At 63.0% G+C, this 135,630-nt stretch overlaps 4 protein-coding genes across 7 annotated transcripts in view; 2 read left to right on the forward strand and 2 right to left on the reverse strand.

The window, feature by feature from the left end:
* The first annotated feature begins 15,403 nt into the window (after nt 1-15,403).
* Nucleotides 15,404-68,338, forward strand: Osbpl5 (oxysterol binding protein like 5). 4 transcript variants are annotated; one of them, XM_048361021.1, is made up of 22 exons: nt 15,404-15,425; nt 47,379-47,535; nt 48,711-48,793; nt 49,874-49,954; nt 50,083-50,184; nt 51,197-51,400; nt 52,451-52,535; nt 55,591-55,762; nt 55,988-56,192; nt 57,819-58,003; nt 58,306-58,387; nt 58,656-58,754; nt 59,115-59,211; nt 60,092-60,190; nt 64,127-64,224; nt 64,499-64,588; nt 64,680-64,816; nt 65,075-65,260; nt 65,508-65,634; nt 66,297-66,429; nt 67,088-67,190; nt 68,100-68,338. In XM_048361021.1, exons 1-22 carry the CDS (start codon nt 15,411-15,413, stop codon nt 68,236-68,238), a joined length of 2,679 nt encoding a protein of 892 aa, XP_048216978.1. In that variant the 5' UTR covers nt 15,404-15,410; the 3' UTR covers nt 68,239-68,338. The 4 variants fall into 4 exon arrangements, with proteins under 4 accessions (XP_048216978.1, XP_048216979.1, XP_048216980.1 ...); XM_048361022.1 differs by lacking the exon at nt 15,404-15,425 and adding an exon at nt 27,996-28,062; XM_048361023.1 differs by lacking the exon at nt 15,404-15,425 and adding an exon at nt 28,003-28,062 and having other exon boundaries at nt 47,463-47,535; nt 68,100-68,337.
* A 2,227-nt stretch (nt 68,339-70,565) lies between these two features.
* On the forward strand, nt 70,566-73,144 carry LOC125362643 (tumor necrosis factor receptor superfamily member 22-like). The gene is made up of 4 exons (XM_048361458.1): nt 70,566-70,613; nt 71,633-71,738; nt 72,246-72,374; nt 73,029-73,144. The coding sequence occupies exons 1-4, from the start codon at nt 70,566-70,568 to the stop codon at nt 73,142-73,144; spliced, it is 399 nt and encodes a 132-aa protein (XP_048217415.1).
* A 9,631-nt stretch (nt 73,145-82,775) lies between these two features.
* On the reverse strand, nt 82,776-103,812 carry LOC125362644. Its single transcript, XM_048361459.1, has 20 exons — nt 103,229-103,812; nt 102,249-102,442; nt 101,653-101,748; nt 100,659-100,852; nt 98,628-100,423; nt 97,654-97,847; nt 97,058-97,153; nt 96,062-96,255; nt 94,031-95,826; nt 93,051-93,244; nt 92,455-92,550; nt 91,459-91,652; nt 89,428-91,223; nt 88,454-88,647; nt 87,858-87,953; nt 86,862-87,055; nt 84,831-86,626; nt 83,959-84,045; nt 83,469-83,498; nt 82,776-83,029 (listed from the first exon to the last, which is right to left on the reverse strand). Exons 1-20 carry the CDS (start codon nt 103,592-103,594, stop codon nt 82,817-82,819), a joined length of 9,816 nt encoding a protein of 3,271 aa, XP_048217416.1. The 5' UTR covers nt 103,595-103,812; the 3' UTR covers nt 82,776-82,816.
* A 10,759-nt stretch (nt 103,813-114,571) lies between these two features.
* Nucleotides 114,572-135,630, reverse strand: part of LOC125362645 (glutamine-dependent NAD(+) synthetase-like) — a 22,336-nt gene continuing 1,277 nt past the window's right edge. The window contains exons 3-20 of the mRNA XM_048361461.1: nt 134,110-134,226; nt 130,046-130,099; nt 129,666-129,755; nt 128,905-128,956; nt 128,127-128,215; nt 127,894-128,011; nt 127,477-127,608; nt 125,325-125,399; nt 124,872-124,996; nt 124,312-124,360; nt 123,007-123,113; nt 122,607-122,682; nt 122,324-122,430; nt 119,401-119,532; nt 119,128-119,197; nt 116,503-116,631; nt 115,712-115,888; nt 114,572-114,684 (exon numbers count right to left, since the gene is read on the reverse strand). Of these exons, the coding sequence (XP_048217418.1) occupies nt 114,601-114,684; nt 115,712-115,888; nt 116,503-116,631; nt 119,128-119,197; nt 119,401-119,532; nt 122,324-122,430; nt 122,607-122,682; nt 123,007-123,113; nt 124,312-124,360; nt 124,872-124,996; nt 125,325-125,399; nt 127,477-127,608; nt 127,894-128,011; nt 128,127-128,215; nt 128,905-128,956; nt 129,666-129,755; nt 130,046-130,099; nt 134,110-134,226 (1,783 nt within the window). The 3' untranslated portion in view covers nt 114,572-114,600. The remainder of the gene's footprint in view (nt 114,685-115,711; nt 115,889-116,502; nt 116,632-119,127; nt 119,198-119,400; nt 119,533-122,323; nt 122,431-122,606; nt 122,683-123,006; nt 123,114-124,311; nt 124,361-124,871; nt 124,997-125,324; nt 125,400-127,476; nt 127,609-127,893; nt 128,012-128,126; nt 128,216-128,904; nt 128,957-129,665; nt 129,756-130,045; nt 130,100-134,109; nt 134,227-135,630) is intronic.

Genomic DNA, 135,630 nt, shown 5'->3' on the forward strand with positions numbered 1-135,630 from the left:
CAGAGATAGGAGGATTAGAAAGTCAAAATAGGCCAAAAAGTAAAAATAAAAATCCAGCCCCATCTTGACCAACAAGTCAGGTGTGGTTTGGGGGCTGTAATCCCTGTGCTCAAGGGGGTGGCAGGAGGGTCCTGGTCTCAGGCCACCTGGGGGGACGTGGGAGACCCTGTCTGGAAAAAAAAAAAAGCAAAAAGAAAAGATAAAGGAGACGGAGGGCGTGGCTCACGTGGTAGAGCACCATTGTAGCAAGCAGGAAGCCCTGGGTTCAAATCCCAGTATCAGAACCAATAAAGAGACTGCCCGGTGGAGCTGACACAGTCGGTGCCCAGGGTGGTGGGCGGTGGCCCCCCGTGGAACTTCCACACCCGGCACACTGTGCGCTCCTCTTACAATCTTCTGTTAATTTGGATTTTTATTTATTTATTTATTTTGGCCAGTCCTGGGCCTTGGACTCAGGGCCTGAGCACTGTCCCTGGCTTCCTTTTGCTCAAGGCTAGCACTCTGCCACTTGAGCCACAGCGCCACCTCTGGCTGTTTTCTATATGTGGTGCTGGGGAATCGAACCTGGGGCGTCCTGTATGCCAGGTGAGCACTCTACCACGGGGCCACATTCCCAGCCCCTCTGGATTTTTTTTTTCTGCAAAAAGGTAGAAAAAGAGTTGCTGGGACTCAGGTTCTGGAGGTTAAAGACCTAAAATCTGCGCTTGTTCTCTCTCTCTCTCTCTCTCTCTCTCTCAACAGCATGGAGTCAGAGGGCAGGATTGTAAAGTTTCTCCCCTTTCAGACAAGCAGAGGGCACTGAATTCCCAGAATGTGCCCATGGGCGGGGCTGTTCTCTGCCAGCCCGCCATGGGGAGGGGTGGTCCCCCACGTCCCTCCCCCCACCTGCCATGGGGAGGGGTGGTCCCCCCCGTCCCTCCCCCCCCCGCCGTCTGCCATGGGGAGGGGTGGTCCCTCACATCCCCTCCCCCCACCTGCCATGGGGAGGGGTGGTCCCTCACGCCCCCTCCCCCCCATCATGGGGAGGGGTGGTCCCTCACGGGTTCCCCCCCACACCCCCCCCTCGTTGGTGAGGTGAGGTCAGAGGTGAAGTCAGCGCGGCCCAGGCCCCGCCCAGCCCCGCGTGTCCCCTGCTTCCCGGCTCCGCCAGGCAGGCAGTGGGGAGTGGGACCTCGCCTCTGCCCACCCCCGTGGCCGCCCGGGGAGGGGGGGCGGGGGGAGGTCCCGGGAGAGCCCTTCCGTCGGCCGGCCCACAGCCTGTGACTGGAAGCCGAGGCCGAGGAGCCTCCCGGCGCCCGGCGGGCAGGACCCGGCACGGTAGGCAGCGGAGCAGGGCAGGCGGGGGCGCGGCCGTCCTGAGCTCGGGCTCCCGGCCGCCCGGGGAGGCGCGGCAGGGGCGGAGGCCGGGCACCGTCCACGCCGGCAGGGGCCCAACCGCCCATCGGCGGGACCCGCACCCTCTGACTTGGGCTGGGCTGGTCCCTGGGGCCCCCGCAGAGCCCCTGCCCGGAGCCCCTGCAGGGGGGTGCGCCGTGGAATGGCAGCCCCGCCAGCGGCCAGCGGCGGCCCCCCCTCCTGCCGCCCCGTTCCCGCGCGTCTCCCCGGGTGGAGAGGGAGTGGGAGAGGGGACGGCGCGGGGCAGGGAGGGGCATCCAGGAGTCAGCCGTACGAGGCCTGATTCTGGACACGGCTGCCCCTCTGGACAGGCTGCCCTGCCCGGCTTTCCCGGGGGAGGGGTGCCAGGCCCGCCCACACGCAGGGCTCCTCCTGACGGGGGGCCAGGCCCAGGGGCCGCTGGCTGGCAGAGTTGGCACACCTGGTGCCACCTTCCAGAACCCTCCACCTGGCCACGCCCTGCACCCGCTGCCCCTCGCCCCACGGGCCTCGGGGGGAGCCAGGGAGCCGCAGGTGGCGGGGGTGGGGCGGGTGACCCAGCCCGGCCCGGCCCTGGCTGCCCTCGGGGACCGCGCCCTCCACACGCCAGGCGGCCCCAGATCCGGGCAGGGGCAGCGGGGGGGGGGGGGCTGGTGCCCAGCTCAGCCTCCCCACGGGGACCGTGCCCTTTCCCCGGGGGGAGGGAGGTGGAGCGCAGAGGTCTGGGAGGACGGGGGTCCTGCTGCAGGGCGTGGGGACACGGCTTGGCATGGGGAGAGGGCGGGCAGAGCCCGAGGGCCCCCACCCTCGCTCAGCTGGCGGTCTGCAGCCCGCGGGCAGCAAAGCTTCGTGGGACATGGAAGAAAGGCCTGGAAGGTTGACCTGCTTTAAGCCGGTGACCAGCCCCCCCCCCCCCCATGCCGGCTCTGCTTCCACTGAAGCCACACTGGCTGCGAGACGTGCAGGGACCGTCCCGCTGAAAGCCCCATTAGAGCCCCGGGAGACGGGGCCTAAGTGCTGGCGGAAGCCTTCCAGCGAGGGCCTTAGCCGGGAGGCCCAGCTGGGTCAGGTGACAGGGCTGGGGGCAGGCGGGCGGGCGGGGCGGGGTGGGCAGGGCGGGGGGGGGGCCCCCCCGCAAGCCTCAGGTGTCCTTGTGCCTCGGGGGATGTCAGGAGAGAGCCGCGCGGCCGCCCTGCGCTTCCCCAGTCTCCACGCGTGGTTCTCCGTCCGCGACGGGAGGGGGAGACGGGGGCCCGCACGGCCCGGAGCCCGCCGCCGCCTTCAGCCCGGCCGCCCCGGCCGTCACCGAGCCGCTGAGCCCGGGCGGGCTGCGGGGGAACGGCCTGGTGCCGTGGCTGCTCAGCCGCCACGCCCGCGGGCACCCCTTCTCCACCTACCTGCTGGACGCGGCCTGCGCCGACCTCATCTTCCCGGGCCGCCACGCGGCGGCCGCGCTCCCCGACCTGCCGCCCGGCCGGCTGAGCTTCCCGGACGCGGTGGAGGCGCCCCGGCCACGCCGCGCTTCCTCCGCCACCTGGCGGGCGTGGGCCTCCCGGCAGCCGGCACCGAGCAGCGCCTGGACGCCCTCCTCCCCGCGCGGTCCCTGTGCCGCGGCCGCGCTCCCCAGCACCTCCGTGCGCGCTCACCTGGGCGCTCTGCCTGCCGCTGGGCCTGCCGCTCACGGGGAGCTGCTCGCGGGTGTTGGGGGTGCGCGGCGGCGGGCTGTGCGGGCCCCCGTGGCCGGCGGCGGGCGCGCTGCTGGCCGTCCTGTGCTGCGCCCTCCCGCAGGGGCCTGTGGATCTCACTGCCTAGGGGGCCCCGCCGTAGCCGGGGCGGGGGGCGCGCGGGGAAGGGAAAGCATCACGGACGGGTCGTTGCCGCTGAGCTGCTCCCGTGCCTCAAGGGGGGGGGGGCGGTCTCTGGGGAGACACCTTCTAGAGAAATCTCCGGGCCCTTGCCCAAACGCAGGAACTGAACGCAGCTCCCTCAGCCGACGAGCAGACCGGGTGCCAGACGGGGGCAAGACCCAGACCCCCCCCACCCCCCCTCCTTCCGGGGTGACTGCTCGGCTGCTCGTACCCCTCCCCAAGTGCAGGTTAGAATGGCCCTAATAGTGGAGGCTCACTTAGGCACAGGGGAGGGAGACTTGGGGAGCCCCCGGTGACTGGGCCCCAGAACAGATGTCCTCCAGACGCCGTCACCCTGGCCAGCGTCAGCAGGAAGGGTCTGCCTGACTCCTTCCCGCCCCACGGACCGAGAGCGGAGGCGGCCCCGGCCCGGCCAACTCCTGAGCCACCGGGCAGGTCCGTCTGCTCCCCCACTGCCCACCCAGGCCCTGCGGGCTCCCTGAAGCCGCGCCCCAGAGCTGCCCCGAGCGGCAGCTGGGTGTTTACGCAAGCGTTTGACAGACAGGGGACACCTAAGCCACAAGAGGCACAGAGCAAGGCTGACACGGTCTGCAGTCCACGCTCCGAGCTCCACGCTCCTGACTCCCCCTCTCACCTCCCCCATGGAGGGAGCTGCGGAGGGCCTCATTGGGGGGCTTCCGGAGCAGCCGGTGGACTGTCCTCAGTCAGCCCCTTGTTCCAGGTGGCAAGGCCGGGGGTTAGGCCATTGACTTCGCTGGTGGCCACCGGATCTCCAGGAGAAGCACTGTGGGGGAAGAAGCGGGGGGCAGCCCTGCCTGTTTCCAGTGTCGCTGCCCCGGGCCCACAATCCTGGGCGTCAGGGCAGGGCCCAGCCCTTCAGGCCCTGGTCAGTTCCCCACCCGCAGCCTTGCGGGAGGGGGTCTCACTGTGGAGGGGCCTCTGGGAGAAACAGCTTCGCCCCCCGGGGTGGATAAGCGGATCCACCAGTGACAGAAATAACTAGAACCCACGTATTCAGGGTTCTCTGCTCGCAGACCCCCGGCCCGCGGCTCTGAGCCCACAGCCGGGGCTCCGTCCCTCCCCTCCCCACCCTCCAGGAACAACGGCAAGTCACTCAGCCCCCACCCCTGTCTCCCTCACAAAGAGCTACAGAACAGGTCCTGGCGGGACTGTGCTACATCCGGAGGCTGCAGGTCCACGCTCCCAGCACAGAGATACACCCGCCCGGGGGTTCTCTCGGCATCTGTGAAACGTGTACTTCTGAGCTGTAAAGGATGCTAGTTGGTCACGCCTGCCAGCCCAGCGACTCAGGAGGCTGAGATCTGAGGATCGTTCAAAGCCATCCAGGGCAGGAAAGGCCCTGCGATTCTCCTCTGCAGTTAATCACCCAAAAGCCACAAGTGGCGCTGCGCCTCGAGTGGTAGAGGGCGGGCTAGCCTTGCGCGTCAAAGCTCAGGAGTTCAAGGATGGTGTGCACGTGCACGCGCGTGCGCGCGCACACACACACAGAGAAGAAGCACCTCAGCTGCTCTCAGCCCAGACCTGCTCCCGCCCAGTGCTCACGGAGTCCACCCTCCCAGAGGGCAGCCCAGCTCCAGGGCCCAGGCAGCGGGGGCAGCCTCGACCTCCCACCCGGCCCCACCCCAGCCGCACCTCCCCTCCTCTGCCCTCGCCCCGGTGCCCCTGAGGCTGACCGCCCCCCCCCCCCAGCCTCAGCAAAGCCAGACGGGCGGAGGAGATTCAATTCCCAAGAGCACGTGACCCGAGGGCCAGGCCCGCACCCCCCACGCCTGACCCCGGTCCAGGGCCCTCCGGAGCCGCTCCGGCAGGACAGAGCTCCCAGGAACAGGACGTCAGCGCTGGGCCACAGACCCACATTCCAAGAAGCCACGGCCACCCCGGGCTCCCACCAGGAGCAGGGGCTGCACCCCGCGACCCGGGACCACGCCCTCACTGCCCGCCGCTGCCGCCGCCGCCACGCACGCCTTGCGGGGTGCCGGTGCGGCGCTGAGGCTTTGCCAGGCCCTGAGTCCACCGTGAGGCCTGGCGCGCTGTCAGCCAACCCTCAGCCTGGCGTGGGAACCCGGCTCAGCCTCCGCCACTCCACAAGTCCTGTCCTTCTCAGCCGGGATCCTTCCCTCTCCAACCCAGAGCCCCGCCACTGTGCCAGGCAGTTCCAGGCTGTGAGAGGCCTCGGGGGGCGGGGGGACCCCCTTGGCTGTCTACTTCCCCACCCCCCCTCCATGGTCAGTAAAGTGCTTGCTTGGGCTCAGTTACTTTGATGAAGTAGTGTTCTTTAGGACTAGCGTGTCCTAAACTGGGCGCTGGTGGCTCACGCCTGTCATCCCGGCCACTCAGGAGGCTGAGATCTGAGGTTCACAGTTCAAAGCCAGCCCGGGCAGGAAAGCGTGAGACTCTTCTCTCCACTTAACCACCAGAAAACTGGACGTGGAGCTGTGACTCAAGTAGTAGAGCACCAGGCTCGATCAAAAAAGCCAAGCGAGAGCATGAGGCCCTGAGTTCAAGCCCCGGTGCTGGCACAAAACAAGAGACAAAGAAACAAAAAAGCCACCTCTGGGTTTTCTTGCAGCGCCCTGGGAGGGAGCTGAAGTCATGTACACACACACACACACGCGCACACACACACTCGCACACAGGACTAGAACTGCAGTCCCTGCTCCTGGGCTGCTGGGGCCCGGTTACCGTGACAACTGCCAGAGCCTCCTGCCCTACCGGGTACCTTCCACCTGACAAGGGCAACGGGGAGACACCCGCCCCCCGCACGCGCGTGCGTGCTGTACAGACGGGGTCCTGCGGAGATGGCCGCCTGTGCTATAAGCCGTCGAGAGACGGGGGGGGGGGGGGGGGGCGAGCAACCCGCACGCGGAGCTGCGGCCGCCACGCCAGTTGCGCTCAGGCCTCGGTTATTTGGGCTCCTTCCCGGGTCTCGGGGCGCGGAGGGGCGCTGGGGCGCTGGCCTCCTGCCCGGCCCCAGAGCCGGCCTTGACGCGCTCGGCGTGGCGCGTGGACGCAGCCGCGCTGCCCGGCGTGGGACTCACGCGGGGCCCACACCTCCACTGCCGTCGAGCCGCCGGCGATGGGGCAGGTAGAGGGCAAAAACGGAGCATTAAAGCCACAGACAGGGACCCCGGTGTGCTGCCTCCCCCCTCCCCCCGCCGGTGACTCCGTCCGTGCTGTGCCCAGGGGACCGGGCGCCCCCCCCCCCAGCCCCGAGTGGCCCGGCGGCTGCGGTGTCTCACCGTCCCGTCCCGTGGGGCGGCGTGAGAGAGGTGCCCACCTAGACGTGTCCCCTTCCGGCCAGACCGCAGCCTCTGCGTGGCACTGCAGTCGCCCGGGGCCATTCTGTACCAATAAATCTCCCCCCGGTGAATTTGCGTGCTGTGCTGGGTCATCTTGGACCTGTCTGTCTGTCTGTCTGTCTGTCTCAGGACCATTCCAGAATAAGTAAGTGGCGTGCGGCGCTCTTCAGTTTTCCTTCCCCGATGGGCGAGGAGGAAGGAGAGGGCCGCCCACGCCCTGGGTGGCGACATCTGAGCTCATTACCACACCCTCCCACTTCTAGGCAGCCAGCCCAGCCCCAGGGGACGCCGCCCCAGGATTGAGGGCCCTGGAGGACTCGCCGGCAGGGACTGGGGACCTCGAGCTGGGGACGGACCGCCCCCGTCAGCCGGTGAGACGCCTGTCCCGGGCTCCCCGGCACCTCTGCTCCCGGCCCGACGGTCAGGGGGATGGGGCAGCTCCCGGAGGCTCGGGGAGGGACCCAGTGTGGAAGGAGGGTGGAGGCAGCGGGCCGGGCAGCAGCTTCTGGAAAGCCTGGGTCTGTCGGTGGTAGCACCTGAGGTCTCTCTCTGAGAGCACCGTGGGACCCTCCCTCCCCCGCCCCCCCCCCCAGAGCCCTGCCCTGTGCCGGCCTTCCCCCCACCACCCCACCCCTCTGGCAGGTGGAGGTAGAGACGCACAGGCTCTGGGCTGCCCCGTCTCAGGCACGGCTTCTCTCTCGTCCGGCTCGTTCTCTCCGTGCTCCTCTGCTCGCGCCTCCATCTCCATCCCGGCCCCCTCTGGCTCTCTCCTTTCTTATTTTGTTTCCCTGGGCCCTGGGGCTTGATTGAACTCGGGGCCCCGGCGCTGTCCCGGAGCTTCTTTGGGTCAAGGCTAGCGCTGGTCCACTTGAGCCACAGCGCCGCTGGCAGCTGTTTTGAGGAGTTCATAGGAGCTAAGAGCCTCACAGAGTTTCCTATCCGGGCTGGGTTCAAACCACCGCCCTTAGATCTCAGCCTCCTGGGTGGCTGGGGCCCGGGTGTGAGCACCGCCCTCAGATCTCAGCCTCCTGGGTGGCTGGGGTCCGGGTGTGAGCACCGCCCTCAGATCTCAGCCTCCTGGGTGGCTGGGGTCCAGGTGTGAGCACCGCCCAGTGTGAGCACCGCCCTCAGATCTCAGCCTCCTGGGTAGCTGGGGTCTGGGTGTGAGCACCGCCCTCAGATCTCAGCCTCCTGGGTGGCTGGGGTCCGGGTGTGAGCACCTCCCGGGTGTGAACACCGCCCTCAGATCTCAGCCTCCTGGGTGGCTGGGGCCCGGGTGTGAGCACCGCCCTCAGATCTCAGCCTCCTGGGTGGCTGGGGTCCAGGTGTGAGCACCGCCCAGTGTGAGCACCGCCCTCAGATCTCAGCCTCCTGGGTAGCTGGGGTCTGGGTGTGAGCACCGCCCTCAGATCTCAGCCTCCTGGGTGGCTGGGGTCCGGGTGTGAACACCGCCCTCAGATCTCAGCCTCCTGGGTAGCTGGGGCCCGGGTGTGAGCACTGGTGCCCGGCCTCTCCTTTTTTTACTTCCTTCTTTTGCCCCTCTCTCTCCATGCCCCTCCCCATTCTGCTATCTCCCTCCCTCTCTCTCTTATTCTTCCCTTATCGCTTGGTATCTGTCTCCCTCCCCGTCCCTCCTCCTCCTCCCTCCCCTCTCTCCATCTTCCTCCTGTTGCTCTCCCCCAGGGCCTGGATCCTGCCCCCCCCAGCACCAGAACAGGGAGCCACAAGTGTCCAGTGGTGGCTGGGCAGGGGGCTGCTGTTCTGGAAACATCCACGGATGGACCGGGCAGGCATTCCCCCTGTGAGCTTCTCCAGCAGGGCTAGGGCTCCTGGAGGGGGTCCCAGGGCCCTGCCCTCGGCGCCCACTGTGTTCCTCCCGTGGGCCCTGGGGTCCAGGGCCTTGCTCGGGGCTGGGGCTCCCTCCCCCTCCTCCCCGCCCAGGGCCCACCAGCACAAGATGGAGCGCAGGGCACCTCCTGGAGCCCCGCAGTGGGCTCCGGTGGGAGCCGGGAGCCCCTGCCCCTGGGTGGGTGTCCCCGCACACCTGTCCCCCGGCAGCCTCCAGGGAAGGCATGCACCACGGTCCACCCGGCCAGGAGAGATGGGGGAGCCAGGCAGGTCACGTGCCAGGCCCAGGAGCCGGGCACTGGCCGCGGAGCCCGCTCAGCCCCCCGGCCAGTGCTCCCGGCGCCTCCCACCCGGCCACCTGGCATGCAGCGTCTATCTGCCTCCCCTTCTGCAGGGTCCCCGCGGAGGGCGCAGGCGCGGGGCGGGGCCGGGCAGGATGGTCAGCATCGTCGGTCCTTGGGCAGCCTTCCACGATGCCGTCTGCTACGTCACCCTGGTCCTCAGCGTCGGGGGCGCGGCTGGCAACGGGCTCCTGCTCTGGAGCCTCGTCTTCCACATCAAGCGGGGCGCCCTCCACCTCTACCTGCGGCACCTGACCGCCGCCGACCTGCTGTTCCTTTCCTGCCAGGCGGGCTTCGCCTGCGCCCGGCTCTCCCGGGGCCGGGCCGGCAGCGGCCTCCCCTTCGCCCTCGCCCGGGGCCCGGCCGGCAGCAGCCTGCCCTTCGCCCTCGCCCGAGGCCCGGCCGGCAGCGGCCTGCCCTTCGCCCTCGCCTTCCTGTGGTTCTCGGCGGGGCTGTGGCTGCTGGCCTGCCTCTGCCTGGAGGGCCGGCTCTCCCGCCGGGCCCGCGGCCGCCACCCCCGCCCTCTGCGCGCCGGCCTGGGCGCTCAGCCCGCCGGCCGTGCTGCTGCCCGCCGAGGCCTGCGGCCTGCTGGCCCCCGGCCGGTGCCGGCTGAGCTGCCCCCGCTACCGCGCCGCCAGCACCGTGTGGCTGCTCACCCTGGCGTGCGTGGCCCTCGGGGCCACCGTGGCCCTCATCGCCCGGGCACGCTGCTGCGCCGCCACGAGCCAGCGCCCCGGGTTCTACAGCATTGTCCGGGGCTCCGGCCTCCTGCTCCTCTTCTGCCGCCTGCCCCTGGTCGTCTGCTGGGGCCCGGGGCCCCTCCGGCCCTTCCTGGCCTCCCTCCTGTCCCCGCTGGCCACTCTGATGGCCTGCGTGGACAGCAGCTTCAAGCCCCTTCTGTACGTGCGGGCGGGGATGCGGCCCGGGAGGCGGCGGTCTCTGAGGGCGGCCCTGCGGAGGGCGCTGGGCGAGGAGAGGGCGCGGCGCCCAGGGAGGGGGGTGTCCCTGCCCAGGGCCCGCATCTAGAGGGCGGCCACCCTCCCCACCCGCCCCGCCTACCGGGCTGCCCGGCCCAGGGCCCTGTGGGTGGCGGGGGGGGGAGGGGGGAGCCTTGGCAGTGGCTTTTCCACTAGAGGATCTCATCTGACTAGCCAGTTCTCCCTCCCTTGCCCCCCTCTGCCCCCCCGCCCCCAGCTCTCCTCTGCCCTCTTCTCCCACCCGCTGTTGCTGGATGGGCCACCAGGTGGCGCTGCGTCATCAGCCATCAGCCCCCACGGGGCCTTGGGAGGGTTGGTCCCCTCCCCCCTCCCCGCCCCCTAATAGGCTCGCACCTGTGCCCGGCTGGGCTCACCCCCAGCCGCCCCTGGGGCCCCCATCCCAGGCCTCCCCACCCAGCCACGTTTACCTGCAAGTCGAGAAGGAGGATCAAGGGGAGCCCGGCTCCCCCAGCACAAACGAGTCCACGGTCTCCACTGTGAGAAGATAAAGAGCCCGTCGGAGGTCACGGCCGAACTCGATCCTGCGCAGAGCGGGCCACGGGCGGCGTCCCACGGGGGGGGGGAGGGGACGGCGGGTGAAGGGCTCAACACGCGAGCGTCTCCTGAAGTTCCCTTTTATAAACCCAGGTGAGACCCCCCTCCACGCTGTGCGAGAGCCGTCTCCGCGTGCCCACCACGGCTCTGCCTTCCCGGGCTGTGGACGAAGCTGCTCTTGCTGCTCATAAAACCCGGAAAACAGGAACTCGCCTGTACCCTAACCACACGCCATCTTTCTGGGGTTGGTTCTTGTCCCTCCCGAGGACGACCATCCCGTCTCGCACACACGCACACACGCATGCGTGCGCGCACACACGTGGACACCTTTCCCAAGGCCCCTTGGGATTGGGGTGAGTCCAACACCGACGCTGGGCGACCTGGAGTTAAAGCTGCTGGTGGGCTCAGGGCGGGGGGTGGGGGGAGACGGAGCCCCCCAGGCCCGGGCCCGCGGAGGAGGTGCGTGTCCTTTAGGAACAGGGCAGGAGCCGGGGTGCCGGTGACTCAGGGCTGCCGTCCTAGTTACTCAGCAGGCTGAGATCTGAGGGTCTGGAAATGAGATGAGAGGCGGGGCAGTTTCAAAGGCGGGGCGCCTGCCCGTCAGCCCCGTCCTCGGGAAGCAGCTACAGGCTGATGTGTCCCTGTGCAGAAGGCACAGATGGGCAGCCCGGGCGCTGACAACTTCTGGGGCACACGATCCACAGCCCAGCCTAGACAGACAGCTGGGGCGCGCGGGGCGCCGGCCTGAGCCCCGAGACCAGCAACCGAGTCTCTCCTCCTAGACCGAGGCACGGGCTGCTCTGGAGCTGGCCGGGGTCCAGGCGGGTGCGGAGCCCAGGGTGGCTGGGCTCTCCCTCCCGGCAGAGGTGCAGGTGCCTTCCGCCCCACCCCTGACCTTGACCCCCACTGCCTGTCTGCGGGCCTCCTGCCCTGGGTGGCTGCGTCTGTCTGTCCGGCTGGAGGGTCTCGGCCTCCTATCATAAGGACCTGTTCTGAGCTCTTCTTGGACTCAGCACCCGTGGTCACTTCCCAGCCGGAATGGCCACCCACCCCACCAGCGGGCTGACACGGAGGCTCATTGTCCCCACACTTAATCTCCTGCTTCGGTGGTATCTTGGGCTAGAAAGGGGGTCCCCCAGGGGCGCCCGCCCCCCCCAGCAGGGCGGCAGCGCCACCTCCAGGTGGGGGCAGGGCAGGAGGGGCATGCGTCCCATGGACGGGCAGGGCAGAGGGGGGCGATGCACGAAGGACCCACAAGTGGGAGGTGGCCCCGGTGGTCCTGAATGTGGGGGGCCGGCCCTGCGCTTGGTGCCAGCCGTGTGGAGCTGCTGCGGGAGCCCTGGCTCCAAGGAGCCCAAGGTCTGGAGGGGACACAGCTCAGAGACAGTGGGGTGTGGCGTGGGGGGCGGAGGGGTCTCTGCCCGTCCCTGCTCACCCCAGCGGCGATGGCGGCCCTGCCTGGGTCCTTGACTAGCACCATTTGCTGGCACGAGCCCAGTTCAGAGGACAACTCACTCTGTTACCCTCACACGGTGGGGGGGGGGGGTGACCCGGAAGATGACTTCCTCTGCGAGGAAGCACAGGGGCGTCTTCCTGCAGGGGGTGGTGCCCACCCCGTGCCTGGCACAGAGCCCATTGCCACTACAGTCTCCAAGGCTGGAGGCTCGGGGGGGGGGGGGGGATGAGGCAGACCCGGGACAGAGGCAGCACACGGGGAAGGAAAGACCCGCAGCTAAGCGCTCCGTGGGGAAACTGAGTCACGGGACAGATACCCAGCACCATGGCAAGGAAAGGTTTGGCACCATTACTCTCAGATGCCTGTGCCAAGATTAGGACCACAAAGAGATGAATGCCACCGAGTTAAAGACGCCAAATAGCCGGGTGCTGGTGGCTCAGGCCTGTCAACCTAGCTACGCAGGAGACCCAGACCTGAGGATCACGGTTCAAAGACAGCCTGGGCAGACAAATCTAAGAGACTCTTATCCTCAATTAACCAGCAAAAAGCCAGAAGTAGAGTTATGACTCAAGTGGTAGAATGCCAACCATGAGCAAAAAAAGCTAAGGGACAACGCCCAGGCCCTGAGTTCAAGTCCCAGCAGTACACATAGACATGCGTGCGTGCGTGTGCGCACGCACACGCACACACACGCACACACACACACACACAGAATTCTACACAGCTAGGGATGGCCCAGGCCCCGTGGCCTCTAAAGTCCCCGCCAAGGCACACATCTGAGCGGGCATCAGAGTGGTTGCCAGCTGCCCATCGGCACTCCACCCCACTCCTGCAGTCGGAGGCAGGGAGGCAGGGGCCTTGAGGGGACCCCGCTGCTCCACACTGTCAGTCCAGAGCTCCTGCTGGAGGGCCTGAGAGCTCCTCACCAGCTCCAGCCCCCCTCCCCATCCCGGAGGCTGGCTTCCTCTCCAGGCAATGGATACTTTCAGTGTGTATTAGTGGGGCGCCAGGGGCTCTCAGCGGGGGCTTCTGCATATGCGCATGTTATATTCTAAGCAGCACAGCTCAGCCCACTTCTCTTTTCTGTCCCCATCCCCTGTCCGTGATTCCTGCTGCCTCCTCACGCTGGACACAGTGGACTCCGGTCTTAACCCCACCGTCCTTCTCTTCCCCTCTCCCTCTCCGTCTTCCTGAGACAGTCCCACCGGCAGCACTGTGTCGTACTGCCCACCTGCACGTGGTACACTTGCTCTCGTGTGGGGAGACCGAGGTCAGGTGGGACCTGCCCAAGCCTCGCCGCTGCGTGGGGCAGTGCCCACGCTCACTGTGACCAAGCGGGCCCTCCCACTCCCTTCAGGAGGGAGCCCGCACGGGCTGGGCACCTGCCTGAGCCCCGTGCCCAGAGGCCTAGCAGGACCTGCCCTTGCTGGGGGTCTGCAGGGCCGGCGGGAACCGGCTCTGCCCTCCCGCAGGAAGCAGCAGCAGGGCTGGGTGTGGGGACGGGCTGCCTGCCAGGTCTGGGCTGCAGACAGAGCCTGCACGGATGCTGAGGAAGGACATCGGTTGCTTTCTGTGGGGAGCCAGGTAGGCAGACAGATGGAGGCACCTCTGGGGCCTGCGGCTGGGGAGCAAGGCCACCCCAGCCGCAGCATAGAGCTGTCACTCTGGAGCAGATTTGGGGAAGGGACTACCCCCACCCCAAAATACCCTGCCTCGGCTGCGTCTGAGTACCTGCTAGGCGCCAGGAACTAGATACATCTCTGCAGAATTTATCTGGCCTGATTGCTGTGAGCTGGGTAAACTGAGGCCCAGAGAGATGGCAAAGTATATCCACCAGGCCAGAGCTGTGGCCTCCAGGGCCTGTTTTTGTGTTTTTGCCAGTCCTGGGGCTTGAACTCAGGGCCTGAGCACTGCCCCCGGCTTCCTTCTACTGAAGGCTAGCACTCTGCCACTTGAGCCACAGCGCCACTTCTGGCCTTTTTTTGTTTATGTGGTGCTGAGGAATCGAACCCAGGGCTTCATGCATGCTAGGCAAGCACTCTGCTGCTAGGCCACATTCCCAGCCCTTCTGCTTCTCTGTGACATGGCAAGTCAAGCAAAGACTGATTCGGGCCAGAACGTGCCCAGCCGCTGTGGGCAGGGCAGGGCAGGGCAGGGCAGGGCAGGGCAGGCTGCCACTCTGTGCCCCTCTGGTGCTGGCCCCTGTAGCTTGGCTTCTCTCGGTGGCGCTGGAGGGCTCTGGCCAGCAGCAGAGCTGAGCTCTAGGGCAGCCCTGGGCCCGTGCTCCAGTGCATAGGGAGGCCCTGTGGCTGTCTGTCCGCCTGCCTGCCGAGCCACGGCCCAGGAGCCCCCACCATGTGTGCTGGGTGCCTGCCACTCTCTCGCCCGCAGCCCTGGCCGCTCAGCCCAATGGCTGCTCCCCGAGAGCGCCCCGAGAGACACTGGTTGTAGCTGGGCTGGGCTGGGCAGGATTGGGCTGGGCCAGAAATGGTTGGGCGGGGCAGGGCCGAACTGGGAAGGGAAGAGCAGAGCTGAGCAGCAGGGCAAGGCTGGGTAGGGCAAGGCTGAGTGGGGCGGGACAGGGATAGACAAGGGAGAAGAGGCGGGGTAGGGAAGGGCTGAGCGGGGCTGGCTGGGTGGAGGGGTGGGGTGCTGGGAGGGGATTGGATGGAGCACCCGGAGCGCCAGGTGCCCCGGGGCCTCTAACGGGCGGTGACTGCAGGCTGCCGCCCCTCCTCGGCTTTGCCCCCGCTGGGGAGGAAGCGCCGGAGGTGCTGGGGTGGCTGTCAGGATGGCCTCCGGTCCCCTGCCCTAGGGAGCCGCCCGGCCCGGCCAGCAGCAGGGTGCGAGGCCGGGCTGCACGGGGGCCCCCAGCCCAGAAGGCGCTGCAGCCGGCGGGGCTGCGGGAAACGGCCGGCCGGACACAGCACGCGGGGCAGTCGTGGCACCGCCGGGAGGCGGGAGCCTGACCCCGCTGGGGACCACGGTCCTCGGGGGCGCCTGGGCCCCTGGCCCGGCCCCCACCCTCGCCGCGAGTCCCGACACCTGTCTGTGGCCAGGACGGCGGGCTCCCACGCTGTCCCGACGGCGGTGGAAGCTGCGGTGCGCGCGTGTGCGTGTGCGTGGGAAGGGCCGCGGCGGGGACGGGCTGTCGGGCGGGACTGGGCTGCCTGGCGGGAAGAGGCGGGCCGTCGCGGCGGGGGCGGGGCTTCCAGGGCGGGGAGAGGCGGGCTTCCGCGGCGGGGGCGGGGTTTCCGCGGCCGGGAGAGGCGGGCTTCCGCGGCGGGGGCGGAGCTTCCAGGGCGGGGGCGTGGCTTCAGTGACAGAGAGAGGCGGGGCTGCCGCGGCGGGGGCGGGCTGTCAGGGCGGTGGGCGTGGCCTCCGCGGCGGGGAAAGGCGGGCTTCCGCCTCGGGGGCGTGGCTTACGCAGAGGGGAGAGGCGTGGCTTCAGTGGCAGGGAGAGGCGGGGCTGCCGCGGCGGGGGGCGGGCCGCCAGGGCGGTGGGCGCGGCTTCCGCGGCGGGGAAAGGCGGGGCTGCCGCGGACCTGCCATTGGCTGAGCGCAGCCCACCGGGAGGCGCAGCGGGCCCGGCTCAGCCCACCAGACCTGCGGAGCGGGGCGCGGGCACGGACCGACCGGGCTGGAGGAGGAGCCGCTCCCGCTGCGCCCTCATGCCCTGCTGCACGGTGAGTGCGCCGCCCCCGCAGCCGCGGCCCCCGCAGCCGCCGCCCGCTCCGGAGCGCGGGCACCCGCCGGGGCGGGACCCCGTGGGGGCGGCCGCCCCCCTCCGCCTGCAGACCCTCCCCCAGCGGGGCAGAGTTTTCTGCTGACTTCCGAGTTCCCCCGGGGCTGCGGCCCCGCCGTGGGGCAAGCGCCCCGGGCACCCGTGGGGCTCCCGAGGGCGGCCGGCCGCGCTGGAGCCCCAGCAGGCGGATGGCAGGCGCAGGGAGGGGGCTCCTGGCTCCCGCCGCGGCCGCGAGGTGCCCGTGGGGCCGGACCCCGCATTGCACCCACAGGCTGGCGCTCGGGCGGGAGGGGACTGCGGCCCCTGGGGGCGGGCGGGCCTCCGCTCCCCTACTTTCAGCCACTTCGGCTCGCCGCGGCGCTCGTGGGGAAGTGGACTTGAAAGGGGCTGTTTCTAAATTCCGGATCGAGCCCTGTGTCTGCAGAATGGGGGCGGGGAAGCGCCGAGGCAACCGGGCCACGACCGAGCCAGAAGCGGGCGGGGGTCTCGGCCCGACACCCGGTGTGGGCGGGAGCCCTGTGGACAGACTGTAGGACCAGCCCAGTCCTGAGCCTGGCCAGGCCTTCGGGCAGAGCCCAGCTCTCGGGAGCCTTGACCGGGGCAGAGCCCCCTCCCCCACCCACGGGGAGGCAGCGGCCTCCGACCTGAGTTGTAGGCTGGGAGGGAGGCATGGCTCTGCTCAGCCCTGTCCGTGCGCTGCTGGACGGCGCCAGGTGCCTGCTTGATTCTTTACACTCACTCCTGGGAAAGGATAGGGCCCACCTAGTCCCAGAGCTTTCCCGGAGGGTACACGGGTGGGGCGGGGGGCATTGGGTGGACCAAGCCCCCTCTAGGCAGGTCAGGGCACGGAGGCCTGGGTCGGCAGGGCCGGGTTTGGCCCCTCCGTGCGCCACTTCTCTGGGATTCTGCTTCTTTCCTGTAGAATGGGAGCACTGGGGAAGGAGTCTGTCTGTTGAAACAGGACCACAGAGAGGAGGGCAGCATCCAGGCCTCCCCTGGAGTGAGGGCCGTCACCCCTGCAGGCAGAGGCCAGCATGGACCTCTGCACTGGCATTTATGTAACACACACTGGAAGGCTGCAGCCACGTGAGGCTCCTGTCTGGGAGCTGTGGCACCTGTCTCGTGGCTGCTCAGACCCAACTGGGGTGTTCAGGGGTCGTGCTGTGTACCCCCCCCCGCAGCCCGCAGTGTCCCCTCTGGGAGTGTCTGGGGGAGTCTTTCTACAGTGGGATTGCGGCGGGGCAGCCCCCCACCCCTGTCAGCGCTTTGCTTCTGCACTGGGTGCTGATCTGGGGGGGGGGCAGAAGGGCATGACTGGGCTGTGTGGCCTTAGAAGGCTCATGGGCCTCAGTCTGCCCAGAATGCACACAGCCGCGAGGATCAGGGTCCCCGTTAAGCCCACGGGCTGTGCTTGGCTGTCACCCAACACAAAGCCACCAGGGTAGAAGATGACAATGTGCCTGTCCACACCAGGACCACCGCCCAGGCAGGAAGGTGGTGAGTGGATTGGGTCGGATGAGGTCCCAGCAGGGACCCCAGTTTCTGAGACATGGTTGAATCTGGATTTGAGAGCACGGAATCCCACGGAGTTCCCTCTTTCCCTGCTCAAGGCCCCCCATCGTCCCCGCACTGCCCCGCGGGCAATCCCATCGGGATCATAGTATCCCTGTTGTCTTCTGACTCAGTGACCCTCTCTGTCCCCAGGACAGAGAGTTCATGCCTCTGCCCGTACCCCTGGGCTACCCTCACGGGAAGAGTAACGAGCCCCACACTCTACCTGCCACTGGTCCTCAGTTTCCTTCTAGGGACACATGGGGGGTGCCATGGAGGAGAGCAGAGGCGGCCAGCACGGCTGCAAAGCCCGCCTCTAAGCCCTCGGAGGAGCGGACAGACCCGCTGACCAGTCCAGCCAGAGCAGGCCCCCCGCAGCCTGGGACCCCAGGCTGGGACCACTGTGCGCTGTTCCCACGAGGAGCACCGGGGCTGCCGGGGGGTGAGGGGGAGAGGGCTGGATGCCGAGACGTGGGGGTTTTAGGAGCAGCATGGGGCCCACTGACCCCTGCAGCCTGGGTGTGGCCCAAGCCCAGCCTGCCAGTTCTGCACGGTGTCTAACGCCACGACTTCAGAGGTAACAGGGAGCAGGGCTGGACTCAGCCTCCGGATGGACGCCCGACCCCGCGTGGGGCAGGTGGGGTAAGGGTGTGTTTAATCCCAGCCCCAGTGGGTCCCAGTTGTGTGTCCTGGGAAAACCTGCAGTCTTTCCCTGCCTCGGTTTCCCTGTCTGTGTCTTCTTTGTGCGTGTTGGCCGTGGCGGCGGCCCGTGCGGTGGGACTGCCGTTATTCTGGTGTTTATTGCAAGTAGACAGACCGAAGCTGCGGGTGTCTGGATGGTGTGTTCGGTGCTCGGAGACCCAGCCCGGGGCCTAGCAGGGCCACTCTGCACACACGGAGCCGTGTGCGGGGCTGCTGCCTGCAGATGCCCCAGGGTGGGAAGCGACGTCTCCACGCGTGGGGGCTGCCACGTTCTACAGAGGCCGTCCTGGTCCAGCCCCGAGCCCCGGCGGCACCCGCGGGGGCATGGCAGAGGCCAGCGGAGGAGGTGCTCCTCAGGTGGTGCTCCCCTGCCGCAGGCCACTGGGACATGCAGGCCCCGGCCTGACCCCGGGGACCTCAGCTCCATTCCTCGACATCCCTTGGGCCTGGCGGCTCCTGGCCCTGTCGGGCGGGGAGGAGGGGAGGAGAGGAATAGCAATTGGGCTGAAGCAAACCTCTAGTACTCCAGCCGGGGGGGGGGGACACCTGGGGTGTGCTCCTGGGGGGCTGCGGGTGCAGCCAGTGCTCCTGGCTGGGGGCGGTGAGGTCCAGGTTCCCGTGGGTTCTGTGGTGGCTGCAGCAGGGCTCCGGGAGATGGCAGGAGTCGGGGGGGGGGCATTGGGGCTCGGCCCAGGAGCACAGGGCTTGCCATGGGGGGAGGGTGGGGGTGTTGGGCTGCTTCCCCCAAACTTGAGGCTGCCCCTTCCCCCACCTGGGCCTCCACATGCCTTCTCCCCTCCCGAGCCCACTCAGGCCCAGGGGACGGGAGGGCTCCCCGCATCTCATGACCCCCCCATCCCACGATCCCCCCATCCCACGGGTCAGGAAAGCTCAGGGCCCCCAGCCCCCTCGCTCTTGCCCTGAGGCAGGAGCAAGGGCACATGGGCCCCACCTGCCACCCCACAGGCCGCCCAGCCCAGGGTGACCTCGGCACCGGTGGGGCCTTGGCTTCCAGCTGGCGACTTCCCTTCTTGGCTGGCTGAGTCAGGTGGCGGCGCTTGGCTGTCGTAACTCATCCTGTCACCAGAGCACCTGGCTCCCCGGCCCCCCCAACTCGCAGCCCGCTCTGCCTCCTCCCGCCTTCTTGGGCCTCATCTCCAGGGCAGGATCTGGGGCCCGCGTGGGCTGGACGCCCCAAGGGTGCTTCTGCTACTGGGTGGGGAGGGAGAGGATGGGGAGGACGAGGATGGGGAGGTACCTGGGATTTCAGCAAGGGGTTGGTGGAAGACTTTGTCAAGAGTAGATAGGTTTATTAATGAGAGGTTTATGGATGCAAAAGAAAAGCAAAGTGTCCGAAGAAGGGTACAGACCCAAGGGAATGCTCCAGGGACAGGGGACTGCAGAGACAGAGTGGTTAGTTCTGGGAACCCGGGGGGGGGGGGGGGGCGTGTCCCGAGCTCTCAGGGGCCGGGCAGGGGGTCACCAACTCCTCCAGCAGGGAGGCCGTGTCCTTGGCCCCTCATGGACCACATCCCGAGCCGCACTGCAGAGGGGCTGCAGGTGGGCGTGGCCTGTGTGTTGGCACCTGTGCCCCGTGACAGCCTGGAAGGCGGGCGGGGCCGTCTCTGCTTCGCCCGACCCCACGTGGCCTCCTGTAACGGCAGACGCTCGAGGCTGTCCACTCCTGCCCACCTGGTCAGCACCCTGGCCTCCCTGAGGCCACAATGTGTGGGCCTGGACCCGACGGTTACCAGGGACTCAACCATCACCGGAGGCCGCTCACTGCTGCCTCGCTTCATCCCCGCCGTCCTTGTCAGGTGTTTGTGGACAAAGCAAGGTCGTGCGGGCCTCCTGGCAGACGAGCCTGTCCAGCTGGTTTACATATGGCTCCCCCCACCCAGCCACGTGCTCCGCTCCCTGCTGGGGCAGAGAAGAGGGCCTGCCTCCAGTGAGGTGTGCTCTCTCTCTCTCTCTCTCTCTCTCTCTCTCTCTCTCTCTCTGTGGCACCATCCATGTGTTCTGAGACCCTTGTCACAGATGGGCTTCTCCATCTGCAGAGTGTGTGTGTGTGTGTGTGTGTGTGTGTGTGTGTGTGTGTGTGTGTGTGTGTGTTGATCCTGTGGCTTAGACCCATTCATGACCTGGGCCCTGTCCCTTAGTTTTTTTCTGCACAAGGCTGGTGCCCTATCATTCAAGTTAGAGTTCAAGCTTTTTGGTGTTTTGTTGGAAATAAAAGTTCATAAAAGACTTTCCTGCCTAGGCTGACTTCAGCCTGGGATCCTCAGATCTTAGCCTCCCCAGTGGCTTGGATTACAGGTGTGAGCCACAGTGCCCAGTGGTTTTCATTCTCTTTTTTTCCTTTTTTGGCCAGTCCTGGGCCTTGGACTCAGGGCCTGAGCACTGTCCCTGGCTTCTTTTGCTCAAGGCTAGCACTCTGCCACTTGAGCCACAGCGCCCCTTCTGGCCTTTTCTGTGTATGTGGTGCTGGGGAATCGAACCCAGGGCTTCATGCGTGCTAGGCGAGCACTCTACCACCGAGCCACACTCCCAGGCCTGGTTTCATTCTCTTAATGGGGGTCTTTCAGAGAGAAGTTTTTCCGTTTCCATGACACAGAGTCTTCTGCTCTGATGTGCAGATCGCGGCCTAGCCCTTGGTCACAGAGGCATTTTCCTCAGCACTTGCGTAGGAGCGTCATAGTTTCAGCCTCTCCTTTCAGGTCTAAGACCCATTATGAGATCACGTTTGTTCTCAAAATGTGCAAGGTGCAATGAACAAACATTCATCGGCTTTTCGTTCCTGCAACACAAAACAGAGACAATCCACTTAACACTAGGAAGGCCTGTGGGGGCTCACCTTTTTGGAGGGGTTAGCCTGTGGTGAAGTCAGCCCTGTTGCTCTGGGCTGTGGTCCCCCAGCAGGGTCTGGTGGGAAGTGTGTGGCAAGGGAGAGTGGCCATTTTACCTCATGGCAGCTGAGACGCCAAAGAGTGAAAAGCTTCCCCTCCAATGACACGCCCCAGTGAGCTAACTCCCTCCCACTAGGCCCCATCTCCCCACATCCCTTCCAGGGACCCAAACCCAAAGACCTCACTTCCCCAGAGCAACACAGTCTGAGGACATGCCTTTAGTTACTGGCCTGTGGGGGACACTTACTCCAACCCAGCAGGGTGCACTGAGGTTTCTCTGGTGGTTTGTTTGTCTGCACAAGGCAGCGAGTTGTTACAACAGGATTTGTGGAGGGAATTAGTCTTTATCCATGTCATTGCCTTTGGAATCTTTGCATCTTTGTCAAAAAACCAGTGGGCCGTATATTCCTGGGCTGTGCTGTGTTCCATTAATCTCGGTACCTGTTCTTTTGCCAACACTAATACTGAGCTGACTTAATTACTGCAACTTAATGATGAGCCCATAAATCAAGAAGTAAGAGTTCGGGGGGGGGGGGGGGGTGTGGAGGAGGGGTGTGTGTGTGTCTGCTAGGTCCCTGAGCTCTTGCTTGGCTTTTCTGCTCAAGGCTGGTTGTTGCGCTACCATGTGAGCTATAACTCCATTTCTGGCGTTTTGCTGGTTAATTAGAAATAAGAGTCTCATGGACTTCCTTGCACTGGCTGGCTTCAAATCATGATCCACAGATCTCAGCCTCCTGGGTAGCTAGAATTATCATCATGAACTGCTGGCGTCAAGCAAACCTTGTGGTAGTTTTTCAAATTTTTTATTCTTATTGTAAAGGTGATGTACAGAGAGGTTAAAGTTATGTAAGTCAGGTAATGAGTATATTTCTTTTTGAACAGTGTCAGCCCTTCACTCTTTCCCACTTTTTCCCTCTCTACACCCAAAAGTTGTATAGTTCATTTTCAACATAGTGTCTAGGAAACCGCCCCCCCCCCCCCCAGTCCTGGAGCTTGAACTCATGGCCTGGGCACTGTCCCAGAGCTCTTTTGCTCAAGGCTAGCAACAGCTCCACTTCCGGTTGATTGGTAAGAGTCTCACAGGGACTTTTCTGCTGAGCTGCCTTGGAAATGCGGTCCTCAGAGCTCATACTCCCGAGTAGCTAAGATTATAGGTGTGAGATCCAGGCACCAGCTAGGAAATCTCTGGAGCTCCATGTCTTTTATGCTGTTATAAAATTACTTAAGGACTACAAAGAATATTTGCTTGTATCTACGAACATTTGCTCTAAGTTTTGTGGGGGTTTTTTGCCAGTCCTGGCCTTGAACTCAGGGCCTGAGAACTGTCCCTGGCTTCTTTTTGCTCAAGGCTAGCACTCTGCCACTTGAGCCACAGCGCCACTTCTGGCCATTTTCTTCTCTTTTTTTTTGTAATTTATTTATTAAGTAAACAAAGATTTGGTTGACAAGATGTTGTGCAAAAAGGGTACACTTACTTAGTAAGGCAGTGTGTACATTTCTTGTGATATCTTACACCCTGTTTTTCTTTCCCTTCCCTAGGTCAGGTAGACATATATACAATACCCAATGTACCAAGAACATATACAGTAGCCACGTGGCCCACGCCAAAGAAAATTCGCCTAGGGCTTTAAATGTAATGTCGACATTAGACAATATGTCGACAGTAGTCTCATAGGAACGTACATACATAGCTTTTGAGCTATTGTATTCCACTGACAGGTCAATTTTTGACCTTTATATGTTGAGTAGTTGTTTGGTTTTAGTTACATAATGTTGGGTCGCTGCCCCAATCCTGTGGGAAATAGCATTTGACAAGCAGTTTTGGGTTTCACAGACCTGGTCTCTACTGTCTCCTCGTCTCCCTTTCTTAACAGTCATATATCAGGGAGATCATTTCTGGCCATTTTCTATATATGTGGTGCTGGGGAATTGAACCAGGGATTCATTGTATACGAGGTGAGCACTCTACCACTAGGCCGCATTCCTGGCCCCATCTTGTTACATTTTTACCTCGGCCTATAGTAACTGTGCACAGGGTTCCATTAGGGTATTTTCACCCGGCTGAACATTGTTATAAGTCTTCCTCCTGCCTGGCTTAGTAAAAAGCCAGCCGGACTCCTGCACTCGCCTGATTCTGTGTTCACTCTGGGGATTTCACACGCACACAGCCTTGGAAGCCACTGCTCGGGAGGAGAATCGGGGGTGGGGGGGGGGGACGAGGCAGCTTCGGGGCAGTGCTTGGAGGAGAGGGCCCTGAGCAGCTCTGTGCCTTCCAACTCCCAGCGCTGTCACGTGACTTGCCTCCCTCCTCCCCCCTACCCCAGGGCAGCGGCCGGCCGTGGCCAGGGGTGGGAGCAGAGCCCGGAACGCGCTGATTCCCCAGAGGGAAGGGGCAGCCCTCCTGGGCCTCAGCTCCTGCCGGCTGCCCCATGAGCCCCCCCACAGCCGCCGCGGCCCTCCCCAGGCGCCCGCGGGCTGACTGTGGCGGGCTCCTGGAGGTCCTCCCTCAGGCCGGCCCAGATCCTCCCAGCAGGTCCTGACATCCAGGGGTGGCCAGCGGCTCCTGGCAACCGCGGGCGGGGAGGACAACCTGACAAAGGGCCCTGGTGAGAGGACTGGCCCGCGGCACCCGAGGAAAACCAGCGGGACCCCATCTAGGCCTGGAGGTGTTCCCCCCCCGCCCGAGGCATGCCACCCCAAATCCCCAAACCCACGAAGGTCACCGTGCATGGAAATCAATTATGAATTAGGGCTTTCCAGAAAGAAAGCGCTCTTGATTCTGCTGCTGGGCACCGAGTGTCCCGATAAGAAGAGAGGGGGGAGCGGGGCCAGGTGTGGAGCACCCTCCTGCCGTCCCAGAACCGGCGATGGGAGAGCAGCGGTAGGAGGGCGAGACCTGCTCCAGAGAGCAAAGGGAGCACAGACAGCCCGCGCCGCGTGACCCCGTGCAGAGAGGAAGTCCCTCCCCAGAGCCCCCTGGGACTCCCCCTCAGGCTGTGGCCTGCAGGGCCGTGGAGGGGCGAGCTCCCGGGGTCTGACCCCCCCCCCGTGGCAGCTCGTGTGACGGCGGTCCCAGGACGCTCGCTCAGCCCATTCGCAAGCCAGCGCGTCCGTGTGAATCGGCTTCGCGTGCCCTCTGAGGCCGTGGGTGTCCTGGGATCGAGTCGTGCTCTTGGGGAGCAGGGACTCACCAGCAAGACACGCTTCTATTCATTTTGGAACCACAGCGCCCCGTGCATTTTGACTCACTCCAGGGAGGAGTCTGTGTGTGCGCGCAGGCACACGTGTGTGTGTGTGTGTGTGTGCGAGACAAGAGGTGAACTGGCGGCCTGTGCTGAGGCCAGCTCTGTCCATGCAGGGCATGGGGGGGGGAGGAAGAGGCCGACGTCCTGCAGGTGACCCCAGGAGACAGACACAGCCCCGCCTTGTGTGAGAAGAGGAGGAGGAGGATGCAGAGGGGAGAGGGGAGAGGAAGGGCCAAGGAACCCTGGGGGGGGGGCACAGGTCCCCCCTGCTCTCCACTGCTCCAGCCTCACCCGGGGAGGGGGGGATTTCCTCCGGTGTCTCCGGCCCAGGGGCGGCCCAGCCCGGTGCCCGTGGCTGGGGGACCGGCGGGTGGAGCCACGGGACCACACCCAGCCGTCCCGGGCCACCTCCTGCAGTCGGGCTGTGGGGACCTCGGCACGTCACCCGTGTAAAGGTGGGGCTGTAGCATCCTGGCACCCTTGTCTCTGGCTGTCATGCATGGCGTGTGCGTGCATGTGTATGTGTGTGCGCGCACGTGTGTGACATCTCCCCAAGCTCTAAGCTCATCACCTCTAGTGCACTTATCCATCCTCCTCCCGCAGGGACTAGAGCAAAGCCCTGCCCAGGTCAGCCTTGCCAGTGGGAAAGAAACCAGGGTCACGTAGGGGGCGCTGGCGTCGAGTGGGCGCCTCACTGACTGGGCCTCAGCTTCCGCATCTCCAGCGTGGGGGGACGGCGTTACCGCTGTGCGCACGGCCAGGAGGGGGCTGCGGGGCCAGCAGGCAGGGAGCACCTGGCCCAGGCCTGGCTACCCCTGACCCCGTGGGCCTGGAGGCCCCTTCTTCAAAACAGGCCCCCATGAGCTCCTGGCACAGGGAGGCAGCCGGGGCAGAGGGAGGGAAGGGGCCCAGAGGGGGCTCTGCCATCGCCTGGCACCAGTGGATGGGGCTCAGGGGGCTCCGCCATCGCTTGGCACCTGTGGATGGGGCTCAGGGGGCTCCGCCATCGCCTGGCACCAGTGGATGGGGCTCAGGGGGCTCCGCCATCAATTGGCACCAGTGGATGGGGCCCGGGGGGCTCCGCCATTGCTTGGCACCTGTGGATGGGGCTCGGGGGGCTCCGCCATCACTTGGCACCTGTGGATGGGGCTCAGGGGGCTCTGCCATCACTTGGCACCTGTGGATGGGGCTCAGGGGGCTCTGCCATCACTTGGCACCTGTGGATGGGGCTCAGGGGGCTCTGCCATCACTTGGCACCTGTGGATGGGGCTCAGGGGGCTTCGCTATTGCCTGGCACCAGTGGATGGGGCTCAGGGGGCTCCACCATCGCCTGGCATCAGTGGATGGGGCTCAGGGGCGGGGCTCCACCATCGCCTGGCATCAGTGGATGGGGCTCAGGGGCGGGGGCTCTGCCATTGCCTGGCATCAGTGGACAGGGCTGGGTGGGAGGTTCCCGTTGTCCTCTCAGCTGAGAACCTCTGTCCAGAGTTGGCTGAAGAGTCCTGACGCGAGTGGACAGCACACGCTGTGCCCACTTGACAGGGAAGGAGGCCGAGGCCCAGGAAGAGCAGGCCGCTGGCTGCCCGTGTGCAGCCATCTTCCCGCTGGGCGTAGAGGGTTCCTCTGGGCCCCTGCGTCCCCTCCAGCGTTCCCTCCCCCCCCCGTTAGGAAATGGAGTCCTGAGTCTTAGGAAAGCTCAAGTGAACAAAAGGAGAGAAAGAAGGCAGCCCCCTCCGCAGGCCAGAGCAGGCTTGGGTCACGGCCGCAGGGGACTCCGTGGAGCCCGAGCAGGGGTGGAGGAGCAGAGCGGGAGGGGGGGGGCTTTTATCCATGCGAGGATGAGATCACCTGTGGATGCCACTGTGCTGTCCTGTTGGCATCGGTGGCAGGGGGTCCCTCGGACCCCAGCAGTCCTGCAGTGGACAGGCCATGGGAGCGACATGGAGTCATGAGAACAAGGCAGATCCCATCACTCCCTGGCCAGGCAGGAGGCAGGCGGGAGTTCTGGAGAAGCCCAGCAGCAGCCGGGCACCTGACGACACCCGACACCTGTGGCTGAGCCTGGCAGGTGGCGCGGTCCTGCCTGGGGCCTGTGCTCCTGGTCTGCGGGTAGTCCATCTCAGCCCAGAGAGGGGTCCCCCTCCTCCAGGCCTTTCCCACCCTCGGGGGTGCCCTCTGATCTCTCTGGGTGCCTTGTGACCTCTGCCCAATCCATGTTCTTTGAGGCAATCCAACCCCTATAGCCCGCATGGAGTGACAATTTCCCAACTCTGGCCCCTGAGACCTCGTCCCAGGGGGCAGAGGCTTTGTTTTCTTTCTCAGTTCCCAATGGACTGCAGGCTGAGGGGAACCCTCCTCCCCCCCCCCACCAGCATAGCACCAGGCTCCTGGCAGCCACACCCAGCTTTGTTCCAGACTTCTTAAGAGAGACAGCTCCCTGGTCCGTACCACACACGCCCCAGCGGCACAGCCATGGCTCTGGGCGTCTTGTCTGAGCGGTTCTGCATCCCAAGGCCTCGTCAGGTGACTCAGGGTCCAGTTGGGCACAAGGCTGGTGGGAGGGGGGGCGGGGTGAGAGAGAAGAGCAGGTTCAGGCAACCGGCCCGCCTCCCCAGCCCATGGACTCTCTGCTCCCATCCAGCCGCCGGTGCCTCTGCCCCCAGTGCCTCTGCCCCCAGTGGAGCTCCAGCCCTGGTCTGCCGGGGTGGGTGTCTCTGAGGTCAGGCTTGAGGGGAAGAGGCTGGCTGCTGGGGAGCTCCTGTAGGTGAGGACGCACGACTTCCAGGGCCTGGAAGGGGCCTCGCTGGGCAGCGAGCCAGCCTGGCCGGCCCTCCTGGCCTTGCACGGTGCATCTCAGGGGCAGAGGCCGCCTAAACGCACCCACGGAAAGAACCTGCCTGCTCCGTGTAAGCAGAGCCGCTGCGGGACGGGCGGAGGCGCTGCCCAGGCCTGTCCCCGCTAGGGTGATATTTGGAAAGGCTCCACACCTGCGTGTCCTGCGTGTCTGTGGGCGTCTGGGGCAGTGCCCCCAGGAGGGAAGGACCTGCAGGGGCTGGAGCACTGCGGGACAGGCGCTGGGCAGCAGGCTGGCGGGAGCTCATGCCCACCGCGGGGAAGGCCTCCTCCCTCCCCGGGGGCTGTTTAGAATTACCCGAGAGTCGTCCAGGTACAGAAGGACCCGCGGGGTCCGGGGACAGGAGGGACAGGAGGGCCCGGACTCACGGCGGGGCTGCTCCCGGGTGGGACTGAGGTGTCCCTTCACCGCGTGGGTAGGGCAAGGGCAGGGGGCCCGGATTTGGGGGCCCCGTGGTCAGCTTTCTTTCCATGGATGGAGAAGCAGCGGTGGGCTGGGGGAGCGGCCGCACTCCGCTCACCCCAAATGGAGCCGCGCTCAGCCCGGCCCCGCTCAGCAAGTGCGCGCGCCCCGGGCGGCCCGGGAACAGCCGAGCACGCCCGCTGGGGCGCCGGGCCCGCATCGGGGGTCCCCGGCCCCGCGCGGTCCCCCGACCCGCTCCCGCTTTGCGGAGGCCCCATCTCGCCCCTCCGCTCCGAGCCCTCGCCCCGCCTCCCGTAGGCCCCGCCCCCACGCCTCCGCGCGCTCGCCCCGCCTCCCCGCTCCGTGCGCGCCCTCGCCCCGCCTCCCGCCCTCAGCCCCGCCCTCGCCCCGCCTCCTCCCTCCCTGCGCGCCCTCGCCCCGCCTCCCGCCCTCAGCCCCGCCCCCACCCGCCCTGCGCGCCCCGCCCTCGCCCCGCCTCCCCCCTCCCTGCGCGCCCTCGCCCCGCCTCCCCGCTCCGTGCGCGCCCTCGCCCCGCCTCCCGCCCTCAGCCCCGCCCCCACCCGCCCTGCGCGCCCCGCCCTCGCCCCGCCTCCCCCCTCCCTGCGCGCCCGCGCCCCGCCCTCGCCCCGCCTCCCCGCTCCGTGCGCGCCCTCGCCCCGCCTCCCGCCCTCAGCCCCGCCCCCACCCTCCCTGCGCGCCCCGCCCTCGCCCCGCCTCCCCGCTCCGTGCGCGCCCTCGCCCCGCCTCCTCGGGCCCCGCCTCGCGCGGTTGAAACGGTCCTCTGGCATTTCCTGCTGCCCGCCCGGCGCTGCCCGCCCGGCCCGGCCCGGCCCGGAGCACTGAGCTCCAGCACCGAGCGAGCGCGCACGCACGCACGCACGCACGCGGCAAGGCGCGGTAGGAACGGGGCCGCCGGGAGGGGAGGGGACCGGAGCGGGCCGGGACGGGAGGCCCGGGAGGGGGCGAGCGGGGAGGCCGGGGAGGGGATGCCGAGCAGGCCGGAGCGACCAGCCGGCCACCGGAGCCGGCCACGGCGATGGGGAGCCCCCGGGGCCCCCAGGGACTCCCGTGCTGGACTGGGGGTGCTCTGGGCGGCTTGGCGAGTGGGGCCCTGGTGTGGGCGCAGCAGGCCGGCCCGGCTCCGCACTTGGCGGGGCCTGGGGAGCCAGGACCCGCCTGGCCGCCACAGACCCTGGGTGCGGAGGCTCCGTCCTCCCGCCCAGCCGGCCCCAGGCCGGGGCTGAGGGCAGGGTGGGGCGTGCGTGCGTCTGCATCCAGCCCAGCCGGAGCCGCGGTTCCCAGGGAGCCCTGACGGGGGCCACGCTTCAGGGTGGGCCTGGGCGGTGGGCTGCCCACAGCCTCCCGCCCCAGGGCCTGGCCCCCTAAGAGAGAAGGGGGCGCCAGGCATTGGGGAGGCTTGAGGGGTCAAGAAGTCTTGGGCACTTGAGGTGGGATGTGCCAGGGGAGGCTGGACCCTCAGCCCCTTAGCCACAGGTCCTGGTACTTTCTACCCGCCCCACCCCCACCCCCAGACAGCCCGCTCTTCTGTCACAAGTTGGCTAGTTAGGGCCCCACCCCACCCCCACCCCCAAGTGGCAAGGAGTGCTTCTCCACTTTTGCCTATCTTATGTCTTGCTAAAGTGGCTGAATTTGCTCTTCCTGTGTCTGTCTGTCTGTCTCTCACCTTGATGTCCTCTGGCTACCAAATATAGAATTTGTATGTGCGTGTGAGCCCCTGGAGGCAGTGTCACAGGCCAGAGGGGCAAGGGCCCAGGGAAGCGGGCATGGCTTTGGGGGATGGAGGCTATGTGTTTGGTCTGTCTGCCCCTGGTGTTTCCAGTGGGCAGAACCCCCCTCCCCCCTCTGTGATTAACAGGCAATGTGTGTCTTTGGCATAGCCTGACTTCCTTGTTGCTCCGGGACCTTACTGATCGTGGGGCTTGCCAAGGATGGAGAAGAGCCAGGTGGGCTTTGCAGGTAGCAAGGCCAGGGGTGGCCTGGAGACTAGGGGGTGGCATCTGGCGGTTTCCCCTCAGGCTCCAGGCTTGGGACCTACAGCTCCATTGTCTGCCTGCGTGTGTGTGTGTGTGTGTGTGTGTGTGTGTGTGTGTGTGTCAGGGTGGCGGGCCCTTTAACACAGGGCTTCAGTGCCAAGGAGGCCATCCTCTGTCTGGGCTGTCTTGACAGGCTGTGCTTAGAGCAGATGACAGAGCAGCAGCTTATGGGCTGGGTACGGATCCCTGACCCCTGCTCTGGGCCCGGGGTCCAGGGACAGCTGCTCTGAGGTTGAACCCCGCGAACACATCCTGAGTATCAGAGGTTCACTCCACTGGCCCAAAGTGTGCCGGAATAGACCAAGTCTAAAGTCACTGCTTTATGCTCTTGACAGAGGGGCGCTACACTGAACCCCCAGCCCCCCCCACCTAATTGTGTTCACCAAGGAGACATTGCCACCTTCTCTCTTCTCCACGTGTGCCCTCTGTGAATTAAATCGGTGGGCCTCGTACAAGCATACACGTGAGCGCTTGTCCAAAGTGGCAGAGCACATGACCCCGCCCACTCCTTATCTGAGAGACGGGTGTGGTTGAGTTCTCCGTGCAGCCTGAGAGCTTGAAGGCGCTGGGTGGGTGGGTGCGGGCCAGGGCCCTGACACCCCGACAATCAGCTGACAGGTCTGCCCTCGTGGACTGGTGGCCGCCACACACGGCGGCAGCTCAGGGCCAAGGAGTGCAGGACGGGAGGGGAGGCCCTGGCACCCAGGACCACGGAGGATGTGAAGGTGGTGATGGCCCAGGACTGGGTGTCATCTGGAGAGAGCGTGCACAGGGGGAGAAGCGCCTGGGGCCAGGGAGGGTGCCATGGAGGACTTGCACTTGGGAAGGTGCTCTTGGCCAGAGCCCTGGAGGCATGCGGCGGGCATGAGGTCGTGTTGTGCTGGGGCCACGCTGAGGGACGTGGACACCACCCCTGGGGTGGGATGGAGGAAACAGAAAATAGAGTGGCCCTGGCTTCGCGTTCTTTGGCCGTCGTGTTAGCTGGATGTTTGCCATCTCAGATAAGAGATTTTGTGCTGGGGATATGGCCTAGTGGCAAGAGTGCCTGCCTCGGATACACGAGGCCCTAGGTTCGATTCCCCAGCACCACATATACAGAAAACGGCCAGAAGCGGCGCTGTGGCTCAAGTGGCAGAGTGCTAGCCTTGAGCGTGAAGAAGCCAGGGACAGTGCTCAAGCCCTGAGTCCAAGGCCCAGGACTGGCCAAAAAAAAAAAAAAAAAAAAAAAAAAAAAAAAAAAAGAGATTTTGTGACATCAAAGTGTGCGTGACTGACAAGGTGCCGGTGGCTCACGCCCGTAACGCCTATCACCCTAGCTATTCAGGAGACTGAGATCTAAGGGTCACATTTTGATGCCAGCCGTGAGACTTTTGTCTCGAATTAACCCGCAAAAAGCTGGAGCTGTGGCTCCGATGGCCTTGAACTCCGACAACAACAAAACCCCAGTTCAAGCCCCACCACTGTCACACACACAGACACAGAGAATGTGGGAGTTTCCTGGGGAATCCTCAAAAGAGATGCCCGAGACAGCCTCACAGGCCCCCGGGATGAGGCGGGCGCTCGATGGCCATTGGGAGGCCAGGACCGTCCAGCCAGGCCACCCCCGGGGCCTGGCCAGTGGAGCATTGCCAAGATCAGGCCGCCATTGAACCAGTCAGAATGGCCCCGCTGCCCAGGACCGGAGCCTTGCTGCCTTTGTAGGGGGTCGAGCTCACTTGCCCAGGCCGCCCAGACTGAGAGCAAATGGCATGGCCTCTCTGCCCTGTCTACCGCCCAGTTCTTGTCTGGGGCAGGGCATTTGCACAGGCTACCATCCTGCCCCCATCCCGTCTTTTTCCAGTCAGCAGCCAACATGGTCTATAAAAAGGCAAACCCAGTTGGGAATGTGGCTCCGTGGTGGAACTTATGCCTAGACTAGGCGAGGTCCAGGCTCCATCCCCAGCACCACAGAAGTGTGTGTGTGTGTGTGTGTGTGTGTGTGTGTCCCCTCATTGTTCACCATGGCTACAAGGCCCTAAGTACCCTGATCCTTATCCTCCTCTCATCCCCCCCCCCCCACTGCTGCTCAAGGGCTCCAGCCCCTGACTCTAAGCCCACGTGCGACTCTCAGGGAAAGCCACGGAGGGGGTGGACTGCGGCCAGCTGGCCCCGCCTCCTCCCCCACCCCGAGTCTGCTTCATCAAGGGTGGGGCTGGAGAACTGGCCCTTCCTGCGGGGGTGACTCCCCCAGGGCCCTGAATTTCTGATTCGGGAATGGTGCTGCAGAGTGGCCTGAGCTCGGGGGGGGGGGGGGGGGGGTGGGGGCCGGGGGGCACCTGAGCTGTTACTTGGTGGGTGCGAGGGGCCTGTGCTGACAGCTGTCACGTCTCAACCCGGCTGGCTTGAAGCCAGGTGAAAGGGGATGTTAGGGCTCGACAGTGACCCCTTAGAAAGCGCAAGTGAGGCAGGATTTGGGGGACGCCCATCTCTCAGGCTGCTGGCCGGGCTGCCCCCGTGGCCTGCGTGGAGCTGCCTTCCTTGGGTCTCCTTGATGCGGGAGGGGAAGGGCAGCCTGACCCCAGGGCTTCAGGGTCCAGTGGGGAGGGGGCACTGTCACAGTGACCCATGCTACTGTCCCTTCCACCCAACCTGTGGGGGACATGTGGCAGCCCCCAGCAAGGCACCGGGATTGATCGGCGTGCCCACCTATTGGAGTAAATACGGTGAGGAGGGGGCTGTAGCTGTAGTGCCTTGGGGGGCGGGTGAGACTTTTGCTGCCCAACTATTAGAGTAACTAGGACTGTTGATTAGAGGCCACGGTCTCTGTCGCACGTGGCCCGTGGCAGCAGGGTTTCTGTGACTGTTCTGTTGGCTATTGGGAGGAATACGAGCAGAGAGTGTGGGTCACTTGAGGGGCCAGGGCCACCCCTGGTTGTGCCCACACACCAGGGCCAGCGGGATTCCGGGCACGCTTCCGGGTGCCGGGGGTCACTAGGGCAGAGCTGGCCTGGTAACAGTTTTTATTTGGGGGCTGCCTAGCAGGGTGGTTCCATTGGCACCCCACCTCCCCTTCGTAGGCAGGAGGGGAGCCTTGAGCAACAAGAAGCCGGGGTCAGTGCTCAGGCCCGGGCTCTCCAGGCTCCCTGGATAGTGGCTGGTGGCCAAAGCTGCCTCCCCAGGGGGCAGGGGGGGAGCTGGGAGCTGACCACTGAGCACAAAGCAGAGGGGAAGGAAGGCCAGAGTCCTGCCCTCTGCCACCAGCTTCACCCCCGGTGTGGCAAGCAGTCGCCCGAGCCAGCAGGACTCATGCCTGGAAGTGGTGGTCACCAGGGTGGGCACGTGCCCTGGGCCTGCAGCGAAACCCTTGCCCCCCGCTGGCCGAGCCCAGGCAGGGAGGGGGCCGTTCCGTTCTGGGCTTCCTGCCTGCCACTGGGCAGAGACGGGTCCCCTAGGCCATTAGGCCCCCCGGCCCTGGAGCAGCCGCCTGGGGCTGAGGGAGTTGTGGGTTTGGAGGCCTGGCCAAGCAAGAGACACGGGGCCAGGGAGGCGCGCTTTCCACCAAGCCTCCCTTTCCTGTCCTCCACTCTCCAGGCTGGCAGCCAGCCATGAGCCGCCAAGAGCCCTGCTCTGTGGGCGGGTCACCACCCCGGGCCCGCCAGGCCTCCCACACCTCACGTGGCGCCTCTCAGGGTCAGAACGCCCAGACCAAGGCTGCCCGAAGGCAGGCAGGCCCCAGCCAGACCCTGCAGCTGCTCAGACACCCTCCCTCCCTCCTCCGCCCGGCCACCCGCTGCCGCCCTTGGCTTGTGTCCCAACCTGTCCTGAGCTGTCCCCTTCTCCGGCTGATCCCAGCATTCAGAGGGGCAGCGAGTCCCCGGCAAGCATCCACTGGGGCCTGGGCTCCGGGGGCCTGGCACTGTCACCTGCAGAGCACACGGTGTCCCTGCGTGGAACAGGACCAGTGACACCCCTGGCCCAGGGCCTGGAGACCTGGGGGGGGCACTCTGTCTCATCCCCCCAGCCAGCCCTTTAGTTAAGAGCTACCCCTCTTTTTTTTTTTTTTTTTTTTTTTGCCAGTCCTGGGCCTTGGACTCAGGGCCTGAGCACTGTCCCTGGCTTCTTTTTGCTCAAGGCTAGCACTCTACCACTTGAGCCACAGTGCCACTCCTGGCCATTTTTTATATATGTGGTGCTGGGGACTCGAACCCAGGGCTTCATGCACGCTAGGCAAGCACTCTACCACTGAGCCACGTTCCCAGCCCAAGAGCCGCAGCTCCGTGGTGGTCAGCTCCGGGTACAGGGTCTACCTGGCTGAGGAGAGGGGACGGAGAGCCAAGGATGGAAATGCCACTCCTCTCTGGGCCTCAGTGTCTCCACTTTGGAGGTGCCGTCGCCTCTGGCCTATCCTGCCCCCCAGCAGCAGATCCTGGGACTCCTGCACACAAGCACCCCCAAGAAGCAGCCTAGACACCACCGTGGACCTCCAGAGCCCTTCTCCTTACCCAAGCTTGGTGCCTGGCCCACCACAACTCCTTCAGCCAGTCTACCTCTTGTGTTTAACTTTTGTGTTGGCACTGGCGCTTGAACTCGGGACCTGGGCGCTGTCCCTTAGCTTTTTCACTCAAGGCTGGCACCCCACCACTTGAGCCAGAGCTCCACTTTTAGCTTTTTGCTGGAGATAAGAGTCTTGCCGACGTTCTGCCCAGGTTGGCTTCCAACTGTGATCCTCAGAGCTCAGCTTCCTGGGTAGCTAGGACGACCGGTGTGAGCCACAGGCGTTCTTGAATCCTTGTAGAGATCTTGACAACCCGCGTCAAGTTTCCAGGAACTTTCAAGAGTGTGAATCTGCGTCCCCACCCCCTCTGCTTTCTCACATCCCCGTGGGAGACGGGTCCATCTTTGGTGCCGCTGAGCACCCCCCGCCCCCCCCCCCCCCCCCGGCAGAGGACGGCGATGGTCTTGCGGCTCGAGCTGCACCCTCCTCCTTTCCTGTGGGGGGCTCTACCTGCTTCTGCCCCGCATTCCCACAGCCAGGCCCAGGAGAAAAGGATGGAACCCACCCAGAAAGCAGGCATGGCTTCACGCACCTCCCGGGCGGTGGGCGGCGTCCCGGCCCTGGCGGGGCAGCGGGGAGAGGAGCCCGCTTTGAAGCCAGTCCTCGCCCACGGCAGCGCCATTCTGGGTTTCCACTGTGGGCCTGGCTCCAGGAGGGGAGTGTGGGCTGAGGCCGCTGCGAGGCCTAGATTCTGCCTCTGAATAGCAGCAGTCCTCGAGTGACAGGTCCCTGAAAAGCAGGTTCCCCGAAGGGAAGGGCAAGCAAGGCTTCGGGAGACTTGTCTACAGGCGCAGACTGGTGTATGGAGCTGTCACCTTGATCCTAAAATGTGAGGCTCAGCCCCAGCGTGGAGGCGCTGGGGGCCGGGCCTGGCTCTGCTCCGATCTGGGTGGGTCATCCCCCGGCCAGGTGAGCTTTCCTGGAGGTTACTGGAGGTGAGGGGACACAGGTGTTCCTTGGGGGTGACTGGCACCGGCGGGCAGCCTCCATGGGCCCCGAGGGGCTCTGTGAAAGCCCATGGAACAGCATCTCCTTCAGCTCTTCTGGAATATGGGGGCGAGAGCAGAAAGCCAGGTAGTACCTCTGTTCCTCTGTCCTCACAGAGTCCTGCCCCAGCTGGAAATCTTGCCCTTGGACTCTCACTTCCTGGCACTGATCTGGGATCCCCAGCCAGGTCTGGGACCTGGGGGTACACAGTAAATTCCAGACATTTGGGGAGCCAAATGTCCCAAGATGCCCAGGTCCCAGTTCCCCCCGCCCCCCACCATCTGCTGGGCCATCCTCTCAGTGGAACTCCGGCTCTTTAGGGGACCCTGCCTAAGTCTGGCCACACCCTTTCTGCTTTTACTGATGTGCGGTCCCCCGTGGCTGGTCCCCCGTGGACCCCACCCCTGCCTCCTTCCGTGGCGGGCAGTGAGCTGCTGCTGTGTGCTTGGTGTGTCCCAGGCATTGGCTGTGGCACCGCCTGCCCTCGACTATGGGCGCCCCTGGGGAGGCCCCCCCCCAACCTGTGCTGGGGAGGGCTTCCTGCCAGGGCCCTGCTCTGTGGACTGACTGACTGGTCCTGTGGACAGGGAGTGGTGTGGTGGCTAGGACACCGGTCAGCAGTCAGCAGACGGTGCGCGAATCCCCGCCTGCGTTCTGGGCCTTAGCTTGCTGGTCTGTGAAATGAACCATCAAGCTAACCACATCGCGGGACGCCACGGGACTTGGCCAGGGCAGGCGCTAGGATGTGTGTATGACCCGCGGTCTCGGGCCTGCGTGGAGGTGGCACGGGCCCCCAGCTCAGGGAGGGACCATTCTCCTCACTAGTGAAAGTCCTGACTAGTCATTAACTATGGCGAGCCAGGCTCCGGTGGCCACGCCTGTCATCCTCGCTACTCGGGAGGCTGAGATCTGAGGATCATGGTTCAAAGCCAGCCTGGGCAGGAAAGTCCATGAGACTCCTACCTCCAAAGTGGAGGTGGTGTGGCTCAAGTGGTAGAGTGTGCCAGACTTGAGGGAAAAAGTCAAGTGAGAGCACGAAGCCCGAAGTTCAAGCCCCAGGACTGGCAGTAATAGATAGGTAGGTAGATGGGTAGATAGATGTTGTGAAATAACTAAACACAGAAAGCATACCTAATGATATTGTTAGTGCTTGGAAGCTGGGAGCCCGGGAGATGGAGGGAGGAAGCCCCCCTGGGTCCCCGGGGCCTCGGCATCGCCCTTCCCCAGGGAGCTGCCGTCCCGGCTCTCCAAGCGGACATTCCCAGGCACGCCTGGGTGCTTTGACTGGACGGGGACTCCATACGCAAACCCCGCTCCTCCGGCTTGAGTCCCACACATCCCAGCCGCCTCCTCTCCCGACCCGGGCACTTCAGAGCCGCCTGCAGCTGGAAAGGCGCGCCGGGCCGCCGTCCGCGAGCCCTTTTGTCTGCGGCCCCCAGCACCTGGTCCTGGTTTGCTTTCTTGGCTGTGGGGACAGAGGTCACGGTGGAAGGGTGGTCGTTTGTTTTCCTGCCCTCGAGCCACTTCTGCAGCCAGGCCTCCACGGGCCCACGCGCGCGGAGCTCCTCTGAGGTGTTCGTGGTCCAGAGAGCCCTGGGAGGGGCCCGCGTGGCCTGGGGTTTCTCCCCGAGTCTCGTGGCCCGGGGGCCTCCCCGCCACCTCTGTCCATCTGGTCTCGGCAGGGTGCTGCCTGAGGCCTGCAGAATGCAGGGTGGACCCCGAGAAGCTTCCAGGTCCTCTTTGGTCTTCGAGCGACCAACATACTGAATTTTGTTCCCTTTTTCCCTTTTCCGCATTGTTTATTGGCATCGGCTTGTTTGTACGAGGAGGGTTCATTTTGACACGTCCATTTTTGCGTGCCACATCCCTTGATCAGACGTGCCCCCTCTGTCTCTCCCTCCTCCTCCTCCCCCCTTATTTTGTTCATTGAAAACACAGAACACGGGCTGCGTGGGGGTGGCCCGCGCCTGTCATCCTCACTGCGCAGCCAGGAGGCAGAGGTCGGGCAGACCGCAGCTTGAGGCCAGCCTGGGCAGGAAGTCAGGAGACCCCCATCCCCACGAGCAGCCAGGGGTGGCTGTGTCTGCCTGTTTCCAGCCACCGCGGGAGTGTGGAAGGTGATGGCCACCAGGGGTCCCATCTCAGAGGTGACCGGAGCCTCCAGGCACCACGCATGGCGCCTGTGACCTGAGTGACGCGGGGGGCGGGGGGCGGGGGGGCCGAGCGGGGAGGGTCACCGCGGAAGGTCGGCCCGGGCAGACACAGGAGATCCCTCCCCGCCGCCGCGGAGCAGGGTGACACCTGCCTGCAGCCCAGCTCGGGAGAATGGCGGCCCCGCAGACCCGAGCTCGGCAGATAAAGCCAGCGTGGTGGCGGGCACTTGTCACCCAGCCTGGGCACGAGGTGAGGCCCGTCTCCAGAGGAGCCGGGGAGCCGGGCCTGCCAGGGAGGCTCCGCCTCTGCATCAGTGCACCCCAAAGGGGACCCTGACTAAGATGCTGTGCCGGCCTCCGGGGGTCTGCAGAGCAGGCTGGAGCGGGGCTCGTCCCCGACAGCAGGGGCGGCCTGCTGGGGGCGCTGGAGCAGCGCCGGGGCCGGGGGTCGTCCCCACCCATCTGAGTCCCGGGAGGGGAGTCCCCTCTTGGCGCCCAGCTGCAGCACCTGGGCCCTGGGCACCACTTGGCAAACGGCTGGCTCTGGAGCCCGGAAGGCTGCGGCCCTGCCTGGCGGGCTGGCTTCCTCCGAGCAGCAGGAGGGTTTGGCCCACCCCTTCCAGCCTCTGCGGCTGCTGGCCTGGGCCGCATCCCTGCGAGCCGCCCTCCGTTCCCTTCCTCCCCTCTCCTCAGTGTCCATAAGGAGCCCGTCTGTGTGTCGGGCCCACCCGACCCACCCCCATGGCCTCCACAGGGCCCTTACTTCCCAGTAGCACTCAGTGGGAAGCCCTACAGTCAGGGTTCAGCCCTCTGTGCCACGGAGCCTCTGGGGACCCGGGTGGCTTTCTCAGCCCCAGGCCTCATTTCAGATGACATTGGACAAGCAAGGAGCCACCACCCCGCCACGCAGCCGTGGGTGCCCGGGCCGTGGGCAGTACGCTGGGGAGAGGGCTGTGGGAGGGGTGGAGGCCTGCTTCCTGTGTGCTGGGCGCGGGCCGTGGGCCTCAGCACCTGGGGATGAGAAATTGGGCTCTGGGTCCCCCGGGGCCTGCCTGCCCTGGCACAGGAGCCTGGCCCACACGCTGTGCTGGCGGCCAGGGGCGTGGACACCACTCCCCCTCAAGGGTCCCCCAGCGACTCCCCGAGGTTTGGGGCTCTGGGCCTCTCCACAGCCCAAGGAGAAACCAACAGCCGTATTGCATCAGCGATGTTTACCTGGGAAACTAAAAACAGTCTGGAAAGAAAGGGGAAATTCCCAGCTGCCCATCCCCAGGGGCTCAGGACTTTGCTCAGAGTCAGAGCAGCTCCTCACCAATGCCCTGCAGAGGAAGCCCCACCCTGCAGCCCCCCCCCCCCCCCCCCCCGTGCCCCGGCAGCGTAGTGCCACCCCAGGAACCCCGGGACCCCTAACTTGTTGTGTGTGTGCAGGTATGTGTGTGCGTGTGTGTGTCCCTGTGGTGCACATCTGTGTGTCTGTGGCTCCGACACATATCTGTGTGCACACTCGTGACTGGACGGCTGCCGGGGCCCGACCTCAGTGGCCGGGACCCCGTCAGACCTCACCATGCCCCGGAAGCCAGCGCGGGGCCCAGGGGCCTGTGTGACCCCATCAGACCTCACCATGCCCCAGAAGCCAGCGTGGGGCCCAGGGGCCTGTGTGACCCCGTCAGACCTCACCATGCCCCAGAAGCCAGCGCGGGGCCCAGGGGCCTGTGTGACCCCATCAGACCTCACCATGCCCCAGAAGCCAGCGTGGGGCCCAGGGGCCTGTGTGACCCCGTCAGACCTCACCATGCCCCAGAAGCCAGCGCGGGGCCCAGGGGCCTGTGTGACCCCGTCAGACCTCAGTGCCCCGGAAGCCAGCGCGGGGCCCAGGGGCCTGTGTGACCCCGTCAGACCTCACCATGCCCCGGAAGCCAGCGCGGGGCCCAGGGGCCTGTGTGACCCCGTCAGACCTCAGTGCCCCGGAAGCCAGCGCGGGGACCATGGGCCTGTGTGACCCCGTCAGACCTCAGTGCCCCGGAAGCCAGCGCGGGGCCCAGGGGCCTGTGTGACCCCGTCAGACCTCAGTGCCCCAGAAGCCAGCGCGGGGCCCGGGGGCCTGTGTGACCCCATCAGACCTCACCATGCCCACGCCTTGTGTCCCATACTCCGCATCTGTTTCCACCTCACCTGCTGCTCACGTGGCTCCTGTCCGTGCCGCTCTGGGACTTGTCATCTCAGAGTGTGACCAGCGTGTCAGCCAACGACCAAATTTAGGTGTGGGAGCGTTGAGGACGGTGAGTTTTGTCACCTCTCCTCCGGAGCCCTTTCCTGCCCTGGTGGCCCTGGGACTCGGGTCCCTTCTCCATGCCAGATGCTCTCCGTCTTGAGCTGCGCCTCCAGCTGCAGCAGAAGCGGGGTGCGTGCCACTCTGCTGAGCATGGGCTGGGCAGCCAGTCGGGAGCAGAGCCGGTCAGGCCGACACAGAAACTCTCCACCGTGCCAGGTGAAGCCAGCAGGCCAGGCGCGAACCCCCCGCCTCTCGCTGCTGTCGCCTTGTGGGCTGCCTGCCCACGTCGTCCTCACCTGCCCGCCAGGGGAGGGGAGGGGAGGTTCAGCGGCTAGGACATAGGATTGAAGCGTTCTCTTGTGCCTTGTGGTGTGTGGTGTTGGAGTCACTTCCGCTCCTGTCTGGAGGCTCTGTGTATGCATTGGTGGGACCCCAGGGTCCCTGGGGCCCTGTCCTCTTTCATGCAGTTGGCCACCCCAGGGTGTCTGACTCCATCAGGTCCTCTGGCAGAGGCCAAGTTCTACAGTTCCAGGCAGCAGCATGGAAAGGGGGGGCACTCAGCTTATCGTGCTCCCCAGCACCGGCCAGCCTGGCCTTGCTACGCCCTACAGCCCCCGTCGCTGCCCAGGTGCCCCAGATCCCAAGGAGGCTAGAATGGAGGTACAGGAGCCCGAGGTCCTTCGTGTCTCCTCGCTCAGACACAAGGCTTCCCGAGGGACCCCGGGGCCGGTGCACGCCCACAGCGGGGGCAGGGGGACTCGGACCCCAGCCCGCCCAGGGGTCATGCCTGAGACATTAGTGCTCCCCTTTCCGACAGCAGACCCCAGGGAGCATGGGCCTCTGGGGAGGAGAGGACCTGGGCACAGCGCCATTGGGAGCCCGGCCGCCCCAGCACGCGGGAACTTAGCCGGGTGTGCCGCTCTCGGGTGGCCCTGCTCCATGACGCCGCCCGGGCCACCGCCTTCCTGGGCTCTGCTCCGCCTGCAGTGCCCAGAACCAACCCAGCACCTGATCCGCTGGGGCTGCGCGGGGCCGCCCCTCCCTCCCTCGGGGGGCTCCGCAGGGCCGCTCCCCGGGGGAGGGTCAGAAGACTTCCTGAAGGGCCCTCAAAGTCAGCAATGGCTGCCACCCCATCTCCATACCGCTGGAGCCCGGGGTCCCTGGTCCTGCTGAGGGGGCAGAGGGAGAGAGGGGAGCGGGAGAGAGACAGGCAGAACCGGCCTAGCTCGCGGCTCACGCTGCTTTGCCTGCCACGCGGCAGGCGACCCCCTCCATCAGGGAGAGTGCGCGGCGGGACCAGCAAAGCCTGCCCTGCGGCTGCCCAGGCTTTCCCGTCGGGTGACCGGGCAGCCACCACAGCTCCGTCAGGGCCAGGAGCAGGGACGTGAAGAGCTGTCCCACCGGGAGTGATGCGCTGGCCTGAGGGAGGAGCTGGAGGGGGGCGTCCTGGCAGGGGGTGTCCTGGAGGGGGGCGTCCTGGCAGGGGGCGTCCTGGAAGGGGGCGTCCTGGCAGGGGGCGTCCTGGCAGGGGGCGTCCTGGAGGGGGGCGTCCTGGAGGGGGGGCGTCCTGGAGGGGGGCGTCCTGGAGGGGGGCGTCCTGGAGGGGGGGCGTCCTGGAGGGGGGGCGTCCTGGAGGGGGGCGTCCTGGAGGGGGCGTCCTGGAGGGGGGCGTCCTGGAGGGGGGGGCGTCCTGGCGGGGGCGTCCTGGAAGGGGGCGTCCTGGAAGTGGGCGTCCTGGAGGGGGGCGTCCTGGAGGGGGGGCGTCCTGGAGGGGGCGTCCTGGAGGGGGGGCGTCCTGGAAGGGGGCGTCCTGGAAGTGGGCGTCCTGGAGGGGGGCGTCCTGGCAGGGGGTGTCCTGGCAGCGAGCTTTGGGTACAGTGGCCAGCCAGGGCACCAAGGCGGAGCATCTGAGCGGGAGCCCAGGACCCTCTGCAAGTGTGCGTGCAGAGAGCGATGGTCTCTTCTTCGTCGGCACAGCCAGGCAGGCTCTGCTCAGGACGGGGTGGGGACATCCTGGCTGGGGACCACTTCCAGGAAGTGGGCACGCGCTGGCCAGCCACGTGCCGCGTTGCTGTGGGGAGGGTGCACTCGGCCCGGGTGCTCAGGCGGCCAGGTGGACGCGTGCCAGGGACAGGCGGGCTGGCCAGGCCCGCGGGCATGTGACGGCTGAGTCAGCCCTGAGGAGCTGAGGCCTGGCCCACGCCGGCCCGTGGGCAGGGCAGGACACTTCCTGCCCCTCCTGGGCGCGGCCACGCCACCGCCGTGCCTGGGGAATGTCTGCCTCCCTCCCCCATGCCAGCCACCCCCAGCCAGATCAGATAGTGCTTGGTGGAAGGCCTAGGGGCTTCAAGGGGCGGCAGCCTAACCCGTGGGAGCCTCGGGAGACAGCCCAGGCTTCCCAGGGCAGGCCCCGGTGGCCAGTCCACCCTGGACAGGGCGGCCCGGCGCATTCTGGGTTAGGAAGGGCAGCTGGGGCCAGACCGAGCTGCTGTGCCCACTCTGTGTGTGGCCCAGGGGCCGGGAGGTTTCCTCAGAGCAGAGACCCACGGCTGCTGGCCTCGAGACCTTAGCAAGGATTTGGAAAGCACAGTGCTGGCACGATGTGGCTGCCTCCGTCTTTTAACTGACGGCTGCTGCCGGAAGCTGCTGTCCCTTCAAGGGATGCCGTGGTCCTCTGATGGGTCCGGTGTGCAGAGCCTGTTCCGTGACCTCTCCCCTCGGTGTGGGATTTGGGGGCAGCTCCCCCGTCCAAGCCCTTAATGAGAGCCCATTGAATTCGAGACCTGAAGCTGGGCACAGGCATGATGCTGGAGACACCTACCAGTGGGGGGGAGGGAGAGAGCGAGAGAGCACATGGGCAGCCAGAGCCGTCCCCCCCCAGGACCCCTCGGGCAGGCCCCGGGCTGGGCTGTGGAAGAGAGGATCCCGGCACACGGTGGCCGTCACCGGCTCCCGCGGGGCTCCTGCGGGCGCGCCCTCACCCCACTCCTTACACACGGCGCGGGGGGGAGCGTGGGGAGCCGGGCTCACGTGACCTGGTGCTCCGCACGGCGCCCAGGCATCTGCAGGGTGACCAGAAAGAACCAGATCGGAATTGTCTTCTCCACTCGGGCCCACGCAGGTGGGAGGCACAGGAAGCCGGACACTCCGTGGATTGCTTCCCGGAGGCCGGGCCTCTCCCACAGGGAGCCGAGACTGCTCCCCCCCTCCCCCCCCGCTCCCGCCCCAGATAAAGATTCCAGCGGCCCTGATAAATTGAGGCTGACCTTTCCCCACAAGGCGTCCTTTGTTGTGGCCCGAGGGTAGGTGGCTGTCCAGGCGGGGGAGGCCGGAGGGATCATGGCTGGGAAGGCAGCGCAGGCTGGGCAGGGGCCCCGGGCAGGGCATCGTGACCTTGCTGCCCGTCAGCTGGCCGTAGCCCGGGACCGGGGAACTTGTCCTAAGACAAGGGGGTGGCCTGCTCTGCGCTTGCCCCCATCTGCCCTGGGGCCCCATCCCCTTCATGTGGAGAGAGGAGGGGCACGGAGCCAAGCCCCGAGTGCGAGCAGACCCCGGCCCTGCCCTTTCCCTGCCCTTCCCTCAGCAGGACAGGAGGGAGGGGCGCCCTGGGGAAGGCAGAAGGGTATCAGGCGGTAGCTTCCGCATGTGGCTGGCACCCACAGGTCAACTCGACCAGGCCCTGCTGCCTCCAGCTAAACCGTGTGGACGTGTCTTGGCTGGGTCCCCGGGAGCGGTGGGCACTGTGGCCATCGGGCCTCGGGAGCCTGGACATCATCTGTGTAGGGCAGAGAAGGGCTCAGGATGCCAGGTGCAGAAGGACGTGTCCCTCCCGGAGGCCCCGGGTCCTGCAAGCTGAGCCTGGTACCGGCCCCGCATGCACCAAGGGGACACAGGCTGCCTCTGCCCCTCAGGACAGGGAGCCCAGAGAGCTCCTGGAGAAGGGCGGGGCCTGCAGGAAGGGGCGGAGCCTCGCCCTGGGCCCTGAGGCCCTGAGAAGCAAAGGCGGGGTCTAGGAGGTGGAGGGGGCGTGCCTTAGCCCTTCTCTGCCTCCCTTCCATCGTCCCCCCGTCCCGTGCCCCCTGCTGCTGCTCCGCAGCTCACGCACCGCTGCTCGTCCTCTCCATCCAACGCCCGGTCCCCAGCGCCCCTTGCCAAAGGTCGGTGCCCGCCTCTCCCTCCCGTGGACTCTGGCTGTGGGCAAAGTGAAGACAGAAGGGCGGCTGGGCCGGCAGGCAGGCCTGCCAGCTACGTGGGGTCTAGCCCGGAGGCGGAAACTGGACTTTTGGACAGGCGCTGCCCTCGGTTTCCCCTCTGGCCCCGGTGCCTGCAGGCGTGTCCAGCGGCTCTGGCGCTTCTCTGACTCTTCCTCCCAGGTGCCGGCAGGTCCTGGCCTGCGCCTGGCTTCGGGATGACAGGTCACGGTGGCCGTGGCGGTGGCGCGGAGCTGGGCAGCGGGGAGGGGCCTCGGCGGCCGTGAGGGGAGCCTGGCGGGGTTCGGGTGGCATCGGGTGACTGGGGCACTGGAGCGTGGCTTTGCTGGCTTTGGGCACGGAACAACCCTCATGGTGGCCGCAGGCAAGCGGAAGCCAGGACCCGGAGACGGGCGGCCGGGGCCTGAGGAGCCCGGAGCCCGGGGGCCACGGCTTTGGGAAGCCATAGGGCTGAGGCCCGGGGCTCTCAAGCAGGGGGTACAGGCCAGAGGTGGGCAAAGCAGCCCTTCGGAGGTGCCCAGCGTCGCTCTGTCCCAAGTGGCTGTGATTGACCCGTCAGCAGCCCCCCCTCCGTCCTTTCCCCTCTCCTCCCTTTCCTCGGCCTCTTTATTTCTTCCCGGCTCCCTTCCCTCCTCTTGTTCTGCCCTTCCCCTTAAGGGCGGGCACCCGTGGGAGTCAGGCTCTGGGCCCCCATCAGCCTTCCGCTCCCATGGGGCAGAGGAGGCCTAGCTGGGCTCCCTTCCCCAGCCGGCAGCCGCAGGGTCCCCAAGCCCTTCGCACAAGCCGCTGCCCCTCACCTCGTTCCTGACCGCTCCGGGGGCTTCGCCAACATCCTTACACTCCCCCGGCAGTCACCACCCCCCTGGGTGTGGCCTCTGTGAAGAGCGGGGTCCATCTGGGTTACGGGGGACATGGTCTAGAGCCAGCCCTGAGCCCTCGCTGACCTTCCTTCAGCGGAGACAGAGCCTGTGTAAAAGGCGCCGCCCGCCCTGGGCTCTGCCCTGGTGCAGTGGTGGGAGAGCCTGCCGCTCGGGGAGTGACGGCACTGAGCGCGTGCGGGGACCCCCTGGTGGGGGGGACCCACGGACACCGGCGAGTCTCCAAGGAGAGGAGAAAGAAGCGCCAGAGAGGTCTGGAGACAGATCAGTGGTGCAGTGCTTGCCTACTGCGCGTAAGGCCTCGGGTTCGATTCCTAGCACCACAAAAGGGAAAGGAGAGCCAGGGAGGACGTCCAGGAGCCCAGAGCTCTGCGGAGAATTCGCATTATGCGGCAGTTCTGGGAGGACAGTCCTCCTCCTGCGTGCGGAATGTGACTGGACCCAGCGCGGGGGCGAGGGGGCTCCCCAGCGCTGAGGCCCGCCACAGCATGGGGCTGGCGATGGGGGCCTCCCAGGGCGAGGGCGAGGGGCCCAGGGTCGTGATGGGAAGGGACTGTGCTCACATGGCCTTGTCCCAGTCCTGAGTGACACTGGCCATTGACTAGCAGCGCCTGTAAAACTCAGGGCAGGAGAAAGGGGAGGAGCCGAGGCTTCCGGAGAGCTCTGAAGCCCCTGAGCCACCGGCTTCAGCATCTGCGCCTCGCGGCTGGGTGGGTGAGAGGAGTCTGGGGACCTGCTGATAGATGGATGGATGGATGGATGGATGGATGGATGGATGGATGGATGGATGGGTGGGTGGATGGTGGGTGGATGGGTGGGTGGATGGGTGGGTGGCTGGGTGGATGGGTGGGTGGGTGGATGGGTGGGTGGATGGTTGGATGGGTGGGTGGGTGGGTGGATGGATGGATGGTTGGGTGGTTGGATGGGTGGATGGGTGGATGGATGGTGAGTAGATGGGTGGATGGTGAGTAGATGGGTGGATGGGTGGATGGGTGGGTGGATGGATGCATGGTTGGGTGGGTGGATGGGTGGATGGATGCATGGTTGGGTGGGTGGATGGGTGGATGGATGGATGGTTGGGTGGGTGTATGGGTGGATGGATGGTGAGTAGATGGGTGGATGGATGGTTGGATAGGTGGGTGGATGGATGAGTGGGTGGGTGGATGGATGGTGAGTAGATGGGTGGGTGGATGGGTGGGTAGGTGGGTGGATGGATGGATGGGTGGATGGATGGATGGGTGGGTGGGTGGATGGATGGGTGGGTGGATGACAGGTACAAAGAGAACATAAATGGGTAGATGGAAGGGAGGGTGGGAATGGAGACACATGAGTGAATAACGGAGTAAGCAGTAGGAGCCCCCTGGGCTGCCTGGCTGCTCTGAGAGAAGGCACAGGATGGGTTCTGAGGAGAAAGGCAGCCATGTCCTCTGACGTCTTCTCCACGTCCTCCCAGCCCTACCCCAGGCCGGGCCAGGTGAGCAGAAGGGACAGTGTGGTTGAGCCGTGAGCCAGCCTGGAGCTGGGCAGGTCAGAGGCCCGCTGCCTGCCCTGAGCCGGCTGCGCGGGGAGTGAGGCCGTGCCGCCGTCCCTGCCGTGCTGCCTGAGTGGCCCTCGCTGACCCACGCACCTGCTCTCCTGTGTCCCGGGGCCCCCAGTGGACACTGGGCTGCAGACAGGAGCCCCTAGAACCACTGATACCCTAGGCACCGTGCACACTCCTTTTGCTTGCCTTTCCTATTAAAAAATCGTCGTTATTATCAAGGTGACGTACAGAGGGGTTACAGCTACAGGAGTCAGGTGGAAAGCACATTTCTTTTTGGACTTGTTCCCTCCCTCACTCCCTTGCTCGCCCATACATTATACAGTTCATGTTCAGCACAAGGTCCTGTGGCCATGCCCACTCTCGAAGCCCCACCTGGCCCCCAGAGCCAGCGGGAGAGGCTGTGTCTGGGGCCAGGGCTGCCGGAGAAAGTGGGACCTCTGTGACCCAGGGAGGCTGTGGGCTGCATCCCCAGAAAGGGGGGAGAAGGGGGAGTCGCTCAGTAGGTCAGCAGGTGTTTGAGGGGCCCACCATGGGAGCGACACAGGAGGAGCCAGGGCCTTCAGTCCCCCAGCACGTCGGAGACTACAGGCCAGGCCTGCTTGGGGTCTGTCACCTGGAAGATGTGCGGGTCCGGGCGGGTCCAGCGCCCTCCCCTGGGGTGGCCTGTCCTGCAGGATGGGGGGCGGGACCATGCCCTGGCTGCCCCATCCTGCCGTGGCCCAAGGCTGCTTCCTGCCACCTTGCACCGCACAGCAACGCAGGGACCCAGCATCTGCGGCCGGATGTGGACCAAGCGCCTGGCGTGGGCAGGTCTGAGTCCTCCCATGGAGGCGGGGTGGCTCACACCTGCCGTCTTAGCTATTCAGGAGGCTGACATCCGGGGAACACAGTTCAAAGCCAGCCGAGGCAGGAAGTCTGTGAGATTCTCATCTCCAGTTAACCACCAACATGCAGGAAGTGGACTGTGGCTCAGGTGGTAAAGCACCAGCCTTGAGCCAACAAGCTCAGGGCCAGTGCCCAGGCCCTGAGTTCGAGCCCTAGCACGCAGGATAGGATATGACCCACCGCGCTTGGGCAGGGATCCGGGGTGAGGGGTGAGGGTCCCTTGGGGTGAGAGAGACAGGCCAGGCCCCCCAGAGCCCAGCCCACTGTCCGCTTCTCCTTGGCCCTGTGGGGCCGCCCGCGCTTCCCCGTGAGCTCTCCGCAGACGCCTGCTGTCGGCCGTGTCTGAGGCCATGGCTGTCTCCACCCTGGAGCGCACCACCAGGAGGGAGCTGTGTCCCGCAGACCCGGTGCTTGGCGGGTCTTCACAGGGAAGTGACTGCCAGGTCCTGTGCCAGGCCACCCCTCTGGCCACTGTCCTTCCTGGCTTCGTGCAAAGCAGCTTGGCCACGTGTCTTTCCCTGGCTGGCCGGCTCCTGCCCGTTCCGGCCTCCCCCAGGGTTCCAGACATCTCGGGGTTCCACCTGGCTCCCCCTCATCTCCGTTCCTCGCCTGGGCTGGTTGGGGGCTGCTGCCAGCACACAGCTGTGGAGTCACAGCCTTGGGCCTGACCGTGTCCTCCTCCCTTCCTCCTTCCAGAAGGCTCCGAGCACCCACGCCATGAAGGAAGAAGCCTTTCTCCGGCGGCGTTTCTCGCTGTGTCCCCCCACCTCCACCCCGCAGAAGACAGACCCCCGGAAGCTCACGCGGAACCTGCTCCTCGGCTGTGAGCATGAGCTCGCCCCCGTCAGCCCAGGTGGGTGCTGGCCACAGGCAGCGGGGGTCCCGCTGGGTCACAGCTGCTGGGCGGCCTCGGCCCCCCCATCCCCCCCCACACCTTCATGCCGGACACTGGATGGGTGGACGAAAGGGTCACAGCCCGTTAAAATGCGGTGTGGCCCAGGTACCAGTGCTCAGGCCTTGATCCTAGCTACTCAGGAGGCTGAGATGTGAGGATCAAGGTTCAAAGCCAGCCAAGCAGCAACGTCTGCCTCTTATCTCCAATCAACCGGCAAGCAGCGGGAAGTGGAGTCGTGGCTCAAGTGGCAGAGCGCCTGCAAGGAGAGGAACCAGCACTGGCCTCTTCTCCGGGCTGCTCCGAGGGCCCGAGTCCGCCCTGGCCTCAGCGCTGCCCCGTGGCATCCAGGCAGCCAAGCCACGAAGGGAACGCCCCAGAAGAGGGGCCTGGGAACGGACAGGGCCCCTGCTGGCCCCACTGAGGCTGGGGCAGAGTCCAGATGCTGTGCGGGCGGGAACACGGGTTGCAGGGCTGGACCACAGGCCAGGGAAGGGGATCTCACGTGCTCGGTGACCTCGGGCAAAGCCATTTCCTCAGGTCACCGTCCTGGCTCTTCCGGAGAGAGAGGGAAGCGGCTCTGGTTTCCTGTAGGGAGGGGGTCTCCAGAGCCCTCTGCCCCCCTCCACTAGTTCTATGGGTACCAGTCCTCACTGCGGTCCCCTCACTGTCCACCTGTGCCAGCTGGGGGCGGGTGACCTGCACAGGGCGTTAACCAGGCCTCAGCCCTGCCGCTGGGAGCCCCGCCCACCCGCCACAGGAACTGGCAGCTCCTTCCTGCAGGAGGGAGGGAGGTGGGGCTGCTTCCCCAGATCACATCTGCATACATCAGAGCCAATGGCCTCTGGCACGCTGAGCCCAGGACGCCTCCCAGCCTGGACACTGCCTTCCGCGGAGAACTGGGGGCCCCGCAGGCCCCGCAGACCCCGCATCACATGCCAGGGGCTGTGTGGGGCCGGCTCCCCCAGCTTCCTCCCTGTGGCTTGGGACCTGTCCCAGGGCTGGTGCTCAGTGCTGCCTCCCACCCCCTCTGAGGGCCTCTGCCACCACCGTGGCTTCCTGCCCCTCCCAGGCCTGTGCCACCACCGCCCGCTGAGGAGCCGGCCCGAGGGCCTCACCTGGCTGCTGTCTTGCAGGAAAGGACATGGAATCCAATGGGGTGTCACTGTCAAGGGAGGAAGAGCCCCTGACCCCGGGCTCCGTCACAAAGCCTCCCCCGGTAAGACCCGGACGGGGAGCCGGGCCCAGGGTGGAGGGCGCTGGCCACGCCTGCTCTGGCCTGCGTGGCCCAGGGAATGAGTGTCCACTGTGGGGGACTCCAGGAGGCCCCTGGGCAAGGGAGGCACTGAGCGGCTCATCAGTTTCTCAAAGCCATCTCCTTGGCGTAACCAAGCAGAGCGGAGAAGGGGTGAGGGTCACGTGGGCAGCTCGAGGCAGAGCAGCCCAAGGGGAGGAGCCAGCGTCGGGACACATGCCCGCACCCCGAGACAGTGTGGATCCCCCCTGCTCCAGTGCTGGTCCTCACTCTGTGTCCACCCTGCTCTGTTGCCGGTGCCCTCTCCAGGACACTGAGTTCTGGAGCCGGTGCCCACGCCAGCCTTGGCCTAGAGCACAATGGTGCCATCGCCCTCCCTTCCCCAGAGGCTCACGGGGCCATCACCCCAGGCACTGGCTGAGACCCGTGGTCCTGGTCCTGGTGTCTGTCCGAGGGCAATGGGGTTAGAGATGGCCCCCCATAACCCGGTTTCCCCCACTAGCCCTGACTCTCCCACAGCCCCTGACTGCCCACAGACCTGACCCCCCACAGCCAAAACACCACAGCCATGACCCCCATGCCCCTGACCCCCACAGCCCTCACCCCCCATGGCCCTCACCACCCACGGCCCTGACTCCCACAGCCCTGACCCCCCACAGCCCTCGCCCACACAGCCCTCACCCCCCACATCCCTGACCCTCACAGCCCTCACCCCCCACGGCTCTCACCCACACAGCCCTGACCCCCACGGCCCTCACCCCCATGCCCCTGACCCCCAAAGCCCTGACCCCCACGGCCCTCACCCACACAGCCCTCACCCCCATGCCCCTGACCCCCACGGCCCTCACCTACACAGCCCTCACCCCCACAGCCTTCACCCCCTGCCCCCGCTCCCCTCGTATCCCTCCCACGTCGGCAGGGAAGGAAGGGCAGGACCAGGGTGCAGCAGAGGGCAGCGGGTGGGCAGCACTTTCCTCTGCCTCCTAGCCTCAGCCTCCAGCAGCCCCCGTGCTGTGTCCCGACACCCCCAATTCTGTCCTGCAGGCAGAGTCCAGGGTGTGCAATGGGTCCCACAAGGACTGTGAGCCCCCGACGGCCAGGGTCTCCAAGAAGAAGGCCCTGAAGGTGAGCCTGGGCGGGGCAGGGCGGGGGTGCCGGAGGGGGGGCTCCCTCCTCTCCCTGCCTGGGTGAGGGGAGGACTGGGGGTGGCGGAGGGCTGACCTGTGACCCGGCCCCTGGCGCCCCGGATGCAGGCACAGAAGGAGAGCTACCGGCAGGAGAAGAAGCGAGCCACGAAGCAGCTCTTCAGCGCCCTGACCGACCCCAGCGTGGTCATCATGGCCGACAGCCTGAAGGTACGGCGCCGCGGCCCCCAGCCCGCGGGCGGCGGTGCAGCCGCCACCCGAGACACAGCGCGCGTGTCCGTGTCCCGGGGCTGCCATGGCAGGTGACCACGCACACAGCCCGGGGCGCAGGGCCACCCCCTCCCAAGGCGCTCACTGCTTCTGCAGGCTTCCGCGGCCCGCGGCTCCTGGCCAGGTCCGTGCAGTTCCTGCCTGTGGCCACAGGGCCACCCATGTCTCTGCGTCCTCTCCTCTCCTTGAAGAGTGTCTGTCTTGGCCGGGGCCCAGGCGTGGGCCCACCTTCCCAACCTCCCCCATTAGGTCTGGGCGTCCTGATGTGCTGGCTGGGGTCTCAGAGTCCCAGGGGTGGGGGAGGGGCGGCGGGTCCCTGGCTGCCCAGGGGAGGACCAAGGACTGGGGTCGGGAGGCCAAGTTCAGCCGCAGTGTCCCTGTCTGCACAGTGGAGGTTAAAGGTGAAAGTGAGTCAAGTTCACAGGGGGAGCCCGGCCTCTCTGGGACCCCTTCTCTCAACGCCATGCAGGTACAGGTACACAGGGAAGACTGAGATGGAACTAGACCTGACGGGTGAGCAGGGCCCGTGGTCGCGCCTGTCACCCTAGCTACTCAGGAGGCCGAGTCTGCGGACCACACTGCAAAGCCAGCGGGAAAGTCCATGAGGTTTTAGCTCCAATTAACCACCAAAAAGCTGATCAGAGCTGTGGCTCACGCAGAACACCAGCCTTGAATGAGAAAGCTAAGAAACCTCACCCAGGCCCTGAGTTCAAGCCTGAGTACTGGCACAAAGAAGGGAAAAGTCTCTGAAAGGAAGTCTCAGGCTGGGTGGCTCTGAGCTCTGTCCTCCACTGCTGGGGCTTTGAACTCACGTCCTGGCCTCTGGGGAGTGCTGGGTCCTGCCCGGGACGCGGGCTGCCCCAGGGAACGGGTGGGAGGAGGCCGCGGGGTGGGCAGCCTTCCTTGGCGGGGCTCCTCCCAGGCCTTGTTGACCCCCCGCCGCCTCGTGCAGATCCGGGGGACCCTGAAGAGCTGGACGAAGCTGTGGTGCGTGCTGAAGCCGGGGGTCCTGCTCATCTACAAGACCCCCAAGGTGGGCCAGTGGGTGGGCACCGTGCTGCTGCACTGCTGCGAGCTGCTCGAGCGCCCCTCCAAGAAGGATGGCTTCTGCTTCAAGCTCTTCCACCCGCTCGACCAGTCGCTCTGGGCCGTGAAGGTACCGTCCGCCGGGCGGGCTGGGGGCAGCCGGCTTGGGGGGCGCGGTCCAGAGCAGGAAGGGGCTCCGCCTGGCACCACAGGCTCTATAGCGGGGCCTCCAACAGCTCCCGGAGCCAACTTCATGGGGGGCTTTGGGTGGGAGACCTGGCAGCCCCCCTACCTTCTAAGGGGGGCTGGCGAGGCTGCAGCAGACACCTGGGGACAGGGCCACCCGGCCAGCCCCCCCGGGGAGATTCCACCTCCCACGCCAGTGGCAGCGTTTTGGGTTCCGTTTTTGTGCCGGTCCTGGGTCTTGAACTCAGGACCTGGGCCCTGTCCCTGAGCTTTTGCTCCCGGTCGATGCTGTATACCACTTTGGCCCCAGCTCCACTGCAGCTTGTTTCGGTAGTTTGGTAGGGGTAGGAGTCTCACGGGCCGGGCTGCCATCCTCGGGTCTCAGTCTCCTGACCGGCCGGGATGGCGGGCGCGAGGCACTGGTCCCCAGCCCCGACAGGCCCTCCCGCGCTTCTGATGCGGGCCCATCCCAATGAGCCCGCTGCAAGTCGCACACACCACCCAGAAAACGCCTCTCACACGCCTCACCTGCTGGGCGCCCCGGCTCCAGCTCCTTGACCTTTGCCACGCGCAGAACACTGGCATCAGCCCACAGACGGCAAGGTCACCCGCTCGCTGAGGCCTGGCGTGTGCCGCAGTGTTGCTGTCCCATGCACTTCTGCAAACGCTGGAGCAAACGCGGAGAGCGGAACGGTGGCTCCGCACACTCGCGCCTCATCCCGACGCCACGCTCCCCCAGCCCCACTGTCGTGACGTGCTGAGGTCTTTGTAAGGGAGCCCCACGCACAGCTCGCAGAGTACGAGCCCCAAAGCCTGCCCGCCCCTCCCTGACACTGGGAGCCCCTGGGCACCGCGCTGCACCAGGAAGCTGAAAGCCGCCAGCAGAGGGCGGGCCACCGGAAGGGGACAGCGGGCTGGGGGCCCTGCCTGCCCCTCCTGCTGCCCCCGGGCCTGCCTGGCAGGCGCCTGACCCCGCAGGTCTCTGCCTCTCCAGGGCCCCAAAGGCGAGAGCGTGGGCTCCATCACGCAGCCGCTGCCCAGCAGCTACCTGATCTTCAGGGCCGCCTCCGAGTCAGACGGTGAGTACCCAGGAGCCCCAGGACCCTCGCGGGCCTGGGGCGCGGGCCCTGTGCCTGAGGTGGTGGTGCCAAGCCCAGGCTTGGGGCCAGGCCGCCCCCCATCTCTGGCTTTCCACCCTCCTCTGAGCTGGGCCCGCCTCCACTTGGTACCCTGCGCTATGCTGGGCCTCAGTTTCCCCCAATAGCAACTCAGAGTTTGGGAAACTCAGTGACCTTATTATAACACAGCCAGATGGCAAATCGGAGCTCCGCCAGCTGCCAGGCTCATTGGACCCGTGGGTTCAGTGGAGCTCGATAATGCTTGACAGATAAGGAAACTGAGGGACTGGCAGCCCTCCCTCCACCCCCAGCATGGAAGTGCCAGACTGCAGATCCTGGGGACATCCCGGGTTGCTTACGCTGACCACAGCCCCTGCCGCTGCGGCCACCTTTGTTTGTCACTGTGGAAAGAATCTCTTCTCTCGCTGGCACTAGGAATGCTCACCCAAGCCCTGGGTGGGGGGGCACCCGACCTGGGCCCATGTCCTGCGGTGCTCTGTCGCCCCCCTGAGGTCAGGTGCCTCCTCTGCACCCTCTCCTCTCTGCCCCGATGTTGATTGGGTCATTGGGCACTGCCCAGTCCCCCCCCCCCCCCGCGCCCAGGGGCTCTGGAGGGCCCTGCCCTCGGGAGCCAGCCTTGGGGTTGGGTGATCAGTGAGTCAGGTAAGACTGGACTAGAAGCTCAAGGCGGGTCCCCGTGTGATGGAGAGGAAGGGTACCCCCAGGCCCTGCAGGCACCCGGTAAGCCTCTTGGGGGAGAAAGAGTCCCGAGGACGTGTGACACGGAGTGCAGTCCTCGTCACGGCACCTGCCAGGGCCCTGGCCCCGCGCGGCAGATGGCCATTCCACGCTGGTCCTGGGTGCCCCCTCCTGTGCCTGAAAATGCCCCGCCCAACCCCTCACGGAGCCCCAGAACAGTCCTTAGTGCTCCCCGCTGAGTGGGCAGGTCCAGCAACTAGCAGCCCCCGGCCTGAAGCGCCTCGCCCATTTCTCCCAGGGTGACTCTGATGCCAGGCCCCAGAGGTGCCCCACCGAGGGCCCGGAGGTTCCCCACCGAGGGCCCGGAGGTTCCCCACTGAGGGCCCGGAGGTTCCCCACTGAGGGCCCGGAGGTGCCCCACCGAGGGCCCGGAGGTCCCCACTGAGGGCCCGGAGGTGCCCACCGAGGGCCCGGAGGTTCCCCACCGAGGGCCCGGAGGTTCCCCACCGAGGGCCCGGAGGTTCCCCACCGAGGGCCCGGAGGTCCCCACTGAGGGCCCCCGTTCTCAGTCCTCAGGAGGCAGAAGGTGGAAGTTCGGGGGCGAGGGCTCTCTGTCACTCTGTGAGCTGAGCTCACGCTTACACGGCCCGTTTTTGGCAGTGCGGGGTTTGAACTCGTGCCGCCAGGCAGGGGTTTCCCCACTGGAGTCCCAGGCACAGCCGTCCCTTAGGACCCCCCCTTCCCGCCAGTGCGCACAGCTTTTCCAAGCCACCCTGTGAGTGGAAGGGTCATGGGGGGTGACCCTACAGGACGCTGGGTGTCCTCTGCGTGGACACAGGTCCCTCAGCCCCACATGGACACGGGTCCCTCAGCCCCACATGGACACGGGTCCCTCAGCCCCGCGTGGACACAGGTCCCTCAGCCCCACGTGGACACGGGTCCCTCAGCCCCGCGTGGACACGTGTCCCTCAGCCCCGCGTGGACACGGGTCCCTCAGCCCCCGCGTGGACACGGGTCCCTCAGCCCCGCGTGGACACGGGTCCCTCAGGCCCGCGTGGACACGGGTCCCTCAGCCCCGCGTGGACACGGGTCCCTCAGCCCCGCGTGGACACGGGTCCCTCAGGCCCGCGTGGACACGGGTCCCTCAGCCCCCGCGTGGACACGGGTCCCTCAGCCCCGCGTGGACACGGGTCCCTCAGCCCTGGGTGGACACAGGTCCCTCAGGCCTTGCATGGACACAGGTCCCTCAGCCCCACATGGACACAGGTCCCTCAGCCCCGGGTGGACACAGGTCCCTCAGGCTCGCGTGGACACAGGTCCCTCAGCCCCCGCGTGGACACAGGTCCCTCAGCCCCACGTGGACACAGGTCCCTCAGGCTCGCGTGGACACAGGTCCCTCAGCCCCGCGTGGACACAGGTCCCTCAGCCCCCGCGTGGACACAGGTCCCTCAGCCCTGGGTGGACACAGGTCCCTCAGGCTCGCGTGGACACAGGTCCCTCAGCCCTGCGTGGACACAGGTCCCTCAGGCCTTGCATGGACACAGGTCCCTCAGGCCCTGCCCGCGGCTCTCTGGCCTTCAGGGCCACCGCAGACTCCGTGAGTGCCACCTGCCCTGTGCCCTGTCACCCCAGTAGATCCCAGGGCAGGGTGGGTCTAGCTCAGCCCCCAGCCGGGAAGTCCACAGGGCCCAGAGTGGGGACCCCACCCTGCCTCCCCCACCATCCCCATGATCCACCTGCCACTTTGCCCAGCCCCCCCACCCAGCTTAAGCACCCCCGCCTGCCTGGTCTCCCCTCTGCATGGGGAGTCTGCAGGCTGACCACGGGGGTGGGGGGCAAGCTCGGAGTGTGGACCTGGGGCTTCCTTACCTCCTGCCCGAGGCCCGGGCGGGGGGGGTGCCACGTCCTGTGAGCCCCTGGAGAGCGGCACAAGCCTGGCCACCTAGGGTCCTGATGTCCGCTCCGCACGCATCCCCCCCCACACATGGCAGGGTGCCCAGGTACCCCCGTGGGACACAGCAAGGGGTGGCTGGCAGGGTGGCTTCCTGACTGGACAGGGCTCCAGAGGGCCCTGCCAGTGGAGAGGCCGGGGTGAGGACGGGTGGAGGAGGAAAGGGGTCAGGGAGGCCGTGACGCCAGGCTCCCCTGCTGTCCCCTTGGTGAGGAGGGGGGGGGTGGGGGGAGGAGGGGGAAGGGAGGCCGTCTCGCCAGTCTCCTCCTGTGTCCCCTTGGTGAGGAGGGGGCTGGGGGAGCTGGGGGGGAAGGGGGGAGGGAGGCCGTCTCGCCAGGCTCCCCTGCTGTCCCCGCCCCTCCGCAGGCCGCTGCTGGCTGGACGCCCTGGAGCTGGCCCTGCGCTGCTCCAGCCTGCTCCGACTGAGCTGCGAGCAGGGCCGCGAGGGGGAGCCGGGGTCCTCGCCCAGCGGCTCGCCCTCCTCCGTCTACGGGCCGCCCGCCCCGGGCGCCCTCCACCCCGATCAGGACCTGCCCCCGTGAGTGCCGGGGCGGGGCGGGCGGGCAGCGGTCAGCCCGGGGTGTGGGGGGGGGGGAGCGGCCCCTGCGGGCACCGGCTCGTCCTCTGCGCCGGCCCTGCCTGGCTTGCACGCGTGGGGGCAAGGGCTCCACGGGCCGCTACGTGGACCGCGTGCGACGCTCAGAGCGGGGCCGGGCCCTGGGTGACCGGCCTTTGACTGGACACCACGGGCCCCCCCTTCCAGCCCGAACGGATCTTCCCCGGAGAGCCCCCTGGAGAACGACGCGTTCTCAGACAGGTCCGAGCGAGAGAATGCCGACGACTCGGACACAGAGACGCCGGAGCACAGCCGCAAGACCCCCGAGAGCGGGAGCGAGCCGCCCGAGAGCCCCGGGGGGCTGCCGAGGGGGACCACCTACGTGGAGCAGGCTCGGGAGGAGCTGGGCGAGGTGAGCGGCCGGGCGGCGGGGCGCCGATGAGTGCGCATGGGCCCTGAACCCTGCTGGCCCTGGAGGGGGGGCCACAGCCCGCCACGCTCTGGGGGGTCTCAGCCCTGGAGGGCAGGGCCACAGCCTGCCATGCTCTGGGGGGTCTCAGCCCTGGAGGGGGGGCCACAGCCCGCCACGCTCTGGGGGGTCTCAGCCCTGGAGGGGGGGCCACAGCCCGCCACGCTCTGGGGGGTCTCAGCCCTGGAGGGCGGGGCCACAGCCCGCCACGCTCTGGGGGGTCTCAGCCCTGGAGGGCGGGGCCACAGCCCGCCATGCTCTGGGGGGTCTCAGCCTTGGAGGGCGGGGCCACAGCCTGCCCTGCTCTGGGGGGGTCTCCTGGCTTTACTGACCCTAGATGTACCCCAGATTCATGAGGGGAGACGGGTGTCAAATAGCCACAGCCTTTCCTAGCCACCACCTGCAAGCCAAGCCATTAAACATAAAAAGAGTGTTTCTGGGAGTACTGAGGATCGAACTCAGGACCTTGAGCTTCCTAGGCAGTTAGTTCCTCCACCCCTTGAGCCACACCCCTGAGCTCTTCTGGAGTCTTTCATTGATCTATGTTGGGTAAGCTCTCTAGCTTTTGCTCCAAGGCCTGCCTCCTGCCCTGCCCCTCCTCCCTCCCTCTGCCTCCTGCCCTGCCCCTCCTCCCTCCCTCTGCCTCCTGCCCTGCCCCTCCTCCCTCCCTCTGCCTCCTGCCCTGCCCCTCCTCCCTCCCTCTGCCTCCTGCCCTGCCCCTCCTCCCTCCCTCTGCCTCCTGCCCTGCCCCTCCTCCCTCCCTCTGCCTCCTGTCCTGCCCCTCCTCCCTCCCTCTCCCTCCTGCCTTGCCCCTCCTCCCTCTCCCTCCTGCCGTGCCCCTCCTCCCTCTGCCTCCTGGGTGTCTGGGGCCACGGGCATGCGCCACCACACCCAGAAACAAGAGGATTTTAACCTCCCGCTGCCGTGCCAGTATGGAGGCTTCGACTCGGGGCTCTGAACTCACGCCGCCCATTTGTGCTCCAGGCTGGCACTCAACCGCTTGAGCCACAGCGCCACTTCTGGCTTCTCGCTAGTTAATTGGAGACGAAAGTCGCATGCACTTTTCTGCCCAGGCTGGCTTTGAACCTCGATGCTCAGGTCCCAGCCTCTTGAGAAGCTACAGTTAAGGTCCCAGGCCACCGGCCCCGGGCAAGCCTTGTCTTTCTTTGTTAATAGAGCAGCAGGCGCTGAGCCCCTGCCTCCCCACTGACGAGTGGGAAGATGAGCGGGTCCCACTGCGCGCTGCTCCCAAGGCCACAGACAGGCCCCGTGGCCGTGGGGGAGGCCCAGGCAGGCCCGCTGGAAGGGGAGGGGCGGGGAGTCGAGGGAGCCCGGAGGGCTGGAGGAGGCCGGGACAGGGTGGGTGGCGTCGTGCTGGGCGGGGTAGACACCTCAGCAAGGGCCAGAGTCACACAAGGCCCAGCCAGGCCAGTGTAGGGGCCCCGCAGAGGAGGCAGGCGATGCCACGCCCCTCCCGCGCCCCTCCCCCCACCGCCCGCACCTCCAGGCCCCAGCAGGGCCCCCCCCCCACTCTGCTCCCCGGGGCCTGACGAGCCCCCTCTCCCGCAGCTCGGGGAGGCGTCCCAGGTGGAGACCGTGTCGGAGGAAAACAAGAACCTGCTGTGGGTGCTGCTGCGGCAGCTGCGGCCCGGCATGGACCTGTCCCGCGTGGCGCTGCCCACATTCGTGCTGGAGCCGCGCTCCTTCCTCAACAAGCTGTCGGACTACTACTACCACGTCGACCTGCTCTCCAGGTGCCCGGCGGGCGGGCGGGGGCGGGCAGGCGGGGGAGGCCGGCTCCCACAGACCACAGACGCCCGGGGGCGGGAGGGCGGGCGCACCGGGTGCGGATGGGAGGCAGGAGCGTCCTGAGAGCCCACTCCCGGGGGGGGGGGTGCCCCCCTTCCTGAGAGGGCTTCCTGGCCCGATGGGGACCGGGCTCCAGATCATCCGGGCCAAGGTGGGTGCAGTGGAGGGAGATCCACGGGTAAGGAGGGCCGGGGTGCGGAGCTGGGGGGGACCCCGCCTCGGAGCCAATGCCCCCACGCTGGTGCAGGGCAGCCATGGAGGAGGACGCCTACCGCCGCATGAAGCTCGTGCTCAGATGGTACCTGTCCGGCTTCTACAAGAAGCCCAAGGTGAGCAAGCCCAGCAGGGAAGGGGCTCCGGCAGCCAGCCCCTTCCCAGGTCACCCCTCCCCACGCAGCCCTCTCCACCCCCCCACCCCCAGCCCTGAAAGGCCCTGACCTCCCTGCTGTGGCCAGGGTCCTCCCTGGAGGCCCCAGGGCTGCCCAGGTGATGCTGGGTGCTCCCTGGTCTCAGGAGGACCCAAGCAGTCCCAGCCCCAAGAAAACAGCCTCGGGCCAGGCCTGCCTGGCTCCTCACTGCCTCTGTGCTTCCTGGTAGGGGATCAAGAAGCCCTACAACCCCATCCTGGGGGAGACCTTCCGCTGCTGCTGGCACCACCCGCAGACCAACAGCCACACCTTCTACATAGCAGAGCAGGCAAGCCACCTGCCCAGTGGGGTGTAGCCCTCTCTCTGGCCCGGCTTTGGTGGGCGGCCTGGCAGTGGTGGGGCCCAGTGGCCCGGGATTTGCCCATGGGCAGGGCTCTGGCCCAGCCACTCCCAGGGCTATTGTCCCAGAAGGCACAGACACTGCCAGCAGTGCAAGCACAGTGTCACCAGACAGAGGGGACTGTGGGTCCCGTTTCCCAAGGGGACACTCCAGGGTGCGGTGGGATTCGAGTCTGCTCCCAGGCCCTGTGTCCCTCCAGTCCCCCTCACTCCTGCCCCTGGGGGGTGGGGGGATGGGAGGCCTGCTCCTGCTCTCCTGGGGCTGTCTCCAGCGTCCCCTCTGCCCCAGGTGTCCCACCACCCGCCTGTGTCTGCCTTCCATGTCAGCAACCGCAAGGATGGGTTCTGCATCAGTGGCAGCATCACCGCCAAGTCCAGGTTCTATGGTGAGCGGCGCCCTCTCCGTGCTTCCTGGGCCTCGGGGAAGTGGGGAGGCGGGTCAGGCTCCGTAAGCCCAGGGCCCCAGAACCTCCATCGTGGCCCTAACAGGCGACTCCTGCCCCTTATGGCGGGGGGGGGGGGGGTGGGCACATGGGGAGTGAGAGCGATCAGATCCTGCATCCGGGTCTCATCACCCTCTGCTCAGGAGGGCTGCAGAGAACCCATAGGGAGTAAGGAAGTTCACAATGCAGAGCCAGGCTGCGCGAGTCACAGCCACCTGCCAGGTGCACTGGGGCCTAGATGGGGCCTAGGCTGGAGCTCAGAGGTGAAGTGCTGACTTAGCACGACGGCCTTGACTTCCATCCCCAGCACCGCAAGTACATGTACGTATATGGGTATGGGTGTGTGCATATGTATGTACACGTATACATGTATATATATATATATGTGCCAAGCAAATAAATCAGGAGAGTTGCTTGGTGCCAGTGGCTCACACCTGTAATCCTAGTTACTCCAGGAGGCTGAGATTTGACAACTGAAGACAGCCCAGGCAGGAACATCCATGAGAACTCTTACCTCTAATTAACCACCGGAAAGCCAGGAATGGAGGTGTGACTCAAGTAGTGGAGTGCCAACCTTGAACGAAAAAGCTAAGGGCCCTGAGTTCAAGCCCTGGGGACGCACACGCGTGCGCGTGCACACACACACGCTATCCATCAGGGCTCAGACTGGTTCCAAAAGGCGCACGGCTCCACGGTGGCCCCTGACTCCCCCCGGCACCCAGGGAGGTGCGGGGGCTCTTGCCTGCCGCGGTGGCCTCAGGATGGCTTGTGTGCGGGGGCCGTCTGCCCTCATCGACCCTCCCCCCTGCCCCCACCCCCGCAGGGAACTCGCTGTCAGCCCTCCTGGACGGCCAGGCCACGCTCACGTTCCTGCAGCGTGAGGAGGTGTACACGCTCACCATGCCCTACGCCCACTGCAGAGGTGAGAGCGGAGTCCAGTGCCCTCTACCAGGGGCCACCATGACACACACTTCGGTACTGATTTGTTTAAAGATGCCCCCGTTTTGCCGGGTGCTAGTTGCTCACCCCTATAATCCCAGCTACTCAGCAGGCAGATCTGAGGATCATAGTCAAAGGCCAACTCAGGCAGGAAAGTCTGTGAGACTCTTATCTCCAATTAACCAGCCAAGGCCAGAGTGGAGCTGTGGCTCACGTGGTAGAGTGCCAGCCTTGAGTGAAAAAGCTAAGGGACAGCGCCCAGGCCCTGAGTTCAAGCCCACTACAAGCACACAGAAAAGCCAGGTGTCAATGGCTCACGGTTCTAGTCCTAGCTCCTCAGGAGGCTGAGATAGGAGGATCACAGTCCGGAGTCAGCCTAGGCAGACAAGTATGTGAAACTCATACCGTCGGTTAATCACCAAAAGCCAGAAGTGGAGCCGTGGCTCAAGGGGCAGAGCTCCACGAGAGTTCAAACCCCAGGGCCAGTGCAAACAAACAAACAAACAAGCTCCTGTTTCACCTTGGCTCATGAGATTGAGTGCTGTCCTTCTTCCTCTTGAGGGTGTGGAGTGTGTGGCCCCTGGGGTGGTGGGTGGGCAGCCCCTGCCCCTGCCCCCGCCCCTGGCCCACTGGCTCCATTGGTCCTCCACAGACGGCTTTGTCTTTGGTGCTCTGTGCTCTCGCTGCGTTGTCCAGGTTACTTTGTAATTGAGACTGCCTTGGGAGTCATGATCTTATTTTTTAATAGAATTTTATTGTTATTAAGGTATAGAGGGGTTACCATTTAATAAGTCAGTTAATGAGGGAAATTCTTTTTGACAGTGTCCCCCCTTCCCTCGCTCTTTCCCAGCCTCCCCCCTCTCGTCCCTGCCCACAAGTTGCACTGTTCATTTTCCACACAGTGTCTCCCGTGTACCATGCCCACGTGTGCCCACGCCTGTGCCCACCCTTCCTCCCTCCATTTCTGTGCTCCCCTCTTGTCCTCTCTAAAGAGGCCAAAACAATCCCCCAGCAAAACCACACCAACAGTAACAACAAGGAACCGCAGAAAAGCTTTCCATTTCTGGAATTCATTTTGATACACAGTGTTCCAGAGTGGGTGTGCAGCTGCCTTGCACCCTCCTCAGGGCGTCCCTTGCACACCTGGCTTCCACACGGGGGAGAAAACTCGGCCGTTTCCTGAGACTGCTTCCTGGAGGAGCTCCCACACTCACTTCCTGTGACTGCCCTGCGCGTCGCTGGTGGCTGGTTCCTTTCGGGGCTGCCAATCCACTGGATAAGATGGAATTTGGTGTGGTTTGGGTTTGCATTTGTTTTATGTGTAAGGGAGTTGAGCATTTTTGTCATTCATCAGCCATTTCTGCTTCTGAGAACTGTCCGTTTTAGCTTCACTTGCCTATTTATTATTAGCAATTGTTCTTTTGCTGTCTTTGTCAGTTCTTTGTGTATTCTGGATATTAATTTTCTGCATAGCCAGTGAAGATTTTTCTTCCCACTCTGTGAGTTGTATCCTGGTTCTGATAATTGGTGGATTCGGTGCTTGTTTTTACGTCTCAGAAACTTTTTAGCTTGATGTCCTGTCTATTCTTGTCCTTATTTCTGATTAATAGGAATCCCATCCAGAAAATGATTACCTGTTCCTCTATCTACCAGCATTTTCCCCACATTTTCCTGTAATAGACTTGAATTTTCAGATCTTGTGTGTGTATATGTGTGCGTGTACTCAAATGTGCACATCAGTCCTGGGGATTGAACTCGGGGCCTGGGAACTGTCCCTCAGATCCTTTTCCTTGGAGCTCTACCCCTTGAGCCACAGTGCTGCTGCTTCTGGCTCTTTCTGAGTAGTTTATTGGAGGCACTAGTCTCACACACTTTCCTGCCTGGGCTGGCCTCAAACTGCAATCGCAGATCTCAGCCTCCTGAGTAGCTGGGATGACAGGCGTGGGCCCCCAGCATCTGGCCAGATCTTACTTCTTTGATCTCAGTGGAGTTGATCTGGCCCACGGTGAGAGATGGGCGTCAGGCCTGAGGCTCCTGCAGGTAGTAGGTTATCAGTTTACCAAGCCTCTGCTCTTTCTCCGCTGCAGGGTCTCACTTTTGGATTAAATGGCCGCAGCTATGTGGACTTATACCCAAATCTTTTCTTCTCTTCCATTGGTCTTCATATCTGCCCCTGTGCCAGTTCCAAGATTATTTTGGTTCTTTCTGTAATATAACTGTAAGTCTAGTATCATGACAACCTCCAGCATTGTGCCTTTTACTCTAGATGGCTTTTGCTATTTGCGGTTGTTTATGCTTCCACATAAATTTTTGGATTGCTTTCTCTATTTCTGTGAAGAATGACATTGGGACTTCAATGGTTCTTGAGTTGTTGCATTCAGTTTGGAAGAATTTTCTGTTGTTGTTGGTCGTGGGGGCTTGAACTCAGGGCCGAAGTGCTGTCTCTGAGCTTTTTTGCTCAAGCCTAGCGCTCTACCACTTGAGCCACAGCACCACTTCCAGTTTTCTGGTGATTCACTGGAGATAAGCGTCTCGTGGACTTTTTCTGCCTGGGCTGGCTCTGAACTTCCATCCTCAGATGTCAGCCTCCTGAGTAGCTAGGATGACAAGTGGGGGCCACCAGCACCCAGCTTGGAAGGATTTGTATAGAGAATTTCTGCACACATGCTTATCAGTGAGATTAGTCTACAGTTCTTTTCTTGAGTCCCTGCCCAGTTTTGGGGCGAGTGTACCACCGGCCTCATGGGGTGAGTGTGGTAGTTCTCCTTCCCTGTCTGTGTCGTGGAGGAGGGGAGGAGTGCTGTCGTTGGGGGAATGCAGCTTTTCTCGGTTGGGAGATTCTTTATTCTGCTTCCGCCTCACTGCTTCTTCTAGATCAGTTGTCCGTGGTTCATGTCCTGTTGCTTCCGTTTTGGTAGGTCAAGCGTATGAATATATCCGTTTCTTCTGAAGTTTCTCATTTCTTTGCGTGTAATTTTTCAAAGCATTTCCTCATGATCCTTGGGTTTCTTTGGTATTTGTTGTGATATTCACTTTTCATCTCCAGTTTCATTAATTTTTGTCTCTTCCTTTCTTTTTGGTCAAATTAACCATCTTATTTTAAAATACAATTTCTTGTTTTATTGATTCTTTGTAGTTTTTTTGTTTGTTTTTTACTCTCCATTTCATTTCTTTCTGCCATAAATCTTTCTCTTGCCAGTCCTGGGGCTTGGACTCAGGGCCTGAGCGCTGTCCCTGGGCTTCTTTTTGCTCCAGGGTAGCACTCTGCCACTTGAGCCACAGCGCCACTTCTGTATATGTGGTGCTGGGGAATTGAACTCAGGGCTTCATGCATGCTAGGCAAGCACTCTACCACTGAGCCACCTTCCCAGCCCCTCTGCCACAATCTTTATGATTTCTCTTCGTCTGCTCATTTCAGGCCTGGCTTTTGTACAGTTTTGTAGCGGCTTGAGGTTCCCCGTCCATCTCCTCGCTTGTTAACTCGGGTTTTGGACTCCTCTGTTACTGAAGCTGTAGGTTTTCCTCTTAGCACTGCCTTGCTGGGCCCAGAGGAGCTGGGGGCGGTGGGGGTCGTGCTTTCCACACAGCCAGAATGGGAGACTCCTCCCCCCTTCATCCCTAGGCAGAAAGGAGTGTTGTTTTTCACGTGCGGGGCACCACGCAGGGACGCCGTGGGGCAGAGGCGGCGGCGTTGGCACGGACTCGTGGCGTCCAGTGGCAGGTGCCATGCCGTCCCAGGGACGCGTGGCCTGAGCTTCCTGGGGGACCTGGCCAGCGAGGGCTGCGGCGGCTCCTAGCCCGGAGCAGGGATGCCAGCCGGTGACAGGCCCGGTCCTCGGGGGGCCTTCCCCGTGCCAGCCCGCCCCCTCCCCTCGGGCTCAGCCTGGCCGGGCTCACCCCCAGCCCTGGGGCTTTCCAGGGATCCTGTACGGAACCATGTCGCTGGAGCTGGGGGGGAAGGTGACCATCGCGTGTGAGAAGAACAACCTCCAGGCCGAGCTGGAGTTCAAGCTCAAGGTACGGGCGCAGCCGCAGCCGGCGGCAGGGCTCAAGCGGAGGCGGGCGAGGCCGTGGGGGTCCCGCGTGCCCCGGGGCACCGCAGCCCTTTACACCCTTAAGGACCCAGAGAGGGCAAGGCCGCCCGCAGGTCGCACAGCAAGGCCAGGGTGAGCACAGCCTCACCCCAGCCGCGCTGACGGTGCCGGCTCCGCGTCCAGCGCTGCGTCTCTGGGCGGGGCAGCCTCGTCTCCCCGTGGTCTCAGCGTCGGTCCGCCCCGCGTCTGCCCTGCAGCCTTTCTTCGGGGGCAGCGGCAGCATCAACCAGGTGTCGGGGACGGTGACGTCGGGGGAGGAGGTCCTGGCGCGGCTCAGCGGACACTGGGTAAGGACGCGCGGCTCGGGCCGGCCTTGCCGGGCGCGGGGCGGCCTCCGCCCAGGCCCGCGGCCCTGACCCCGCCTGGCCGCCCGGGCAGGACCGAGACGTGTTCCTCGCGGAGGAAGGCGGCGGGGGCAGCGAGCTCTTCTGGAGCCCGAGCGAGGAGGTCCGCGCGCAGCGGCTGACGCGGCGCACGGTGCTGCTGGAGGAGCAGAGTGAGCTGGAGTCGGAGAGGTGAGGCCTGCCCCGCGCCCCGGGCCCCGCCCCCGCCCAGCTCCGCCCCCGCCGACCTCGGGCCCCGCCCACCTCCGCCCAGCCCCCGCCCACCTCCGCCCAGCCCCCGCCCACCTCCGCCCCCGCCCCCGCCCACCTCCGCCCCCGCCGACCTCGGCCTGGCGGCAGGCCTTCCCCACGCAGTGAGCTCCCCGACGCGGGAGGCGGGCAGTGGCGTGGGGCCTCCCGGCCCCGCTCAGGACAGGTCCGCGCCCGCAGGCTCTGGCAGCACGTGTCCAGGGCCATCCGGGAGGGCGACCAGCACAGGGCCACGCAGGAGAAGACGGCGCTGGAGGAGGCGCAGCGGCGGCGCGCGCGCGAACGCCAGCAGAGCCTCACGCCCTGGAAACCGCAGCTGTTCCGCCTGGACCCGCTCACCCGGGAGTGGCGCTACCGCTACGAGAAGTGAGCGGCCCTGGGGCCTGGCGGGGGGGAGGGGAGGGGGGAGGACCCAGCAGGCTGCTGCCATGCCCTGCGGCCCCTGGGGCTCCAGGCTCTGCTTCCACCTTCACCAGGCCCTGGACGGGGGGTTGGGACCCACAGGGCCCCCAATCCCTCCCTGGAGTTCCCTGAACGGTGGGCACCCCTGGGTCCCCCGGGAGGCTAAGGCGCGAGCCACGGCCTCAGCTGATGGCCACCTGTGTGCCCTCAGCCACCGCCCTTGGGACCCCCTGAAGGACATCGCTCAATTTGAGAAGGACGGAGTCCTGCACACCCAGAGGCGGGAGACCATGGCCCGCCAGGCCAGCCTCCTGGGCAGCCCGGGACCTGGGCGCGAGGTCAGCGCTGCAGCCCGCCCTCAGCCCGGCTCCTCCCCACCCGGCCCTCTTCCCCCAGCCCTCCCCGGCCTCCACCCGGGCCGCCTGCCTTCCCTCCCTCCCTCCCTGTGCAGCAGGGGCCGAGCGGCCCGGGCCTGCAGATGCCCTGAGCGTGACCGCCCCCGCCTCCAAGCGCAGGGCGTGGGCCCCCCGCAGGCACCCGCTCCGAGCCGCCCTCCGCCACGCCGTCCCATTGCACACGCGAGTTCGCAGGCTCAGGGCCGCTCGAGCCCCTGCCGGGCGTCAGGCGAGCAGCCCACGGGGACGCACATGTGCAGCCTGGGGCGGGCAGGAGGGAGGGCAGGGCGCTCCAGGAGGAGGTGGGAGAATCAGCCTTCCCTGAGGCATGGTGCGGGGGGGGGGGGTGCCTCCCCCGGGTGGGCAGCCCACGCCCTCGGTGTTCATGGGGTGCCCCGCACATGCCGAGCTGCGGAGAGTCACCCAGGGGAAGCCGAGGCCCAGAGAGACGGCGTGGCTGTTCTCGTCCAGGCCCGAGTGGAGACGGCAGCCGCCCCTGGCACCCTGAGAGCCACGGGCCTCCCGCTCCACCTCCGGTGCCAGCCTGGCAGAGGGGTGCCGTGCCCCCAAGAGAAGGGGTGCCCGACGCAGCCGCGTCTCCACAGAGGCCGGGCCCGGAGCGGAGGACCCGCAAGGCGAGCGACCAGCCATCGGGACACAGCCAGGCCACCGAGAGCAGCGGCTCCACGCCGGAGTCCTGCCCGGACCTGTCAGACGAGGACGGGGACTTCGCTCCTGGTGAGCCGCCCTGGGGCCGCTGAGGGGGGGGGGGCGCTCCCATCCCCGGCGCCCCCAACACGCGGGACCCCGCCCCCCGGGCAGCCGCGTCGCCCCGCCCTCTCCCGCTCCTCCCCCTGCCGCCCCCCTGCAGGACCCCGCCCCCCGGGCAGCCGCGTCGCCCCGCCCTCTCCCGCTCCTCCCCCTGCCCCCCCCCCCCCGCAGGACCCCGCCCCCCGGGGCAGCCGCGTCGCCCCGCCCTCTCCCGCTCCTTCCCCTGCCCCCCCCCCCCCCCCGCAGGACCCCGCCCCCCGGGGCAGCCGCGTCGCCCCGCCCTCTCCCGCTCCTCCCCGCCCCCCGGGCAGCCGCGTCGCCCCGCCCTCTCCCGCAGCTGGGTCAGGAGGAGGAGGAGGAGGAGGAGGAGCGGTGAGGGACCGCGCGGGGCCCCTGGGCCGCAGCCCGGGAGAGGCGAGCCAGGCCTTCCTGTGGCGGGGAGGGCAGCGTCCCCGGCGCGGTCGCCTCCCCGAGGGCCTCCCGGATCCCTTCCGCACCTCTCCCGCCCCCTCCCCCTTCCCTTCCCGGGGTGGGCTCCCAGGGGTGTCGCGGGCCCGGAGCCGGCCCGGGAGGCCTCGCGCTCAGCCTCCCCGGCTGCCCCGCCTGACTCCGGCCCCGTTTCCAGGCAGTGAGAGCCCGTGCCCCGGCTGCAGGAAGGAGGCGCAGCGGCTGCGGGCCCTGCAGGAGGCCGTGCTGTCCATCCGGGAGGCCCAGCAGGAGCTGCACAGGTAGCGGGCAGCGCGCGGGCAGCGTCTTCCTGCAGGGGCGGGGGGGGGGGCGGGCGCCCCCGGGCTGAGCTGCCTGTGCTCGGCCGGCACTGAGCCTGAGCTGCAAGGAGCCTGCGGGGACGCTGGGAGGGGACTGGGGGACAGCGCCAGTGTGGGGGGGGAGGCCCAGAGAGAAGCGCAGGCGGCCAGCCAGGGCCCCGAGTGTGGCTGGACCGGGGGACTCACGCAGCCGGCCCAGGCGGAGGGGCCGCGCGGCGCCGCAGGCCAGGGCTGCTCCCGCAGACAGGAGAGCGTCCGTGCGGCCCTGCGCGGGGCTCGGCGCCTGGGCTGACACCGGCATCGACAGACAGGCGGCCTGGGCGCCCTCCCGGAGCTTTTGGGCTCAGGGCTGCCGCTCTACCACGTTAGCCACAGCGCCACTCACTGCTCTCTCGTGGTTAATTGGAGCTGAGAGTCTCGGGGACTTTGCTGCCTGAGCTGGCTTTGAACCGCAATCCTCAGCTCTGAGAGCGAGGCGCAAGGCCTGGCCCTGGCTACAGAGAGCATCTTCTCCCCGTGCCCTCCGGTGTCCTCTCTTCTTATGAGGACCCCGGGCCCTGAGACGGGGCCCCTTAGTGGCCTCCAGTCACCCAGCACCGGCCCAGCGCAATCCCGGTCCCAGGACCAGGGCTTCCCCACAGGCTTGCCCCGCCCCTCCCTGACAAGTGGGTGCCCTTGGCTTCCTGCTCACCAGCCCCCCCACCCCCCCCCCCAGCCCTGACTCAGCCTAGTGAGCAGCCCTGCTTCAGGTGGAGCAAGACATCCTGACTCAAATCTCCCCACCCCCAGAACCCCGGGCGGACACGGTGGGAAGGGGGGGTCATGCTGTGCTGGCCCCCACTTGGCGCCCGACACTCTCGCCCGTTCCAGGCACCTCTCGGCCATCGTGGGCGGCGTGGTCCGCGGCAGACAGGGCCCAGCCCCGGGCCTCCTGCACAGCCCCCGCGCCTGGTTCCTGCTCTGTGTGTTCCTGTCCTGCCAGCTCCTCATCAACTGCGTCCTGAAATAGGAGCGCGGGGGACTGGGGACGGGCCCAGCGCAGATCGGCCTCCCCGCACCCAGCACTTCATGCCGGACCCTCGGGGCGGAGGGGCGTGCGGGAGGAGGGGGGCCCGCGGACGGCAGCAGGCGGGGCCCGGGGCCGAGGGCTCTGCGCCCCGCGCGCCCGGCACGGGGAGGGGCGCTGGCCTCTCCCGAGGGGCCTCTGCCCGGCCCCGGCCTTAATGAGAAACCAAATCAGCTCTGCCCCGCGCCGCGTCCCCTGCCGCCCACACCAGCGGGGCGGCACTGGGGGGCCTGGGGGACAGAGGGGCGTCCCCGGACGGTGCATGGCCACAGCACGGTGGCAGTGAACGAGGAGGGGTCCGGAGGCATGAGGAAGCGAGAGCCAGCGTCACGAGGGGTCCCCTCCCCGGAAACCCAGGGCCCAGGCAGCCGGGGGGACACCGGGCTCTTACCCCGCCATTGTGCTCGGTGGTGGGGGCCAAGCCAGGGAGGTGCAAGACCACGCCTAGCCCGGTCCCCGGAGGAGCCCACGGTGCCCGGGGGGCCCTGGTGGCAGGAGGCGGGGCTGCACCCCGCTGCGTTGTCTTCCGGCCCCCTTGACTTTTTACACATACCTGCAATACTGAAGCCGCGGTCTGGCGCCGGCAGCGGTTGGCGCCCGGCGGTGGCGCTGCGTGGGTTGGGAGCGAGCGTGCCTGTCAGCATCTACCCGGATTCGCATCCGGAGCCTTAAACTCGTCTGTAGGTGCCATCCCAGCCGCAGCCCATCGTCTCGTGTTCCGAGTGCTTACCCGGTTCCTGTCTCCGCATCTCCTGCTGGGAGCATGTCTAGATTCCTTGCCTTGAATAAATGGAAACCCGGGCGCCTGTTCTCTTTGTGGGGACTGGCGGGGAACGGGGCTTCCCGGGGACGACAGATAACCAGCGTGGGCCGGTCTGCAGCCGACGCAGAGCAGTTCACGGCGGGGAGGGCAGAGGGCCGACCTTCCCGCACCGGCCGGCGGGTCGGGGCAGACTCACAGGAGTGCCTGTGCTAGCTCAGCGGAGTCCTCTCCTCCACCTTCTCCTCCCCCGTTACGTCACGTCAGGTGACACCTGAGGATCACAGTTCAAAGCCAGCCCAGGCGGGAAAGTGTGTGAGACTTATCTCCACTGAACTACCCAAAAAAAGCCAGAAGTAGAGCTGTGGCTCAAGTGGTAGCGCACTGGCCGCGAGTAAAAGGAACTCAGGGACAGCGCCCAGGACCTGTGTTCAAACCCCAGGATAGGCAGTGTTAGAGATCAACCACCAGAGCGAGTAGGTGTTAGGCAACACGCTGACCCTCTGCCACATCCGTACCCTTATCGCACGTTTTAAAAACACAAAAGCCCTTTAAGAGATAGAATGAAACAGGCAGGGTATGCCTCAGGCCAGGGCAAGAGCATTGCTTGAACTCAGAAGCTTCACAGGAGATGGGGAGACATATCAGGACCCTATCTCCAAACATCAAGACAAAAAAGAAAACCACAAGCAATGGATGACTCTCTCCTGTAATCCTGGTTTCACAGGAGGCTGACATCTGAGGATCACAGTTCAAAGCCAGCCTGGTAGGGAAGTCCATGAGACTTTTACCAACTAACCACCAAAAAGCCAGAAGTGGAGCTGTGGCTCAAGTGATAGAGCCAGCCTTGAGCAAGAGAGCTCAGGACCAGCCCCCAGGCCTTGGGTTCAAGCCCTAGGACCAGCACCAAAAAAGAAAAAAGCGCCGGTGTGCTAGAGGGGTATTTGTGGGTAACGCAGCTAACTGGCGTCTCTGAAAGGCCAGGGCAGCGGGTGAGGCTGGAAGCAGCCAGGGGGACTGGCCTGGCCCCGGGCGCTCGCGGTTCGGGCCGGCAGAGGGCTCTCAGGCAGGGAGGGGGAACGCCAGGCCCTGACCCGGAGCCAAACCAGCCAGCGCGCAGAGTGCAGTCACCCAGAAGACTGGGGAAACCACCCACGCCTGGGCCTGCTTGGTGTTCTGGCTGTGGTGACTAAGTGTGGGCTGCGTAGCTGTGTCCAGGGTGGGGAAAACGACCAGTGGGAGGAGCGGGGGGCGGGGCCCGAGGCACCGGGTAGGCTCCGAGCGCGGGGCGGGGCCAGGCGGTGACCATCTAGCACACTGACTACAGTGGCTGATTTAAGCCAGGACCAGGGACCAGGCACCACGAGCTTCTTCTGAGAGCCCTGCTACCCTGACCAGGAGACCGGGCACCGCCCGCCTCTTCCCAGAGCCGGGCGCCCCTGACCTGGGCACCGGGCACCCTGCACCTCTTCCCAGAGCCGGGCGCACCAGGCTGGACTCCCCTCCACGCATGGCTGCGCGCCGGGCTCTGCGCTGGCTGCTCTTGCTCCTGACCCAGGTGAGTGCACACTCACAGCTGCGGGGCTGGGACCAGGCTCGGGGCTCCGGGTGGGAGTCAGGGGTGCGGACCGGGCTGGAGCTCCGAGCCCCCGATGGGAGGTCCCCCAAGCCGTCTCCCCGCAGTTCGACGGGCTTGGCCCTCCCTGGCTGAGGTGCCCGGCTCCCCGGGGGAGAGCCCGACTCTGGCCGCCGGTGTCCACGCGCAGGGCGCTGCCCTCCCCTGGCAGGGGCTGAGAGGGAGCCGCGCTCTGGGAAGGAGGCCTCCTTCCCCTGGGTGGAGGTGGGGACTGCGTCCCACCGAGGTTCCCAACAAGGCTCCCCGGCCCAGCTGGTGGGAAGTGGGGGTGTAGCTCAGGCGCAGAGGGCCAGCGCTGAGCCCAGAAGCCTGGTGAAGCCGGGCGCCGCCACACCTGACACCCTAGCTACCTAGTAGCCTGCCAGTGAGGATCAGGATCGAAGCCAGGCTGAGATCCTTGTATTCAGTTAATCCCAGAAAGTCCAAAGTGAGCACAAAGAAATCAAGGACAGCACCCAGCCCCAAACTCAAGCCCCAGGACCTCCCTGCCCCCCAGGAAAAAAGGGTGGGGGTGGCTCACACCTGTAATGCTAGGTACTCGGGAAGCTGAGATCTGAGGATCGCAGTTTGAAGCCAGACCGGGCAGGAAAGCCCATGAGATGATTATTTCCAATTAATTACCCACACAAGCGAGAAGTGGAGCTGTGGCTCCGGTGGTAGAGGGCTAGTCTGGAGTCAAACACCTCAGGGACAGCCCCAGCCCGAGTTCAAGCCCCAGAACTGGCACATGTGTGAGCATGCACACACGGGGGGAGGGGAGGGGGACAGCAAATGACCACAGTTACCCTCACCTGCTGGGTCTTCCCGGAGAGCCCGAGCCCCAAGATCCAGGGGCAGCTTTGGAGAGCTCCTCCTCACCACCCCTGCCCCCCCAATTCCTCCCCATCACCCCTGGGAAAGCCAGTGTGGTGGGTGAACACATTCCTTTTCCTTCTCCCCAGGTCCCCGTCATGGCCCGAGTGCGTGCAGAGCAGCCGGCCCAGCGTGGCTGCAGCCCGGATGAGTACTGGTCTCCTGACCGCTGGTGCTGCCAGCTCTGTCCCGCAGGTGAGTTCCAGTGGGCCGGGGGCATAGCAGGGATTTTTGTGGCCTTTCGCGCAGAGCAGGGGTGGAGCTGCTCGTGGGAAGAGGAGAGCAGGGGCTCCACAGCTGTCTCCTGCTCTTTCCGCCCCGGGCAGGGGTCTCCTGTCTGCATACACAGCCGCGGAATGAGTCCATTCCCCTTGCCAGGCATGGGCGGCTCACCCCTAGCACCCTAGGGACTCAGGAAGCTGAGCTGTGAGGGTCAAGGTTCAAAGCCAGTGTAGGTGGGAAAGTCTGTGGGATTCTTACCTCCTACCAGTCACCAAGAAGCAGGAAGTGGAGCTGTGGTCAGGTGGTAGAAAGCACGCCCAGGGACGGTGCCCAGGCCCTGAGTTCAAGCCCCTGGAGGACCGACACACACACACGCACACACACGCACACACACACACACACACACACAACCGTTTCTCTGACTCCCGTGACCCCGGTGTAGCCTGGAGCTGACCTCTGACCTCGGCCATCCTCTCACAGGTGAATTCGTGAGCAAGGCGTGTGTGAGCCCCCACACGCGGGGATCCTGTGAGAAGTGTGAGCCAGGGACGTTCACCGCCTTCGCCAACGGCCTGCCTGCGTGTCGGCCCTGTTCCACCTGCCGGGAGGGTGAGCTTGCCCGCGGGGCCGTGGCGCCCACAGCGGCGCGTCGGGACCGGGCCCGGGCACTGGGCCCAGATACCGAGTTGGGGGGGCGAGGTGCATGTCTGTGGCCCTGGGAGGCCCGGAGTCTCCACCCGGCACGGGGGTGCAGCACTCGAGACCGTCAGCGGGCTGAAGTGGGGGCTCCCTGCCCTTCACGGTGCTCCTCCTGCCCGCTCAGCCTGGGGCAAACCTCAGAGTCAGCCTCACATGCGCAGAACAATCTGAGCCGCGCCCAGGAGCTGGAGGGGATGGGCGGGGGGGGGGGGGGCTGAGGGGCTTGGGGAGGTGTGGAGGGGGCAGCCGGGACGCTGGCAGGAGTGAGGGGCGGGCGTGGAGGGGGGCAGCAGTCACGCAGCTGGGTGTGTAAATCAGGAGTGGGGGCCAGGCCTCGGGGGGACGGAGATCTGTGGCACAGGAACGTGAGTGTGCAAGCTGAACCGCTGCAGGGAGCACTGAGCGGAGCTGGGAGCCGCTCGTGAGTGCTCCCTCGGGAGGCCGTGGGCCCCGCTGGCGTGGCCGCTCGATCCGTCCCGGGGCCCCTGGGGTCCCCATCGGAGTGAAGATGCCCCCGTGAGGACAGTGCCACCTGGAAGTGACCCCGCTCCTCTCCGGCCCCAGACCAGGAGCCGGTGGTGGAGTGCGCGTCAGCCCGGGACCGCGCGTGCCAGTGCCGGAGCGGCCATTTCCACCCGGCCCGGGAGGCCTCCGAATCCTGCTCACCGTGCACCAAGTAGGAAGCTGGGCGCCCGAGGCCGGCTGGGCGCGGGGGCGGCGGGGGCCTCGGCGGCCCTGGGGGGGGACCAGCCGGGCCCGCGCGTGAGTCACGGGGGGGTTAGCACAGTTCACACCAAGAAACGGCTGCCCACTCGGCCACGCGCCCTGCGCGCCCCCGACGGAGCCCCTCAGCCTCGCGCGCGGCCGGGGCCCTGCCCGTCCCGGAGCCCAGCTCGCTCTCGAGTCGCTCACGCCGTCCAGGCCGCGGGGGCCCCTCTGCGCTGTCATCAACCCCGCAGCCCCCACCCCACAGCCCCCACCCGCAGCCCCCACCCCACCTCCCCCACCCCACAGCCCCCACCCGCAGCCCCCACCCCACAGCCCCCACCCCACAGCCCCCATCCACAGCCCTACCCCACAGCCCCCACCCCACAGCCCCCATCCACAGCCCCACCCCACCTCCCCCACCCCACAGCCCCCACCCGCAGCCCCCACCCCACCTCCCCCACCCCACAGCCCCCATCCACAGCCCCACCCCACAGCCCCCACCCCACAGCCCCCATCCACAGCCCCACCCGCAGCCCCCACCCCACAGCCCCCATCCACAGCCCCACCCGCAGCCCCCACCCCACAGCCCCCACCCCACCTCCCCCACCCCACAGCCCCCATCCACAGCCCCACCCCACAGCCCCCATCCACAGCCCCCACCCCACAGCCCCCACCCCACAGCCCCCATCCACAGCCCCCACCCCACAGCCCCCACCCCACAGCCCCCATCCACAGCCCCACCCCACAGCCCCCATCCCGCAGCCCCCACCCCGCAGCCCCCACCCCACAGCCCCCATCCACAGCCCCCACCCCACAGCCCCCACCCCACAGCCCCCATCCACAGCCCCACCCCACAGCCCCCACCCCACAGCCCCCACCCCACAGCCCCCACCCCACAGCCCCCATCCCGCAGCCCCACCCCGCAGCCCCCATCCCGCAGCCCCCACCCCGCAGCCCCCACCCCGCAGCCCCCACCCCACAGCCCTCACCCGCAGCCCCCACCCCGCAGCCCCCACCCCGCAGCCCTCACCCCACAGCCCTGGGCAGGCGCGGGGCCGAGTCCTGCTCGCTGCAGTCACCCCCAATCACAGCGCATGGACCCCTGTGCCGAGTCTCCTGCTGCGCTGACTGAGGGCTGGGACTCAGAATATCCTGTTACCCCAATGAATTCTAGGGCTCCCCGTCCCCGGAGGGTTCCCCGGGAGGGTCTTGGGTGGTTTTGAGGTGGTGTTGGTGCAAGGTGAGCGGCAGGGGTCCAGTTTTCGTCTTCTACGTGCGCTGTCTACCTTTCCCACGCACTTCTCACTGCGGGTGGGAGGCTCGGGGCCGTCACTCACCTGGGGTAAATCTCGATGCCCCCCACCCCGGGATCCAGTGGCCCCTGAGCAGCAACGCGGCCCTGTGGGGCCCAGCAGCTGCTGTGTGGGGAGCCCCGCCCTTTTCCAGGCTCCAGGCTGCAGGCCCCGCGGCAGATCTGCTCCCCTCGCTGCTGAGGTGAGCGCGGGGCTCAGGCGCGGAGGAGAAGAGGAAGGAGAGGAAAAGGCACGGCGGGCTCTGCCGCCAGGCCCCAGAGGCTGCAGATGCCCCCGTGCTCACGCGTGCTTTGTGGCTGCTCTAGAAGCCAGGCTTTGGCGCTTTCTGCAGTGACGCCGTCCGCAGGCTGCTCCCCAGTGGTTTAAGCTGGGAGAATCCCTCTGTGGGCTCCGCCCTTCCCCTCCTTCTCAGCCAGGGGCTTCCGGCCCTGTCAGGTGTCCCAGGGCAGGGCCTCGGGTCAGGTGTGTGTGTGTGTGTCTCAGGGCAGGCCCTCCGGTCAGGTGTGTGTGGGTGCGTGTGCGTCTCCAGTCAGGCCCTCGGGTGAGTTGTGAGTGTGTGTTGTGTGTGTGTCTCTGCAGGTGTCCACCCACGGAGCCCGTTCTGCTGCAGTGCAACGCCACAGCCGACACAGTGTGCAGTTCGGATGCTTCAAGTAAGACAAGATTTTTTCTGGTTTTGTTTTGTTTTGTTTTCATTTCTTTTTTTGGCCAGTCCTGGGCCGTGGATTCAAGGCCTGAGCACTGTCCCTGGCTTCTTTTTGCTCAAGGCTAGCACTCTACCCCTTGAGCCACAGCGCCACTTCCGGCTTTTTCTACATATGTGGTGCTGGGAAATTGAACTCAGGGCTTCTTGTATACCAGGCCATATTCCAAACCAGTACTAGAGTTTGAATTCAGAACCTTACACTCTCTCTTAGCGCCTTTTTCTCAAGGCTGGTGCTCTACCACTTGAGCCACAGCACCACTTTGGGATTTTTTTTGGCTTTGTTTCATTTCAGGTATCTGGCACTTCTGATAGCCTAGATACCAGAGTTAGAAATACCAGACTTGACACCCAATAGCTCTGGTCTCATAGTATGAAGGGTGCAGGGTAGGAAGAGACTAAGGTGGTATAGACAAGGACAAGGATCAAGGGCTGGGAACGTGGCCTAGTGGTAGAGTGCGCGCCTCATTTACACGAAGCCCTGGGTTTGATTCTTTTGGCACCACATATATGAAAAAGGCCAGGAGAGGCGCTGTGGCTCAAGTGGCAGAGTAGCGCTCTGAGCAAAAAGAAGCCAGGGACAGTGCTCAGGCCCCTGAGTCCAAGCTCCCGGGCTGTCAAAAATAAATGAATAATAATAACTCTTTCTGAGAACACCAGTGTATGGGAAAGACATGGGCTGAGAAGCAGGCCATGTACAGGACAGGAACATTGGACAGAGAATCAAATTGTTTCATTTATCCTAGGATTGTAGATAGGAGCTGGAAATGTTGCATTCTATAATTCTCTAGTTCTTTTTTTTCCAAATGCCACTTGAGTTGATCACTTCCTTTTTATCTCCCTCCACTTGAGTCAGAGTTAATTTTTCTTTTGTGTTGTTATTGTTGGTGTTGTTGTTGAATGGCTTTTTTTTTTGTACTTTCAGGACAAAAAGGAGGGCATAGGAATGAAGTGTGAACAAATGTAGTTACAGTATTCAATGTACACTATGCAACTTGTCAGAAAGGACAGGAGAGGGAAACAAGGAAAGAAAACGTGGGGTGACATTGTCCAAGAACTGTGCTCCTAATCTGACTTATGGAATTGTAATCCTTCTATACATCTCCTTCATAATAACAATAAGTGTAAAACAAAACACCTCAAATTCTAACCCTTAAAAATGTAAAAGAGTAAGCCAAGAGTAAGATTGCTATACATGGTATGCAACTCCTGCAAGAATATCTGAGTGTCTATCTTGATTCTTATCGTTTCCTGTTCAATCGAGCCTTATTTCATCAATCTTCTATTTACTACAACTGAGGATCGATCCAGGGGCTTCTGGATGTAGGGAAAGATGTGGGGAAAGCAAGTGAACTTAGAGCTAGGCAGGCTGAAGGTTAAATCCAGAGGGGAGTCAAGTTCTTCCTGCCTGCTCTAGTTTCTGCCTCCATCACGAGGACAGTGCCATCCTTTGGGGGTTCCTCAGAATGTGGGCCCCCTTGGTGTGCAAACCGCAGCACTGTTCCGCGGATGCCTTCCACACGAAGCTCACACTTTGTTTCCTCGATGTGGCATCTTGGCGGAGGCTGGGCGGCATCCACCCCGCTGTCCCCCGCCCCGCGAGCGCCCCACTTTGGGGTTTGTAATGATTAGTTGGGGATCCGGAGCCTCACAGATGTGTGTCGGGCTGGCCTGACCCTGGGCTCCTCCTCCTTCAGCCCCCGCGTAGCTGCCATGGCGGGCGCGGGGTCTCCAACACCGCAGCGGGGCGGCCCGGGGAGCCTGGCGGAGGGCAGGAGCAGCCGCCCCCGAGAGGGGCTGGGAAGGGCGTGGAACGTGCTGGAAGCATGCTGCTCATAGGCTGCCCGCGAGGGCCCGGGCCTGGCCGCCGGCATCCCCTGCACGCTCGCGTTAGGAGTCGGGGCCTATGGCGTCCTCCGCGCGGCCCAGGGCTCAGCTCTGAGTGGGCGCTGAGGAATTGTGCCTGGAAGGGCGTGGGAAGGGCTGGGGTGTGCCCGCGTGCAGGGGTGGGGTGTGCTCAGGTGAGCGGCCGGGTTGGGACAGGACCGGGCGGTGACCGGGCGCCCACGGCGTTGCTGAGATGGGAGTCTGGGTGGCACCGGCCATGGTGGGGACTGGGCGGGAGGCCTGGTCACTCGAGCGCGGGAGAATCCCCTGCGAGCGGCCCTCGAACCCAGCGCCTGCGCACTGGGGCCCCGAAGGGGGCGGAGCCGGGCCACCGTGCAGAGCCGGGCTGCCCACAGGATTTGCATGTGTGTGTGTGTGTGCATGCATGCACCTGTGCACACACAAGCTTTGGGGCCTACACTCAGTGCCGAGGCTCTGTCCTTTGACGTTTTTTGCTCAAGGCTGGTGTTTGACCACTTGGGCCACAGCTCTCCTTGCAGCTTTTTGGCGGTTAGGTGGAGATAAGAGCCTCTTTCCTGGGCTGCAAATGTGGCCTCGTGGTAGAGGGCTTGCCTGGCGTGCATGAAGCCCTGGGTTCAAATCCTCAGCACCACATATATAGAAAACACCAGAAGTGGTGCTGTGACTCACGTGGTAGAGTGCTAGCGTTGAACAAAAGTGGCTCAGAGGCCGTGTCCAGGCCCTGAGTTCAAACCCAGGACTGGAAAAAAAAAAAAAAGAAAAATCACTGCATGAGCCAGCTTCAATCCTCAGGAAAAACCAAGCATCCTCCTGATGGAGACTGAAATTGGACTTCAATCTCTCACTCTCATACGAAAATCAACTCCAGCCGGATTAAGGAGCTCGAAATAAGACCTGAAACCTTAAATCTAGTACCAGAAAATTACAGGCTCATGTCTTTAATTCCAGGTACTCAGGAGTCTGAGCTCTAAGGACCACAGTTCAAAGCCAGCCCAGGCCGATTCTTATCTCCAATTAACTACCACAAAGCCGGAAGCAGAACTGTGGCTCAAGTGGTAGAGTGCTAGCCTTGAGTGAAAAAGCTAAGGGACACTGCCCAGGTCCTGAGTTCAAGCCCCAGTACTGGCACCAAAAAGACAAATGAAAAAGGACTTGGTAAAGACGTATTCTTGCTCAGTGGGGAGCACGGAAGAAGCAGCTTCTGTCAGGAGAGAGGAGTCCTGGGAGGATGCTGGGTTAACAAGGAGGAGGACAAAAGCGGAATACTGTAGAAATGGATTGATGGCAACAATGAAACTAGAACCATGGAAGCTGTTGGCATTTTGGAAGGAAGACCTGGGGGGAGGGGTGAAAATGATCCATTGTAAACATGGGGAAGGTTTACAGGGAATGTGAATTTAGCTGGGCCAGGGTGTGGGGAGTGGATTGTGGGTTTGTTTGTGAGGATGAGTCATCTACAAAGAAAGATGTGTTCATTCCTAACCTGACCAGAACATTTCCTGGATTTTGTTCTCCTATTTTCAGGTGAGAGACACCACCTATGGTGGCTACTGAGTGTTCCTCCTGTGCTGGCTGTGATTATCTTTGGGCCATAAAAAAGGTAGGCCTGCCATGCTCACACCTGTAATTCCAGCTACTCAGGAGATGTGGGGATAACGGTTCAAAACCAGCCTGGGCAAGAAAGTCCATGAGACTCTAATCTGCAGTTAAGCTGGAAGTGGGTGTGACACAAACTGAGAAGGCTCAGGGACAGAGCCCAGGCCCTGAGTTCAAGCCCCAGGACTGGTGCATGAGTGCACTTACACACACACACACACACACACACACACACACAGAGGAAAGGTTTTCTAGAACTGCTCTGGTTGTTCTACTACATATGACGATGCTGGACCCTTTTCTGCGTGTGCCCGACCTGGAGTTTGAACTCAGAGCCTCCTCCTTCCTCTCAGCCGCACTGCCAGCCCTAAACAGTTGTGTGTTTGCCATGCTGCCCATCACTGCCCCTCTAGAAGAGGGAGAGCGAGCCTCTCTCCTGCTGAGACTTTTTCTCAATGCTGCAGAGCTCTGCGGGGGGGGGGGGGGGTCCCCTGGAGGATGGTTTAGTTCCTTGCTCTGACAGCTGTGTGGGTTTGTCAGTTTCCTCCTCTGGTCTTGAACCCCTGAGAAGATGCTTTGCTCTTGCGTGTTGGTGTCCGTGCCCACTCACGCTGCGGAGGCCGCGAGCCTGTTCCTCTCGTGTTCTGCCCCCCGCATCCCAAGCCGGGCCCCGGCTGCTCTTTGAGGGGTGCGGGCTTCCTGGGAGCCGGGCTCTGCGCTGGGGTCAAAGCCACCCTGCAGCTGTGGTGGCAGCACTGGGGACTGGAAACCACACGGGTTTTCTCCCCTCACAGGGGCGATGTCAGAAGTGAAATCCCCAGCGGGCGCTGAGGCCGCACTCCTGTGACCCCAGCACGTGGGAGGCCGAGGCTGCAGGATTGAGGACACCCCCCAGCCTGGGCGATGCGGCCACGCATAGTGTCCAGGCCCAGAGCGCAAGTCTCATGATTAACCTTAAACGGGAAAGAAGGAAAGGAAGGGAGGAGGGAAGGAGGGAAGGAACGAAGGAAAGAAGGAAAGAAGGAAGCAGAAAAAGAGAGAGAAAGGCACTCTTTGCCTGACCTATGTAACTGTAACCCCTTTGTACATCACTTTCATGATAATAATTTTTAAAATTAAATAAATATTTTTAAATAAATAAAAAGACTCAAGGTAACAGCATCTGCTCATCCGCGATGTCCGGGTTACAGGTGTGAACCATCAGGCGCCTGGCTTAGGATCAGGATTTTACTGGGGCTGGGAATGTGGCCTCGTGGTAAAGTGCTCGCCTCGTCTACATGAAGCCCTGGTTCCTCAACCCCACACAAATAGAAAAAGCCAGAAGGGGGAAAAGAAGCGAGCCTTGAGCAAAAGAAGCTCAGGGACAGTGCTTAGGCCCTGAGTCCAAGGCCCAGGACTGGCCAAAAAAAAAAAAAAAAAAGAACTAATCAATCATTTTGGCAAAGTAGCAGGATACAAAATTAACCCACAAAACCCAGCAGCCTTAAAAAAATTCAGTAGCCTTTCCGTATGCCAACAATGTACAAGCAGAAAGAGAAATCATAAAAACAACCCCACTTGTAATAGCCTCAAAAGAATCTAGGAACAAACCGAACCAAAGATGTAAAAGATCCACTTAGTGAAAAGTGTAAAAATCTAAAGAAAACGCAAAGACCTTTCATGTGCATGGATAGTTAGACTGGATATTGTGAAAATAGCCATACTGCCAAAATGATAGACACTCGATGCAATACCCATAAAAATCCAATGGCGTTCTTTACTGAGTAGAGAAAACAAGCCACAAATTGATATGACCCAACAAAATCCCTAGACTAGCCAAAGCAACTCTAGGAAAAAAAAAGAATAAAAGCACTGTAGGCTGTATGACAATACCACATTCCAAACTCAACTACAAAACCACAGACACAGAACTGAAGGTCCATGGGACAGAATTGAAGACCCAGAAATCAAACCACACACTTGGAGCCATCTGCTACTCGACAAAGGAGCCAGAGACACACGCTGGAAGGAAGATGGCCTCTTCACCAACTGGTGTTGGGAAGACTGGGCAGCCACATGTGGCAAACTCCACGTGGATCCCAGCCTGTCACCGGCCACCGGCGTCATTGTCCCCTCCATTGGCTTTGGTGCCTTCATCTCAGGGAAGTGGCTGGGTGGAGACCTGTCTCCTGTATTTGCTCTGGGCTGAGTTTGTGAACTCCTGGCTGTGCTGTCGCGTGCCTCGTGTCCCCGAATCTGTCCTGCCTGGCTGTCACCGTGTGGGGAGCGCAAGGCCCTGCGATGTCACAAGTGAATCTAGGAGATCTGGGGCGGGCGGTTCACTTCTGTGCAGAGGTGGCTGCGCTCTCCCCGCTAGGCGGGCACTGGGCGGGGTGTTCTGCTGGCTTTGATCCTCGCCCAGCCTGACGCTGCCCCTGTCCTGTTTTGCGGGACTCGGGCTTGTCAACACATGGAGTGCTAGGTTGTTAACAGCTACTCTTGACCTCTGTGAACAGATGTTACAGGTCGTGGCTGGCAGGCCACACGCGCACGCGCAGATGGGCAGATGGTTATGTACAGCCTCTACACAGAGCCTGGGAAGTTGGGGTTACACCGGGGAAGTTGGGGTTACACCGGTGATGGTTGCCAGCTGCAGGTGCTCATGTCTGACTGGAGAGATTGCTTCTTTTCACACCAGGACACGGATTTGGGGGAGGACACCCTCGCCAGCCCATCCAAGCAGGGAGAGGCCTGGGGGGAGGGCAGGCCAGCCTCCCGTCAAGTTCTCCCCGTCGTGCCCTCCCCCTGCTGTTACAGTAATATATTTGAATATGTACTGTACTTACAGAGTACATAAACACTACCAGGGAACAATGAAGAATGACATTCAGTAGCAGAGCAGAAATCATTGCTCATGGTATCAGTTTAATGCTAGAATTTAGAAGACAGAAAGCTTTTGCATACCAAAGAATAGATCATCAGGCTTTACGTTACTAACTCAGATCTTTTAGGAATTCTTTGTGTTACCTGTTGCAATTATGAGCAAAGTTGTCCAAGTGTCCAAAGGTAAAGCTATGTTACCAGTGGGGAATTAAGAACAAGAGCAGCTATAACCTTGTAACTGAAGGCATCCCTGGATAGACCATACCTTAAAGGGAATGCCATGCAGAATCTTGACATCTTCATAACCTGTTGGGACTCTGATGCCATGGTTCGATTCTCTGAGGAACTCTCATACCTACAAATTTCTTTCTAACTAAGATGCTTTCTATTTACGATTTTCTTCTTTAAAACATTAAGTCCGTACACTTGAAGGTCTTACTTCCGTAGTCCACGTATTCGGGACCGATGCACGAACAGCAGGCGTTAGGAACCAGCGGTACTTGGATGCTCCCATGGGCTCACAGGATATTGTCCACTGATAGATGGCCATGCGATCATCAAAACAAACCACGGTACACAGGTGCTCTGTCGTCACCGGAATAAGGGGCCGGGAACATTATTTCTAGGAACACACACATTTGGGTGATGAGGCTGGTTCACAGTTTCTAAAATAGACGCAGGTTCTCCTGATGTGGAAGTTCCTTTGCAATAGGGATGTAAACCATGTTCCAATTCCACTGGGTGTCTCCTGTGAGAGTCCAGAAGAGAGAGGGGATAGGCTCATGCAGTTCTTCTTTTGTGCTCTTGAAGTGGGAGGAGTGTCACTTTACTTCCGAGGATGACACATAGCGACACAATGCAGCACTGGTCCCAAAGGGCCCCAAGGCCCAGCGTTCAGGCTTTAGAGCAGGAACGATTTCCTTGTCCAGGCCGCCCTGGCACAGCTCCCGAAAGAGCTGCCTCCTGCCGGCCCCACAGGGGGCGGCGCAGAGTTGGGAGAATTTTTTTATTTTCTCATTTTTGTTTTTTTTTTTCTTTTTTTTTGGTTTTTTTGATTTTTTCCGTTATTTTGTGGGGTTTTTTTTGTTTTTTTTTTCTGGTATTTTGTATTTTTTAATTTTTTTTTCTTTTTTCCTTTTTTTGTTTTTTGTTTGGTTTTTTCCATTATTTTGTGGGTTTTTTTTCATTTTTTTTTGTTTTTTTCTGGTATTTTGTGTTTTTTTTTTTTTTTTTTTTTTTTGTAAGATTCTAGTAGGCAAGGCTGCCACATTTCACTTAATACAGGATTGGGGAAGGAGGATTCAGAGGGTTTCAGGATTGGAGGTGAATGCAGGGGAGGTGTGGCCGGGGCCACTGTGTAGGGGTGTGGTCATTAGCCCCGGTCCAGCCAGACCAAGGGGAGATGATGTTAAAGGTTTTGGCCCTTTCTCTACTTGGGAGGACGGCTGACGCGGACTCTGTGCTTCTTCTTGGTCCTCTGGAGAAAGGTATTTTGGATTGGCCGGGAGCCGCCACTGCAAGGGAAGGCAGTGTGGTGTGAATGGTGGCATAGAGAGGTTCTTGGAGTGCAAGCCCCAAGCACAGTCCAAGCTCCCACTCCCCAGCGCCCTGCTAGCACGCGGCTCCAGTCCAACTCTTGGCAATCACTGCCTTCCTAAGTGTGCCCCCTTCTCAGGGATGGATCCCAGAGACGTGGCTGTGGAAGACAGTGAGGCTCTGCCACCCAACCTCCACGGAGCCTCCCGAGGCTGCTGGGGAGCTCACAGCCACGCCCTCTCACTCCATCCTGCCAGCGGGGAATCTGCTGGGGGCCACCTCACACCCCACCCTGCCGGGGGTAGCGCTTCTCCCTCCTCCCATCGCCCCCAGGAGGAAAGAGCAGAGGGGCGGGCCTGACTGCACCACCCTGCTGGCCCCCACCGGCCCTGTCCTGTGTGGGCAGCTCCCACTCACCTTGATCAATGGCTTCCCTTTGCTTCTCTCCTAGAAGGCAGAGGGCATTGCAGTTAGAATGGGGCCCATCTGCCCTTAGGCCCTCTGCGCTGGGGCTCCTCTAGCCACGGGCTCCCACGTGCGTGCACAGGAAGAGGAGCAGCTTGCAGAGGGCAGGGCTGGGGACGCAGCGTGCGGTCAGGTGCAGGCAGTGTGAGGACTGACCCTTCGGAGCTAGGAGGGACATTGGGGCTTCAGGGGAAACGGCCTGGCTTGGGCCACACGTTGTTTGTCTTAGGAAATCTGCTCCCAGGAGGGGCCCCAGATCCTCCCTTATGGGACTTGAAGTCCCAGCTGGGCTGTGCGCCCACAGCACAGGGGTCAGGCGCCTGTGGGTGGCACCTGCTCCCAGGGCCATTGCGCTCAGCTCAGAGCACGGCCTTGAGGCCAGCAGCAGAGCCAGAGCTCAGGACGCCGGTGCCAGGCGCCCAGCTAGGTCCTGGCTACTCACATCCTGCACGTTGTCGTCGTCCACGTGAATCAGGAGAGAATCATTCGGGAAGATTCTCCGATAGGGCACGAGGCCCTTGCTCATCGCCTGTAGGGTTGGCAGGGTGATGGTCAGAGCCCAGGGCTCCCCCCACCCCAATCCGAGCAGACGTCTCAGGCAGCCTGCATCCCCACAGGGCCTCCCACAGCACGGGGGCACCTGGAGAGAATGGACCCCACACCAAAGAAGGAACACACACACACACACACGCACACACATTACACCACAGACACATGGCTATGGAGCTCAGAGCAGGAAGGAGGACACTCCAGGCTCTGGGATTCTCTGGATCTGCTGTGCTGACCGCCCAGCACACCACCCCCACAGAGACTCCAAGGGAACTAAGGTAGGAAGGAGACAGTGGTGTTTCCCCAAGTGCGCTCAGTCCTCCCACTTGCCTTCCTGACTCCAGAAAAACCTTCTTTCGCCCAGGCCCTGCCAGCACGTGTGTGTTAAGGACACCGGCATAGGTCCTACCACAAGAACTGGTGCCCTTTCCCGTCCCTGGCCTTGGCTCCCATCAGTGACACATCAGGTGCCTCCCGACGGAGTGTGGAGACCACCGGCTCCTGGTACTTTAGGCTGAGCTCTATCCTGCCTGCCACTCTTTCTGCTCCACCGCTTCGTTGCACACATTTCATGGCAGGGGAGCAGGCCTCGTCTCTTTAGGGATCGCACTTAACCAAATGGTCCTAGACAGACAGGGGCCAGGTGTGCCGGAGCTGGGGCTGGGGCAACAATCCTTGGGCTCCAGGGGTAGGAAGCGTGGTCCTGGGCAGCAGAGGGCACAGGAAACCCAACCCCCCACATGCAGCCCCTGCCCAGCCCCTCACCACATCCATCCTGGGGAGCTGCTCCGACATCAGCTGGGGAACTGCAGTCAGGGCAGGAGGCTCCTTCCGGCTGCGCACAATCTCTCTGCCCAGCAAAAGATGGTGGCAAGCTTTTTGGGCAGGAACTGCTGCCCAATCCCGGTCCGAATGGCCAGAAGCGCAGGGAGCCTGCTCCTTCACCGTGGCCAGGCAGTTATGGGACTCGTGCTGAGGGCTCCAGGCAGCTGCGCTGTCCTGAGTGAGCCCTGGAGCACAGGCATTGCCCGCTGCGGTGCAAAGCAGGCCCGACACCGGCGTCGAGCTTCTCGGGCCTTCCCTCTTGGCCCCGGAGGCTGCTGTGTCCTCACGCCTGAGCCCCGAAACCATGCTGGAATGTGGCCCCAGCTGAGCACTCCCAGATGGAGTCTGGCAAATTGGGGCTCTTACAAGGAGGAGCACAATAGCGAGTGCTCCTCCCACACACAAAGCCAGAATGGGTGTCTGGACCAGAGCCAGCACCGCAGCCGCGGGCAGAAAGAGGTCCAGCTCTGCCCTGGGAGCTGCGTCTCCGACACTGAATCCTGGAGCAGAGCTAGATCGTGGCTTCACGGCAGGCCTGGAGGATGGAGCTTCATCTCTACTGCGCACCTGAGCCCAGGTGGCCGATGGCTCCAAGCCCGCGTGACAGGCTATAGCTCTCACCACGACAAGAACCATGGCCGGAAATCCAACCACAAAGAGCGCCACAGCTGGTGCTCCAAAACGGTAAAACAACACACTTAAGGAGAGAAGCACCTCCAGGTCTGCACTGCAGTCCGGGTCTTGAAGACTGAGAGGAGGAGACGAGGGCAAACTGGCCTCATCGTCAACGCTACTTCCCAATGCTCCCTGAGCACTGTGCACCAGAGCCAAGCTGGTAGGTGACTCTGATTGGGCACAAGAATTGAATGATCTCAACGCATGGAGCATCAGAAAGCGAACTCCCACATCTGAGAGCATGCCTTCGGGTCCTCGGAAGACAAGCAGCGCCAGGATCTGGATCAGGTCCACTGCCGGCACACCACTGGAGGCCGGCTGGCTGCAAGGGACCATGGGAGCCCCGCTGGCACACGGCTCCCTGTCGGCAGCACTCCATGCTGGAGCTCCATCAGCACCGGGGCCCCGAGCCATGGGGGACGCTGGCTCCGATGGGACACGGGAGCCTAGAGCCTGCATGGCACAGAGCAGCAGAGCCAGTACTGCGAGTCCACAGAGCAGCGCAGCCGGAGCTCCCAGGTCAAAGAGCAGCAGCGCTAAGTACATGAGCAGCTCCAGCTCAGGAGTGAAGAATGAAGATCTAGCGCTTAGAAGGGGAGCCAAGGTGGACGCTGGCTCTGCCTCAGCGATGGCTTCTGGGGCAGGCTGGGCCCCGAGCACAGGTAACAAGCTGAAGCAGGGCTGCATCTCCCCAGAGCGCACCGCTGCTTCTCCTCCACTCAACCCCGGAGCCCCGGAGCAGGAGGGCTCCAGCTCAGCACCGGCCGCCGCTGGTCCCTGGCCACTAAGCTCCGAAGCCCAAGTGGGGGATGATGACGCCTCCCCGCGGGCTGCTCGTGCCCCTTCAGGCCTAGGCAGCAGAGCCGGCGTGGCCCGTGGCTCTTCATCCACACACGCAGCTTGGGCTCCCAGACGCCTGCCAGCCGGATTCAAGGCTGAAGGGGCCTGCGCTCGGGCAGCCGTCGCTGTTCCACCCAGCGTGCAGAGGGCCACCCTCCGGCTGGGAGCGGAAGCCAGCTCGCGAGTCGGGGTCACAGCCACCAGGGCGGCTGCTGCCGGAGCTGCAGGAGGAGACAGGATCTTCTCCACGACTGCTCTGTGCCCAGGCTTTGAGGAATCCCACCACACCCTCCCCCTGGTTTTCCCTGCATGGCCTCTTCCCCATCTCCTAGAGAAGAGGTTGCCGGGGCCCATGCTTGTCTCGTTCCCGGCCCACAGCTCCTTTGGGAGCCTGCTCCCGGGGTGCCCTGCACCATCCGCCCTGCCCAGCCCACGGCTCTGACGCAGGCCCCGCACCCGTAGCCTCGCCCGGGATGGATTCCTGGATCCCCAACTGCGCCAGGAGATGGGAGACATGGCGCTCCAGCTCGGAGCCACACATATGGAGCCGCAGTTGAGCCCGGAGGCGTTGGAGGCACGGATGCTGGGCAGCTTCCAAGAAGTCCTGCGGGCGGCGGTCCAGCCAGGTGTTTATGAGCCCCGAGATGGCACTGGAGGCACATGGGTGGCAAACAGAGTCTCAAGAAAGGCCAGCAGCTCCCATGGTCTTCTTCACCCACCTACGTGGCTTAAAGTCCTGGCAGACACCAGGATTTGCCAATTCGAGCACCTTTGAGCTGTGCCACCAGTGTCAAGCCATCCCAGGCCAGGCCGGCAGACAAGCTCCAAGGAGCGCTGCAAGACCCACAGCTGGGAACAGCTCTGGCCTCTTCTGCAAGTGGCACCGCCTTCTTGCTCTCTGCCCTGGGCCTCTACACACTGTACTCCAAGAAGGCTTGCTGTCTTTCCTGGCACACACAGGGGTCTGCTCCACCTCCTTGGAAACTCCTCTGCCTCCTTCCTCAGCAAGCCACATGGGCTGGCTACAGACTCCACCCCTTCTCCTTGCTGATTGTCTCCGGGTAGCCCTGAGCTGTCATCCAGATTCCTCACAGCGTGTCCGGGGACCTTTCCAAGGACACAGGACCCTCGACCTAAGCTGGACCTCAAGGAGAGCTGAGCAAGCCTGGATGACATGGGCTGTGCTGAGGATGGATACTCACAGGGCTCTGTGCCGAGCCTCAGACTCCACTGCTATTCTATACTAGTACCCAGCGCCTGGAGTCTTCCACCTCCCACAGATGGAGCCCGCAACCCAAGTCTCTGATGACAAGTACAAGAGCTGAGGGGCCCTAGGTTGGCCAAGCCTCACCCTGCAAACCTCACACACACACACACACACACACACACACACACACACACTTGTCTGCACTCTGGAGACATGGGACCTCCCTGGGGATCAAAGCCACTCACTAGCAGCGCTGGTCCCGAGGAATCATCTCCTGGCTGCAGTGGGGAAGGGCAGCAGTCCTTCCTGAGCAGCCCATGGGGGCTTCAAAAGTCCAGAACCTGCGGAGGGGTTGAAGCATCACTGGCCAGCCCAGGACAGCTGGCACATCCTGCTCTTCTCCCATCTTTTACCTCATTGCCTGCATCTCGGCCCTTCCAGTGGAGCTACTTGCTATCTCGTTCCTGCAAGAGGACAAGCAGCTCCTGCCCTGATCAAAAGACCAGTCCACGTGTCTTGCCTCTGGCCTAGACATGCCTGCTCTGTGTACATCTAGGTTGACACCCTTCGCCCAGCGTGCATCCCTTTCCTTCTTGCTGGTGAGAGTCACTGCTTTGTGGGAGGCCTCAAACAAACAGAGTCAAACGGAAGATCCCACAGCCCCCACGGGACCCTGGAAGCTGCCAGCCAGGCCAGGCCTCTCCAAGGACTTCCCTGCTCAACTCCCAGGCAAAGACCACTGCCACAGAGTGAGTTTCTAGGCACACTCCACCCGCCACACTGCATTCCCAAGGCTCCCAGTGCAGCTGAGGAACCCTATCCAATTCCAGTTGGCACTCACCTGCTGAAGAGTAGATCCACCACCTCCTGGGTGTCCTGAAACATCCTGTAGGTGTCCAAGTAGTAGTAAATGAAGCTTGAGTCCTGGATCAACTGGGCAAGCCGCAAGCGCTCTACTTGCTCCTGCAGTGTGCCTGCCATGATGACCTCTGACCCGCTGGCCTCCTCCATAACTGAGGCCAAGCCATCTTCATTCTAGAGGAAAAACATGGAAGGACAGGTCAAGGGCAATGGACAATATGCCCAGAAGACTCATCACCAGTCAGTTGACTCGGGCACCTGGAGAGAATGGACCCCACACCAAAGAAGGAACACACACACACACACGCACACACACACACACACACACACACACACACATTACACCACAGACACATGGCTATGGAGCTCAGAGCAGGAAGGAGGACACTCCAGGCTCTGGGTTTCTCTGGATCTGCTGTGCTGACCGCCCAGCACACCACCCCCACAGAGACTCCAAGGGAACTAAGGTAGGAAGGAGACAGTGGTGTTTCCCCAAGTGCGCTCAGTCCTCCCACTTGCCTTCCTGACTCCAGAAAAACCTTCTTTCGCCCAGGCCCTGCCAGCACGTGTGTGTTAAGGACACCGGCATAGGTCCTACCACAAGAACTGGTGCCCTTTCCCGTCCCTGGCCTTGGCTCCCATCAGTGACACATCAGGTGCCTCCCGACGGAGTGTGGAGACCACCGGCTCCTGGTACTTTAGGCTGAGCTCTATCCTGCCTGCCACTCTTTCTGCTCCACCGCTTCGTTGCACACATTTCATGGCAGGGGAGCAGGCCTCGTCTCTTTAGGGATCGCACTTAACCAAATGGTCCTAGACAGACAGGGGCCAGGTGTGCCGGAGCTGGGGCTGGGGCAACAATCCTTGGGCTCCAGGGGTAGGAAGCGTGGTCCTGGGCAGCAGAGGGCACAGGAAACCCAACCCCCCACATGCAGCCCCTGCCCAGCCCCTCACCACATCCATCCTGGGGAGCTGCTCCGACATCAGCTGGGGAACTGCAGTCAGGGCAGGAGGCTCCTTCCGGCTGCGCACAATCTCTCTGCCCAGCAAAAGATGGTGGCAAGCTTCTTGGGCAGGAACTGCTGCCCGATCCCGGTCCGAATGGCCAGAAGCGGAGGGAGCCTGCTCCTTCACCGTGGCCAGGCAGTTATGGGACTCGTGCTGAGGGCTCCAGGCAGCTGCGCTGTCCTGAGCGAGCCCTGGAGCACAGGCATTGCCCGCTGCGGTGCAAAGCAGGCCCGACACCGGCGTCGAGCTTCTCGGGCCTTCCCTCTTGGCCCCGGAGGCTGCTGTGTCCTCACGCCTGAGCCCCGAAACCATGCTGGAATGTGGCCCCAGCTGAGCACTCCCAGATGGAGTCTGGCAAATTGGGGCTCTTACAAGGAGGAGCACAATAGCGAGTGCTCCTCCCACACACAAAGCCAGAATGGGTGTCTGGACCAGAGCCAGCACCGCAGCCGCGGGCAGAAAGAGGTCCAGCTCTGCCCTGGGAGCTGCGTCTCCGACACTGAATCCTGGAGCAGAGCTAGATCGTGGCTTCACGGCAGGCCTGGAGGATGGAGCTTCATCTCTACTGCGCACCTGAGCCCAGGTGGCCGATGGCTCCAAGCCCGCGTGACAGGCTATAGCTCTCACCACGACAAGAACCATGGCCGGAAATCCAACCACAAAGAGCGCCACAGCTGGTGCTCCAAAACGGTAAAACAACACACTTAAGGAGAGAAGCACCTCCAGGTCTGCACTGCAGTCCGGGTCTTGAAGACTGAGAGGAGGAGACGAGGGCAAACTGGCCTCATCGTCAACGCTACTTCCCAATGCTCCCTGAGCACTGTGCACCAGAGCCAAGCTGGTAGGTGACTCTGATTGGGCACAAGAATTGAATGATCTCAACGCATGGAGCATCAGAAAGCGAACTCCCACATCTGAGAGCATGCCTTCGGGTCCTCGGAAGACAAGCAGCGCCAGGATCTGGATCAGGTCCACTGCCGGCACACCACTGGAGGCCGGCTGGCTGCAAGGGACCATGGGAGCCCCGCTGGCACACGGCTCCCTGTCGGCAGCACTCCATGCTGGAGCTCCATCAGCACCGGGGCCCCGAGCCATGGGGGACGCTGGCTCCGATGGGACACGGGAGCCTAGAGCCTGCATGGCACAGAGCAGCAGAGCCAGTACTGCGAGTCCACAGAGCAGCGCAGCCGGAGCTCCCAGGTCAAAGAGCAGCAGCGCTAAGTACATGAGCAGCTCCAGCTCAGGAGTGAAGAATGAAGATCTAGCGCTTAGAAGGGGAGCCAAGGTGGACGCTGGCTCTGCCTCAGCGATGGCTTCTGGGGCAGGCTGGGCCCCGAGCACAGGTAACAAGCTGAAGCAGGGCTGCATCTCCCCAGAGCGCACCGCTGCTTCTCCTCCACTCAACCCCGGAGCCCCGGAGCAGGAGGGCTCCAGCTCAGCACCGGCCGCCGCTGGTCCCTGGCCACTAAGCTCCGAAGCCCAAGTGGGGGATGATGACGCCTCCCCGCGGGCTGCTCGTGCCCCTTCAGGCCTAGGCAGCAGAGCCGGCGTGGCCCGTGGCTCTTCATCCACACACGCAGCTTGGGCTCCCAGACGCCTGCCAGCCGGATTCAAGGCTGAAGGGGCCTGCGCTCGGGCAGCCGTCGCTGTTCCACCCAGCGTGCAGAGGGCCACCCTCCGGCTGGGAGCGGAAGCCAGCTCGCGAGTCGGGGTCACAGCCACCAGGGCGGCTGCTGCCGGAGCTGCAGGAGGAGACAGGATCTTCTCCACGACTGCTCTGTGCCCAGGCTTTGAGGAATCCCACCACACCCTCCCCCTGGTTTTCCCTGCATGGCCTCTTCCCCATCTCCTAGAGAAGAGGTTGCCGGGGCCCATGCTTGTCTCGTTCCCGGCCCACAGCTCCTTTGGGAGCCTGCTCCCGGGGTGCCCTGCACCATCCGCCCTGCCCAGCCCACGGCTCTGACGCAGGCCCCGCACCCGTAGCCTCGCCCGGGATGGATTCCTGGATCCCCAACTGCGCCAGGAGATGGGAGACATGGCGCTCCAGCTCGGAGCCACACATATGGAGCCGCAGTTGAGCCCGGAGGCGTTGGAGGCACGGATGCTGGGCAGCTTCCAAGAAGTCCTGCGGGCGGCGGTCCAGCCAGGTGTTTATGAGCCCCGAGATGGCACTGGAGGCACATGGGTGGCAAACAGAGTCTCAAGAAAGGCCAGCAGCTCCCATGGTCTTCTTCACCCACCTACGTGGCTTAAAGTCCTGGCAGACACCAGGATTTGCCAATTCGAGCACCTTTGAGCTGTGCCACCAGTGTCAAGCCATCCCAGGCCAGGCCGGCAGACAAGCTCCAAGGAGCGCTGCAAGACCCACAGCTGGGAACAGCTCTGGCCTCTTCTGCAAGTGGCACCGCCTTCTTGCTCTCTGCCCTGGGCCTCTACACACTGTACTCCAAGAAGGCTTGCTGTCTTTCCTGGCACACACAGGGGTCTGCTCCACCTCCTTGGAAACTCCTCTGCCTCCTTCCTCAGCAAGCCACATGGGCTGGCTACAGACTCCACCCCTTCTCCTTGCTGATTGTCTCCGGGTAGCCCTGAGCTGTCATCCAGATTCCTCACAGCGTGTCCGGGGACCTTTCCAAGGACACAGGACCCTCGACCTAAGCTGGACCTCAAGGAGAGCTGAGCAAGCCTGGATGACATGGGCTGTGCTGAGGATGGATTCTCACAGGGCTCTGTGCCGAGCCTCAGACTCCACTGCTATTCTATACTAGTACCCAGCGCCTGGAGTCTTCCACCTCCCACAGATGGAGCCCGCAACCCAAGTCTCTGATGACAAGTACAAGAGCTGAGGGGCCCTAGGTTGGCCAAGCCTCACCCTGCAAACCTCACACACACACACACACACACACACACACACACACACACTTGTCTGCACTCTGGAGACATGGGACCTCCCTGGGGATCAAAGCCACTCACTAGCAGCGCTGGTCCCGAGGAATCATCTCCTGGCTGCAGTGGGGAAGGGCAGCAGTCCTTCCTGAGCAGCCCATGGGGGCTTCAAAAGTCCAGAACCTGCGGAGGGGTTGAAGCATCACTGGCCAGCCCAGGACAGCTGGCACATCCTGCTCTTCTCCCATCTTTTACCTCATTGCCTGCATCTCGGCCCTTCCAGTGGAGCTACTTGCTATCTCGTTCCTGCAAGAGGACAAGCAGCTCCTGCCCTGATCAAAAGACCAGTCCACGTGTCTTGCCTCTGGCCTAGACATGCCTGCTCTGTGTACATCTAGGTTGACACCCTTCGCCCAGCGTGCATCCCTTTCCTTCTTGCTGGTGAGAGTCACTGCTTTGTGGGAGGCCTCAAACAAACAGAGTCAAACGGAAGATCCCACAGCCCCCACGGGACCCTGGAAGCTGCCAGCCAGGCCAGGCCTCTCCAAGGACTTCCCTGCTCAACTCCCAGGCAAAGACCACTGCCACAGAGTGAGTTTCTAGGCACACTCCACCCGCCACACTGCATTCCCAAGGCTCCCAGTGCAGCTGAGGAACCCTATCCAATTCCAGTTGGCACTCACCTGCTGAAGAGTAGATCCACCACCTCCTGGGTGTCCTGAAACATCCTGTAGGTGTCCAAGTAGTAGTAAATGAAGCTTGAGTCCTGGATCAACTGGGCAAGCCGCAAGCGCTCTACTTGCTCCTGCAGTGTGCCTGCCATGATGACCTCTGACCCGCTGGCCTCCTCCATAACTGAGGCCAAGCCATCTTCATTCTAGAGGAAAAACATGGAAGGACAGGTCAAGGGCAATGGACAATATGCCCAGAAGACTCATCACCAGTCAGTTGACTCGGGCACCTGGAGAGAATGGACCCCACACCAAAGAAGGAACACACACACACACACGCACACACACACACACACACACACACACACACACACACATTACACCACAGACACATGGCTATGGAGCTCAGAGCAGGAAGGAGGACACTCCAGGCTCTGGGATTCTCTGGATCTGCTGTGCTGACCGCCCAGCACACCACCCCCACAGAGACTCCAAGGGAACTAAGGTAGGAAGGAGACAGTGGTGTTTCCCCAAGTGCGCTCAGTCCTCCCACTTGCCTTCCTGACTCCAGAAAAACCTTCTTTCGCCCAGGCCCTGCCAGCACGTGTGTGTTAAGGACACCGGCATAGGTCCTACCACAAGAACTGGTGCCCTTTCCCGTCCCTGGCCTTGGCTCCCATCAGTGACACATCAGGTGCCTCCCGACGGAGTGTGGAGACCACCGGCTCCTGGTACTTTAGGCTGAGCTCTATCCTGCCTGCCACTCTTTCTGCTCCACCGCTTCGTTGCACACATTTCATGGCAGGGGAGCAGGCCTCGTCTCTTTAGGGATCGCACTTAACCAAATGGTCCTAGACAGACAGGGGCCAGGTGTGCCGGAGCTGGGGCTGGGGCAACTATCCTTGGGCTCCAGGGGTAGGAAGCGTGGTCCTGGGCAGCAGAGGGCACAGGAAACCCAACCCCCCACATGCAGCCCCTGCCCAGCCCCTCACCACATCCATCCTGGGGAGCTGCTCCGACATCAGCTGGGGAACTGCAGTCAGGGCAGGAGGCTCCTTCCGGCTGCGCACAATCTCTCTGCCCAGCAAAAGATGGTGGCAAGCTTCTTGGGCAGGAACTGCTGCCCAATCCCGGTCCGAATGGCCAGAAGCGGAGGGAGCCTGCTCCTTCACCGTGGCCAGGCAGTTATGGGACTCGTGCTGAGGGCTCCAGGCAGCTGCGCTGTCCTGAGCGAGCCCTGGAGCACAGGCATTGCCCGCTGCGGTGCAAAGCAGGCCCGACACCGGCGTCGAGCTTCTCGGGCCTTCCCTCTTGGCCCCGGAGGCTGCTGTGTCCTCACGCCTGAGCCCCGAAACCATGCTGGAATGTGGCCCCAGCTGAGCACTCCCAGATGGAGTCTGGCAAATTGGGGCTCTTACAAGGAGGAGCACAATAGCGAGTGCTCCTCCCACACACAAAGCCAGAATGGGTGTCTGGACCAGAGCCAGCACCGCAGCCGCGGGCAGAAAGAGGTCCAGCTCTGCCCTGGGAGCTGCGTCTCCGACACTGAATCCTGGAGCAGAGCTAGATCGTGGCTTCACGGCAGGCCTGGAGGATGGAGCTTCATCTCTACTGCGCACCTGAGCCCAGGTGGCCGATGGCTCCAAGCCCGCGTGACAGGCTATAGCTCTCACCACGACAAGAACCATGGCCGGAAATCCAACCACAAAGAGCGCCACAGCTGGTGCTCCAAAACGGTAAAACAACACACTTAAGGAGAGAAGCACCTCCAGGTCTGCACTGCAGTCCGGGTCTTGAAGACTGAGAGGAGGAGACGAGGGCAAACTGGCCTCATCGTCAACGCTACTTCCCAATGCTCCCTGAGCACTGTGCACCAGAGCCAAGCTGGTAGGTGACTCTGATTGGGCACAAGAATTGAATGATCTCAACGCATGGAGCATCAGAAAGCGAACTCCCACATCTGAGAGCATGCCTTCGGGTCCTCGGAAGACAAGCAGCGCCAGGATCTGGATCAGGTCCACTGCCGGCACACCACTGGAGGCCGGCTGGCTGCAAGGGACCATGGGAGCCCCGCTGGCACACGGCTCCCTGTCGGCAGCACTCCATGCTGGAGCTCCATCAGCACCGGGGCCCCGAGCCATGGGGGACGCTGGCTCCGATGGGACACGGGAGCCTAGAGCCTGCATGGCACAGAGCAGCAGAGCCAGTACTGCGAGTCCACAGAGCAGCGCAGCCGGAGCTCCCAGGTCAAAGAGCAGCAGCGCTAAGTACATGAGCAGCTCCAGCTCAGGAGTGAAGAATGAAGATCTAGCGCTTAGAAGGGGAGCCAAGGTGGACGCTGGCTCTGCCTCAGCGATGGCTTCTGGGGCAGGCTGGGCCCCGAGCACAGGTAACAAGCTGAAGCAGGGCTGCATCTCCCCAGAGCGCACCGCTGCTTCTCCTCCACTCAACCCCGGAGCCCCGGAGCAGGAGGGCTCCAGCTCAGCACCGGCCGCCGCTGGTCCCTGGCCACTAAGCTCCGAAGCCCAAGTGGGGGATGATGACGCCTCCCCGCGGGCTGCTCGTGCCCCTTCAGGCCTAGGCAGCAGAGCCGGCGTGGCCCGTGGCTCTTCATCCACACACGCAGCTTGGGCTCCCAGACGCCTGCCAGCCGGATTCAAGGCTGAAGGGGCCTGCGCTCGGGCAGCCGTCGCTGTTCCACCCAGCGTGCAGAGGGCCACCCTCCGGCTGGGAGCGGAAGCCAGCTCGCGAGTCGGGGTCACAGCCACCAGGGCGGCTGCTGCCGGAGCTGCAGGAGGAGACAGGATCTTCTCCACGACTGCTCTGTGCCCAGGCTTTGAGGAATCCCACCACACCCTCCCCCTGGTTTTCCCTGCATGGCCTCTTCCCCATCTCCTAGAGAAGAGGTTGCCGGGGCCCATGCTTGTCTCGTTCCCGGCCCACAGCTCCTTTGGGAGCCTGCTCCCGGGGTGCCCTGCACCATCCGCCCTGCCCAGCCCACGGCTCTGACGCAGGCCCCGCACCCGTAGCCTCGCCCGGGATGGATTCCTGGATCCCCAACTGCGCCAGGAGATGGGAGACATGGCGCTCCAGCTCGGAGCCACACATATGGAGCCGCAGTTGAGCCCGGAGGCGTTGGAGGCACGGATGCTGGGCAGCTTCCAAGAAGTCCTGCGGGCGGCGGTCCAGCCAGGTGTTTATGAGCCCCGAGATGGCACTGGAGGCACATGGGTGGCAAACAGAGTCTCAAGAAAGGCCAGCAGCTCCCATGGTCTTCTTCACCCACCTACGTGGCTTAAAGTCCTGGCAGACACCAGGATTTGCCAATTCGAGCACCTTTGAGCTGTGCCACCAGTGTCAAGCCATCCCAGGCCAGGCCGGCAGACAAGCTCCAAGGAGCGCTGCAAGACCCACAGCTGGGAACAGCTCTGGCCTCTTCTGCAAGTGGCACCGCCTTCTTGCTCTCTGCCCTGGGCCTCTACACACTGTACTCCAAGAAGGCTTGCTGTCTTTCCTGGCACACACAGGGGTCTGCTCCACCTCCTTGGAAACTCCTCTGCCTCCTTCCTCAGCAAGCCACATGGGCTGGCTACAGACTCCACCCCTTCTCCTTGCTGATTGTCTCCGGGTAGCCCTGAGCTGTCATCCAGATTCCTCACAGCGTGTCCGGGGACCTTTCCAAGGACACAGGACCCTCGACCTAAGCTGGACCTCAAGGAGAGCTGAGCAAGCCTGGATGACATGGGCTGTGCTGAGGATGGATTCTCACAGGGCTCTGTGCCGAGCCTCAGACTCCACTGCTATTCTATACTAGTACCCAGCGCCTGGAGTCTTCCACCTCCCACAGATGGAGCCCGCAACCCAAGTCTCTGATGACAAGTACAAGAGCTGAGGGGCCCTAGGTTGGCCAAGCCTCACCCTGCAAACCTCACACACACACACACACACACACACACACACACACACACTTGTCTGCACTCTGGAGACATGGGACCTCCCTGGGGATCAAAGCCACTCACTAGCAGCGCTGGTCCCGAGGAATCATCTCCTGGCTGCAGTGGGGAAGGGCAGCAGTCCTTCCTGAGCAGCCCATGGGGGCTTCAAAAGTCCAGAACCTGCGGAGGGGTTGAAGCATCACTGGCCAGCCCAGGACAGCTGGCACATCCTGCTCTTCTCCCATCTTTTACCTCATTGCCTGCATCTCGGCCCTTCCAGTGGAGCTACTTGCTATCTCGTTCCTGCAAGAGGACAAGCAGCTCCTGCCCTGATCAAAAGACCAGTCCACGTGTCTTGCCTCTGGCCTAGACATGCCTGCTCTGTGTACATCTAGGTTGACACCCTTCGCCCAGCGTGCATCCCTTTCCTTCTTGCTGGTGAGAGTCACTGCTTTGTGGGAGGCCTCAAACAAACAGAGTCAAACGGAAGATCCCACAGCCCCCACGGGACCCTGGAAGCTGCCAGCCAGGCCAGGCCTCTCCAAGGACTTCCCTGCTCAACTCCCAGGCAAAGACCACTGCCACAGAGTGAGTTTCTAGGCACACTCCACCCGCCACACTGCATTCCCAAGGCTCCCAGTGCAGCTGAGGAACCCTATCCAATTCCAGTTGGCACTCACCTGCTGAAGAGTAGATCCACCACCTCCTGGGTGTCCTGAAACATCCTGTAGGTGTCCAAGTAGTAGTAAATGAAGCTTGAGTCCTGGATCAACTGGGCAAGCCGCAAGCGCTCTACTTGCTCCTGCAGTGTGCCTGCCATGATGACCTCTGACCCGCTGGCCTCCTCCATAACTGAGGCCAAGCCATCTTCATTCTAGAGGAAAAACATGGAAGGACAGGTCAAGGGCAATGGACAATATGCCCAGAAGACTCATCACCAGTCAGTTGACTCGGGCACCTGGAGAGAATGGACCCCACACCAAAGAAGGAACACACACACACACACGCACACACACACACACACACACACACACACACATTACACCACAGACACATGGCTATGGAGCTCAGAGCAGGAAGGAGGACACTCCAGGCTCTGGGATTCTCTGGATCTGCTGTGCTGACCGCCCAGCACACCACCCCCACAGAGACTCCAAGGGAACTAAGGTAGGAAGGAGACAGTGGTGTTTCCCCAAGTGCGCTCAGTCCTCCCACTTGCCTTCCTGACTCCAGAAAAACCTTCTTTCGCCCAGGCCCTGCCAGCACGTGTGTGTTAAGGACACCGGCATAGGTCCTACCACAAGAACTGGTGCCCTTTCCCGTCCCTGGCCTTGGCTCCCATCAGTGACACATCAGGTGCCTCCCGACGGAGTGTGGAGACCACCGGCTCCTGGTACTTTAGGCTGAGCTCTATCCTGCCTGCCACTCTTTCTGCTCCACCGCTTCGTTGCACACATTTCATGGCAGGGGAGCAGGCCTCGTCTCTTTAGGGATCGCACTTAACCAAATGGTCCTAGACAGACAGGGGCCAGGTGTGCCGGAGCTGGGGCTGGGGCAACTATCCTTGGGCTCCAGGGGTAGGAAGCGTGGTCCTGGGCAGCAGAGGGCACAGGAAACCCAACCCCCCACATGCAGCCCCTGCCCAGCCCCTCACCACATCCATCCTGGGGAGCTGCTCCGACATCAGCTGGGGAACTGCAGTCAGGGCAGGAGGCTCCTTCCGGCTGCGCACAATCTCTCTGCCCAGCAAAAGATGGTGGCAAGCTTCTTGGGCAGGAACTGCTGCCCGATCCCGGTCCGAATGGCCAGAAGCGGAGGGAGCCTGCTCCTTCACCGTGGCCAGGCAGTTATGGGACTCGTGCTGAGGGCTCCAGGCAGCTGCGCTGTCCTGAGCGAGCCCTGGAGCACAGGCATTGCCCGCTGCGGTGCAAAGCAGGCCCGACACCGGCGTCGAGCTTCTCGGGCCTTCCCTCTTGGCCCCGGAGGCTGCTGTGTCCTCACGCCTGAGCCCCGAAACCATGCTGGAATGTGGCCCCAGCTGAGCACTCCCAGATGGAGTCTGGCAAATTGGGGCTCTTACAAGGAGGAGCACAATAGCGAGTGCTCCTCCCACACACAAAGCCAGAATGGGTGTCTGGACCAGAGCCAGCACCGCAGCCGCGGGCAGAAAGAGGTCCAGCTCTGCCCTGGGAGCTGCGTCTCCGACACTGAATCCTGGAGCAGAGCTAGATCGTGGCTTCACGGCAGGCCTGGAGGATGGAGCTTCATCTCTACTGCGCACCTGAGCCCAGGTGGCCGATGGCTCCAAGCCCGCGTGACAGGCTATAGCTCTCACCACGACAAGAACCATGGCCGGAAATCCAACCACAAAGAGCGCCACAGCTGGTGCTCCAAAACGGTAAAACAACACACTTAAGGAGAGAAGCACCTCCAGGTCTGCACTGCAGTCCGGGTCTTGAAGACTGAGAGGAGGAGACGAGGGCAAACTGGCCTCATCGTCAACGCTACTTCCCAATGCTCCCTGAGCACTGTGCACCAGAGCCAAGCTGGTAGGTGACTCTGATTGGGCACAAGAATTGAATGATCTCAACGCATGGAGCATCAGAAAGCGAACTCCCACATCTGAGAGCATGCCTTCGGGTCCTCGGAAGACAAGCAGCGCCAGGATCTGGATCAGGTCCACTGCCGGCACACCACTGGAGGCCGGCTGGCTGCAAGGGACCATGGGAGCCCCGCTGGCACACGGCTCCCTGTCGGCAGCACTCCATGCTGGAGCTCCATCAGCACCGGGGCCCCGAGCCATGGGGGACGCTGGCTCCGATGGGACACGGGAGCCTAGAGCCTGCATGGCACAGAGCAGCAGAGCCAGTACTGCGAGTCCACAGAGCAGCGCAGCCGGAGCTCCCAGGTCAAAGAGCAGCAGCGCTAAGTACATGAGCAGCTCCAGCTCAGGAGTGAAGAATGAAGATCTAGCGCTTAGAAGGGGAGCCAAGGTGGACGCTGGCTCTGCCTCAGCGATGGCTTCTGGGGCAGGCTGGGCCCCGAGCACAGGTAACAAGCTGAAGCAGGGCTGCATCTCCCCAGAGCGCACCGCTGCTTCTCCTCCACTCAACCCCGGAGCCCCGGAGCAGGAGGGCTCCAGCTCAGCACCGGCCGCCGCTGGTCCCTGGCCACTAAGCTCCGAAGCCCAAGTGGGGGATGATGACGCCTCCCCGCGGGCTGCTCGTGCCCCTTCAGGCCTAGGCAGCAGAGCCGGCGTGGCCCGTGGCTCTTCATCCACACACGCAGCTTGGGCTCCCAGACGCCTGCCAGCCGGATTCAAGGCTGAAGGGGCCTGCGCTCGGGCAGCCGTCGCTGTTCCACCCAGCGTGCAGAGGGCCACCCTCCGGCTGGGAGCGGAAGCCAGCTCGCGAGTCGGGGTCACAGCCACCAGGGCGGCTGCTGCCGGAGCTGCAGGAGGAGACAGGATCTTCTCCACGACTGCTCTGTGCCCAGGCTTTGAGGAATCCCACCACACCCTCCCCCTGGTTTTCCCTGCATGGCCTCTTCCCCATCTCCTAGAGAAGAGGTTGCCGGGGCCCATGCTTGTCTCGTTCCCGGCCCACAGCTCCTTTGGGAGCCTGCTCCCGGGGTGCCCTGCACCATCCGCCCTGCCCAGCCCACGGCTCTGACGCAGGCCCCGCACCCGTAGCCTCGCCCGGGATGGATTCCTGGATCCCCAACTGCGCCAGGAGATGGGAGACATGGCGCTCCAGCTCGGAGCCACACATATGGAGCCGCAGTTGAGCCCGGAGGCGTTGGAGGCACGGATGCTGGGCAGCTTCCAAGAAGTCCTGCGGGCGGCGGTCCAGCCAGGTGTTTATGAGCCCCGAGATGGCACTGGAGGCACATGGGTGGCAAACAGAGTCTCAAGAAAGGCCAGCAGCTCCCATGGTCTTCTTCACCCACCTACGTGGCTTAAAGTCCTGGCAGACACCAGGATTTGCCAATTCGAGCACCTTTGAGCTGTGCCACCAGTGTCAAGCCATCCCAGGCCAGGCCGGCAGACAAGCTCCAAGGAGCGCTGCAAGACCCACAGCTGGGAACAGCTCTGGCCTCTTCTGCAAGTGGCACCGCCTTCTTGCTCTCTGCCCTGGGCCTCTACACACTGTACTCCAAGAAGGCTTGCTGTCTTTCCTGGCACACACAGGGGTCTGCTCCACCTCCTTGGAAACTCCTCTGCCTCCTTCCTCAGCAAGCCACATGGGCTGGCTACAGACTCCACCCCTTCTCCTTGCTGATTGTCTCCGGGTAGCCCTGAGCTGTCATCCAGATTCCTCACAGCGTGTCCGGGGACCTTTCCAAGGACACAGGACCCTCGACCTAAGCTGGACCTCAAGGAGAGCTGAGCAAGCCTGGATGACATGGGCTGTGCTGAGGATGGATTCTCACAGGGCTCTGTGCCGAGCCTCAGACTCCACTGCTATTCTATACTAGTACCCAGCGCCTGGAGTCTTCCACCTCCCACAGATGGAGCCCGCAACCCAAGTCTCTGATGACAAGTACAAGAGCTGAGGGGCCCTAGGTTGGCCAAGCCTCACCCTGCAAACCTCACACACACACACACACACACACACACACACACACACTTGTCTGCACTCTGGAGACATGGGACCTCCCTGGGGATCAAAGCCACTCACTAGCAGCGCTGGTCCCGAGGAATCATCTCCTGGCTGCAGTGGGGAAGGGCAGCAGTCCTTCCTGAGCAGCCCATGGGGGCTTCAAAAGTCCAGAACCTGCGGAGGGGTTGAAGCATCACTGGCCAGCCCAGGACAGCTGGCACATCCTGCTCTTCTCCCATCTTTTACCTCATTGCCTGCATCTCGGCCCTTCCAGTGGAGCTACTTGCTATCTCGTTCCTGCAAGAGGACAAGCAGCTCCTGCCCTGATCAAAAGACCAGTCCACGTGTCTTGCCTCTGGCCTAGACATGCCTGCTCTGTGTACATCTAGGTTGACACCCTTCGCCCAGCGTGCATCCCTTTCCTTCTTGCTGGTGAGAGTCACTGCTTTGTGGGAGGCCTCAAACAAACAGAGTCAAACGGAAGATCCCACAGCCCCCACGGGACCCTGGAAGCTGCCAGCCAGGCCAGGCCTCTCCAAGGACTTCCCTGCTCAACTCCCAGGCAAAGACCACTGCCACAGAGTGAGTTTCTAGGCACACTCCACCCGCCACACTGCATTCCCAAGGCTCCCAGTGCAGCTGAGGAACCCTATCCAATTCCAGTTGGCACTCACCTGCTGAAGAGTAGATCCACCACCTCCTGGGTGTCCTGAAACATCCTGTAGGTGTCCAAGTAGTAGTAAATGAAGCTTGAGTCCTGGATCAACTGGGCAAGCCGCAAGCGCTCTACTTGCTCCTGCAGTGTGCCTGCCATGATGACCTCTGACCCGCTGGCCTCCTCCATAACTGAGGCCAAGCCATCTTCATTCTAGAGGAAAAACATGGAAGGACAGGTCAAGGGCAATGGACAATATGCCCAGAAGACTCATCACCAGTCAGTTGACTCGGGCACCTGGAGAGAATGGACCCCACACCAAAGAAGGAACACACACACACACACGCACACACACACACACACACACACACACACACACACACATTACACCACAGACACATGGCTATGGAGCTCAGAGCAGGAAGGAGGACACTCCAGGCTCTGGGATTCTCTGGATCTGCTGTGCTGACCGCCCAGCACACCACCCCCACAGAGACTCCAAGGGAACTAAGGTAGGAAGGAGACAGTGGTGTTTCCCCAAGTGCGCTCAGTCCTCCCACTTGCCTTCCTGACTCCAGAAAAACCTTCTTTCGCCCAGGCCCTGCCAGCACGTGTGTGTTAAGGACACCGGCATAGGTCCTACCACAAGAACTGGTGCCCTTTCCCGTCCCTGGCCTTGGCTCCCATCAGTGACACATCAGGTGCCTCCCGACGGAGTGTGGAGACCACCGGCTCCTGGTACTTTAGGCTGAGCTCTATCCTGCCTGCCACTCTTTCTGCTCCACCGCTTCGTTGCACACATTTCATGGCAGGGGAGCAGGCCTCGTCTCTTTAGGGATCGCACTTAACCAAATGGTCCTAGACAGACAGGGGCCAGGTGTGCCGGAGCTGGGGCTGGGGCAACTATCCTTGGGCTCCAGGGGTAGGAAGCGTGGTCCTGGGCAGCAGAGGGCACAGGAAACCCAACCCCCCACATGCAGCCCCTGCCCAGCCCCTCACCACATCCATCCTGGGGAGCTGCTCCGACATCAGCTGGGGAACTGCAGTCAGGGCAGGAGGCTCCTTCCGGCTGCGCACAATCTCTCTGCCCAGCAAAAGATGGTGGCAAGCTTCTTGGGCAGGAACTGCTGCCCAATCCCGGTCCGAATGGCCAGAAGCGGAGGGAGCCTGCTCCTTCACCGTGGCCAGGCAGTTATGGGACTCGTGCTGAGGGCTCCAGGCAGCTGCGCTGTCCTGAGCGAGCCCTGGAGCACAGGCATTGCCCGCTGCGGTGCAAAGCAGGCCCGACACCGGCGTCGAGCTTCTCGGGCCTTCCCTCTTGGCCCCGGAGGCTGCTGTGTCCTCACGCCTGAGCCCCGAAACCATGCTGGAATGTGGCCCCAGCTGAGCACTCCCAGATGGAGTCTGGCAAATTGGGGCTCTTACAAGGAGGAGCACAATAGCGAGTGCTCCTCCCACACACAAAGCCAGAATGGGTGTCTGGACCAGAGCCAGCACCGCAGCCGCGGGCAGAAAGAGGTCCAGCTCTGCCCTGGGAGCTGCGTCTCCGACACTGAATCCTGGAGCAGAGCTAGATCGTGGCTTCACGGCAGGCCTGAGGATGGAGCTTCATCTCTACTGCGCACCTGAGCCCAGGTGGCCGATGGCTCCAAGCCCGCGTGACAGGCTATAGCTCTCACCACGACAAGAACCATGGCCGGAAATCCAACCACAAAGAGCGCCACAGCTGGTGCTCCAAAACGGTAAAACAACACACTTAAGGAGAGAAGCACCTCCAGGTCTGCACTGCAGTCCGGGTCTTGAAGACTGAGAGGAGGAGACGAGGGCAAACTGGCCTCATCGTCAACGCTACTTCCCAATGCTCCCTGAGCACTGTGCACCAGAGCCAAGCTGGTAGGTGACTCTGATTGGGCACAAGAATTGAATGATCTCAACGCATGGAGCATCAGAAAGCGAACTCCCACATCTGAGAGCATGCCTTCGGGTCCTCGGAAGACAAGCAGCGCCAGGATCTGGATCAGGTCCACTGCCGGCACACCACTGGAGGCCGGCTGGCTGCAAGGGACCATGGGAGCCCCGCTGGCACACGGCTCCCTGTCGGCAGCACTCCATGCTGGAGCTCCATCAGCACCGGGGCCCCGAGCCATGGGGGACTCTGGCTCCGATGGGACACGGGAGCCTAGAGCCTGCATGGCACAGAGCAGCAGAGCCAGTACTGCGAGTCCACAGAGCAGCGCAGCCGGAGCTCCCAGGTCAAAGAGCAGCAGCGCTAAGTACATGAGCAGCTCCAGCTCAGGAGTGAAGAATGAAGATCTAGCGCTTAGAAGGGGAGCCAAGGTGGACGCTGGCTCTGCCTCAGCGATGGCTTCTGGGGCAGGCTGGGCCCCGAGCACAGGTAACAAGCTGAAGCAGGGCTGCATCTCCCCAGAGCACACCGCTGCTTCTCCTCCACTCAACCCCGGAGCCCCGGAGCAGGAGGGCTCCAGCTCAGCACCGGCCGCCGCTGGTCCCTGGCCACTAAGCTCCGAAGCCCAAGTGGGGGATGATGACGCCTCCCCGCGGGCTGCTCGTGCCCCTTCAGGCCTAGGCAGCAGAGCCGGCGTGGCCCGTGGCTCTTCATCCACACACGCAGCTTGGGCTCCCAGACGCCTGCCAGCCGGATTCAAGGCTGAAGGGGCCTGCGCTCGGGCAGCCGTCGCTGTTCCACCCAGCGTGCAGAGGGCCACCCTCCGGCTGGGAGCGGAAGCCAGCTCGCGAGTCGGGGTCACAGCCACCAGGGCGGCTGCTGCCGGAGCTGCAGGAGGAGACAGGATCTTCTCCACGACTGCTCTGTGCCCAGGCTTTGAGGAATCCCACCACACCCTCCCCCTGGTTTTCCCTGCATGGCCTCTTCCCCATCTCCTAGAGAAGAGGTTGCCGGGGCCCATGCTTGTCTCGTTCCCGGCCCACAGCTCCTTTGGGAGCCTGCTCCCGGGGTGCCCTGCACCATCCGCCCTGCCCAGCCCACGGCTCTGACGCAGGCCCCGCACCCGTAGCCTCGCCCGGGATGGATTCCTGGATCCCCAACTGCGCCAGGAGATGGGAGACATGGCGCTCCAGCTCGGAGCCACACATATGGAGCCGCAGTTGAGCCCGGAGGCGTTGGAGGCACGGATGCTGGGCAGCTTCCAAGAAGTCCTGCGGGCGGCGGTCCAGCCAGGTGTTTATGAGCCCCGAGATGGCACTGGAGGCACATGGGTGGCAAACAGAGTCTCAAGAAAGGCCAGCAGCTCCCATGGTCTTCTTCACCCACCTACGTGGCTTAAAGTCCTGGCAGACACCAGGATTTGCCAATTCGAGCACCTTTGAGCTGTGCCACCAGTGTCAAGCCATCCCAGGCCAGGCCGGCAGACAAGCTCCAAGGAGCGCTGCAAGACCCACAGCTGGGAACAGCTCTGGCCTCTTCTGCAAGTGGCACCGCCTTCTTGCTCTCTGCCCTGGGCCTCTACACACTGTACTCCAAGAAGGCTTGCTGTCTTTCCTGGCACACACAGGGGTCTGGTCCACCTCCTTGGAAACTCCTCTGCCTCCTTCCTCAGCAAGCCACATGGGCTGGCTACAGACTCCACCCCTTCTCCTTGCTGATTGTCTCCGGGTAGCCCTGAGCTGTCATCCAGATTCCTCACAGCGTGTCCGGGGACCTTTCCAAGGACACAGGACCCTCGACCTAAGCTGGACCTCAAGGAGAGCTGAGCAAGCCTGGATGACATGGGCTGTGCTGAGGATGGATTCTCACAGGGCTCTGTGCCGAGCCTCAGACTCCACTGCTATTCTATACTAGTACCCAGCGCCTGGAGTCTTCCACCTCCCACAGATGGAGCCCGCAACCCAAGTCTCTGATGACAAGTACAAGAGCTGAGGGGCCCTAGGTTGGCCAAGCCTCACCCTGCAAACCTCACACACACACACACACACACACACACACACACACACACACACACTTGTCTGCACTCTGGAGACATGGGACCTCCCTGGGGATCAAAGCCACTCACTAGCAGCGCTGGTCCCGAGGAATCATCTCCTGGCTGCAGTGGGGAAGGGCAGCAGTCCTTCCTGAGCAGCCCATGGGGGCTTCAAAAGTCCAGAACCTGCGGAGGGGTTGAAGCATCACTGGCCAGCCCAGGACAGCTGGCACATCCTGCTCTTCTCCCATCTTTTACCTCATTGCCTGCATCTCGGCCCTTCCAGTGGAGCTACTTGCTATCTCGTTCCTGCAAGAGGACAAGCAGCTCCTGCCCTGATCAAAAGACCAGTCCACGTGTCTTGCCTCTGGCCTAGACATGCCTGCTCTGTGTACATCTAGGTTGACACCCTTCGCCCAGCGTGCATCCCTTTCCTTCTTGCTGGTGAGAGTCACTGCTTTGTGGGAGGCCTCAAACAAACAGAGTCAAACGGAAGAGCCCACAGCCCCCACGGGACCCTGGAAGCTGCCAGCCAGGCCAGGCCTCTCCAAGGACTTCCCTGCTCAACTCCCAGGCAAAGACCACTGCCACAGAGTGAGTTTCTAGGCACACTCCACCCGCCACACTGCATTCCCAAGGCTCCCAGTGCAGCTGAGGAACCCTATCCAATTCCAGTTGGCACTCACCTGTTGAAGAGTAGATCCACGACCTCGTGGGTGTTCTGAAACATCCTGTAGGTGTCCAAGAAATTATTAATGAAGATGGTGTCCTGGATCAACTGGGCACGCAGCAAGCCCTCTACTTGCTCCTCCGGTGTGCTTGCCTCGATGACCTCTGACCCGTAGGCCTCCTCCATAACTGGGGCCAAGCCATCTTCATTCTAGAGGACAAACATGGAAGGACAGGTCAAGTGCGGTGCATAATATGACCAGAAGTCTCATCACCACTCACTTGACTCAGGCACCTGGAGAGAATGGACCCACACCAAAGAAGGAACACACACACACACATGCGCGCACACACACACACACACACACACACACACACACACAAGCAGGGAGAGCCTATGAGGAGCCTGGAGATGAAGAATGTGAGTCGGCCCAACAGTTTCCTGCCCTTCACTGGCCCACGTCACCCGTGCTCTCCTCCGGAACCACCTCCGGAGGCGGCGGCAGAGGCTCGGGCGCAGCCAGCGTGGACAGACGGCCACCAAGCCGCCTGTCCGCCTTTCATTCTGGCCTGAGTCTCGACAAATTTGCCAACAACAGCAAAACATTTTCCAGTAGTCACTGTCCACACAAGCATACGCTCTGTGGCTTGTATGGACTGTGGGTGCCCGGAAGGACCAGGGCTCTAGTTACTCGGAGCCATTGTGAGGTCATCTCTCCCCAGCCTTTCTGACCTCACCTCTGCAGAGTGCCCTCCCTGTTCATGCTTGGATGGGCCTCCCCCAGGAACCCCAATGGCCAGGAGGACCCCAGACCAGGCTCACTGTCCCAACCTAGACCCCTGGCAGTGGTGTCCACCTTCAGTTTGATCGATCCCTTGGGGTCGTAAGCACACTGTCTCTCCCCACCCAGATGGGACCCTGGAGGTGACATTGTATTTCTAAGGGGCTCGAAGGCCACTTGGCACTGATCCCTGGGGATCTCAGTCCAGCTACTTCCTGCCAGATCATCAGATGTTGGGGCTCCTAAGTCCCTGTCTCACCAAGAATAGGAAATGGCCCACATCACTGAGCCTCTCCCTTGGCAGGGAACAATTTCATGGAGAGCCGGTACACAAAACTAAATGCGTGGTGTTGGGAATATGGCCTAGTGCTAAAGTGCTTGCCCCGAATACATGAAGCCCTGGTTTCAGCACCACATATATAGAAAAAAGCCAGAAATGGCACTGTGGCTCAAGAGGTAGAGTGCTAGCCTAGAGCAAAATGAAGCCAGGGACAGTGCTCAGGCCCTGAGTTCAAGGCCCAGGACTGGCACCAAAAAAAAACCCAAAAAAAGCTGCTTTCACATGAATGGCTTAAAAGAAAGTAAGTTTGCTGATCTAACAATTAGATTTTACAAAAAGGAAAACTAAAGGTGTGGGTTGGGAATATAGCCAAGAGAGCTTGAAAATGGCCAAGTGGCAAGAGTGCTTAACGCCCTTGGTTCGATTCCTCAGCACCGCTTATACAGAAAAGGCCAGAAGGACCAGGCCTGGCTGGAGCCTGCAGGGTCCGGGGGTCCCAGGGGCTAGCCCTTGCTCCGTGTGCGGCTGGTTGTCAGTGCCGCTTTGGGGAGAGACTGGCTCGGCATGGGCAGTGAGTGCCGTCCCCAGGCCCTGAGTCTTGTCTTGTCCACCCTCCTCCAACCTGTTCCAAGCCATCCAGGCCTCCTTCCCTCCACACAACTCCTTCTGCTCCCTTCCCGCTGTGGTTTTCTCGCCTTCCCTGATGTTTTCTTGTCCTATAAGGTTGGGACCCTGAGAGAGATCCTAGGGACACCCCTCCTCCCTAGCTGGAGTGTGGGAACAGATGGGTAGCCTCCTGCTTGCACATGCACAGGGAGGGCCTGGTGTGCGGAGATGGCCGCTCACCTGCAGCAAGTCACAAGACAGCTTGCACACCAACAGCACCCAAAGGTGCTCAAGCTGCCTTTGCACAGTCTGTACACATCTTCACACACAACCCTCCTGGAGTCACAATGACACTCAAGACTGGGGGGCTTCAGGACTAGAGGTCCTCCTTCTATTCCAGCACACGGGTGGCAGTCACCCAGAAGGGCCTGCACTCCACACCAGGGACCATCCCTACTCTCCTTCATTCACTCATGGGCCAGGACACCTGCCAGTGACAGCCTTGTGCACATCCTGTCCTCCCTGCTTTCCTCAGCACCACAAACGCTCATGGGCCATCAGGGCCCTGGAGGAGCCCACACCGAGCCAAGGAAACTGACACTCCGGGAATGCGGCCTGAGGTTGCTGCCATCCCCGCTGGCTGCAGCGTGTGTGTCCTTGCCCCGAGGTCAGTGAGGTGTCCAGTTCCCATAGCTCTGTTCACCAGGGGCCCGCAGAGGCACTGGCATGTCTAGCCCCAGGCCAGGGGCAGGTGAGGCTCAGGGAAAGCAGGAGGACGCCCTGCTCCTTTCCATCCCCAGTCCACCAGGCCCTGAGGCCATGACAAGGCAGAGAATGTTCTGGCTGATGCGTCCTGGGTGAGGCTGAGCCGTCACCTTGGCCAACTGCACATGCGCTCCCCGCGCAGCGTGGAGATGGCTCCGTGCCTGATGGTCACCTCTGTGGTGAGGACCACTTTTCTAGGCAAAGGCATGATGCACAGTGCGTTCAGGACATGGAACACCCTCATGGGTCATGCTGGCCTCGTTGCTGACAGCACAACTACAAGGCCCATGACTTGGAACGACCTCCACGAAGCCAGCTTGAAGCCAGGCACCGGTGGCTCATGTCTGTCATTGTAGCTACTCCAAAGGCTGGGTGTCAAAGCCAGCCCCGGCAGGGTGCTCTTGACACTGTGCAGCTCCAATGAAGCACCCAGAAGCCACATTCTGAACATTGCTTAACGTGGTAGAGCCCTCGCGTTAGCCACATGAGCAGAGAGACAGTGCCCAGGCACTGTGAAAGCAATTTCTCTTTGTTTGCTCTTTGCACATAGCAGGTAGTAGTCGCTCCCTTGTGTTCCCGCCTCTGTTGTCAGCTCTGGTAGTACTTGCCGCCAGTCAGAAAAGCTGTATGCTTCACACCAAAGACTCACAGAATTACGGTTCCCTACAATCTCGTAAAATTCATGTCCAGGGCTGGAAATATGGCTTAGGGGTAGAGTGCTTGCCTAGCATGCATGAAGCCCTGGGTTTGATACCTCAGAACCACATAAACAGTAAAAGCCAGAAGTGGCGCCGTACCTCAAGAGGTAGAGTGCTAACTAACCTTGAGGACAGAAAGAAGAAGAAGAAGCCAGGGACAGAGCTCAGGTCCTGAGTCCCAAGTCCCAAGACAGGCAAAAAAGAAAATCTGATGTCCATAATATGTGCAAGGCAGCTTGACCTGATTTCTTTCACATTTCATCAAAGAAAAATGAATTAAGCTTTATCTTAGTTCTACTTACCTACATCTCCCTTTGCAGACAGGTTTAATTCTTCATTCCATGTGTCTAGAAGGGGATCTGAAGCCGAATTCCACCCAATGTTGCACCGTCTCCCCTCCAGTGGGGAAGCCCTCCTTGATCCTCACCATCTGGGATTGTAGGGAGAGCCTTTAAGGAGGTAGTCAAGTGAAAATGAAGCCATCACCCTGATGAGCAAACCAGATCAGTGTCCTTATCTGCAGAAGTGGACAGACAAGGAGGCGCAGAGAAGGCCCTGCATGAGAAGGTAAGCAGCCAGCCATCTGCTGGGCAGAAGCAATCTCGTCGACATCCCGAGCATTCTTCTGGACTTCGATCCTCTAGGACTGCCAGGAAATGATTTTTTTACATTTCTGTTATGGGGCATTTTGTTATGAAAACCTTAGAAACTTCAAACAAATGCTGTCAAGATTAAAAGCAAAACAGTAAAATGCATACACAAATTGCAAATTAGCAGATGCTCTTTATAATGGATTAGGATCTCAAAACACATATCAAGCCTAGTAAGGCTGACAGACTAGCTAACCATGCCTTCCAGACAATGCTCTTCATGTCAACACATGAGGGACTTTAGAGAATGTCCAGTAGGTGAAATGAAGTAAAAGCACAAGTGGATTTGAGCACCTAGGTACTCAACCATGGGTAGGTAGCTAAAAGTATGTTTGAAAACAGCGTAACAGATTTACCAACCACAAGCCTGGTTTGCAACATTTAATAAAGAATATATGTATACTAAATAGTTTATTCCATTGCTTTTAAACCAAAAAACACCTTTGTATTACACATGCCTACAAAGATAGTTCAGGCTGGGAATATGGTCCCGTGGCTGAGGACATGGATGCTCCCCCCACCGGTTCATATTTGGCACCCAATTAATAATAAAACACATAATAACAAAAAGAAAACCATGCTGGGCACCAGTAACTGTCTCCTGTAATCCTAGCTACTCGGAAGGCTGAGATCTGAGGGTCAAGGTTCAAAGCCAGCCTAGCCAAGAAAGTTCGTGAGACTCTTATCTCCACTTCACCATGAAAAAGCCAGAAGTGGAGCTGTGGCTCAAAGGGCAGAGCACTAGCCTTCAACAGAAAAACTCAGGGACAGTGCCCAGGCCCTACGTTCAAGCCCCAGGATGGGGTGGGGGGGGGGATAGAGAGAGAATGTTTTTTCTTTATGGGTGAATAATATCTTGTATTATATACATTTTGTGTGTCCAAACATACATAGTTAGATACCAAAGCTGATCTATGTCTTAGCTATTGTGAATAATTCCACAATAACAAGAGTGTATGCACCGCTCTTTGTACGAGGACTTCATCTCCATTGGAGATATATATATACACTCAGCAATGGGGAACCGGAATCATATAATAACTCTACTTTTGGTTGTGTGGTTTTTCTTAGATAGAATATTACTATGTAACTCAGGTTGGACTCTCATGATCTTCCTGTCTCTTTCTTTTTGTTTTCTTTCTTTGTTTGGTTGGTCATGGGGCTTGAACTCAGGACCTGGGCACTTTCACTGAGTTTTTTCTTTTTCTTTTTTCTTGAGACTAGCGCTCTGTTCGTGGGGCTCAAACTCTGCGCCTGGCCGCTGTCCCGGAGCTCTTCAGCTCAAGGCTGGTGCTCTACCACTTTGAGCACCAGAGCCTCTTCTGGGTTTTCTGGTGGTTCACTGCAGATAAGGGTCTCATGGACTTTCCTGCCCGGGTTGGCTTTGAACCGTGGCCCTCAGATGTCAGCCTCCTGAGTAGCGAGGATGACAGGCGTGAGCCGCTGGTGCCCGGCCCCTCTGCTTCTCTTTCTGAGGGTCAATCCATCTCCCGGTCACCCTCCTGGACCCCAACCTGCCCAAGGAACCCCATGTGGGGCGTCTTACCTTTCCCTTGCCGGCCGCACGTTCACCACGCCTCTCCGGTGTCCCGTCGGTGTCTGGGGAATGACTCCTGCCTGCAAGTCCCCTCGGGGAGTCCGTGTCTCTTTCGGGGTGGCCATGCCAGAGGATCCTCTCTGCCTTTGGCCAGTCTCTTCTCCTTCCACCGAGGCCTGAATTGAGAATCTGACTCTCAGCCGGAGAGACCAAGGGTGGACTGGCTGGCTTCCCCTCCCCTCCACAGCCCTGCGGACTCTGCCCCTCCATGTCCTTACAGATCTCCCCCCCCCCCCCCCGCCCGTCCTCACAGACTTCTCCCCTGCACGTCCTCACCAGACTCCCTCTAGAGGATTCCATAAACCAAAATGCTGCGGGCCCAGGTCCCCGGGGCGGTGTCTGCCTGGCTGGGGATGGCCCAGGTCCTCTTCCCTTGGTGAGATCCAGAGAGCGCTGGGGTGGAGACCTGAGAATCCCCAGGAAACAAGGCGGGGCCTGGGCCCCGGGGCTGCTCTGACAGTCCCCCCTCACCGCAGGCCTTGGGGGCTTGGCTGAGTCCCCGCCCCCCGCCCCGCCTCAGACCACACAAATTGCCTCCAACATGAGGAGGAGGCCTCCCCTGGGTGTCGTCATTGGCCTCTGGATCGGGGTCCCACTCTCCCATGGGGACCCTGGTAGAGCCAGATCCCACGAAGACCTGCAACTCACCCAGCCTAATTCTCAATCCAACTCAGAGCTGTGTGAAGGGCTGGGAATGGGGCCTAGGGGCGAGAGCGCTCGCCTCCTATACATGAAGCCCTGGGTTCGATTCCCCAGCACCACATATACAGAGAACAGCCAGAAGTAGCGCTATGGCTCAAGAGCTAGAGTGCTGGCCTTGAGCAAAAAGAAGTCAGGGACAGTGCTCAGGCCCTGAGTTCAAGGCCCAGGACTGGCAAAAACAAACAAACAAACAAACACAGAAGCTGTGGGAACACAGGGACAACAGCCGAGCAGAGACGGAGCCCGAGCCCGCCCCAGCTGGCGACTGCAGGTCCGACGCGGATGGCCTGCCTGCTGGCTGGCTAGTAACAGAGAGGTGTCTGTGTGGAAGTTCCCCTGGTTGTCTCCCCTCCCTCCTCCCTCCCGTGACTCCACTGGCCACAATGCCCATCGCCACCGGGGGGCGCCGTGTCCGCACGGCAGAGCCACGCGGGACGGGGAAGCGTGGCGGGAACCCTCTGCCCAGGGCAGGGGCCAGGATCGGGGAGGCCGCGCTAGCCTGGCCCGGGTGAGGGACGGAGATGGAGCTGGGCACAGCCGGGGGGGGGGGCGGGAGAGGGCGGAGCCAGCTCTGCTCGCATGCAGGAGCGCGCCCCGCCTGGGCCTGGGCCCTGGGGTCCCCCGGGGTCTTGGGGCGAGGGGGCAGTGGCCACGAGGCCTGGGCTGCGGCTGGTCAGCCCTGTGCAGGGACGTGAGGAGTGTGTGTGCGAGTGTGTGCGTGTGTGTGTGTGTGAGCGTGTGTGCGTGTGAGTGTGTGCGTGTGAGCGTGTGCGTGTGTGTGTGCGTGTGAGCGTGTGTGCGTGTGTGAGTGTGCGCCTGTGCGTGTGTGTATGTGTCTGTGTGAGCATGTGTGTGAGTGTGTGTGTTCGTGTGAGCGTGTGTGCATGTTCGTGTGAGCGTGTGTGCGTGTGTGTGAGTGTGCGCCTGTGCGTGTGTGTATGTGTCTGTGTGAGCATGTGTGTGTTCGTGTGAGCGTGTGTGTGTGTGTGCGTGTGCATGCGCGCGTGTCTCCAGCTGAAGTTCTCCATCCCAGCCAGGAGGTGGCGGGAACGAGGGGGGAAGGGTGCTGGGGATATGGGGGAGTCGGGCGCCCAGGTCCCGCGGGGCGAGGCCTGCCGTGCTCGCGGCCCCCACGGACGGACGTGACGCGGCGCCCAGCTTCTCTCCGGGGACTCGCTCCGAGTGGCCGGCTGCGCCCACGAGGGTCTCCCGGCTGGGCCTCCAGGAAGGCCCGGCAGCGGCTGGGGGTCCCCTCCTGCTCGTGGGAGGCCCCCCACCACCCCGGAGAGCGGCCCACAGCTCAGCGCCGCCTACTTGCCAGGCACCAGCACGCTGCCCACCCCCGGGACCTCCCCAGCCGGCCGGGGCCTCCCCCCCACCGCGCAGGGGCACAGGCACGCGCGACGCGGACAACGACTCGATGACAGAGCCCTCAGGGGGACCCCGCCCAGCCCCTGGCTGGCTCTGGGGGGAAGGGGACGGGGTGTCAGGAGGACGTCGAGGGCAGCTCCGGGCGGGGAGAACAGCTCGCTTTATTTCAGCTGACTCGAAGGAGCTGGCAGGACATGCTCATGCTCTCTCTCTCTCTCTCTCTCTCTCTCTCTCTCTCTCTCTCTCTCTCTCTCTCCCCCCCCCCCCCAGCAAGTCCTCCCCACCGTGGGGCTGTGGCAGGGCTGGGGCCTCAGTCCCGGCCGTCCACCGCCCCCGTCGGCCCTCGGTCCAGGTCATTCGGGTCCTGCTGGGCTTTCCACTCCAGCTGCAGAACCTGGAGAGAGACGCCGTGAGCGCCCGCTCCGCCCGAGCTCAGCACCCACGACACCCAGGCAGCCGGGCGCTGGGGCTCACGCCTGTCCCCCGAGCCACTCAGAGGACCGAGGGGCCCAGCCGGCCCAGGGAGGAGAAGCTGTGAAACTCTTAGCTCCGATGAACCACCACAGAGCGGTGAGTGGAGACGGGACTCAAGAGGGGGAACGCCAGCTCGGGAGTCAACAAAACAACAAGCCAGATGAGAGTCCTGAGTTCAAATCCCACAACTGGCACCACCCACACCACGAGGAAAGGTAACAGAGGCCAGAAGGCTGGCTGGGGCCGGCGGGGGCGGGGCAGGGCGGGAGCTCGCGGCAGGTGCTCAGTGCCACACAGGGAGGACGCTGCGCAGAATCAGCAAGAGAACCGAGCACAGGTGCTCAGCACTCCAGGGGGAAGGCGGGGCCGCGGGCATCAAGCAGCCCGGCTGGGCCAGTTCGGGATGAGTAGTTTTTCCCTCGAGTCTAGGACTGGAACTCGCGGTCCGGCGCTTTGTCTCCCAGGCGGGGAGTCCAGCACCTGAGCCCCACCTCCCGCCTCCCACGAGGCACGTTTGGAGCCATCATGAACTACAGCATGAACCCTACACAGAACTTCGGGGGGGGGGGTGTCAGCAGCACCAGGACTTGAACTCAGGGCCTTAGCTTTTTCACTCAAGGTTGGCGCTCTACCACTTGAGTCACAGCTCCACTTCCCGCTTTTTGGTGGTTCCCTGGAGATAAGAGTCTCACGGACTTTCCTGCCAGGGCTGGCTTGGAACCACAATCCTCAGATGTCAGCCTCCCACGTACCTGGGCTGACAGGTGTGAGCCACTGGCCTCTAGCGAGACCATGTTTATCAACAAAACAACTAGACCTCCACACAGAAGCTTTAAAGCCACGTGACCCTCGGCAGGACAATGGTGAAGGGACGGGCCGTGGACACGGAGCCGTCCCTCCCGGGGAGACAAACACCCGTGCCCGGGGAAAGGGCGGCGCCAGCCCACCTGGGTGTCGATTCTCTGGAACTGCCAGGGCCAGGCCGAGTTGTACAGGAAGGGCCGCAGGTCAAACCTGTTGTCATCAGGGCTGTAGTTCTCCGCGTGGTAGGCGGGCGTGAGCGTGGTCATCTTGTGTCTGTTCATGGAGTACTTGGAGAAGAACCTCTTCACCTTTTCAGCCACCTGGTGGGCGAACAGGCAGGCAACACATGGGGCCCCAAGACGGCAGGGCCGCGCGTCTTGAAGTTAGTGGGGATCCTTTCTGTGCGTGTGTGTGTGTGTGTGTGTGTGTGTGTGTGTCTGTGTGCGCCCGCGTGCACTGGCACCGGGACTTGAACTCAGTGCCTCAGGTTCTCCCTTGGCTTTTTCCCTCACGGCTGGCAGTCTACCACGGGAGTGGCAGCTCCCCATGCAGCTTTTTGCTGGGTCCCTGGAGGTAAGTCTCAAGGACTTTCTTGACGGAGCTGGATTCAAACTTGGACCCTCGGATCTCAGCCTCCTGAGTAGCCGGGAATACGGGTGGGCGCCGCGAGTGCCTGGCCGAGGCCTGGAGGCTGGATTCTTCCTCGGAGTGACAGCGCCCCAGCGCAGGGCCCTGGCTCCCTCCCTGAGCGCCCAGGTCCCTCGGGAGGGCCGGCGCTCACAGGACGGGGCCCGGAGAAGCACAGGGCTGCCGACCCCAAGGTCGTGTGCCACCTCCAGAGGGGGTGAGCCGGCCCCAGCAGGCCAGGACAAGCAGCCGCCCACAGGCAGGCGGTGCTGCCCACGGCCCCGCGGCCCCGGGGCCCCGGCCTCACCTGCCTGGGGCTGCAGGTTTTGGCCCACATGTGGAGCAGCTTGCAGAACATGCTGTAGGGCCCCGCCTTGGCCGTCTTCCTGAGCCTCCCGAGGACGGACAGCTCCGCGTAGGTCAGGCCCATGTCCTCCTGCGGGGGTGGGGACGCGGGTCACCCGGCACAGGCCGGCTCGCTGGGCACCGGGTGGAGGAGATCGGAGGCCCGGGAGGCACGGCCTTGTTGCCCAGCACCTTCCCATGAGGTGTGACTTGGCGTGGGGACTGAAGGCTGCGGGGTGACGCGGGGCCCCCCTGAAGGGCGCGTTCCTGCCCTGTGCATCGTCACAGAAGCCTGACTCGAACGGGACTCCGCGGGGGCTGGTAAGCTAAGGGTCGTAGGATGCAGTGACCGTGGATGTCAGCGGGTTCCAAGCACAGGGACAGGTAATTAGGAAGGGTCAGGGGGCAGACAGGAGAGAAATGTGAGAAGACCTTCCACGAGAGAGTTTTATTAATAATTAAAGTACTTCTCACAAAGAAGTGTCCGGATCAAATAGCTTCTCAGGATTTCTGCCAAAACTTACTTCACAAACTCTCCCCCAAATCAGAAGAGCAGGGAATACCTCCTAACTATTTCTTTGGGGCCCATATTTCACTGAAACCAAACCAGACATCAAAAGAGAAGAAAACTACAGAAAAACATCCCTCGTGAGTAGACGTAAAAGTCCTCCGTGGCAAAACAGCTGTTACACCATGACCACCACAGATCTGCCCCAGAAATGCAAGGTTGGTTTAACAGCAGAAGGTTACTGGAAGAAGTTTGGTGAGGTTTAGCGCCCCCTTATGACTTGAAAACTAAAGAAACTAGAGATGCAAGGGAATGCCATCAATATGACAAAAGGCAGATATGCACAACCCCCAGCTAACTCCACACTTAGAGGGGCTTGTCCCTAAGTCAGGAATAAAACAAGGATGTCCACTCTCTCCTTGTCTATTCATGGCTGTACCCCAGCTCTAGCCAGGGGTGTAGAGGATATAACAGAAGGCATCTGGCATGGGAAGGGAGGTGTCAAGCTATCTGAACGTGCAGACAGCATGGCCTTGTAAGACCTCAGTGTGCTCACTAAGAAGCTACTGGAACTAACAAAGGACTCAGAAATGTTGTGGGACATGAGATCAATACACGAAAACCAATTGTGCGTCTCTAATCTCACAACAATCAACCCCCTAACAAACTTATGAAACTATTCAATTTATAATGGTATCAGAAACAGTAAAATACTTTGAAGTAAGCTCCCCCCCATCCCCCTTTTAGTCCTTTTCTTTTCTTTTTCCTTTTTTGCCAGTCCTGGGGCTTGAACTCAGGGCCTGGATGCTGTCCCTGAGCTTCTTTTGCTCCAGACTAGCATTCTACCACTTGAGCCACAACGCCATTTCCAGCTTTTTGTGTGTGTGTTTATGTGGTACTAAGGAACTGAACCCAGGGCTTCATGCATGCTAGGCAAGCACTCTACCACCGCGCCACATCCCCAGGCCCTGAAATAAGCTTTCAAGTAGAAACTTATATCCAAGAACTAGAAAGCATGGTTGAAGTGCAAAAAGTTAACTTAATGAGAAGACACCCCAAGCTTGTGGACCGGCAGATGTAATGCTGTCAAGATAGGATATGCTAACGGATCACAGGTTCAAAGCAATCTTTACCATGATCCTGGACAGAGGGTTTTGTTTTGTTCTGCTGGCACTGGCAAAGGGATCTTAAAACTCATCGGCGAAGAGCTCAAAATGATTTCAAAACCAAAACCAAAATGAGAGCATGCGCACTTCCTCACTTCAGAACTTATTACAAAGCTACAAGAACTTGGAGAGTTTGGCTTGAGGGTGAAAACACAGATCAGTGGAACAGAATCTGGAGTCCAAGAATCACCTTCCACTTACTTAGTGAATCAATTTTTTCCACTGCGCTGTCAAGATAATTCAAGGGGACACACAACCATCTTGCGTGCAATTAACCCAGTGAGAGCACAGAGAATTCAAGGGGACACACAACCATCTTGCGTGCAATTAACCCAGTGAGAGCACAGAGAATTCAAGGGGACACACAACCATCTTACGTGAAATTAACCCAGTGAGACCACAAGAATTCAAGGGGACACACAACCATCTTGCGTGCAATTAACCCAGTGAGAGCACAGATGTCACTGTAGAGCTAAGGCGCTTGGAGGGAGAGAGAGCAGCAAGTGCCCGGGACCCCAGCAGGCAGGAGGGTCTAAAGTGAGGACCCCTGGCCTCCGCTGGCTGACACCCCAGCTGATGGCTTAGGAGTCAAAGGTCATCCTGACCTGGATGAGGACTGAGCATTCCCCGAGGCCACACTGAGGCGTTGGGGGGACTCCACCCCACGGGAGCCTTGCGCCTCGCCCTCCGCGGGCCATCTCCCCACCCCCTACCAATGCCGCCAGCCACAGCACGGAGGCTGACGCCGAGGGCAGAAGCCCAGCCGTGACACTGGCACGCGTGAGCCCAGGCCCAGATGGACCGACGTCCCCAGACGGCTCCGAGGAACAGAAAGGAGGCCCGGAAGCCATCCCACCCCGCCACCCAGGGAGCGGGCGCGGTGGGGGGACCGCGGTGGGGGGACCGCCGTTACCTCATCTGTCTGGGACACCTGTCCGTCGGCCAAGGGCTCCAGCTCTGCGGTGGCCGGCGCCGACAGCACGCTGTGGTCAACACAGAGACACCAGTCAGCACGGCTGCCAGCGGGTGCAGAGCCTTCCCAGCGGACCCCAGGCCCGCGGTGCCCAGCTGCCTGGCCACCCCTGGCAGAGCCACCCACTCACCCCGGTCCCGCCCCGCCCAGTGCACGCCCCGCCCAGCACACCCACTCACCCCTGTCCCCCCCCCCCCAAGTGCACCCACTCACCCCTGCAGGGCAGGGAGCTGGAAGCGCTGCGCGCAGAACTGGACAAAGGCCCTCAGGTCCGTCTTGCTGACCCCCCCTATGGGGTTGATGTCCGCGCTGGAGCAGTCGTACTTGGTCAGGTAGCCGAGGAGGCTGCAGGGGCGAGAGCTCAAGGTTCCCCAGGGCCTGACAAGGTCCCACAACTCTGGCCAGCACTGGGTGTTGGAGAACTTGCTTCCTGCACGAGTCCAGAAGCCTGGCAAGTTCCAGGGTCCCAGGGAAGCTGCAGGGCTTGGGAGGACCCCCGGGGGGCAGTACTGCAGGGCTGGGGAGGACCCTGGGGGATGGGGCTGCAGGGCTGGGGAGGACCCCCTGGGCGCAGAGCTGCAGGGCTGGAGAGGACCCCCAGGGGCCAGGGCTGCAGGGCTGGGGAGGACCCCCTGGGGGCAGAGCTGCAGGGCTGGGGAGGACCCCCAGGGGCCAGGGCTGCAGGGCTGGGGAGGACCCCCTGGGGGCAGAGCTGCAGGGCTGGGGAGGACCCCTGGGGGGCGGAGCTGCAGGGTTGGGGAGGACTGCTGGGGCACGAGCAGGGGACGGACACGCCAGGGAGGCGTCCAGATCAGGGACCCTGGCTGGGAAGCCAGGGCCAGGCAGCGTGAGTGGAAGGACAGAGGTCTGGGACGGGCGGCCATGGCACGTCACCTCATGTAGCAGAGGCGCTGGAACATGCTACTGGGTTCCAGGCCCTGGGCTCCTCCCAGGGGGCACAGGCTGGAGGGAGGGGGCTCTGGCTGAGGAAAGCACCGGATGCTGCTGAATGTGGGTACCAGGGTGCAGGGGCTCCGCGACCCAATCCCCGCCCAGAGCCCAGAAGGCTGAGGACTGCAGAGCAGGCAGGGCCGACACAACTGTCAGCACCAGCGCGGTGGCTCAGCCCCTGGCTGTCAACAACCAGAGCAGCCCAGCATGGGACAGGCCCCCCCCCCAACTGTGGCTCCAGCACAGACCACCGCATTGTCCAGACGGACGCCCTGCCCACAGCATGGGCGCTAAATCAGCAACGCAAGGGACAGCAAATCCGCCTGCCTTGAGCTGGCAACGACTCCCACAGTCTCCCACCTCCGCTGCCTCTAAGGAGCCTCTGGCTTCCCCACCCCGACCTCTTCCGACTTTCCCTTCCCAAGGACAGCAGCCCCAGAGAACGACCCCACGCCCACTCCTCCTGGGCACAGGAGAGGGCTGGAGCACAGCTCAGGGCTCGCTCCGCTGCCGGGCAGGTCCTGGCTGGCGTCGGGCGCTTGGGCTGGGGAGGCTTTCCACACATCCCGACTGACCACAAGTTTCAGGGGCTCCGCTGTCTGTCCAGGCTCTTTGGGCCTCATGCTTCCCCCCCAACCACACACACACACACACCAGCCCATCCTCCCTTTGCCTGAACAGATCAAAACCACAGCACGGCCATGGAGCTGAGTCCTCTCAGAGAACCACTGACATTGCACCCCACAAAGGCCTTTGTCCTCGAGTTACTTCTGAGATAGGGCTGGGCAAAAGACTGGGCAGACAGTGGGCAGCTGAATGGATAAGTGGGCTGGATTGATAGATGAAGAGAGGACTGATGGATGGACGGGTGAGCGGGTGGAAGAACTAAAGGATGGGTGGATGAATGGATGAGTGGGTGGGAGGTGAATGAATGAATGAGGAGGTGAATGAACAGATGGATGGATGGATAGATGGATGGGTGGATGGATGGGTGGGTATATGGACAGGTGGATGATGGATGGACAGATGGATAGATGGGTGGATGCATGGGTGTATAGATGGGTGGATGGATAGATGGGTAGATGGTAGATGGACAGATGGATGGGTGGATGGACAGACGGATAGGTGGATAGATGGGTGGATGGATGGGTGGATGGTAGATGGACAGATGGACAGATGGATGGGTGGTGGATGGATGGATGGATGAATGGGTGGGTGGATGGTGGATGGACAGATGGATAGGTGGATCGATGGGTGGATGGACAGACGGATAGGTGGATGGGTGGGTGGAAGGATGGATGGGTGGATGGTGGATGGGTGGACACAGTGATGAATGACACACTAACAGAGGACTGAAGGGACAATTACCATGACCAGTGATGACAGTGGTAACGAATCCTGTGAAAGCCCTCCAGAAATAAGGACTGAGGTCATAGTCAACCAGGTCCAATCTGTGTCAGCATCTCTTTAAAGCATGCCCCCGGCTCCGGGTCTCCGTCTACTAAAGCACATAGCTCCTGTCTGAAAGTGCTCATCCCATAGCTGGCCTGTGCCACGAAGGAAATCTCCTTTCTCCCCCCTTCAACAAAGAAATGAGTTGCCAGATGCCAGGGGCTCGGCCTGTAACCCTCGCTACGCAGGAGGCTGAGATCTGAGGACGGAGTGAGGTTTGAGGCCAGCTGGGGCAGAAAGTCCATGAAACCTCATCTCCAGTTGACTAGCAAAAAGCCAGAAGTGGAAGCGTGGCTCAAGTGGTCGAGTGCCAGTCTTGCGTGAAAAAGCTAAGGAGAATGCCTAGACCAGGCCCTGGTACCCGAGCCAAACATAAGAGCACCAGCCACAACAGCGACGTGCTTTCCAGGAGGAACCTACAGGCAAAGGAGTAGAGCAGGGCGCACTCCAGCCACCAAACAGGTGGGTGGGGGCAGGGGCCTGGCGGGGCACAGCACAGAGGGGGCTCGGGGTGGGGGGGGCAGGCGCCTCAAGAAAGCCAAGTCCGCCCAGCCCGCCTCCTCCAGTCAGGCGAGAGCTGCCCTGTTGCCACGGTGACCAAACGTGCAGGGCCGACCCGGACGGCGGGCGTCTCCTTCCTGCAGACCTTGCCCACACCCAAGGACCCGGTCGGACGAGGCGGGGACAGTCGCCCACAGAGATCTGGGGTGTCCAGGGGCCAGGCCACACCCACCTCTCGTCCACGTTGGTGGTTCCGAGGACCAGCAGGCCCCCACGGGAGCCCCGGGACCAAAGGCTCAGTTGAGCGAACAGGTAGGCGATGACCATCCGGATACGAGCCTGGGGCGGGAGGGGAGGCGGGCGGGTTCATCCGGGGCAGGGCCCACGGCAGCTCCAGGGAGACCAGAGAGGCTCACTCTGGAACTTTCCCTCTGCCCTGCGCCACCCCCCCCCCCCCGTCCCCCGGGGTCAGCGTGCCCTGGGCGGAGCCCGCCGCCCCAGAAGGCAGGAGGCACCTGCACATTCTGCAGGGCCAGGTTCTCCCGGCTGCTCCCTCCGCGCGTGGCCAGGTGCCAGTCGCTGCTCCAGAGGCTGAGGTCTGAGGCTCCAAGCCAGCGAGTCTACGAGAGCCTCATCTCCAGCGAGTCACCCCAAAGCCAGAGGAACCGCGGCTCAGGCGACACAGTGCCAGCCTTGAGCGAAATGAGAACCGAGTTCAAGTCTGGAAACCGGCACGCGCGGCGGAGCCGTCTGCGGTGCCCGTCACGCCGCTGTGGGGCAGAGCCAGGGGATTGGGCTCGGGCTCCCAGGCCAGGACGGGCTCAGCGGGCTTCCCTGTCCCCAGGTGAGTGGGCAGGACCGCAGGGCCCCCCTGGGCTCCCGCCCGCCCCGCGGCCGCCAGGGACCACGCGTCACCTACTTCCGCGGCTCACGGCCTGGCACACCTGGCGGCACATGGAGTAGACGATGCAGGCGGAGGCCGCGCTGTCCAGGCCGCCACTCAGGGGCAGGAAAAAGCCGGCCTGCAGCGGGAGGACCGCGCTGAGCTCCACCCCGCGGGCCCAAGAGATGCCCAAGGCACCCGCACCACCCACGGGCCCGGGGAAGGGGGCACCGCGCATGCCAGGGGGCATTCGGAGGGAAAAGACCTCCCCCTACCCTCCCCCCCCCGCAGGCCTCACGCCCAGCCTCCACCCGGGAACTCCCATCAGGCCTGATGGCCAAGTGCAGGGCCGGGCGGGGCGGGCACCCCGGCACGCTGCAGGCCAGTGCATGAAACCCCTGCAGCCTGCACCCATCAGGCCTCTGGCGAGTGTGGACAAGCTGTCCCCAGAGGCACAGGGAGCTGCACGCATCCAAAACACACAACCCAGGCCAGGCTTGCGCTACTCAGGAGGCTGAGAGCTGAGGATCGAGGTTCAAAGCCAGCCCAGGCTACAAAGTCCACAAGAGGCCTATCTCCCACAAACTACCAAAAATAAATAAATAAACAAATAAACAAGCCAGAATGGGAGCTGCGGCTTGAGTGGTAGAGCTCTAACCTGAGTAAAGGCAGCTCAAGGACAGAGCCCAGATCCCGAGTTCAAGCCCCAAGACCGCCCCAAGATTGGCACCACACACACGCACACACACACACACACACACACACACACACACACACACACACACCCTACCCCCTGCCAAAGTCAGGTGTATTGGTTCTCACCCATCATCTTGGCTACTTAGGAGGTTAACGGGAGAACTGTGACTTGAGGCCAGCCTGGGCAGAAAAGTTTGCGAGACCCATTTTCAACCTGCAGCTTAGCACAGTGGTGCGCTGCTGTCATCCTAAGCTCCCTGAGAAGCTGAGATGGGAGGATCACGGTTCTAGGCCAGACATAGACAGGAAAGTCTGTGAAACACCATCTCAGCAGAAGAAGCCGGACAGCCTGGCAGGCACTGGCCAGCCCAGCAACTACAGGAAGCCCAAGCTAGGTGGATGACGGGCCGGGCATGCTCTCAGCAGGAAGGGAGCCAGTATCTTAACAATGACAGGCCAAAACCTGTCGGGATGCGTGGCTAGGCAGTACAGCACCTGCCTAGCAAACATGAGGTCCTGAGTCTAAACTCCAGTACCACCAAAAAAATAATAAGTAGGGGGAAATCAATCCCCGAGCAGCCTGTCGTGCAACTCGAACCAATCTAGAAGACGTTGAGCTGGCTGGAAACAGACCGCCTTACCTGTCGGCTTCGTCTCAGGAAGTCCCAGAGCCAGCAGGCAGGCCCAAGACTGTGGAGAGACCAGACGGCCAGTGTGGAAAGGGCGAGTCCAGCCCCAGGGCAGTGCCCCTGGGCAGCTGCCCCCGGGCAGGCCCCCAGTGGGCCAGCGTCCCCACCCCAGGCTCCGCGGGGCCTGGCCTCTGCCAGCTAGCTCCCTCCGCCAGCTCCCCCGGCGAGTCCGAGCTTGTCTGCGCTCAGGCAGGCCTGGGCAGTGACCACCGCCGCCCCATGCAGAGGAGGGGGACACAGGGGACCGGGCCTCTGCCAGCACCCGCCCAGCACAGGGGCCCAGCCTGCGGCCGCCCAGGGCCCACCTTCGCAAGCCCAAGGAGACGATCATGGGAGGCTGGCGACGGCGAATCGCCATTTGAAGCGGGCCTAGGAGGAAAGACCACCCGGGCCCCCAACGCCCAGGGTCCACCTGGGAAGGCGCCGGGCCCCTGCTGCACCCACTCAGTGCAGACCTGCCCCCCGCCAGCCCCCGGGGGGAGGGCGGCTGCCAGCCGCCCCCGGACGCCCACCTGATCTCCTCCTCGGGGCTGTGGTACGTCCACGGCACGGGGGCAGAGACGGGCTGCAGCAGGTCGTCAGGGCACGAGAGGGCGAAGTCCACCTTGACCCGGGGGTAGGGGCTCACCCTGCTGGCCTGGGGGTGGACACGAGGCGGGACACATGACCCCCGCCTTCCGGTGCCGGCATGGGTGAGGGACACCGGCGTGGCCGAGCCCTCGTGGTGCCCGGGGCCTGGCCTGGGGGAATCGGGGCCCGTCGGGTCCAGAGCCACGGGGGGGGGGGGGTGAGGGCTGCGGAGCGCCAGGCTGCAGCACAGCCCCGCCCTGCACCGGGGGTCTCGATGCACTGGCCCGGCCTTCGACCTCCCTCCCAGGGCAAACGCCCAGTCCCCGCGGGGCGCTCCCTCCACGCCCGCGGCCGCCCCAGCGGCGCCCACCGCACGGAGCCCGCCGGGCGCTCACCGCCAGGTTCCGGGACGAGATCTCCGCCCGGTAGCTCCTCACGTCCTCCAAGTCCAGCGTGGCCGTCAGGACCTCCTGCAGGGAGAGCGGAGGGAGGGCGCGGCCTGTCGCGGGGGCCACGCGGATGGGCCACGGCAGGGACGGGTGACACGCCACGCGGCTGCTGTAAAGCTGGGCGGGAAGCAAACCCGCCGCGGGGTGCAGAAGGGAGTTCATTGAGGGGGCGCGGGAAGCAAACTGCCAGCCACACAAGATGGAGGCGCGGGGAGTCAGAGGGGACGGAAGAAGGGAAAAGAGAGAAAAGAGCGAGAGAGAGTAAGCGAGGAAAGGAGAGAGAGCGGGGACCGTGTTGAGCCGGATCCTATAGGGAAGGCGGGAGGTGTGGCCAGGTGGATTGGATGTGAGCTCAGAGAAGGGGGAGGTCACGGCCTCCGGGTGTGCCAGTTACCTAGGTAACGCGGGTACTGGGCGCAGACTTAAACAGGTGGGGGGGCCTCCGCCTGGAGCCCTCCCGGGGTGACCTCACAGCTGGATCCTACACCGTCTCCTCCGTGGCCGCCAGAAACACCACCGCGTTCGGATGTGTTCTGGAGAGCCGGCCATTGCCGCGCACACGCGGCTCCTGCACTGAGGGTCTGCGGGGCTTCCAGGAAAGCGGCCCCCGCTTCAAAGTCACGCAAAGTGAGGCTCCTTTTCTGCCCGTGCCTGTGGCTGTGGAGTCAGGGTGGCTGAGGGGCTGCAGCCGTCCTGCAACCGCGAGGAGCAGCGGCCGAGGGGCCGGGCCAGAGGGGGCCCGAGCTGCGGCACCCTCGCCCGGACAGGCCGCCCGCGGCGCAGGAGGCCACGCCAGCCCCGCGCTGAGCCTGCGCACAGTAGGGGGCTTCCGGCACGTTCACGGTCGACGGCGTTACTATGACGATTCTCATGCTTTGGCAGTGCTGGGGTTGCGGCGGGCCGGGCGCTTGCCAGCCAGGCCCTCTACCCCCCAGCCCCTCAGGTCTTGATCACGTGGCTCCTCCTGCCTCGGCCTCCTGAGGGGCTGCCCTGCAGGCAGGCACGGCCTGCGCCACGTGGTGTTACTTCCACGGAAGCCGAGTCCTAATCGCAGGCTGTTCTAGGATTTCGCATCATTAAAAGCCAGTGTGGGCCCGCGTCCTGCCGCTGCGCCCCACGGCGGCTAACCACGGGGGACACCTGGCTCCCCCGGCGCCCGCCGTCTTTGCGGTGAGCCCAGTGTCAGCAGGTCAGCACCGAGAGGCACGGCTGTAACGACTCCCCCCCCCCCCCCCCCCCCCGTCTGCTCTGGCTGGGGCTCTTCCTTAGCTGTCACGCAGGGTGGGGCAGGCAGAGCTCGTCCAGAGCCCCGCCCCCGGCCTTCCGCTTCCCACTGCCTGACAGCGCCACAGTGCTGACTCTGCTCCCCGCCCTGGGGCCCTCTGGGGGTCCCCCCTCCCAGTCACGCTTGCCGTCCGGCTGGGACGACAGGCACGGGCCCCAGAGAGCTCGTGTGGCGATCGAGTCTTAAAACCTTCTGCCAGCCTGGCCTCAAACTGCGATCCTTCCAACCTGTGCCTGGAGCAGGCAGGGTTACGGCAGCTGACTCTGGTACTTCTTACAGCAGCAACGACAACATTGACAAAAATCACTAAGCACCACTGTTACGAAGCACGGAGGGGCCGAGCCGCCTTTATCTGAAGGGCTCGGCACCGGACGCGGTTGGCAAGCTGGGGCCACAGCGCTCATTTTGGTGCTTGCTAAATGCAGATCCCGAGGGCTCTGCTCTGGGACCCAAGAGGCTGGACCGGCGCTGGTCAGCGCGGCCCCCGAGGCCCCCCACGTCCTCAGGGAGCCCCCGGCCCGTGTTTCGAGGGCAGCGCCCAGCGCCGGTCACAGGCCTCTGCTCCGTGCCCACTGCCCACGCTCCACGTGACCATGAGGCCCGGGCGCCGCGTCCCCAGCTGAGCCCAAGCAGCCAAGCCCGCCATTCTCATCTCCCGTGTCAGCCTGGCTGCCGCCTGCCGCTACTTGCCACCCGGCGGGGACCAAGGGGAGGGGGCCGCCGCAAGGGCGGCACGGGCCCAGACCACCGTGGGGGGACCCCAGGCAGGGGTCACCGGGAGAGCGTGACACGGTGCCTCGACGCGGCCCTTACCACATCGTCCAGCGAGAACTGCGCCCCCTGGGCGACGATGCTGCCGTTCATGGCGACCATGGCGCAGCCGTCATAGTAGAGCCGGTCGCCGTCGCAGCCCTTCTGGTTGGCCAGCAGGTAGATCCCACCGTTCTGGACGCGGCCAGGGTGGCGCGGTTAGGGTGCCGGCCGCCGTCATGGCGACGTGCACCAAGGCGGGGACGCAGAGCCCAAGAGGTGCTATCTGTGTCCTCCCGGAGCCGCCATGGGTCCCCCACACAGGACCTCCGCGGGACCCCAAATCCCAGCCCCCCTCCCGGCAGGGCTTCCGCGGGACCCCTCACCCCAGCCGCCGTCTCCCCCCTCCCGTAGGACACACAGACGACCCCGGCACTGTCCCTACTGCGCCCGCACAGCCCCCCCCCCCGTGGTGCCCACCTTGGTGGTGGCCATGGTCACCAGGTCCACCCTGGCGTGGGCTTTGCGCAGCGTGTGGTGGCTGCCCGAGGCGTTGGTGAAGATCTCCACGCCGTCTAGGCCCATGTCGACGTGTGGGCTGCAGACAGGAGCGCGTGGGGGGGCGCCGCGGGGCTCCCCCTGCCCAAGCGCACTCCCGCGGCCGCCCCGCCCCGCCCGCCCCCGACGCCGGGCTCCCCGGGACCCTGGCTGACCTGTGTGGCGTCCAGAGCTCCTCGCAGATCTCGCTCCCGATGCAAGTGTCCCAGGTGGCCAGCACTGCGTCCCCGAAGGGCGCCGTTTCCTGAAGGTGAAGGTGAAGGCGGACGAGGGTCAGGGCCCACCGCCTCGGGACCCTGTGCGCACCCCAGACCCAAGAGGCCGCCACGCAGGCCAGGAGCCACCCCGTGTCATCCCCCACCTGGGACCCGTCCAGCGAACGCCACGGGGTGAGGACCTCGTCCTGTGCCCGCGCCACAGCCTGCCCCACCCCGACACAAGACGCGCAGGACCCGCCCCCACGGACGCCGTCTCCGCCCCCAGCAGGCCAGTCCCCACCCCCACAGACACCATCTCCACCCCCAGCAGGTACAAGACCCGCCCCCACGGGGTCCGTCTCCGCCCCTGGCCTGTGCAGGCCCCGCCCCCACGGGCGCCATCTCCGCCCCCAGCAGGCCAGGCCCAGCTCCCATGAGCACCGTCTCCGCCCCCAGCAGGCCAGGCCCCGCCCCCATGAGCACCATCCCCGCCCCCAGCAGGCGCAGGCCCCCTCCCACAGGTGAGCTCTGCAAGGCCCGGAGAAGCCCCCCAGAACCCATGTGTGTGGCTCCTGTCCTGGAGCACTGGCTAGGCTGCCCATCCTGAGAGGTGGCCCTCAGTGCACTTCCGCAAGTCTCTCCTCTGCTTGTTTCCAGGGCTTTCTGGGGCTATCTGGATGCATTCCCGCCCTGCACCCCCCCCACGCAGGCGGCACCTGCCGTGCGTTAAACGCACCTGGTTTGTCACGTCCTGTAACATCCGGGGGAGGAAGTACTCCTCTATCTGCCTGGGAAGAGGGCGCAGCGGTCAGGGACGGTGGTCCGGGAGACAGGATGGCAAAAATCATGATCACAGGCCGGTGCCACTGGCTCGCGCCTGTCATCCTCACTGCTCAGAAGGCTGAGATCTGAGGATCGTGGCTCAAAGCCAGCCTGGGCCCTGCCAGGGTGTGCCACTGGCACTGTCTTAAGTCCCTGAGACTCTTACATCGAATCAGCACCAAAGCTGCAAGTGGCGCTCTGGCTCAAGTGGCAGAGTGCTAGCCTTGGGCAAAGGGTCTCAAGGACAGTGCCGGGCCCTGATTTCAAGCCCTAGCACTGGCACCAAGAGAAAAAAAGAAACCAGCGTGTTCACAAGGGAGGTGCGTGTCATGGAGTCCCTCCACAGTGAGAACAGGCGAAGGCACCCGGAGCACAGCTTCCACGGCAGGTGCCAAGGCCCAGGTTGGTTCAGGTGCCTCAGAGGCGGCTGGAGGCTGCAGGTCACCTCCTCCCTTCCTCCCCCCCAACCCCGCCCCCCACAGAAGGACCCCTGAGGCCAGTGGGCGGTGCTGAGCGTCCCAGCTACAGGTGCACTGAAGGTGCAGGGCAACTGAGGCCAGCGAGGGGTCTGGACAGCACAGGCCCGGTCCTTCCTGTGGGTGGGAGGCCACGCCCCTCCCGAGCAGGGCAGACACTGCCCCCGCGGAAGCTCTCCGAGGAGCACCCAGAACTCACCGGCTCCGGGCCCAGGGGGTGAACCAGCGCAGCTCGCGGTAGTTGGCCTGGTTGGCCAAGGCGGTCTTGGGCCGGATCAGCAGGATCCTCCTACAGCAGGAATGGGGTGCTCACACGGAGCCCCCCAGGGCGGGCCGCTGCCACCCAGAGCCCACTGGAGGAGGGGTCCTGAGCAAGAGACTGTCCCCCTCTGCAAGATGGGTCCCCAGCCAGCGGGGCTGGACGCCCTGTGTCTCCATGTGAGCTGATGGACAGGGTCTTCCTCACCACCCCTAGGTGCCCTGTGAGTGGGGGGGAGGCTCAGTGAAGCACGGGTTCCCTGGTGGGGGGTCGGCCTCTCTGGGGGGCCCAGAGCCGGCAGAGGCGCCCGCCCCACCCACCTGTTGAGGAAGATCACTCTGCAGTTGTAGCGGACATTGCGATGCATCACAGGCCTGCGGAGAGAGGGGACGCGCGTGTCTGCACTGTGGAGAGGGGACGCGAGTGTCTGCACTGAGAAGAGAGGGGTCGCGTGTGTCTGGGTTGTGGATTGAGAGGACGCGCGTGTCTGGGTTGTGGATTGAGGGGACGCGCGTGTCTGGGTTGTGGATTGAGGGGACGCGCGTGTCTGGGTTGTGGATTGAGGGGACGCGTGTGTCTGGGTAGTGGAGAGGGGACGCGCGTGTCTGCACTGTGGAGAGAGGGGACGCGCATGTCTGCACTGTGGAGAGAGGGGACGCGCGTGTCTGGGTTGTGGAGAGGGGACGCTCGTGTCTGGGTAGTGGAGAGAGGGGACGCGCGTGTCAGGGTTGTGGATTGAGGGGACGCGCGTGTCTGCGCTGTGGAGAGAGGGCACACATGTCTGGGTTGTGGAGGGGACACGCGTGTCTGGGTTGTGGATTGTGGGGACGCGCGTGTCTGGGTTGTGGAGAGGGGACGCGCGTGTCTGGGTTGTGGATTGAGGGTATGCGCGTGTCTGCGCTGTGGAGAGAGGGGACGCGCGTGTCTGCACTGTGGATTGAGGGGACGCGCGTGTCTGCACTGTGGAGAGAGGGGACGCGTGTGTCTGCACTGTGGAGAGGGGACGCGCGTGTCTGGGTAGTGGAGAGGGGACGCGCGTGTCTGGGTTGTGAAGAGAGGGGACGCGCGTGTCTGCACTGTGGAGAGAGGGGACGCGCGTGTCTGGGTTGTGGATTGAGGGGACACGCGTGTCTGGGTAGTGGAGAGGGGACGCGCGTGTCTGCACTGTGGAGAGAGGGGACGCGCGTGTCTGCACTGTGGAGAGAGGGGACGCGCGTGTCTGCACTGTGGATTGAGGGGACGCGCGTGTCTGCACTGTGGAGAGAGGGGACGCGTGTGTCTGCACTGTGGAGAGGGGACGCGCGTGTCTGGGTAGTGGAGAGGGGACGCGCGTGTCTGGGTTGTGGATTGAGGGGACGCGCGTGTCTGGGTTGTGGAGAGGGGATGCGCGTGTCTGGGTAGTGGAGAGAGGGGACGCGCGTGTCAGGGTTGTGATTGAGGGGACGCGTGTGTCTGGGTTGTGGATTAGGGGACGCGCGTGTCTGGGTAGTGGAGAGAGGGGACGCGTGTGTCTGGGTTGTGGAGAGAGGGGACGCGTGTGTCTGGGTAGTGGAGAGGGGACGCGCGTGTCTGGGTTGTGGATTGAGGGGACGCGCGTGTCTGGGTAGTGGAGAGGGGACGCGCGTGTCTGGGTTGTGGATTGAGGGGACGCGCGTGTCTGGGTAGTGGAGAGGGGACGCGCGGGTCTGCGCTGTGGAGAGGGGACGCGCGTGTCTGGGTTGTGGATTGAGGGATCGCGTGTGTCTGGGTTGTGGAGAGAGGGGACGCGTGTGTCTGCACTGTGGATTGAGGGATCGCGCGTGTCTGCACTGTGGAGAGAGGGCACAAGTGTGTCTGGGTTGTGGAGGGGACACGCATGTCCGCGCTGGGCGGGCCCACCAGCAGCGTAGGGCCCAGTGTTCTGCGTCCACAGGCTGCTTCCCCCCTCCGCGAGCTCGGGCGCCCGAGGCCCCTCGGTGGCTTCTCAAGCCACATCCCCAAACGCCTGTGCTGCCGGCGAGCTGGCTCCCGCCCGTCAGCCCCGCTACTCGGGCGGCTGAGATCTGAGGATCGAGGCTTGGAGCCGGCTGAGGAGGAAAGTCTGTGACCCTATTACCAGTGACTGAGCAAAAAGCCAGAAACGGATCTGTGGATCAGGCGGTAGAGCACCGGCCTTGAGGGGAAAGCTCCGAGACGGCGCCCGGGCCCTGAGTTCAAGCCCCAGGCCCAATACCAGCACACGCGCCCTTCCGGCGATAAAACTCAAAGCAGGAGGACAGTCTGCAGATGAAGCAAGTCAGGCGGCTGGTGCACACCCCCTGGCGGGAGTCAGAATCTTTCCCGTCGCAGGGTGGGCCTGACGGAGGCGCCGCCGTCGTCGGGGTCGTCACCCTCTCCCAAGGAGCCGTCAGCCAAGCCACTTCCCGCAGCAAGGGCTGTGTTTCAGGAGCCAGAGGCTCGGCTCAAGTGGTTCTGCGCCTGGGGAACTGTCGTCCTCACCGGCGTGTGCTTTGGCAGGTGTCCTGGTCTTGCCGGTTGCTATGAACTTTGAACTCATTTCAAAGCAACCACCTGAGCGAGGTCGTGCACCTCGGTGCTGAGCGGCAGGAACAGAGGCTGCGCGGACCGCCCGCCCCCACACGCGCCTCTCTCCAGGTAGCACGCCCTCTGCAGAACTTTGCCCCGGTGAGTTCTTTCCCAGTGGGTGTCTCTATTCCCACACGACACCCCGGCTGCCTGATACATCCCAACACCCTGGACTGTGCTAGAACTCCCGGCCGCTGCCTCTCTCCTCTGCACGCCCTCCCTCACCTCACCCTGCGCGCTGGCCCGAGGCACCAGTGGCGCTTGCCCCAAGCAAGTCTGCGGGAATCGCCTCTCGGGCTCTCTGTAAAGGTGGAAAGGTCAGGCCAGAGCCTTGGGCTGCCTCAGGAAAGAGCGAGGGAGAGGTGGCACCAGCCATTGCGTCCGACTCCAGAGAGCAGCTAGAAGGCCCGGGGAGAGCAGAAAGGCTAATCACGGCTCACCATCAGCAGGCGAAGACAGCCAGCCTGGGGCGCCAGGAACACAGCTCCCATGGGGCTGGGCCTTGGCCAAGTATCACTGGCCCAGCTGTTACCAGTCCAAATGGGATCCCAGGTCAGGCGCCCGCACCCCTCCGCAGAGCCCAGCCCTGGCACCAGCACCTCCCACCGTCGCTGCTCCTTGCCTTCCCTCCAACCAGTGCCCACATTCTGGGTGGGCACACGTGTCTTGGTGCCAGTACCAGGGTTTGAACTTGGGGCCTTGCCCCTTAGCTTTCTCTCTCAAAGCTACCCTAGAACGGGGTGACAGCAGGAAGCATGGCGGAGGGGTGGGGGGCCTGCCGGGCACTGGGGGCTCACACCTGCAGCCCTAGCTACTCAGGAGGCTGAGATCTGAGGATCACGGCTGGAGGCCAGTCCAGGCAGGAAAGTCCGTGAGACTCTTAACTCCAAGTAAGCAGCAAAAAGCCAGAGGTGGAATTGCGGTTCAAGTGGCAGAGCACTGGCCTTGAGCAAAAATACGTTAAGGGAGACTATGATGGGGCTGTGGGTTCAGGCCCCGGTTGCTGGCACAAAACCAGTGGGGAGGGGAAGGAGGGAAGAGGAGGGAGAGGGCAGGCGGGTGAGGGTTTGGGCTGTGTGTGTGTATGGACCTGTCACAAGGAAATCCCCCTGTTCAACGAGCATTTTCTAATTAAGAATGCAAAAGCAGCGAAAGAGAGAAGACAGAGACCCTGCTAGACAAATGTCCCCTCGCGGTGGGGAGATGGAGAGAGAAGGCACAGGAGGCCAACAATGAGAACAAGCGGGTGCGGTCGCTCGTGACTGAAACACTAGCTGCTCGGGAGGCCGAGGTAGGGAGGGTCACAGTTTGGGGACGGCCTGAAGAAAACGTTCCTTAGACGATATCTCTAAAACAGACAGCCAAATGACAGGCTGGAGGCATGGGCCAAGTGGAAGAGTGCCAGCTAAGCAAGCACCAGGCCCCGAGGGCAAACCCTGGTACTAGATTAGAAAAAAACAAAAAAAAAGGACTTCACACCATGTGGCGCTACATGGGTGGACATGTCCTTGTGCGCAGCCCGCCCTGCGGCTCACAGGGGGCCATAAAGCTCTCTGGCTGTGACCGCGTGACGTCACAGTCCCATTCCCACCAACCGTGCTCCTATGCCTGGAAGCTTCCAGAGAAACCTACGCAGTCTGTTTTCAGTGGCTGCCGCGGGGAGTATTTGGTGGTCAGGCAGCTGGGATGGGAGCAAACCCGCCTTGCCCTCCCACAGGCCCGTGAGACGGGGATCCCTGGACGGAGAACAGCCCGAAATGTGCCCCTGCCCCTCCCCCCCTGCCCCGCGCCGCCCCCACACCCGGCACCGGCCACTTACATCCCCACATCACAGATGATGTCCTGCGTGACCGGAGACTCCAGGAGGGCCTTCAGGACCTCCAGCGAGTGCAGGAGGGTGTCCGACTCGTAGTAATGATCCCAGCACCCGTAGCCACTAGAAGGTGGGGGGTGGGGAGGGAGAGAGGACCAAGCAGGCAGGGGAGGGTGAGCCAGGCCCCGGGGCCGACTATGTGTGTTACTGGATTTTTTCCAATGCCTCCGGGGCCTTCTGGGGTGCAGCCTTTGGGGGGAGGGGCGGGGCGCACGATAGCACAGGTAGAATTCTATAGACGACACGAGGGGCCCCGCTCAGATCTTAAGTTTTTGGCTACTGTGCCTGCCCTTGGATTTTATCTGTATTTCATTCTGGTGCCCGTCGTAGAGCTTGAACCCCCGGCTTGGGAGCTGCCCCTTAGCTTGTTTGCTCCAGGCTGGTGCTCTGCACTTGGAGCCATATTCCTACTTTGGGCTTTGGAGTGGTTAACTGCAGATGGGGGCATCAGAGACGTTCCTGCCTGGACTGGCTTCAAACCACGACCCTCAGATCTCAGGCTCCGGGGAGGATTACGGGCACGGGCGGGCGGGAGCCACAGTGCCCAGCCCACCTGAGATTCCTAGCAGCCCTTCATGGCCCTGTTCTAGGTCCACACAGCCATGACACCTCGAGAGCAAGAGGCTCGGTTCAGGGCTCGGGCTCCGACGGTGGTATCTGAATGGCCAGTGATGACCTTTCCGGCCTGAAAATGGTTTGCTGTGGGCCCAGCTTTGTAGGGTAAGCGTGACTGTGGCTACGTGAAAGCTCGGGGACAGTGCCCGCACCCTGGGTTCGAGCCCAGGACTGGCACAATAAGCACACTGCAGCACCTGGGGTTCTGACGGGGCCAGGAGCGGGGGGCAGAGGCGGCGGGAAGGAGGGCGGGAAGGACAGTGCCCTCGAGCTTCCACAGGGAGAGCAGTCCTGCGGCGCCCCGCGCGGGGACTTCTGCACTCCCGAGCTAGACAAGAGATCCGCAGTTTTGGAGGCAACTCAGTTTGTGGCCCTTGGTCCCATCAGCTCCAGGGGCTCTCCCACAGTGCTCCATGATGTTATAAAGCATAAAGACTCAAAGCCGGACTGGTGGCTCACGCCTATCATCCTAACTCAGGCCTAACTCAGGAGGCTGAGATCTGAGGATCGAGGTTCAAAGCCAGCCCTGGCAGGAAAGTCCATGAGACCCTTCAACTAACCAGTAAGAAGCCACAAGTGGAGCTGCGGCTTAAGTGGTAGAGTACCAGCGAGCCACAAAGCTAAGGGGCAGCACCCAGACTCTGAGTTTAAGCCCTACTCCTGGCACAAAAAAACCACAATAAAACAAGAGCACCATAAAGACTCTGCTCAAGCCAGTTCCAGGTGTTGAGAAGGAAATGGCACCGAGGACATGCCCCACCCAGGAGCAACTCTGGGCTCCCCTCCCCCCCCGCGCCCCCACGTTCCCAGAATCCTCATTCCCCCCTTAGCTCTGGGACCCAAGCATGACAC

The sequence above is a fragment of the Perognathus longimembris genome, chromosome 13 (genome assembly GCF_023159225.1).
Source record: "Perognathus longimembris pacificus isolate PPM17 chromosome 13, ASM2315922v1, whole genome shotgun sequence".
Taxonomy (NCBI): domain Eukaryota; kingdom Metazoa; phylum Chordata; class Mammalia; order Rodentia; family Heteromyidae; genus Perognathus; species Perognathus longimembris.

What these genes read in the sequence shown, in the direction of transcription:
- Osbpl5 (XM_048361021.1), top strand. An exon ending in CGCGGCTCAGCGGACACTGG is followed by an intron (nt 64,589 to 64,679) that starts GTAAGGACGCGC and finishes CCGCCCGGGCAG; the next exon opens with GACCGAGACGTGTTCCTCGC. An exon ending in GCCCGGGACCTGGGCGCGAG is followed by an intron (nt 65,635 to 66,296) that starts GTCAGCGCTGCA and finishes GCGTCTCCACAG; the next exon opens with AGGCCGGGCCCGGAGCGGAG.
- LOC125362643 (XM_048361458.1), top strand. Translation starts at nt 70,566, where the DNA reads ATGGCTGCGCGCCGGGCTCTGCGCTGGCTGCTCTTGCTCCTGACCCAG. An exon ending in CTGCCAGCTCTGTCCCGCAG is followed by an intron (nt 71,739 to 72,245) that starts GTGAGTTCCAGT and finishes ATCCTCTCACAG; the next exon opens with GTGAATTCGTGAGCAAGGCG. An exon ending in CTGTTCCACCTGCCGGGAGG is followed by an intron (nt 72,375 to 73,028) that starts GTGAGCTTGCCC and finishes CTCCGGCCCCAG; the next exon opens with ACCAGGAGCCGGTGGTGGAG.
- LOC125362644 (XM_048361459.1), bottom strand. Translation starts at nt 103,594, where the DNA reads ATGGTTTCGGGGCTCAGGCGTGAGGACACAGCAGCCTCCGGGGCCAAG. An exon ending in CATCCCGGGCGAGGCTACGG is followed by an intron (nt 95,827 to 96,061) that starts GTGCGGGGCCTG and finishes CTCCTCCTGCAG; the next exon opens with CTCCGGCAGCAGCCGCCCTG. An exon ending in CCTCGGGACCAGCGCTGCTA is followed by an intron (nt 91,653 to 92,454) that starts GTGAGTGGCTTT and finishes ATGTGCCTCCAG; the next exon opens with TGCCATCTCGGGGCTCATAA.